This window comes from Nelumbo lutea, chromosome 2, assembly GCF_056320005.1.
Source record: "Nelumbo lutea isolate HS-2025 chromosome 2, American lotus-T2T, whole genome shotgun sequence".
NCBI classification, from domain to species: domain Eukaryota; kingdom Viridiplantae; phylum Streptophyta; class Magnoliopsida; order Proteales; family Nelumbonaceae; genus Nelumbo; species Nelumbo lutea.
This window is the reverse complement of record NC_142685.1, coordinates 80,293,529-80,437,707: the sequence shown is the minus strand read 5'-3', so window position 1 is coordinate 80,437,707 and position 144,179 is coordinate 80,293,529. Positions and strand designations below refer to the sequence as shown.

General features: G+C 41.5%; 1 protein-coding gene and 1 non-coding gene across 5 annotated transcripts; one reads left to right on the top strand and one right to left on the bottom strand.

The window, feature by feature from the left end:
- Positions 1–29,039: 29,039 nt before the first annotated feature.
- LOC148871636 (EAP30/Vps36 family protein) lies at positions 29,040–93,066 on the top strand. 4 transcript variants are annotated; one of them, XM_088970388.1, is made up of 9 exons: positions 29,040–29,776; positions 44,193–44,396; positions 74,543–74,636; positions 74,710–74,767; positions 74,973–75,042; positions 84,215–84,350; positions 84,432–84,516; positions 92,584–92,637; positions 92,740–93,066. In XM_088970388.1, exons 1-9 carry the CDS (start codon positions 29,168–29,170, stop codon positions 92,741–92,743), a joined length of 1,314 nt encoding a protein of 437 aa, XP_088826514.1. In that variant the 5' UTR covers positions 29,040–29,167; the 3' UTR covers positions 92,744–93,066. The 4 variants fall into 4 exon arrangements, with proteins under 4 accessions (XP_088826514.1, XP_088826513.1, XP_088826512.1 ...); XM_088970387.1 differs by having other exon boundaries at positions 74,970–75,042; XM_088970386.1 differs by having other exon boundaries at positions 92,584–93,066.
- A 28,756-nt stretch (positions 93,067–121,822) lies between these two features.
- LOC148871635 (small nucleolar RNA R71) lies at positions 121,823–121,929 on the bottom strand. Its single transcript, XR_016108591.1, has one exon. It is a non-coding gene; the product is annotated as a small nucleolar RNA R71 (small nucleolar RNA).
- Between the last annotated feature and the right edge of the window lie 22,250 nt (positions 121,930–144,179).

Here is a 144,179-nt window from a genome sequence, read left to right as displayed (position 1 = left end):
AAATTTGCCCTCCATTCCACACCCTTCTTGGCATCCATTAGATGGATCCTACCATTCTTTCACAAGCCATCTTATAAAAACCCTGGGACTGTGGGCAGGTGCAAGATTAGCCCATCAGGTACTATCCTAAATGGTCTTACACTTAACCTCTCAGCCCTTAATGATCAAGCACTGCCCCACAAGAGAGGACCTCTCCCTCGAATACAAGGAACAGTGTCGCACTCTCTACTCACATGGATCTCGGGAATTAAAACCATTTGCAAACACTTTGAAACCGTACATATATATATATATATATATATATATATCATAAATAAATTTTGCAAAACAAAATTCCAACGATTGAAATCAACTGCCGGCAGTTTGGTTTCCATCAGAGAGAGTGCATTCCCGACCATTACCTTTATCCGACAAAGGGGCTGATCTTGTCACTATGATTACCCACTCAGATAAATTCTCAGACTGCCCCAACATGCCCAGGTTTTGACCCCCGCTAAGAATCTCACTGATTGACATATCAAAGACAGCCTGATCCGACACTTAGTAAAGTGTCATAATCGAGTCCAGGGGTCAAGTGTAACTTTTCAGTTTTGCCCATCTGTCTCCAAGGTCCAGGGCAATACTGGAAATCTGGTCCGGTTCAAGGATTTAAGTAATCCCATACTGCATGTGCCTTGGGTCTTACCCTAGTGGCCGAGACAAGCCATCCCAACACTTGGCGGCACACCAGTATTAGCCTTGGCAGGATAAATCTCCCCAGACTTATCAAATGGCTGAGAACATTTAAAACCAACACGAGTCTCTATAAGTGTCCAGTTTTAGGGTCATACACAGAATTATACCAAACAAAATGAATCAAACATGCACTTTATTTATTTACACTAAATGTCAAAAGTACATCAAACCAGATTGAAGCTAAGGGCATACAAAACTGTCTAACAATAGGGGCATCAAGCCAATATCAGTTTGACACACTAATAGAGAGACTTGAACAAAGCCAGGAGCTCCAAGAATTCTTCAGTAAGGAGGGGCAAGCACATCGATGAGGAAGATGGCTATCACAGCACTTGCAGAAGCCTTAAGGAGGCCATTAGAACCTTATTGGCCTGATCGCACTAGTGTGGAGTTTAAACCGGAAGACATGTTGGTTGTTGACCCCCACCACAATTGGCCCTTGTATGTTTCAGTAAGAGTGGGGGGCTTTGAAATGAAAAGGTTAATGATCAATCTTGGGAGTTCCATTAATTAGATCTCTATCCACATGTTGAAGCTGATGAGCATACAGAGAAAAAACATTAGAGGCTTGCTGATGGAGGTAACGGATTTCAATGGAAACATGTCTATCACGGAAGGATCCATTGAATTGCGGGTAGTGATTGGGCCATTATCCATCACATATGAGTTCCAGGTTATCTCGGGAAGGACTAGCTACCATGTCCTCTTGGGTTGACCTCTAATACACGGCATAACCCTGGTCTTGTCAACGTATCACCAGTGTATAAAAGACAAGCACAAGGGGCGTATGATCAGAATTCCGACTACCAAAGTCCCTTTCGATATGTCTGAGACTCACCTATAAGATGTGATTTATTATACAGAACTGGCAAACGAAGGGGGAATGCAGATAGCCAAGGTATAGGGGTTGTAGCAAACCAGACCTCACAGAGAGTAAACCTCTAGCAATAGTAGAAAAGAAAAAGAGAACTAGATGTGTGTGGGTAACCGGCGATGACGGAAAAAGCTATTACACCATTGTCACAGACTATGAAGGTGAGGAGCCACTGGTAACTAAGAAGGCCATTCCCGAGGTATGAATGTGTGTGGTTCTTCGTGTTTAAGTTATCATTTACTTTGCAGCATTCCAAAGTATGTTTAGTTAGTTGCAAAATGTCATTATGAAATTGTTTCCAATGTCGTTATGAAATTATCATTTACTTTGCAGCATCACAATTCTCCCTCTAACAAGACTCTAAGTAATGATTCAACCAAAACTATTTCATTGGACAATTTTTGCAAAATGGTATGTTGTAATTTCATCATTGAATTATAGACTGCAACCCGAACATGAATTGCAAGCATCAGAGGTACGCCAATAAAATGTATAGGCATCATGATTAATAACACACAAAAAGACTTTGAGTGATGCTTACAATGACAGGAGTTGAAAAGGGAAACCTTAGAATATTGTGATGAAGTTCAAGCACCTCCTGAGTGCATGATGGATTCCATCGACACAATGGAAGAACCCTTACAGGAGATAAACCTAGAAGTGGAAGGAATAGAGAAGAAACCGCTATACATACGGCCAGGTTAGGACTGGAAGATAGGGAAAAGCTTATCGCACTGTTGAAGGGAAAGGACCTTTCTTTATCGCAAAACACTAAAACTTGTTAAAAGAGTCCAAATCCATAGATGCCAGGCCTTGAATATTAAAGAGGATCTTTAAACCAAAAATAGCCATGAAGATTAAAGAGGAAGTTGAGCGACTATTGAAAGTGGGATTCATCAAACCCATAGCACACTCTCAGCAACTAGCCAATATAGTGCTAGTAAAGAAGAAGAACGGGCAGCTCAGGTTAGTACTTCTATCTTAGTTACCTAATCCTAGTGCCTCATTGGAAACTAACACATCCCAACCTTATTACAAGTGTTGTGTCAATTTTAGGGGCCAAAACAAAGCCTGCCCTAAGGATGAATTTCCCTTGACGAACATGGAGGTTTTGATAGACTCAATGACAGGGAACCAACTCTTCTCCTTCTTAGATGCTACAGATGCACCTCACACAGCCTTTAGGACACCAATAGAGAACTTCCACTACAAGATGATGCCCTTTGGTTTAAAGAACACCGGGGCCACGTATCAAAGGGCCATGACAAGTGTCTTCCATAACATGTTACATAAGGAAATTGAGTTCTATGTGGATGATATAGTGGTCAAAGTAAAGAGGCAGGAAGTGAAGGAATAGGAGATCCATCATATTGATGGTTGAACCCTATAGGAAGGTTGGGCGAAATTTCAAATATTTCTTTACTCCCATCCAGGAATCCTATTCCCAATTTAAAAAACTGCATTTTCAAGTTTCGTTCTTGTAACCAAACTGGACCAAATCTAAAACCAAGATTAGGGAGGGATATACCTGATACAGAATCCACGTAGAAAACTCCTCCCAACGTAAGTGTTCACACCCAAAGAGTATGCCAAATCCTTTCTCCACTGAAGATAACACAACTTAGGATGAGTTAGGATCAGTAGGTAGTTCTTCACCAAGAACTTGTGATTCTTCAGCAAGAATCGAATGGAGTAGTGAGCACAGCTTCAAAATTGATTCTTCTAATAAGAAACAATATCAAGATCAAATCTTGATCAGATCCAAGAATTGGAAATCGAATAGGGTAGGATGGCAAGAGCAGGAAGAAAAGGATTGAAGGCAACATCAATCTAACTGAGTTGTCTTCTCTCTGTGTTGTGTTTGGTGTCTTTTCCATGTTCGCCCTGCTCCCTATTTATAACCTTAAAGAGACAACCTCCTAATCTAATTAGGAGTCTTTTGATCAAAATCTTTATTTGGATCTAAAGTCTATAAGTAATAAGGATAATCCCTTATCTTATCAGTAATTAAATATTAGTTTATTCCTAATCAAATTAGGAGTTTCCTGATCCAAATCTTTATTTAGACCTAGACTCTTTAAGTGGATAAAACTTATCCTCTTATCCTTATCTGCTGATTCAAACCCAAATCCGCCCCTACTTAATTAATCCAATTAACCCAGTTTGAAATGGGCTTTTAGGCCCATTAAGCTTTTAGGCTCACTTCATTTTAATGCTGGCTAGCTTAGTTCTCTTTGTATGGCCTAGGACCCTAACATTGATCTACACATCAGCCACATGGGTTCAGCCTAGCCTCTGTTCCAAGGCCTAGCCGAATTCACTGCTGAACACAGTGAACCCTTGAGTCCATCACCATTTGGCAAACATTTTGAAACCATAATATATATATATATATATATATATATATATATATATATATATAAATATTTTGCAAAAATAGATTTCAAATACATTTGAAATCCACTACCGACAATTTAGGTTTCCATCAGAGAGAGTGCATTTTCCTGATCATTCACTTTGTCCAATAAAGGGGCTAATCCTGTCACTATGATCACCCACTCAGATGAATTCTCAGACTGTCCCAACATACCCAGGTTTTGACCCCCTCAAAGGATCTCACTGATTGGCATATCAAAGACAGCCCAATCTGACTCCTAGAGCAGTATCATAATCGAGTCTAGGGGTCGGGTGTGACATTCCAGTTTTGCTCACCTATCTCCAATGTCCAGGGCAATACTGGAATTTTGGTCCAGTTCAGGGTTTCAAGAAAACCCACACTACATGTACCTCAGGTCTCACCCTGGCAACTGAGACAAGCCACCCCATCCAACTTGGTAGTACACCAATGTCAGCCTTGTTGGGATAAATCTCCCCAGATCTATCCAACGGCTGTGAATATTCTAAACTAACACGAGTCTCATATGTGTCCAGTTTAAGGGTATTACACAGAAACACGCCACAATAACATGAATCAAATATGTACTTTATTCATTTACAATAAATGTCATAATGTACATCATGCTGATTGGAGCTAAGGGCATACACTGTCTAGCAGGAAGACCATCCCGATGTGTTGAGCAAAGTGTCCAGTCAGTGCAGAGCTTTCAATTTGAGGCTCAATCCATTGAAGTGTGCATTTGGAGTGCAATCATGAAATTTTGTGGGAACAGAGTGGACCATACAGGGATACACCAAGACAAGAACAAGTCTAACTTAGGACTTGTTTCAGTTTATTTTAGGTCCTCTTAATATATTTTTCAGATCAGATCTGATATTAGCCCTAATTCAAATCAGATCTGATCCCAGACCTAATTGATGTATCCTTGAGTGCAGCATTTTTTTTTCATATCCACTGTCCTAGCATCAAGTAGTTGCTATATATGATTGAATAAATAGTTGTGTATTTGATTTTAGCTGCTATAAAAATTCACAATGACCATTGATTTTAGTATCAGTGGCTACTGTAATTTCAAATCTGAACTCAGATCCAAAAGTGGTTGTTCTCAATAGGTAAGTTTGCAGATCTGATTTTAGCATCCTTGGATATTACATTCGAAATTCGGACTCTTAACTCTTGAATTCGATTTGGGCTGCTTCAAGGTACTTCTACGAGTTGGGCTTAAGTTGTGAAATGGGCCTGGCTACGAACTTGCTCCGACTTTGGGCTCGTTTTCGTACTCGATGCGTGCCGAATCTATCAAAATCCAAAACATAAAAGTTGTGGGCCTTCCTTTCATATTTCTAATGCTTCTTGAATTGTCTAATTCGGTGTCCGGAATTGAGAGTTAGGCCCAAATTACTGACTATCGCCGAAACTGTGCAAAATCATCCGATTTACCCTGTTTTCTTCCAATTGCCTTCTTTATTGCCCTGAATCGAAATACAAGAGTAATGAGTCCATTTAAGTGATAAATAAATGTAAAAGAGTGAATATTAGGGGATAAAATTAAGGTTCGTTTTGGTCTCATCACTATGCTCTCTCTGATGGAAACCAAAACTGCTAGCAATCGATTTCAACCATGTTTAAGATTTGTTTTGCAAAAAAAAAAAACATATATATATATATATATATATATATATATATATATATATTATGTTTTATGGAAATGGTTTGTAAAAGGTTTTAATTCTCGGGATCCATCCGAGCAAAGAATTTAACATTGTACCTTTCGGGTAGTGTTTGATCATTATGGGCTGAGAGGTTAAGTGTAAGACCATTTAGGGATTTTACTCAATGACCATTTAATGTAAATGTTTGACCCATTAAGAGCCCATACTGATGGACTCAGTGGTTCACTATGTTCAATAGTAAATTCGGTAAGGCCTTGTAACAAAGGCTAGGCTGAATCATATGGCTTTTGTGAAGATCAATGTTTGGGTCCCACGCCATACAAAGAGAGCCAAGTTAGCCAGCAAGTAAAAGGGGAGGTGAGCCCAATTACTTAATGGGCCAAGGGCACAAGATTAATTAGATTAATCAGGGTGTCACATGACATGTTAAGCAATCTTATGACATGGGGCGAATATGGGTATGGATCTGGGTTTGGATCAACAAATAAGATAAGGGGATAAGCCTTATCACTTAAGGAGTCCAGATCCAAATAAAGATTTGGATTAGGAAATTACTAATTGGATTAGGAGAAACTGATACTTAAGGCTTATAAATAGAGGGGACGAATTGCTTCAGTTTCACCCTTTTTCTGCTCCTAGTTCTCTCCCTCTGTTTTTGCCGCCCTACCCTATTCGATCTCCAGTTTCTTGGACTGATCAACATTGGATATTGATTCTAATTTTTACAAGAAAAATTAGATTTACTTCGGGCTCACCATCGCTTGCTTGATCCTTGCTGAAGGATTATAGTTCATGCTAAAAGACTACATTGCTAAACAAGCTTCATCTCAAGCTGCACCATCTTCAGTAGAAGTGGGTTTTGGTAACCTCTTTGGGTGTGAACACCTACGTTGGGAGCTACACGTGTGGATTCCATATCAGGTATTGCTCTCCCATTCTTTTGGTTTTAGATCTGGTCAGGTTTGTTTCAAGAATGATCCTTGAAAAATGTAGTATTTTCTAAAACTAGGAATACAATTCCTCGAAGGGAGAAAAGAAATTTTTGAAATTTCGCCCAACCACCCTGCATGGTTCGGCTATCCATATGATGGATCTCCCTTCTCTTGAGTAGTATCAGAGTCAGGTTCAAGACTTGAACCAAATTTAGATCAGATCCAAAGCAACACAAATCGGCAGAAACTGTTCTACCTAATTTGCGCAAATTAGCATTTTTTTTTGAGAATTTGGTTCTCAGATTTGGGCATTTGATCTGAAAATAGTTCTTTATTATTCTGCAATAGATTTAGAAGGGTTCTATGATTATTTCTTGAATTTTTGGGTTGTTTGTGTGATGGAGATCGAATTCTTTTATGGCGCTAAGATTTGCGCACCCTGCATTTTATTCTATTCAATTTTGATCTGTAAATATTTTTTTATCTTTAGACAAAATGTATAGGATTTGATCTGATCTAATTAATAGAAAATTAGGTTTTTCTATTTTTTTACAATGGCAGATTTTTTGGAATGCACGAAGGAGAAGAATATTCTACAGAAAAGAAATCTGCAATCTACGATTAACCCTTTTCTTGTAGGTTTGCAGTTTGCCTGGATCAGATTCAGACCATCACACTTGCAGCCCTACTTGTGTTTTTTTGCTGTTCTTGAATGTCAATTTTGGTTGTAATTAATTTCATATCATAACCTTGAAAATTGCAACATGTTTTGGACTCCAAACCCTAGGCCGAGTTGACCTATTTTGGTCCAAACCCATTGGTCACGTTTTAAGTGATCCAAATTCGGTTATGGGCCAAGAGTTTGATGGTCCATTACATAATGCAATTCGGCCCACAGCTATAAAACCCTGTTTTGCTAAGTTAAAGTAGCATCAACCCATTTTTAACATAACAACTCTATGGGTCGAACTGCTTTTTGCAATTTATCCCATATACCTAGATGATATTATATGATGATACATGGGCCTTAATGGGCTGGTAATGTGTTAACTTTAATTAATTAGGGTTTTATTGTTTATTTAATTGATTGGATAAATTTATGCCTATGAATGTATGTGATGTGTTGAATGTGATTCGTACATGGGCCATAAGTACTTGGCCCATGTTTAATCATTAGTGGCTCTCTGCGAACACCATGCCTGAATGCACGTCATTTCCATGGTGCCATCAAAATCATTGGAAGATCACCCATCTTAATGGGCCCCAGATCAGCTTCCTCCCCAAGAGGAACCGTGCAGAACCCTAGCCCGTTTTGGGCCCATTTGAATCTGACTTTATGAAAGTCAGTAGGAGCCACTTTGGGTTGACCTAAATCAGATCTAGGGACGTTTCAATTAGTTCCCTCCAGTTAATATAAGTGCAAGTGATAGGGAATTTCATATGATGAATTATCTAAAGGCCTTCCGTCATTAGCATGAACATGGGCTGAATTGGCAATGAGGAAATGCACCATAAAATTGGGCTATCCATTTACTGTTTGTTGGATTGCTTCATAAGATGATATGGGCGTCATAGACCGATGTGGGAGGGACCTATTCTAAAATGGAAAATTCTCTCATGGTACCTTGGGGTCCATGATATGATTGGTCAACACTTACTAGACATAAAGATTTAACCTAAAATGGCAATGAACATTGTCTAGTAAAGGCCAAAGGGAAAACTCATTTGATGAGTGGATAACATCATTTGCAAAAAGTAGAGAAGTTTTGCAAACTGAAACAGTTGGCTCCATGCACCTATGTAATTTCCCACATTTCCAAAGACATTATCGTGTCTCCATCTCTGAGAAAAGAGGGAAATCCCAGAGATAAAGAAATGCAAATGGAACATAGACAAAAGACCTTTCTATGTAATTAACATGAATCAATTTTGGTCGTGGACTCATTTATGTTGCCTTTTATCAGAAATGGAAAACGGGCAATTCGCCAAATTGTTGGATGAAAATAATCTTAAGGGACCTAATTATGCTAATTGGTTTCATAACCTTATACTGGTTTTGACATCTGAGAAATTGGACACAGTTGCCAAAAACTTTGCACTGGAACATCCGGGTGATAGGGCATCTAGGAAATCTAATACATCATAGCATCCTTAAACAATCTGATACAGAGACAATTCGATAAGATCGAAGTGTCCAAGGATATCAAGAATAGTCTGAGGACAATCTACGAGGAGCAGAATCGTTCTGTCCAATAGAAGGTCCTTAAATTGTTGACAATCATATAGATGACTAAGAACCAACAGTTCCATGACCATTGTTTAAAAATGATGGGTTACATTAACGAACTAAAAGCTCTTGGTTCTAGGCTAGATGATGACATTAAAATTGATGTGATCATAAACTCTCTACCTCCCTCCTTCAATCAGTTTATTATGAACTATAACATGAATAAGCTAAAAGTAAACCTTCAGGAAATCAACAATATGTGGTAGAGGGCCGAAGAATTGATAAAGAAGGATAAGCAGATAGTTATGCTTGTTGAAAGTGGCAAGTCAAGCAAATAAAAGAGGAAGGCTAAGAAGAAACCTTAGAAGAAAGCTAACAAGCCTAAAAAGCATAAGAAAGACAAAGCATCGAACGCATGTCACTTTTTCAAGCAGACCGGACATTAGAAGAGGAGCTGTCATCAATGAAGGGATGGGAGAGCCATCAAATGGATGGCCGAACCTTATAGGAGATTGGGTGAAATTTCAAAATTTTCTTTACCCCCATCCGAAATCCTATTCCTAATTTAGAAAACTGCATTTTCAATGTTCGTTCTTGTAACCAAATCGGACCAAATCTGAAACCAAGATTAGGGCAAGTATTCGCGCAAAAAGCTCCTCTCAACGTACGTATTCGCGCCCAAAGAGTGTACCAAATCCTACCTCTACTGAAGATGACACAGCTTAGGATGAGACAGGATCAACATGTAGTATTTCACCAAGAACTGGTGATTCTTCAGCAAAAATCAAATGGGGTAGTGAGCACAACTTCATAATTGTTTCTTCTAATAAGAAATAATATCAAGATCCAATCTTGATCAGTTCCAACAAATGGAGATTGAACAGGGTAGAGCGACAAGAGCAGGGAGTGTGTATTTTTCAAGTCCGCCCTGCTCTCTATTTATAGCCTTAAAGAGACAACCTTCTAATCTGATTATGAGTCTCTTGATCTAAATATTTATTTTGATCTGGACTCTTTAAGTGATAAGGATAATCCATTATCTTATCTACAGATCAAGATCAGCCATTCCTAATCAAATTAGGAGTTCCCTGATCCAAATCTTTATTTGGATCTGTACTCTTTAAGTTGATAGGAGTTATCCTCTTATCCACATTTGCTGATCCAATCATTTATCTACACATTAGCCACATGAGTTCAGCTTAGCCTCTGTTACAAGGCCTAACATAATTCACTACTGAACACGATAAATCCCTAAATCCATCACCATGGTCTCTTAATGCATCCAACATTTGCACTAAATGGTCATTGGGTCCAACCATCTTATCAACGCCCAAGGACTATGGGCAGATGCAAGATTAGCCCATCAGGTATAACCCTCAATGGTCTTATAATTAACCTTTCAACCCTTAATGATCAAACACTACCCAACATGAGAGGACCTCTCCCTCGGCAGCAAGGTACAGTGTTGTACTCTCTACTCACATGGATCCCGGAAATTAAAACCTTTTGCAAACAATTTGTGAAAGCATAATATATGAGTATATCTTTATATAAATATATTTTGCAAAACTAAATTTCAAACACATTTGAAATCCACTACAGGCAGTTTAGGTTACCATCAAAGATAGTGCATTTACCCGATCATTCACTTTGTCCGACAAAGGGCTGATCCTGTCACTATGATCACCCACTCAAATGAATTCTTGGACTGTCCTAACATACTCAAGTTTTGACCCCCTCTAAGGATCTCACTGATTGGCACATCAAAGACAGCCCAATTCGACACCTAATGCAGTATCATAATCGAGTATAAGGGTTTGGTGTAACATTTCAATTTTGCCCATCTGTCTCCAAGTTCTAAGGTAATACTGGAATTTGGTCTGATTCAGGGTTTCAGGAAAAGCCACACTACATGTGCCTCAGGTCTCACCCTGGCAGCTAAGACAAGCCACCCCAACAAGCTTGGCGGTACATCAGTGTCAACCTTAGCAGGATAAATCTCCCTAGATCTATCCAACGGATATGAAGATTCTAAACTAACATGAGTCTCATATGTGTCCAGTTTAAGGGTATTACACAAAAGCATACCACAATAACACGAATCAAATGTGTACTTTATTCATTTACAATAAATGTCATAATGTACATCATGATGATTGGAGCTAATGAAGGGATGAGAGATCCATCACATTGACTTCCAAAGGTGCAGAATAGGGTGGGTGAATTTCAAAAAATTTTTTCCCTTCAACTGGGAATCACATTCCCTATTTTTGAAAAATCATACTTTCAATGATCAATCTTGAACCATAAACCGAACAAGATTTGAAACAAAGCAGTAGGAGAGGGATATACTTGATACAGAGAAATAATATCTCTAAATGGAGGTGTTCACGCCCAAAGAAGATCATCAAAGACTGCTCCCGCTGAAGATGACACAGTGGATGGAGGAGTAGAATCTGCAGGGTCCGTCCCACGAACCGAATTCTTCAGCAAGAATCCAATGGAGGCGGTGAACACAACTTCCTATCAGCATTTCAGCAAAGAATGATGTCAAGATCCAATCTTGACCACTCCTACAAGGTTGGAGAAGGATCTGGCAGTATGGCAGCGACAGGTAGGGATTACAGGGAGAAGGCGCAGTCACACTATGTATTCTTCTCTCTGTAATTCGAGATCTAATATCTCTGAAATCTCTGGGATGCTTTGATGGTTCGCCCCCTCCTGCTTTTATAGGCTTAAAGAGATCAGCTCCTTATCCTATCAGGTGTTTCCTAATTCAGATCATTATCTGAATTTGGATTCTCTTTAAATGATAAGGATAAGAGTCTTATCTAATCTGCAGATTAGATTAGACTTCTCTTTAAATGATAAGGATAAGTCTATGTGCTCAAACTGCTTCCAAACTGCTACCTAGTTGGGATTCTTTGTATGGCGTGGGACCCAAGAATTGATCTACACATCAGCCACATGGGTTCAGCCCAGCCTTTGTTACAAGGCCTGGCCGAATACACTGTTGTGGACAATGCACCCCTTGAAACCCATCAAATGGGCTTCTATTGAGCCCAACACTTATATTAAGTGGTTCCTAGGCCAAGCCACCTTATAAAAACCCACGGACTGTGGGCAGATGCAAAATTAGCCAATCGGGCATTACCCTCAGTGGCCTTACACTTAACCTCTCAGCCCATAATGATCAAACATTGCCCGACAAGAGAGGACCTCTCCCTCGGCTGCAAGGAACAGTGTTGCACTCTTTACTTATATGGATCCTGGGAATTAAAACCTTTTGCAAACATTTTAGATACCATAATATATATACTTTTATATCTCATATAAAATATATTTTGCAAAATAAATCTCAACGATTGAAATCGGTTGCTGGTAGTCTTGGTTTCCATCAGTGAGAGTGCATCCCTGATCATTACCTTTGTCCGACAAAGGGGCTGATCCTGCCACTATGATCACCCACTCAGATGAATTCTCAGAATGTCCCAACATACCCAGGTTTTGACCCCCGCTAAGGATCTCACTGATTAATACATCAAAAACAGCCCAATCCAACACCTAGTGCAGTATCATAATCGAGTCTAGGGGTCGGGTGTAACTTTCTAGTTTTGCCCATTAATCTCCAAGGTCCTGGGCAATACTGGAAATCTGATCCGGTTCAAAGATTCAATTAATCCTACACTGCATGTGCCTTGAGTCTCACCTTGGCGGCTGAGACAGGCCACCCCAACCGACTTGGTGGCACATCAATGTTAGCCTTATCAGGATAGGTCTCCCCAAACCGACCCACTAACTGTGAACATTCTAAACTAACACGAGTCTCATTAAGTGTCCAGTTTAAGGGTATAACACAGAAACAAACCACAAAAACATGAATCAAACATGCACTTTATTCATTTACAATAAATGTCAAAAGTACATCATTTTGATTAGAGCTAAGGGCATACAATGATTGTCTAACAGTTCCCACTTGCACTTTGGTCCAATGTAGTACAAGTGGGAGTCTCATGCTTTCCATGTATTTCTCAAACACTTTCTGTGATAGTGGCTTCATCATTGGGTCTGCTACATTTTTCGCTGATGCTACCTTCTGAATCAGGATGTCTCCTCTACCAACAATCTCTCGTAATACGTAGTATTTCCTCTCGATGTGCTTTGACTTTGAGTGGGCTCGTGGCTCCTTTGCCTGAACAATTGCTCCAATGTTGTCACACAACAACGGGATGGGTGATGTGCTTAATGGAACTACTCCCAACTCGTGAACAAACTTCTTCATCCACACGGCTTCTTTGGCAGCCTCACTTGCGGCAATGTATTCAACTTTGGTCGTGGAGTCTGCAGTGGACCCCTGTTTACTGCTTTTGTAGCAAGCAGCACACGATCCTATCGTGAAAACATATCCAAATGTAGACTTTCTATCATCTGGATCCGACTAGAAATCGGCATCAGTATACTCTTGGATCTGTAGTGAGCTACCATCAAATACCAAACAAAACTCTTTTGTCCTTCGAAGGTACTTATGTATATTTTTCACAGCAGTCCAGTGCACCTGCCTTGGGTTGGCTTGAAATCTGCTTACCACACTCACTGCCTGAGCAATGTCAGGGCGAGTGCACATCATGGCATACATGATGCTTCCTACGGCAGAGGCATAGGGAACGTCCTTCATGCCCTCAATCTCCTTAAATGTCTTGGGAGACATCTTCTTGGAGAGAGTGACTCCGTGCCTGAAAGGAACATTTCCTTTCTTGGGGTTCTCCATGCTGTATCTTTTGACTATTTTGTCAATGTAAGTAGATTGGGATAATCCTATTATCTGCTTCGATCTATCTCTATAGAGTCGAAGACCTAGTATATAGAGTCTTCTCCAAGATCTTTCATGGAGAATTGTTGCGAAAACCATACTTTTACCGTTGTTAACATTCCTACATCATTCCCAATGAGTAGAATGTCATCTACATACAAAACCAAGAAAGTAACCTTATCCTCACTGGACTTCCTGTAAACATAGGGCTCATCCGAATTTTGCTTGAAGTCAAATGATTTGACAGCAGAGTCAAAACGGATATTCCAACTTCTGAAATTTGCTTATGTCCATAAATGGATCTGTTAAGTTCACATACCATGTGTTCCTGACCAGCAGCAATGAAGCCTTGCGGCTGCTACATATAGATATTTTCAATAAGATCTCCATTCAAGAATGCAATTTTGACATCCATTTGCTCCATTCAGGAATGCAGTTTTCACATACATTTGCCAAATCTCATAGTCAAGGTATGCTGCTACAACTAGCAGGATCCTAATGGATATAAGCATGGCCACAGGTGAAAAGGTTTCTTCATAATCGATGCCCTCTTTCTAAGTATACCCTTTCGCCACTAGATGAGCTTTGAAGGTCTCAACCCTACCATCGGGGCACTTCTTCCTCTTATAAATCCATTTGCAACTAATTGTTTTTATCCCGAAGGGCAGATCTACTAGAGTCCAGACTCCATTGGTCTCCATTGAGTCAATCTCTATTCTCATGGCCTCCACCCACTTCTGGGAATCTATGTCCAACATAGCTTCTGCATAATTCACAGGATCCTCCTCACTAGTCAAGGTTTCCACCAGGTAACTATCCTAACCATAACCATAACAGACTGGTGGCCTGGATACCCGAGTGGATCTTCTAGGTTGGTCACTACCTGAAACTTGTGGGACATCTCCCACTGCTCTTGAGCTCTCCTCATCAAGAATTACTTCCTGACGATGGGTGTCCAGGATATAATCGGTTTCCAAGAATTGTGCATTTCAATTGCAAAACACCTTCTACTCACTTGGGTCATAGAATAGGTAACTCATAGAGCCTTTCAGGTAGCCTATAAATAGGCAATGGCTTGTTTTGGATTCCAACTTGTCTGCACTCGTTCTTCTAACGTGTGCTAGACAACCCCAAATCTTCAAGTGTCTGACACTTGGTTTCTTTCCGGTCCAAAGTTCATATGGAGTGTTCGGAATTGATTTGGTTGGAACTCGATTCAGCACATAAAATGCAGTCTCTGATGCGTAACCCCAAAAGGATGTGGGCAACTCTGAGTGTATGAGAAGTGATCAGACCATATCCAATGAGGTCCTATTCTTCCTCTCTAAAACACCGTTAAGTTGTAGTGTAGTAGGAGGAGCCAATTGTGATACTATCCCATTGTCCTTTAAGTAGTCCCTAAATTCGTCAAAGTGATACTCACCACCTCGATCTGATTGAAGGGCTTTAATTTCTCTCCCTAACTGCTTCTCGACCTCTTGTTTGAACTCTTTGAACTTTTCAAATGATTCAAACTTATGTCTCATTAGGTACACGTAACCATATCGTAAAAAATCATCAATAAAGGTGATGAAATACACATGTTGATTGCGTGTCCTAACACTCAGAGAACCATATACATCATTATGTATAAGATCAAGTGTGCATGTACATCTTTCAGGCTTACCGTTAAAAGGTCGTTTCATCATCTTACCTTGTAGGCAAGGCTCACAAGTGGGAAGATCTTCTACAGTTAGAAAATCCAAAGGACCATCCTTTACCAACCTTGTGATTCGGTCAACATCGATATGGCCAAGTCGGTAATGCCACAGGCACATGGGATTAACTGTATCACAGACTCTTTTCTTGGGGATTTCAGTCGACGTAGTTTCGGTTATGTTAGTTTCTAGAGAATGATGTAGAATATAGATACCGTTCTCTAGTTCCCCGTATGCGATGAATCTGTTGTTTCTTTTAATAGTAATCACATTACTAAATAAGACAGAATAACCATCCGCACACAGTTTTGAGACAGAATAACCATCCATAATACATTCCCTCGTCCACTTCTATGCATTGCCTCGCCCCTCTCTTTCTCTCTAATCCCAGTTTTGTCCACCCTTCTCTATAAAAATGATCCCAAGGGCCCAGGAGAGGGGGTTAGTCAATTCACCCAATTCACAAGGCTAAGGTTTTTAACAAGGTCAAGGGCTATAGAAGGGAAGGATACCCAGATCTTGTCAGGAGGGGTTTTTGCAAACAATCCAGCCAATTTGCAACTACCACCACTAGATTTGATCAACCATCCCCTTTCATTTTCTTTATTTTCTTTTACATTGTATTCAGCCCCCAAGTAAGATAGAATGTTGTTCTTGAGAAGTTCAAAGGTAAAGGAAGAGGAGAACACCCAGGCAAGAGGAGGGGTTCCTTCTTGCATTTCGCCTAGACACTACAACCACCTCTGAGTTTGGACCCCAACCAATTTTCCATTATTTTCATATTTACTTTCCGTTCTTTAATTTCTAGTCCTTATTTTTATTTCTACAATTTACTTTTATCTAGTTTCAGATTTACTTTTCGTTCTTTAATTTCTAGTCCTTATTTTTATTTCTACAATTTACTTTTATCTAGTTTCAGATTTACTTTCCGTTCTTTAATTTCTAGTCCTTATTTTTATTTCTACAATTTACTTTTATCTAGTTTCAGATTTACTTTCCGTTCTTTAATTTCCATTGGTCTTTCTTTCTGCAAATCTGAAATTCGGCCAGGTAAGATGGAAGGCCTAGCTTGAGGAGTTTGATGGTCAAAGGATAGATCTGGAGATTGCTACCTCTGACCGAGTTGCAGCCTTTCTATTTAGTTTATTTATTTATTTATTTTTGTCATTTATTTATCTTTTTGCTAGTTTCACTTTTAGCATTGTTAGAATTCTATTTTAATGGATTCCAATTTAATTAATTAAATTTTGTGTTCCTGCAATCTCTGATTGTGTTATTTTGCCTGGATTGATGGACGTAACAATTTTTCCCTCGCTTCCCCGTGGATACGACCACTTTCTCACAACTAACTACACTTTGTAGTTATTTTGAGAATCAAAAAATTTATAAATATTGAAACTGGTGTTCCAAAGTGGTTAACGACACGCTTCCGGTAACACCAGCTAGCCACCGCCGAGGTGGGGCGTTGAGGCGCGTAAGGCCTTGGCTATCTTGGTATATTCTGACCCGTTGTTTGGCTAGGGTGTTCACTACTTAGTCGTTTAAGTCTTAGCATCAGTCCAGCGAGAGGGCTTGGCCCTCTGAGGAGGCCATGTGCTTTTGCTAGTCACGAAGCTGAAGAGTTGTAAGGACTTAGTAGTTACACACATTAAGCATTGAGCCGAAGAGGAACTTTGCTTCATTCACTTAATCATTCCAAAAAGACATTACAATCACTTGTAGTACATCCAGAGATTCTCAGAGTTCTATGTCCGAGGGATAGGTCTTCTATCTAGATATTCTAAGTGAAAGGTGTCGGGGCCGATGACTTGTCTGATCTTGTAGGGGCCTTCCTAGTTGGGACCCAGCTTTCCCACCCCAGGTTCGGGGATCATGACCTTCCTGAGGATGAGGTCTCCTTCTTGATAGTTCCTTTCTTTTACCCTGGATTTGTAGTAGCGAGCCACTCGTTGCTAATAAGCGGCTACTCTCATTTGTGCTTGCTCTCAGGCTTCTTCCAATAGATTCGTGTTTGCTCTGAGGGCTTGATGATCCTACAATTTATCTATATTTTATGAGGTTTTTGCATGAAATTTTATGCTGGTTTAATTAGATTTTGCCCTATCTTAGTTTGATTGCAAGAATGATTTCAGGGGGAGCCAAATCAACAAAAAGAAGGCAAAAGCAAGAAAAGAAAGCCCAAAAATTTATCAAGTTCAGCCCGGCCCAGCCATGAGAGCAAGGGAGTTTCATTCGGCCCAAGTAGTGCAAGCTAACTCTTTGGAAAACCCAAGGGAAGAAGCCTAGCAAGAAGGAAATTTCGGCCCAGCCCATTTTTAGCCCAAATAACAGCCTAGAGTGTAGCCCACATGAGCTCAAAAGCAAGCTAAGTTGTAGCCCAAATAGCAGCCCAAAGGGAGCTAGGGGCGGCAACTCCTAGATGTTTCTTGAATAGAAGGAGGGAGCACTCTAGAAGGTTCATGAGGGGTGTAATACACCCAATTCTAAAGACTTCAAGAAGGGGCAAGAGCCCCCTTGAAAAACTATATAAGGAGGCCTCTAGGAGGGGGGAGAGGTGTTCAATTGCTTGAGAGGAAGGCTCTCCCACTCTTAGAGGTTCGGCCACCTTGAGAGAAGAGAAGAGAAGAAGGCTAGGCGCAAGGAAGAAGAAGAAGAAGGGCTGAAGGAAGTTCAAGACAAGCAAGCTAGAAGAAGAAGGTGAGTTCGAATTGAGGGTTTGTGATTCAAAGATCTTTTGTAATAAATCATTTGTAGTTTCATTCTCTTTTGATTTGAATTCAGTTTCTTTGTTATATTTTCTTTCTTCTTTCTCCTTGTTTCCATTCTTCCTTGATGTATTTCAGCTTGTAAAATTTCAGTTCAGCAATCTAATTCTTTTTTATTCATTCAAATGTTCATGAATTGTTCTTGAAGTTTCGTGAATAAGGGTGTTATTGTAGATTAATTCGGCCAACTAACCTTCAAAACTCAGATCTGAATTCTCATATCTGAGATTGCAAGTTCTGAATTGGTTGAAAGAGAATTCAGATCTGCAATTTTCAGATTGGCTGAATGGATCTAAAGCTTGGAATTCCTAGAGTGCTTGAGAGAGACTCTAGGAATTCAGATCTACTATTCAAGAACTGAATTGAGTGCAAGGTTAGAGATAACTTGCACAATTCAGTTGGTGATCAATTCAGATTTGAATTGATGCCTTAGAAGTGTTTGAAGAAATGCATGCATGGGGATTAGATTCTTGCTAGAGATAGAAGAACCGTCACTCATGCATAGGATGAACATGCGCTTGAGAGAGGCTGTTCATGACCTTGGGGTTTCACCAAACCAAGGCTCAATCATGATTTATTCGAATGATCCAAATTGATAGATTGCTGAATTCTGAGATTGACATTTACTGCTTACTCTTCTAACCTGATTTGAAGGCAATTGGGCCAATGATTTAGATAGATTTTAATTTAGGATTTTTTAGCTTTCATTAAAGTTTTGATTTATTTGTTGATCAGATAAGAAGTGCTCAATTTAGTATTGGTAATTGTTTCCTAAATCCTCATGGGAACGATACTTCACTCACTACTTTATTACTTGAACGGCTAGTGCACTTGCTAGTGTCACAATGAGCCACACATCAGGGCTTCACTGTTTTCGGCTTCATTGTATGCCTTAACTCGGAGTGTCGACTGGCCGATCTCTGCTAGGATCACTCCGTGCCATAGGTTAAGCCGAAAAGGATTTCCCCATAGTTTTCCAAGGTGTGGTTTGCTAAGCATAGAGTACACTATTTAGTTCATCAGCCCATAGGCCTTTTGCCCGGTCTAACCTGGTCTTCGGCCCATCTAGGATCATCCTATTGGTGACATCAGCTAGGCCATTGGTTTGAAGGTAGTCTATCGAGGTGTATTGTTGCCTTATGCCAAGGGAGGCGCACCACTCCTAGAACTTAGCGTCCTCAAATTATTTCCCGTTGTCAGTGACCAGCATGCAGGGTAGGCCAAAGCGACAAATAATGTTTTTCCAAAAAAAGTTTTGGATTTCTCGGGCCATGATGGTGGCCAAGGGATCGACTTCTACCCACTTAATGAAGTAGTCTACGTCAACAATGAGGTACTTCCAACCCCCCATGGCTTGAGGAAAAGGGCCGAGGAGGTCCATGCCCCACTTGGCGAATGGCCAAGGGCTGCCGAAGGCCAAAAGAGGGTGGCCGGTTAGTGGCCTAAGTTAGAATGCCTCTGGCATGGATCACATTTTTGCACCAGTTTGGTTGCGTCCTTGTGGAGGGTCAGCCAGAAGTACCCCTTTCTTAGAGTTTTTTTTTTGTCAGGGCCCTCCCACTGAGGTGATTGCCGCAGATGCCTTCGTGAATCTCCCGTAGCATGTACTCGCCCTCCTCTGGACAGAGGCATCAAAGGTAAGGCAAGGTGAAGGATCTTCAATATAGTTTTCCCTCCAATAAGGCGTAGTGGGTTGCCTGACATCTGAGTCATTTTGCCTCATTCATGTCTTCGAGCAGCTGTCGTGTTGATAGGAAGTTGATGATGGGATACATCCATGACGACTCGACCTCTAATGGGAGTACTTGGACTTCTTCAATGGAGGGACAAAGTACTTCTCGATATGCACGGTCCGACCGAGGACTCCGCTCGAGGTGCTTTCCAACTTAGAGGGGGCATCGGCTCGTGTTATCGGCTCACGAAACCTATTGCAAGGAGAAGCGCTGGAAGTGGCAGGCTAAATCTTGGACTTTGGCAAGGTATTTGGACATGCTTTTTTCTCTATCCTCGTACTCCCCGTTTACTTGATTCACCACCAATTGAGGAGCCGTCAACAAAAAGCTTCCATCAGGGTGAGCCTTGTCATCCATGTGATCCCTTTCAACGTTCTCCGGGGCTTGGCGAAGGACTTGGCAGAAGGTGCATTCCACTATGAAGTCTACTAAGGCTTGTGCCTTGATTGTGGACCTCGGCTAGTACTGGATGTCAAATTCGGAGAGCTCGATGGCCAACTTCATCAAGCATCCCAAGGTCTCGGGTTTGGCAAGGACAACCTTGAGGTGATGGTTCGCCAGGATCACAGTTGAGTGTGCTTGGAAGTATGGTCTCCGCAACCACATGGGCGAAAGCCAACTTCTCTATATTGGGATACTTGGTTTCAGCATCGCAGAGAACCTTGTTGGCATAATAAACCGGTTTTTGCCCGCCATCTTCCTTGATCAGAACTGAACTAACTGCTTCATCCCCGACTGAGAGGTACAGGTACAGGGTCTCCCCCTCGGTCGGTCGGGCGAGAAGGGGAGGCAAGGTAAGATACGCCTTGAGATCATCGAAGGCATGCTAGCATTCTTCCATCCATTGGAAATTTTTTAGCTTCTTTATGGCACGAAAGAAGGGTAGGCATTGATCGGCTGACTTTGACATGAAGTAATTGAGGGCTGCTATCCGACCGACGCGTCTCTGGGTTTCCTTCACCATCCGAAGAGGCACCATATTCAGTATGGCTTGTATCTTCTCAAGGTTAGCTTCAATGCCTCTCTGAGTGACGATGAAGCCTAAAAATTTGCCTGATGTGACGCCGAAGGCACACTTGCTGGGGTTGAACTACATGTTGTACCTCTACAAAGTGTCAAAGGTCTTGGCTAGTTCTGAGATATGGGTCTCGGCCTTCAAGCTTTTTACTACCATGTCATCCACATAGGCTTTGACGTTCCTCCCCATCTGATCTTTGAACACCTTGTAAACAAGGTATTGGTAGGTTGCCCCCGGCATTTTTGAGGCCAAAAGGCATCACTCGGTAGCAATATGTGCCATGCTCAGTGATGAACAAGGTCTTCTCTTCATCATCCAAGTCCATCTTTATCTGGTTGTATCCAGAGAAGGCATCCATGAAGCTGAGTAGTTCATACCCTATAGTGGCATCAACGAGGTGGTCTATCCACAACAAAGGAAAACTATCCTTAGGACAGACTCAGTTAAGGTCTATGAAATCAATACAAACCCACCACTTCCCATAAGTTTTCTTTACCATAACCACATTTGACAGCCAGTTAGGGTAGTGTACCTCTCGGATGAAGCTGATGTCGAGTAGCTTCCCAACTTCCTCTTCTATGGCCTTTCAACGTTCTGATGCAAAGTTCCTCTTTTTCTGCCGGTCTGGCCTAGAGCTTAGGTCCATGCTCAGCCTGTGAGTGATGACCAAAGGGTCAATTCTAGGCATGTCAGCGGCAGACCAAGCAAAGATGTCGGCATTGAGTCTAAGGAAACTTACCAGTTCAGGTAGGCCCTTTGGGGGAAGGGTGGACCCGACATGGACAGTTTTTTCAGGCTCGTCCTCATCTAGGGGTACTGAGACGAGGTCCTCGGCCGACAGGCCTCGACTCGTTGGCTCCTCCTGAGGTTGAGGCCTTCTAGTGGCAGAGTTTCTTTGTTGTTGCCCTTTAGTGCTACCACATAGCACTAGCGGGCAGCATGCTGGTCCCCACGAACAACACCGACGTTGTGCTCGGTGGGGAATTTGAGGGCAAGGTGGTAGGAGGAGATGGCTGCCCGGAGTGCGTGAAGGGTTGGTCTCCCCATGATTGCGTTGTAGGGTGAGTCGATCCTCATGACCAGGAACTCAGCCATCCTCGCCACCTACTGGGGCTCCGTTCCTACTGTGACTGGTAGGGCGCTCTAGCACTATCTACTGGCTGAAGAAGCCAACTAGTTTTGACAACACTGCTGAAGAAGCCAACTAGTGGGATATCTGCTGGCTGAAGGTGCTCTGGCACTATCTCCATCTTCTCGAATGCTTCATAAAAGAGGATGTCGATCGAGGAGCCGCTATTAACGAGAATCCTCTTGACTATGAAGTTTGCTATGATGGCCGAAACCACCAAAACATCATCGTGGGGGACTACTACCCCCTTCAAATCCTCGTCCGTGTAGGAGAGGGATTCTTCCTACTTTTGCTTCTTGGGGGATGGCCCCTGGACATTTAACTGCCTGGCGTAGGCTTTGCAAGTCGAGGTCGAGGCTCCACCCGAGGCCGTGACTCCAACTATAACATCGATGACGCCAACTATTTGCTGATGCTACTGAGAGGACAAGGCACCAACCTCACCCCTGACATACTCCTTGAGGTAGCCACAGTGGATGAAGGACTCTATCTCATTCTTGAAATCATAGCAGTCCTCGGTGTAATGTCCAATGCCTCTATGAAATTTGCAATACTTCTTTTGGTTCTCCCTTCGGGGATTCTTCTTCAACTTCTTAGGCCACTTCATGAAGTTCTCCTCCCTAATCTGTATCAGAATTTGCATGTAGGAGGAGTTGAGTGGCGTGTACTGATTATAAGCCAGGGCCGAGCCCGGTGGCTTCCTGTTGTTGTTGTTGCTGCCGTTGTTGCGGCTGTGATCTCCATTCTTTCTCCTCTTTTCTAGGGCTCCATCCCACTGCTCAGTGCCCCCTTCTTGAACATCCCTAGCCGAAGCCTATTCGATTACAATGTACCTCTAGGCCCTCTCAAGGAACTCTAATTTCGTCTTCGACTGGCTTTTGGCGATTGAGCACTTGAGGGCCAAGCCAGGGAGGAGTCCGCTGATGGCAGCATGCATGGAAACCATGGGGTCGAGGTTGTGAACCTCGAGTTCTTCCTTCTTGAAGCGGTCTATGTATGACCGTAAACTCTCTCTTCTCTTATGCTTGACTGTCACTAGCGAGACAACACTCTTTTGGGGGCATCGGCTGCTGATGAAGCGGGTGAGGAACAGGCTAGAGAACTGCTCCCACGAGTTAATGGACCAAGGTGGGAGGCTTGAGAGCCACCGTCGAGCAGCTCCCTTGAAGGTTTCTTGGAAAGTTTGGCATGTCAAGGCGTCGAAGTATCCACATAGGATCATGAGTGCCCTGAAGCTCTCTAGGTGATCGTTCAGGTTTGTGTTCCCATCGTACATCTCCAAGGTGGGATCTTTGAAGTTTGGGGGAAATGGCTCGATGATGATGTTGTGGGAGACGACATCCATTCTCCCTATAGAGTTACTTTGTCCGGTTGAGGTGTCAGTTTGACCTTCCTTGACTTGTCAAAGTTCGGCCTTAACAGCATCGAGCTCTGCTTGCAATTCGACGAACTGAGGGCTGGTCATGGCCTGCGCTTCATCCAAGTCTTCGTGGACGCGGTGAGGGTCGGTGCAGACTCTCAATATTCTAAGGCAAGACCGTGCGCTCCACACTTGCCAAGGTGGTTGTTCAGAATGTCCCGAAGATCCAAGATGTGAGGGGAAGAGTTTCAGCGTCGGCCCTCGGCTGAGAGCCGTCTATGACAAGGCGTTGTACCACTTGGTCAAGGTAACTTTTGTTATCATGCTTTGTCTCACAGTTATTTCTTTATTGTAGTCTTTACTAATAGTTTTTGTTGCAAGCCTCTCTTCACTTCGTTGGTCTAGAAGACCAAATGAGTCTGACCCTGTCATGCTTGGAGAAGCTCGAGAAGGAGACGGAAAGGCTCCAAGCCACTATCGCCATTGTCGAGGACAAGTGGGAAACCTTTAGGAAGGCTCACAAGGATGAATAGATGCTCCAAATGAAGATGGAGGCTGACCTGAAGGAAACGTGGGTGCCCCTCATCAAAGAGCAAGAGGAGAGGGTTTGCTTCAAGGGCATCATCACGGAGGTAGAGCGGTGGGTGACCCAGGCTGAGGGGTGGGCTACCGAGGCTGAGAAGAAGGCAGCCGAGGTGGAGAAGAGGGGTGCAGAGGTGGAGAAGTAGGTGGCTAAGGCAGCAACTGAGGCAGTAGAGGCTTTCAAGAAGTCCATCGAGTACTAGCGAGCCATTGCAGAGTATGCGTCCACATCCTACTTGGATGGAATTGAGGACACCAAGAATGCCCTCCTACAAGTGATGCCTGACTTCGTCGTTGAGGGGCTGTAGGTGATTCCCAAATCCCCTTATGAAACTTAGGTTGCTGACGGTTTTGCCCTTCCTCCAGCTGGCAGTGAGGCTTGACATGGTTCCTCCAGTCTTTTGTTTTTTCTCTTCTTCTTTTTTTGATGTAAATGTGCTCGGCATCCGAGGCCGTAGAATTTTTTTTTTTGTAAACGCTTATACTGAAATGAAATGAATTACACAAGCATTTTTTTTACGATGTGTTATCTCCTTTTGTATATGATCACGCTAAGTGTATATGATCAAGAGGCCATCCATTGCTGAGGCAGGTGGCGAGGTGTGTGATGCCTCGACTATCCTAATGTGTTTTAGTTTGGTGTGGCGTTAAGTTAGGGTGTTCGTCGCTAGTCATGTGCTCTTGTGCCAATTAAAGAATTCGATCTCCACCATACGAACAACCCAGATTTCAAGAAGTATAAATAGAATAGTTCTAAATATATTACAAAAAAATAATTTAATTTCAGATTAATTGCCCATGTCTGAGAATCAAATTCTCAGAAAAAACTTAATCTGCGCAAATCGGGTACAACCGATTCTGCCTATTTGCGCAGGCTCAGATTGGGTTTGATTTTGGTTCAAGAATGTGAACCTGGCTCTAATACCACTGAATGGATGAGAGATCCATCATATGGATGGCTGAACACTGTAGGAAGGTTGGGCGAAATTTCAAAAATTTCTCTCTCTCCCGTTTGGATTCCCTATTTTAGAAAACTACATTTTCAATGATCATTCTCGAAACAAAAACGGACCAGATCTGAAACCAAAGGGAGGAAAGGGATATACTTGATATGAAGTAGTAGTAACTCCCAATGAAGGTGTTCACACCCAAGGAAAAAACCAAAACCCGCTTCCATTGAAGATGACACAATGCATAGTGAAACAGGACCAGCAGGACGACTCTTCAGCAAGAACCGAATTCTTCAGTAATAATGGATTAAAGGGCCAATGAGCACGACTTCAGATTGTTTCTTTATCTAAGAAACAATATAAAGAACTCTTTTGATTAGTTCCACAGGTGGAGATCGAACTGGGTAGGTATAGCAAGAATAAGGAGAGATTTCTACAGATTGTTGTGTGTAAAACTGAGGAATTTGCCCCCTATTTATAGTCTTCTTTGGATCAGCCTCCTAATCTAATTAGGAGAGACTTTCTAGATCCAAATCTGATATTTGGATCTAGATTCTTAAATGGATAAGACTTATCTTATCCTTTCAGCTAATCCTAATCAGATTATAAATCATATCTTGCCCCTTTTAATTAACTAATTTAAGCCAAATTCGAATTGGGCTTTTGGCCGATTAAACCTATGTGCTCACTTACCCCTTAACCTGTTGCCTAGTTGGCTCTTTTTGTATGGCGTGAGACCCAAACATTGATCTACACATCAGCTACATGGGTTCAACTAGCCTTTGTTACAAGGTCTAGCCAAATTCACTATAGGAGATAGTGAACCCCTGAGTCCATCACCATGGGCTCTTAATGGGCCCAACATTTACACTAAATGGTCATTGGGTCCAGCCACCTTATGAAAGCCCAAGGACTGTGGGCAGATGCAAGATTAGCCCATCAAGTACCCTCAATGGTCTTACACTTAACCTCTCATCCCATAATGATCAAACACTACCCAATAAGAGAGGACCTCTCCCTCGGCTACAAGGAACAGTACTACACTCTCTACTCACATGGATCTCGGGAAATTAAACATTTTGCAAACATTTTGAAACCATAATATATATATATATATATATATATATATATATATATATATATATATATAAATAAATATTTTGCAAAAATAAATTTCAACATTTGAAATCAACTGTCAGTAGTATATATATATATATATATATATATATAAATATTTTGCAAAAATAAATTTCAACATTTGAAATCAACTGTCGGTAGTTTAGGTTTCCATCAAAGAGAGTGCATCCCTTATCATTCACTTTGTCCGACAAAGGGGCTGATCATGTTACTATGATCACCCACTCAGATGAATTCTCAAACTGTCCCAACATACCCAGGTTTTGACCCCCTCTAATGATCTCACTAACTGGCATATCAAAGATAGCCCAATCTGACACCTAGTGCAGTACCATAATCGAGTCTAGGGGTCAGGTGTAGCATTCCAGTTTTGTCCATCTATCTCCAAGGTCTAGGGCAATACTGGAATTTTAGTCTGATTTAGGGTTTCAAGAAAACCCACACTACTTGTACCTCAGGTCTCACCCTGGCAGCTGAGACAAGCCACCCAACCAACTTGGTGGCACATCAGTGTCAAAACTAACACGAGTCTCATAAGTGTTCAGTTTAAGAGTATTACACAGAAACATACCAAAACACATGAATCAATTATGTACTTTTATTCATTTACAATAAATGTCATCAAGTACATCAATTTGAAGCTAAGGGCATGCACTGCCAAATCTGATTAAAGGGCTGGTGAGCCAGGTCCGCTACCCACGAACTGTTTAAGGTGCCATCGTTGGATGAGGGACTCAATCTTGTTTTTCAGGTCGTAGCAATCTTTAGTGTCATGGCCACTACGACATTGGTACTTGCAATATTTTTTGGGATTTCCCCTCTTGGGGTTCCTCTTCATCTTTTCGGGCTACTTCATGAACTTCTCTTCCCAATCTGCATCAGTATCTGCATCCGGGTGGAATTGAGTGGTGTGTATTGGTTGTAAGCCAGGGCCGAGGCTGGTGGCTTCTTGTGGTCCTTGTTGCTATTGTTGTTGTGGTGGTGGTTGTCTTCGCCCTTCCTCTTCTTCTCAGGGGGCCCATTAATGGATGCATGCATAGAGACCATGGGTCCGAGGTAACGGACCTCGAGCTCTTCCTTTTTGAAGCCGTCGATGTAGGACTACAGACTCTTTCCCTACTTTTGCTTGATAGACATCAACGTGACGGCTCTCTTCTAGCATCGCTTGCTGCTGATGAAGCGAGCGAGGAATAAATTGGCAAATTGTTCCCGCGAACTAATTGACCGAGGTGGGAGGCCGGAGAACCAACGACGGTCGGCTCCTTTGAAGGTGGCCTAGAAAGTCTGGCACATCAAGGCGTCGAAATGCCCGTAAAGTATCCTGAGCGCTCTGAAACTTTCTAGGTGGTCGTCAAGGTCTGAAGTCCCATCGTACAGTCCAGTGTAGAGGCCTTAAAGTGCTAGGGGAGAGGCTTGAGATGATATCCGGGGTGAAGGCATCCATTCTCCCCGTCAGATTGCATTGGTCGGCCGAGGCGTCAACTCAGCTTTCTCAGACTTGGCGGAGCTCGTCCTTGACGGCCCTGAGCTTGGCTCACAACTTAGCAATCCGAGGGTTAGCTAGGGCTTGCCACCCGTCTTTGTCTTCGCGAGCATGGTGGGGATATGCACAAACTCAAGAATGCTCTGAGATAGGACCGCACGCCTCCTATCTGGCACAATGATCGTTTAGGATGTTGCAGTGGTCTGAGACTGGTGCGGCGGAGGCGCGACGTCGGCCCTCAGCCCTTGAGTGGGCACTACAATGGATGAGATGTCTGCCCTCGTCCTGGGGGTTCTCCCTCCGACAGCGTTGATGTTGCTCAGAAGGTTGGCGGTTGTCTTCGGACTACGCCGGCTTTTCCTCCCTTCAGCTGGGAGGTCCTTCGTTCCTTCGTGGTGGGCTGGCGGGTCGGCTGCTACTAGACTCGGTGGGCTCGGCCTACTGGGGGTCAGCTAGGCCAAGTGCTGGGGGCTCAACATTCTCACGTTGACCCTGGTGATTTGACACCCTGGTGGGGTAGTCGCCTCGGGAGGGACCTCCTACTTGGGAATTGGCTTGTTTCATGTGTTGCGTGAGGTATTCCAGGTAGTTGAGGACAGAGGATAGCTTGGAACTATTCACTCGTGACTAGGTTTTGGGGGTTCCTAGCTCTTCGTACCATGGTGTTTAAAGCTTTAGGAGATCTCGAGCTTGTAGTGTTTTGAGGGATTGTCTTAGCAACGTTTCCCACAAACGATGCCAATTGTTGATGCTCAACTTGGCTGAGGGAAACAAAGTAATTTCACTCCCAGGCTTCAAGGGAAGGCCGAAGGCTTTGAGGGCCCCAAGGAGTTAAGCTGAGGCCGAGGCGTATCGCTCCTTGGGATGATATTGTAGAAACTGAGGGCTTGTACCAAGAAGGGTGTCCGAGGGAGGATGAGGCGTGATTCCCATAGTTATGAACCTATAAGGGAGAATGTGTCAGAGGCCTCGGGTGGTTACCGGAGGCGAGGACTTCGATGATCAAGTTAGTATGTGCATGAGGTAAGTGATGAGTCTGGAGCCAAGGGGTCCAGACGAGGCCTCAGATAGCGCTAAGTCCTTAGTGGAGAGAGCATTAGAGATCACAAAGATTTTGAGTCAAATCCCTTACTTTTGTGGGGTGCCTTGCATTTATTGCTAGAATTGCCAAGGGGTAGTTGGGCTCGGATGGTCCAGATGCAAGCTGTATGAGGGCCTAGCAAGATGTTCTGCCAGTGCCATGCGGTGCCCTATGATTGGGTCCGCATCAGGTAACCCTGAGCATCTTCATGGTAAGCCTATATGGGCATCCTCCATTCGACACGCGTCAGCCTTGTACAAACCAACTGAATGCGCCTACATCAGCCATAATCATGGTATGTGAAGTGAAACTCAAAAAGAAGAAAAACAATAGGTTAAATAGGTTTTAAGAGAAAAAGGGCAAGAAAAAGAAAATAGAAAAAGATTAGTTAGGTATTTTGGTAATTTAACGTTTTTCATCATCCAACTTAACAATCAAGGGGGTCTTTATCTAACGGCTAAAGTTCTGGGGGTATTTGTCCAAAAACCAAGTACAGGGGACTTTGTCACTGAGTTACTGACCCCTTAATTAAGATCTTTCCTCGGTTCCCGGCGAACGGAAACACAAGCTTTCTGTCGATCCAATGGCCGGAAGATGGCTTCTGGAGGCTCAGCTCACCGGCAGCGGCAGGCCGGTCCTTCATCCTGGCGAAGTCGAATGTTATACACTTTCCTCTGTCGATATAATATGTGAAGAAAAACCTAATTTTCCTCCTTTCAGATCCGGAGTTTTGATTCTTACAACCCACCGAATTCTATGGATTGACGGAACTAATAAATCAGGTGCAGCGGCCATCCCTCTCGGTTCTGTAAATCACATATATTCGCCAAGTAAATCGATCAAAACCATGTTTGGTAAAAGCAAAGTTAGACTTCAGGTTTCTGCTACGGCCGATGGGAGGATTGATGAGAGAGGATCAACGGCGATTGTAATCGCACTTGTTTTGAGAGGGAAATCGGATCTCGATTCATTTTATAGTCGACTTCGGGATGCCTGGAGTTCTAGGTCGTGGGAAGCTTCGAGTTCAAATCCAGGACGCTCTGATTCAAGGGAGAATAGCAGTGGGTTTTTCGAGGGGTCGAGCGGAATGAGAATGGCTGGAGTTTCAGGGATTCTCAGGAAGGAGCAGGAGATGTGGGAGAGTACAGATAAGAGCTTGCAGGAAGCTTTTCAGGATTTGAATGCTCTTATGGTATGCAAAATTCTTTTTTCCCTTTCATTTCTTCCATTGGTTTTGTGTTACATCAATAAGATCTTAATATGCATAATTGGCTTTAGGTAAAATCCAGGATTTCTCTTAGCTTGTTTATTAACGAACGTGAACGATGAGAGTTATATTTCTTTTATCCATGTATTTTCAGTCGTTCTATCTGTATGTGAATGTACTGTCATTATTTTCATCATTAACTAGTAACGATTTTTGTTTTTTGACCAATATTAGGTAGAGGTGATATTGTTTACTTCATGTGGGTCTTTTATTTAGTTTGATCTTTAAATACTTTCTGATCGGTAGTTCATTGATCAATAACCCTCAGTTGAGTTCCATAAGAAAAACTGACAAAAAAAGTTGCATGAGAAAAGCAACTAAAGTGCATATTCCAAGGTGAAGTTGTGCAACTTCCAAATTACACCATTCACTTTTGTTTGTTGGCTGTCAGAAGGGTGGACCTCCCGAGCTTGAGTGTGAATGTTGCTGGTACAATAGCGTCTTCACTTTTTTCCATTTTCTTGTCTCTAACTTCTGACTAAATGCATGTTAAGTTTAGGTCATGCAAATATATATTATATATGTAATGAATCTTCAAGTTTAGATTATGCGAATATATAATATATAAGTTAATTCATTACTTGTCAAAAAAAAAAACTTCAAGTTAGCAAACTATTTCCACTTGATCTAATTAAGGATTTACTCAGAAGAGAAAGACCTGATATTGTGATGTTACAGGAATCCAAGTTAGTAGAACTGGATGGAAGATGGGCCAAAAGTGTGTGGAAATCAAGAGGTGTGAGTTCGATTTCAACTCCTTCTTGGGGAGCCTCTGGGGGTATATAGTTACTCTTTGGAGAGAGGATGTTGTAGAGGCAGTGGAGGAATTGATAGGTAGCTTTTCTATATCCCTAAAGTTTAGGATGGTGGAGGGTGGATTTACATGGTTGTTAACCAATGTGTATTGGTCAAATAATTATAGAGAGGAATGAGATGTGAGAAGAGTTATATGGAATTCGAGGGTTATGGTAGGGTCCTTGGTGTTTGGGTGGAGATTTTAATGTAATCAGGTTCACCAGTGAATCTAGTAATAATCCCTTACTATCTATTACAGCTAGTATGGGGAAATTCAGTGAGTTCATTAATAGTTGTGAGTTAAAGGAATTCTCGTTGCTACGACCTATGAACTATTTCACTTGCTCTAACTTCTAAGAAAACCCATTTGTTGAAGTTAGATAGATTCCTCTTCATTTTTTTTTTGATAAATGAAGAATTTATTAGAGAAAGAAAATAGAAGCAACTTTTACAGGCGACACTTGGAGAGGTACGAGCTGCGACCTCTCCAACCCTACAAAAACTTAAAAAAGATTACAACTGAGCCCAATACAAATGTTCCCTCGTTGCCCCTTGCTTGGCTAAACAGTTAGCCTTAGCATTAGCAGATCTCCCTACCCATTGTATTCTAAAATACAAGTTAGAATCACCTTCTGAAGCACCACACTACAGTCTCTGGATTCTGTAACCACCCCATGACCACCTTAGAATCACCTTCTATTAGTAGCTGCTCCACTCCTATCTATACAACAAACTGTACCCCTTATAGTGCATCTAAAAGTTCTGCCCTCATGGTGTCCCCCTCACCTAAAGGACCTGAAAAAAGAAGAGCAACAGAACCACTACCATTCCTTATAATCCCTCCAATCCCAGAAGGGCCTGGGTTGCCCAAGCTACTCCCATCAAAATTTAATTTCAGGAAGCCTTTAGGTGGAGGTACCTAGTTCATGTGCAACTTTGTCTTCAATGAAGAACTGCTTGACACTTCTGCCCAATGCCTCCACCGCAGGCCATTAAAAGAAAATTGTTAAACTCTGAAGATTTTAGCCACACTATAGCCCTATACAAGATACAGTCCTTCAAATCTTGTTGGCTTCACACTTTCTTTTGGAATATTCGGGCATTCCTTTCTTCCCACACTGTCCAAAGCAGTGCTACTCTTGGAACCCTCCACATTATTCTTCCTCTTCGATGGTGCAAAGCAAAGGTAGAAGGGTCAAAAAGTAAGCTTACATCTGTTGGCCTATTCCACCAGCATCCAAAAATCAAGAAGAGCCAATCCCACAAATCTGCTGTAACAGTAGGAAATTAGCAAATGGTTGCAGTCCTCACCATGGGATCTGCAAAGGGTACACCAATTGGGTGAAATGCAGAGATAGGGTCTTCTCCTTTGTAGATTATCCAAGGTGTTTACTTTCCCGTAAACCACTTCCCAACAGAAAGCCAAGACCTTAGGAGGAACAGGTTTGCACCAAACCTCCTTAAAAGGGAAAGGAGGAGCAGAAAATGAATAATAAAGGGCTTTCGAGAAGGAGGCACAAGAAAAGTTACCCAAGGGTACAAGAGTCCAAAGCCTTTTATTTGATTCCATGGGGTCCAAACAAACCTTTTCAAGGGTAGTCAATAGGCAAGTAAGACTCACAATCTCCTTATCCCTTAGACATCGTCGGAACTCAAAGTCCCAAACTGGAGTCAACAGAGAATCCAAAGGGGAGAAAAAAGAAGAAATAGGCTATTTCTTGTACCGGGAGGTAGTGTATAAAGACAGAAAGAGGTCCTTCAAAGGAGCCTCTTCAACCCAGATATCTTCCCAAAAGAGAACTGAATTTTCAATACACACATCATACTTGAGAAAATTGTTGAGTTGAGGGAGAACGCTGTGAATTGCCTTCCAAGGTGTTGCCAAGTTGCCCTCCGAGAGACCCCAACATCTCATCTGCTCTTCGAGTGGTCATGAATACTTCCTATCACTTCAACCCACAATCTTTCTTTCTCTAATGGCCATCTCCATAGCCATTTTCCCAACAAAGCCGTATTTTTTTGCATCAGATTCCCTATTCCTAGACCTCCCTCTTCTTTACTCCTGCATTACCACCTTCCACTTCACCAGATGATCCTTCTTACTTCCCCCGGTTCCCAAAGGAAGTCCCTCATCAACTTTTCTATGTTCTTAGCTTCTCTAGAAGGAATCCTAAAGGCTGACAAGAAATAAGTTGGTAGGTTAGATTGGGTGGCTCTAATTAGGATAATCCTACCCCCCAAAGAAATCTAATTCTTTTTCCAAGAAACCAATCTCTTCTTGAACTTCTCCAAATTTGGGCACCAAAAGCTGCTCTCCCTAGGGTTTGCCCCTAAAGGAAGTACTAGGTTGGTAGGTCATGGGCCAAGAAGTGGCTTCAGAACAATCTAAGCACCCTACAATTGCCTCCACTTCTCTATTATCCAAATTTATCCCTTTTAAGGGCTGTCCACTGGCTAAAATCTTTGGAGTTGTTTTCAGATTTTCCTGTGGATGACTTGCTAAGAAATCGGAAAGAGATTGCTTCCATTGCTAGATGCAAGAGGACTCTCTATCTGTCTTGGTCCCCTCCCCCTTTGGGCTTTATAAAGCTGAATTTTGATGGCAGCAGTGTGAGGAACCCAGGGCCCTCTGGGATTGGAGGAGTTTTCAGGAATGAGTAAGGGGTTGTTATTGCTCTATTCTCTGGCCCTATCGGAGAAGGTGACTCTCTTAGGGCTGAGATCCTTGCAGCGCTTGAAGGAATTTGAAGAGCAAAGGAATTAAATATCAGCCGTTTGATCCTGGAAGTTGATTCAAAGGTGGTTGTTAGTTGGTTGAAGAAAGAGGACAGTGGTTTGTGGAACTTTAACAATGAAGAAAAACAATTCTTATGGCTGGGTAGGGACATTGAGATTCAGTACAGCTGGGTGAAGAGGGGTGCCAACTCATTTGCGGATGGGTTGGCCAAGCAAGGAGTGAATAGGGAGTCTATATTTTGGGGTAGTTTTTAATTTTTTCTCTTTGTACTCCCTTTCTATTATGTTTTTGGGGAGCTAAGATATTTTATCTCCCCTCTTGTATCCATATTCCCTCTTTTCTTTTATTTTAATGAATCTGGTGTTATTGATCAAGAAAAAAAAATTCCAACTAGCAAGCTTTTTTATTGCCTAGTCTTGGCCAATCCAATCCTTCCAAGGGTAGCTTCTCAGCCAAAGGTCTTCCATACAGATTTTTGAAGTGATTGACAAAGGTTCTAGCAATTTCCTCTTGATTTGCAATTACCTCCCCTTCCACTTCTAGTTTGGGTATAAAATTTCTCCTTCGATGTCCACTTGCCAAATCATGAAAAAATCTGGTGTTTCCATCTCCTTCCTTAATCCATTGATGCCTTGATTTCTATCGCCAACAAATCTCTTCTCTAAGTAGCACATCTTCTAAGTCCTTCTTCAACTGTCTTCTCTCTATCCAATTCAAAGTCCCATGAGACTCCTTTTCATCTAAGGCCTCAACTTGAGTGATAATATTCAACTTTTGTTCCTCTGCTCTACCAAAGTGATCCCTATTCCCCTCTTTCAGTTTGAATCTTAATCTCCGCAACTTCTTGTGAAATCTCACTCCCTTCCACCTTACCCCACTTAGCTCTTCATCCCGCCATTCCTTCACTTTAGCCTTAAACTCTAGATGCGTTAACCACATGTTTTCAAATCTGAAGGGTCTAGGGCCATTGCTAAAGGATTCAACACCTACCTTAATTGGCCAATGGTCAGAAGTGACTCTAGGCAGAGCTCCAAAGACTAAATTACCACAATAGTTTTCCCAATCGAGGTTGAAGAGGAACCTATCCAATTTTGAACTCAAAGGATTTTCCTCTTCACTGGAGGGGTTTGGTGGCTAAAGCTTTGCCTAGAGCAAGGTTCAAAGTATCGATACGATACGCCCGATGTGGGGCATATCATATCGTATCTTTTGGAAAGGATACGGTCTGAAACGCCTGTTTCCAGGTGTTTTGGACCCCCAATTTTTTTTAACAATAAAAAGCATGCTAAAAGCTTCCCAAAAAACCAAAATGTGAAAAAAGAACTAAAAAAAAAAGTTTCGGCCGTTTCTAAGTACCGATACGATACGACCGAAACTCGTATCGTATCGATACTTTGAACCTTGGCCTAGAGTTACCTCTGACTACTACCTGATAGAGTTAGTCCAAGAACCTCTAGGAAATGGACCTAGACCTTTCAGATTCGAGAATACATGGTTGACTTACCTTGATTTTTTCTATAAAGTTGAGGAATGGTGGAGAGAGGAACTAGGGGGAGGGGTGAGGAAGGGGATTATGTTCCATAAAAAGTTAAAAAATTGAGGTCTAAGTTGAAAGAGTGGAATAGGGACCAGCTTGGGAGAATGGAGGAATTGAAAGGTAAAGGATGTGACTCCAAATTTGTGATTGCGTGTCTAAAGAAAATCCTAAACCCTCCCTGGATGATGAGAGGCATTATTTCGAATTGTACTCAAATGAAGGATGTGTTCGTTGGAGGCCTAAAATACAAGCATGCTTTTTGTGAGGCAAACATGGCAGTGGATTGGTTGGCTTGTGAGGCTCTGGTGTTGACTACGAACTCCTTATCTTTGTCCCCCAACTCTTGAATTTTCATCTGCTTTGCTGACTCTTGGGGACGTGCTATCCCCCGCATTGTGTAGCCCCTTTTGGTTTTTATAGAAAAAACGTCCTTGAAGTCCCAGATTGGGGATGTAAACATTAAGGAATCCCAAATAATATTCAATGAGCAAGAAAGAGAATTGGGATGGAAATTGAAGGAGTTACAAGATGTTCTATTGAGAGAGGAAATTTTGTGGAGGCAAAAATGGATTAAGGAAGGTGATGGGAACACTAAATTTTTTCACGTTGTGGCTAATGTGAGGAGGAAAAATTTTGTGGTTAAATTTGAGATTGATGGAGAAGAATTTCTTCTCAGGAAGAGATAGTTAGGTGTTTTGTGACCCATTTTAAGTTGATTCTAGGAAGACCTGTAGGTTATAGAATAAGAGTGGATGGGTTGGATTGGCCAAGACTAATTGAGACAAATATGGGATGGTTGGAAAGAAAATTTGAGGGGGAAATCAGAAAAGCAATATTCTGAATGGATAGATCCAAGGCTCCTAGTTTGGATGTTTTTACCATGGCTTTTTGCCAAAATTGTTCAGATGTAGGCATAATTGTCAAGGCGTCGTGTAGGCGCCCTTGGCTGGGTGCCTTCTCCAAATGCCTTGACTTTTAGCAACTAGGTGCCCACCTAGGTGACAAAAATGACAATGGCGGGTGTCTTTTATAATATCATTATTGTTATATCTTCTTAATGCATATGTTTATACATTTTATTATATGCTATATATATCAATTGTACTTTGTTTTAATGTTTTACTATTGAAATTTAAAAGATCAAAGGGTTTTGAGGAGAGAAAAAGAAAGAAAAAAAAGAAAGAGGAAAGAAAGAATTGAATTATAAAGAGGTTCTTTTTTTTTCTATTCTCTCTCTCTAATTAAATAAAACAGAAACTCCATCCTTGTTTTTTCTATTTTACTTTCCTTATTGAATATTTATTGTATAAAGTTAATAACCTTCTTTAGCTGCTAATTGGCATGAAATTGCTCTATTAAATACTTATTATAGTAGTGTTACTTTTGAAAATAATGAAATTAATATATTAAAAGATTTTTTATCTTTTAGTGATGATTTGCGACATTTTTAGAGCAAATTTAATGTTCTTTTTTTTTTTGATCAGCAACACAAAAATTGATTCAATAGATTAAAAGAGCATATACATCAAGAAGTTGTGGGCGGAAAACAAAGAGCCCAAAAGAGACTATCCCACTAATTACAAAACAGCCCAGAACATGAGTTGTCTTTGAATCCCTTGTTTAGCTAGACCATCAGCCATGCTGTTAGCTGACCTCCTAATCCACCTTATTTGGATCAACTTGTCTTTAGATATCTGCTTGAAGCGCTTGAGTTCATTCCTTAGCTTCCATGTTAATCCTTCCCCCTTCTTCAGCCAATTCACAAAAATTTTTGAATCCCCTTCAATAATCAGCTTGTGAATCCCCATTTCTTTAGCTTTTTTTACTCCACACACTGCTGCCGTTAGTTCTGATTTCACCACATCACTTGCTGAACAGGACCTGAGTACATGGCTAAAATATTTCTGTCCTCTTCCCTTGTTACCCCACCAATATTTGGATCAACATGTCTTTAGATATCTGCTTGAAGCGCCTGAGCTCATTCCTTAGCTTCCATGTTAATCCTTCCCCCTTCTTCAGCCAATTCACAAAAATTTTTGAATCCCCTTCAAGAATCAGCTTGTGAATCCCCATTTCTTTAGCTTTTTTTACTCCACACACTGCTGCCATTAGTTCTGATTTTACCACATCACTTGCTGAACAGGACCTGAGCACATGGCTAAAATATTTCTGTCCTCTTTCCTTATTACTCCACCAATACTTGATGGGCCAGGGTTTCCCAAACAGCTGCCATCAAAATTTAATTTCTTCCATCCTGCATCTAGAGGAGACCAGACCTCATGTACTAAAGGTCTTCTAGATGAAGTGTCAGCAATTGTTCCCCATGATTTGAAGAAATCTTCTACCTTAAAGTCAACAAACAACTTTAAGGTTTTCAGCCGATGTGCCACCCTTAAAGTTATCACTTCGATCATGGCTTCTTTTCTTCTTTCCTTGTCATAAAAAATCCTTAGGTTTCTTTCTTCCCAAATTGTCCAAGCCACTGCTGCTCTATTGCATCTCCCCATAATCCTACCTCGTCTTTTAGAGCACCTGATAATGTGTGAACTAAAGAAGCCTTCTAGATTATCATGGGGAGTCCACCTGCAACCAAACAAAGAGGAAAACCACTCCCAAATATAGTTAGCAAAAGGACAGGAGATTAAAAGATGCAATGCAATCTCATCATACAACTTACATAAGGAGCACCAGTTTGGGGACGAGCACCAATTTGGTCTTTTACTCTGAAGCAAATCACAGGTATTAATGGAGCCATGGAACACTTCCCAACAGAAAACACCAACTTTAGGAGGGATGGCTGAAACCAAATCTCCTTGACAAGGAAAGGAGAGGGGAAGATAGCAACAAGAAAATTCAAAAAGGACTTTCAAGAGAAGGACCCTGATTGATTGAGTGCCCACCCCTTGAGAACACCTATGATTTGGTTGACTAGAATTTCTTAATAGAGGTGCTAAGGAGTAGTGGGTTTGGGGATAGGTGGTGCAATTGGGTAAGTGGTTATTTCTCTTCTTGTTATCACTCAATCTTAGTCAATGGAGTGGTGAAGGACTTTTCCAAGCTTATAGGGGCTTAAGACAAGGTGACCCACTTTCCCTTTTCCTCTTTATACTCATCATTGATGTGTTTAGTATATTGACGTCAAAAGTAGATAGGGAGGAGTCAACAAGTGGTTGGAGGATAGGCAAAAATAATATTTTGGTAACCCACCTTCAGTTTGCAGATGATAATATAATATTTTGTGAAGGGAGTGATTTGAGGAAGGTGAGAAATTTGAAGAATTTAATTAATTGTTTTGAAAGTGGCTCTAATTTGAAAATCAATTTCGAAAAGAGCTGTGTGGTTGGTATTAACTTGGATGATCAAGAGATTGAGTTCATTGCAGATTGTTCCATTTCGTGATGGCTCTTGACCTATTTGGGTCTCCCTCTAGGTGCTAACCCTAAGAAGAGTCATTTTTGGAACCCTATTGTGGAAAAATTTGAAAAAAGGTTGGTGGCTTGGAAAAAAACGATTCTTTAGGTGTAGTGTGACTTTGATTAGGGCTACTCTTGCCAATTTGCTGGTCTATTTTTTGTTTGTATTTACCTCCAGGGGGGTTAACGAGGGACTTCTTGTGGGAGTTAGGGGAAGCAAAAAAGTATCATTTGATTAGGTGGGAGTTAGTCAACCAAAGCAAGGAAGAAGGGGGCTTGGGATTAGGAAACTTTGTTCACAAGAACAAAGCTTTGTTAGTGAAATGGTTGTAGAGATGGCCTTTGGAGAGTGAGAGATTATGGCATGAGGTAGTGGCTTGTGGGTTACTTTTACTTAGAAAGCAATACATGGTATACTCCCTAAATTCCTCAAGTTTGTAAGGTATGGTGTTTTCTCTAGGAATTCTATTCTTTTTTGGGAAGACATTTGGGTGGATAATCTACCTCTTAAAGTCCTCTTTCTCTCTCTTTATTCTATTTCTCTTTATAAAAAGGAATTTGTTTCTAAATTTCTCTCTTCTATGGTTCTTCCCTTGTTCCTGAGACTTTGGCATTCGTAGAGGGCTGAGGGATGATGAATCTGCTTGTGTTTTTGAACTTTTACTTGAGCTTGTTTGCTTTGATCTACTTAAACCTGGCAAATGGATTTGGGCCCCTGCCCTATCCCAAACGGTTACTTGTTTTTTTTTTTAATTTTTTATTTTTTTATAAATCCCACTTTTCTAATTCCGACCCTTGGGTGTTCCCAATCAAAGAATTTTGGACTAGGTCTATTCCCCCTAAAATTGCTGTTTTTTGTTGGGAAAGTTTACTATGGTAAGATTAATACGTTGGACAACTTGCAAAAGAAGAGACTTTTCATGTGCTTATTCCAAATTGGTGTACTCCTTGCAAAGCTTAGAATGAGGTCTGTTACCACTTATTGATCATAAGGGGATGGACATATATTATCAAAATCATATTACCGCAAAAGAACCTCGGTCATGCTATTGCAACTGTGATAACATAGGATAATTGTTGACATGCTACCACGACTATACTACCATGGGATGACCACAATTATGCACCATGGCTAACCATGGTCATCCTCCTTGTATATAATAAGCTGCGGTCCTCGACCATAGGTAAGCACTGAGCCGCGATATAGAAGTAAAGTTTACAAAAGATAAAAACACACACAGGCATGTGAGATCTGCAAGAACGTTTTGCGTGCGACACATGGTAGAATCGTAGAGGAGGTAATAATTGTGGCTTGCACAGGCTGACAATTGGTCCCCACCATAGGATTCGGCTCATGTCCCCATCGAATCAACCTGGGCATGCGAGCAAATTACTGCCTTAAGAATATTCTGGAATTCTTCATTCCATGCACCTATGAGCCCTCATCTCCTATAAATAATGGTCCTGATAGAGAAGAAGAGGTCATTTGATCATCCGTTCTTCCTTCCCAAAATTTTCCTTGACCGAACCCTAATTCCTCTCCTTACTTTCTTCTCTTTCTCAACTTTAGAGCTAAGATCACCTCCACCACCATTATCTTACATTAAGAATCTCTGGTTTTAGCTTTGTCTTGGGAAGAAGATGCTGTCAAGGAAAGCCACGGTTAGGGAAGAACCTTAATAGCTTCCTTCGTTGGAAGAAATGCTGCTGGAGTCACCCATCCAATCACCATTTGAGCAACCGGAAGATGAGACATTCAACGACCATTTGGCTAGTTTTGCCAGAAAGGTCTATGGCATGGAGGGGCGTTTAGATGAGTTGCAACAACAAATATTTGCCTAATTATAAAAAAAAACAACAAATATTTGCCTAATTTGAAGAGAAGCAGGACCTGCTCTTCAGCTGGTTGAAAGAGAAGTTTTCATCACCATCAGCCAAGGCAGCAACACTAAGAGAATCCTGTTCTTTATCAAAGGCATCCATTCACCAGCAATTAGATCCAGAGATCAACTTAGTGCTGCTTCATCCCAAAGTCTTTCACCACTTTATTAAATCTACAAAAACCAAACATGTGGAGATTGTTTCAGCCCACAAATTGCTTTTTTTTTTTTTTTTTTAAACCTGTATGCTTTACTATCCTCCCCTTTGAGCAATAAACTTTAGTGGTTGCTCCGTATAGATTTCTTCAAGCAAATCACCATATAAGAAGGCATTTTTGATATTGATCTGAAATAGGGGCTACTCACACATAGTTGCTAGAGAGATCACAAATTGAACCAATTTTGGTAAAGGGAGAGGTCTCCATATAGTCTGCACCATACAACTTTGAATAACATTTATCTACCAACCTGGCTTTAAGATACTCCACACGACCATTTGGTAAGTATTTAACAATGTATACCCGTCAGCATCTTACAACAAGTGTTGGATCTCCCGACAGAGCTAAGGCTAGAGGAGGAGCCGGTGCTATTGATGAGTATAAGCTTGCTTGATTGGTGGTCATCCAATATGTGTCTGCACTTGCAGAGGCTTATGCTTGGAAACACTAGGAATAGGATCATCAATAGGAACCAGAAGTGGGAATACTAGAGGTGAAGAGGTAATATCAAACTAGTGAAGAAGGGAACTGATTCAAATAAGGTAACATTAGGACAAACAAATGACTGCTAGGAAGTAGGATTATAGCACTTATGCCCCTTCTCAGTCCTAGAGTAGTCAAGAAAGATACATTTCATAGAGCATGCATCTAACTTGTCCACACTTGGGCCCAAATTATGAACAAAACACAACAAAAAATTCTAGGGTGAGAGGAAAATGTGACAAGGTAGGGAATAGGATGGAAAAGGGAGAACGACCACCAAGAATGGACATGGGCATCCGGTTATTGAGGAAACAAATTGTAAGGAAAGCATCACTCCTAAACCTTTTTGGAACATTCATATGATGAAGAAGAGACCAAGCTATCTCATGTATATGGCGGTTCTTCTATTCAGCCACCCCATTTTGTTGTAAGGTGTATGAAGAAGTTTGATGAATGATGCTGTGCTGTTTTAAATATTGTTGAAACAAAGTGAGAGTATTCTGTCCCATTACTAGAGCAAAGAGCTTTTATTGGAACATTAAGTGCAAATTTTAGTATGGAATTTTTGAAAAATGGAAAATAATTCACTTCTTTCTTTCATAAGATAAAGCCTTTTCATCCTTGAATAATCATCCGTTGTATCTGTTGTATGACACAATTTATTTTGGCTCCAAATATTAATGACAGAAATAGGAGTTGTCATGTGGTTACGAGGTCTTGAATGGTGGAGTCCATGGGCTCCAAGGGCAAAACATTGAAAACAAGTTCAAGAGTTTTAGGGAGGGTCATTATGATACAATTATCAATAGACTATTTACACAGAGTGCACCAATTTGGTGAAATACACACAAAAGGCCTCTTCTTTTGCAAGGAATCCAAAGTATTAATTTTCCCATATACCACTTCCCAATAGAAAGCCTTAATTTTAGGGGAATTGGCTGAAACCAAACTTCTTTCCAAGGAAAAAACAAAGAGGAAGAGGATTGACAAAGAACTTTAAAGAAAGAGGCACAAGAGAAGAAGCCTTTAGGATTTGGACACCAAACTCTCCTGTCTGGTTTAGAAGGTTCTAGGCAGACTTTATCTAGAAGTAAGAGAAGCTTTGACAAACAGGTGCCTTCTTCATCCCTCAACCCCCTTTGGAACCCAAAATCGCAATTGTGATTCAAAGGTGAAGTAGAATGGACTAGAAAACTCGTAATCACCTTATTTTTGTACAAGGAAGGAAACAAGTCCTTTAAGGGTTGGTCACCAAACCAAATGTCTTCCCAAAAGCGAACTAGGATCCTTGAACAAACATCATACTTTAATAAACTAAGGAACTGAGGAAGCAAGTTGTAGATTGCTTTCCAAGGTGCTGCCAAAGTAGCCCAACATGATACACCAACATCCCAGCCACTCTCCAATCTCCCATGAATACTATCCACTATTTCAGCCCACAAATTTTCCCTCTCTAGAGTCTAGAGGCCATCTCCATAACCATTTTCCTAAGAGAGCTGTTTTCTTCTTTCTCACATTCCCAAGACCTAATCCACCATCTTCCTTACTTTTACGCAATCTCCCAGTTGATTAAATGGTCTTTTCTTGTTTCTCCTAGCTCCTAAAGGAAATCCCTCATAATTTTTCTAACTATTTTTCTTCCCTTGGTGGGGTCCTAAAAATAGAGAGGAAATAGATAGGTAAGTTAGCCAAAGTAGATCTTATCAAGATAATCCTCCCTCCCAAAGAGATGTAATTCCCCTTCCAAGTGCCCAATCACTTTTCAAATCTTTCTCCAACTGGGTTCCAAAATCTGCTTTCCTTAGGGTTGGGGGAAGTCCCAAATAGGTCAAAGGCCAATGGGTAATTTGACACTCTAAGCACTTGCTACCAAATTCAGGACACTCTCCTCCATATTAATCCCTGCTACACAACTTTTGTCCAAATTGATTTTCAGATTGGACACCTTTTCAAACTTCCGAATTAGTTCTTTTAATTTCTCCACTCTCCTAAGATCTCCCCCCTTACAAAATATTATGATATTGTCTGCAAGTTGGAGGTGAGTAACTGGAACCCTGTTTCTACTCACTCTCCAGCCCTTAACTTCATCTTCCCTATCTGCCTTAGAGAGGAATCTACTACAAAAGTGACAAGACCGAACACATCCAAAGACCCATTTGCACCATCTCTCCCCAAACCCCCATTGTTGCATTACTTCTAGTAAGAATTTCCAGTCCACCAAATCATAAGCTTTTTGCAACTTGCATGTGATTAATAATCAGATTGGATTCACATTTGACTCCATCCATCCGATTATACTATAATATTTATTGATTTTAATATATAAATTTTACGTAATTACATTTAAAATTATAAAAAATGTATATTTTATATATTATATTGTATATGAATTTGTATATAATAAATTTAGTGTGTTATATTTACATTAATTTATTTTATATAAATGTTGAAAAGTAATCAATTTTTTTTTTGTATTTTAAAAAATAAAAGCTGAGTTGGATTAAATCCAAATCCAATTCGAGTCTGTTAGGATTTGGATTTGACTCCAAGGTCTTCAAATCTGATTGGATTTGGATGCAGATTTTAAATAATCGGACCAGATTTGGACTGAATCCGATCTGATTACAGCCCTTGTTGCAATCTTCTAATGAATAGGACCATAGATTTCTATCCTCCTTTCAGAACTCTAATACCATGTTATAATGGTTTAATTCTCTTGTAGTTACATGCTAGGACATGAAAGAAGAGAAGGAAGAAGAAAAGAAAGAAGAGAAGGAAAGGAGAAGAGAGGAGAAAAAGAATTATTGAATTGGAGAGAATAATCTCTGAGCCCAGTTGACCTGTTTATTAAATAGGTTTGCAAACAATGTACAAAGACTATCATGCCCTTAAGTAAGGGACATATAAACTTAAGGCACAGCTAAAATGTCTAACTAGAACTTAATAAATAAGGAGTTAATGGCCAAAAGAATTCTGACTAGCTGACTCTAACAAATATAACTTTTCTTTTTTTTTTCTTTTTTCTTTTTTCTTGAAGTTGCAATAGAATTAGGGAAATTGGGGTTGGCTGGTTTTCTCTCTTTTGTTTATAGAATGATATTGCCAAAAGAAGTATTTAGTCTGTGATTAGTTCGGACTTGTAAGCATTTTTTTGATTTGTAATTCAGATTTGTGAACTTTTATTGCTTTTGTATTTTTACTATACTGAATCTTCTTCACTAAGTTCGGTTTATTATATAATAATTAAATGTCTGATAATATGCCTATCCTTTTTGTAGAGTAAGGCTAAAGAGATGGTGATGCTAGCAGAGAAGATGAGGCTAAAGCTTTTATCTGGCTCAACTTCTTTTGGCAATGCAACAAATGATGAGGAGGCAGGTTCGAAGCAAGAGATGCAAGATTGGTTGTTGAGTGTTGGTATAGTCTCACCAGTTACCAAAGAGTCTGCTGGTGCTCTATATCACCAACAATTGTCTCGCCAGGTTTCATGTCTACTATTGTTTTTGCATTGATTCCTTTATTTAACTGTTCTTTCCTATTACCAAGAAAAAAAATAATAAAAGAAAGCTGGACTTTGGGGCAAATCAAGTGACAAATTAAGATTAAAAATTTGATATTTGATGGTTATATAAACCTGGGGAAAGGGGATTTTTGTCAGACATTTTAAAACAGTAACAAAATTTTCCACTCAGATGAATGAATGCTTGAGAGAAACATGCCAAATTTAATGAAATATCAGAGAGCAGATGCTGTCTTGCCAGTCCCTTAAGTTGTCTCAACTTCGTTTGGCCTCACAAATCTTTTAGTAATATACTCTCATGCTTTAAGTAGTTTATTAGATGCCATTGGTTTTTGGAATGGGTTTAGGTTTTAAGAAAAATTTGTTGGATTGAGGAGAGGATTTGTCCTCATAATGGAGATATTTCAGACTTCTTTTCTTATATTAAAGATCTTTCTATTGTTTTGATGGAGATTACATTGAGACTGATGCACCACACATGTTTCACATACATTAGGTGCAGACGATTAATTTAGCACTTCTTTTTCCTTAATGTAGAATTTGGGTTCATTTGTAGAGTTTCTTTTTTTTTTTTTTACTTTCCTTTGCTGACCAAGGATAACAAAGGTGGCGACCTAACAGAATACCATATGGGACCCTTGCTTTGTTCTCTTCCTACTTCTGTCTCTTTTTTCTTCCTCTTTTCTTTATCCCATTGTTTCCCATGCCACCGCAGCACAGCTTTGCCATCACAGTCAGCCATCTGCTTCTTTCTCTCCCCTGCTGTGGTGACTAAGCCAACAATCTTTGTTTGTTTCTGACTGAGGTAGCACCATAACAACAGCCTCCTCATTAGGTAACTTCATCATCTATGCCAACAGCACGTGTTCCTACATGAGACTTTGGTACGATTTGCTGTTGCTTAATCAAGAGTTGTTGGAGTTCGCCAGCCTAAAGGTTCAAGCATCTAGTTCTGGCTTGTGTTCCATAAACACACCTCAGTTAAATAGGAAGGGATTTCTGGGAATTTCAAAAGGTACACCTTTTCAATTTGGGATTTGGATTAGTTCTTTACCTGTTTAGTAAGCTGGTTATAACTATCAGTTCCTTAGAAATTTTGTGAAAGCCGAAAATATATATTAACACCATCTTATCATTGGTAACCTGCTTATTATTGTGTGGCATCATCTTTCATTCAACAAAGATCCCAAAAAAAAATTGACCTTTTATTTCTATAGTTTAATTCTATATACAACTTGCACCCATATTCCTGCATGAGCATAGCATAGTTTCTCTTTTAAATTTTAGATTTGCTGAGAGTGCCTTGCATTAGTTTAGAGTTTTAATTACTTGTGATTTCTTTTGTCTATATTGGCATTGCATCCTATTTACTTTCACCCTATTATCCTTAATACTCTGTCGTCATGGTTACCAATGCTGAACTCTCTACTACAGTAGAAGCCTTAACCATGTGAACCTGGTTTGTCTTAGAGGAATTTTTCTCAACTCAATGGCATCAATAAAATCATTAAATCTCTTTATGCCAGTAGTTACCCTTTACCTTGCACTATTTGACTCGTTAACAAATCCAATCACATTAACGTCCCCTGGCCCCTTATATCTGCAAGTTCTTCCCACAAAAATTTCCTTTCCCTACAAAGGTTTGGCCTTGTGATAACCCATTCAAACCCATCCTGAACACTCTTCTACTACACAAATATTGTAAAATTCCCTATCAACTTTTCACTGTAATGTACTGTTTCCTCCAAAGCTCCAATTAATGATTCTATCTCCCTAGAAATTTCTAACTCATCTCCTATCAATCTCTTGAATTTTGAGTCCTGAATAAACAAAATATCATGCATTTTCTTTTTGAGAATTTCCTTAATTACTCTTCTTCTTGTATCACTTCCTAAGCCCCTAACATTCCAACTAATAATCTTCATGGCAACCACTAGAGTTTAACCCAGTCCTCTACCATTTTACAATCACCCTCCCTTTCTTCTCCCTCCCTTGGCACTGAGCTCTTTGTCTCCTTCAACATCATTAAAGAGCCTTTCAACTCCATTCCTTTTTCTCCTTTTCCCTCCCATCTTTACCTTTTCTAGCATAGGACTTCAATTCTTGGGCGTATCCACCTCAAGGCCCATTCCCTCAATCCCTCTTCTTCCATACTTATTTCCATTCTATCTTCTCTATTCCTTTTTTCACTTGCTCTCGCCTTCCTCTATTAAATTATTCCCTATAATTGTTCTTTCAATAACTCCACTCCTCCCCCACTCTTTTTCAATTCTCCTTCTACCTCTACATCCTTTACCTCCCTCAATCTCCCCAAATTTCTCCTCACTATGGTCCTCCTCTACCTTCTCATCTCCTTCATACCTTCCTCTACAATTTACTTACCACCTTCTAGCATTATAATGGGAAAATCAGAGCCACAGGTGGGAATTAGTGCATCTGCAAAGGCATTCATGGGATGTTGAACAATGGTTGGGATGCAAAGATAACCCCTTCTTCAACTTCACTTTCTCGGAAATCAATACAAGAGGAATACCCAACTTTTATTAATTTCACCAGGTTCGGTGTGGGATGTGGGACTAGAGTCTTGTTTTGGGAAGACCTTTGGTTGGATGAAACTCCCATCAACTATGCTTTCCTTGGCCTATAGTTTTTGTCAAATTATAAACTACAACCTATCTCGATATTTGTCACTTTCTCTCCTTCTAGGTTAAACTCGGATTTTGGTTTTAGAAGGGATTGAAGGATAATGAGTGTAAGGCCTTTATTCAATTATTCTATAAACTTAATTAAGCCTTTTTTCTCCAGTCAATGGAAGACAGTAGAGTTTGGTCTTTTGCTCGTAATGGTGTTTTCACCTGTGTTTCCTTTTTCAATGCCCTTGTGCAGTCCAAGACATTGGGGGAGCATTTCCCTATGAAAGAGAGTTGGAGTAAGCCTATTCACCCAATGTTAAAGCATTGTGTTGGGAAGTTTTTCTTGGAAAGGTAAACACTTGTGATATGCTTCAAAAGAGGAGGCCAAACAAATGCCTCTCCCCTCATATGTGCTTCCTTTGTGTTGCAAGTGGTGAATCCTTATCCCACTTATTATTATCTTGCTTATTTGTGTATTGTGTTTGGGAGTTTTTTTTTTTTCTCTTTTTGCTTGGAGGTGGAATCCCCCTTATGATGTAGAGTCTTTTTAGTTCAAGCTTCCTAAGGCACCCAAAAAAAGAGATGGAGAATTATGTGGAAAGCAGTCAGGGCAGCAAAGGTGTGAACCATTTGGGAGGAAAGGAATGAGAGGATATTCAATGAGAAAAGCAGATTGAAGGAGGAAATTTTTGAGGTCATAAAAATCAAAGTTGCACACTAGATAAAGACACTTGAACTTTTTTTTGGTGACTGATATAGTAAGGGCATTGCAAATTCAGCCTTAGTCAGTAAGGTCTCAAGCTCCTACTAGAACCTCTCACCTCTTGGCTTTACTAAACTGAGTTTTGATGGCAGCAACATGGGTAATCCAGGGCCTTCTGGAATATGGGGAGTCATGAGGGATGGGAAAGGGAACATAATAGCCATGTTTTTTGGCCCAATTGGAGTGGGAGACTCATTGAGGGCTGAGATTTTAGCAGCTCTGGAAGGGGTTCAAAGGGCTAATGATCTTGCATTCAAACAAGCTGATCATAGAAGGAGACTTGAGACTGTAGTGAGCTGGTTAAAAGAAGACAATTCAAGACTTTGAAGCTACAACAATTGAAAGAGGAAATTTAACTGGCTGACTAAGGATATTGGAAGATCGACGGAGTAAAGAGTGTTAGATAGAGTATGCCCTTAGCTCCAATCAAATTGATGTACAAATACATTTATTTTAAATGAATAAAAGTACATTATTGTTTCATGTTGATATTGGTATATTTCTGTGAAATTACCCCTTAAACTGGGCACTTATGAGACTTGTGTTAGTTTAAAATGTTCTCATCCGTTGGATAGACTTGGGGAGTTTATCCTGCCAAGGCGGACACTGATGTGCTGCCAAAGAAGTTGGGGCAGCTTATCTCGGCTACTAGGGTTAGACCCAAAGCACATGTAGTGTTGTTTGGTTGAAACACTGAATCCAGACCATATTCCAATAAAGTAAATAGGATGCCCAGACCATTTGGTTATGGAACAGTATGAAACCCAAGATAAGTGCAAACTTTATGTTCTTAGAAACAACCAAGGAAATATGGGAACATGTAAAGAAACTTTATTTTGGACAGGACAATACTACAAGAGTATATCAACTCTATCAGGAGTACTTTAATTTACAACAAGGAAATCAAACCCTTGAAGAGTATTATGCCAGTATGAAGAACCTCAGGAATGAACTTAATGTTTATCACCCCCTCACTTTGGATGTCAAAATTCAGCAACAACAATGAGAACAACTTGATGTATCTAGGTTTTGAGTAGGGCTGAAATTAGAATATGAACCAGTTAGAGCACAAATATTGGGAGGTTTTGCTCTTCCTACACTTGAGAAGTATTTGCTCAGCTCCGTAGGATTTCTCGGGAACCTACATAGAGTACAACTTCTGACAAATTAGTGTTTGTTGTAGCGAGAGGAGTTGGACGTGGAAATAGAGGGGGAGGACATGCATTTCGAGGATGCTGTGGTAGTCCCATGTTTGGTCGTGGTAGTGGAAGTGGTGGAGGTCATGACTCAGGGGGAGGCCGTGGTTGAGGAAGAGGGCACACCACTAGGAAGTGTACACATTGTGGTAGGGAATGACATTCAATTAATTTCTATTATGATCTACATGGCCCACCTTTCACATGGGCTAACCATGTAGTTGCTGGTAGTGGTGATGTGAGTGATAATCAACAGACAGATCAAACACATTCTACATCTAAATCTTCTTCTGGGGAGGAGATGATGAGTGTACCACGAGATGAGCATGAGAGGTTCCTTCACACCACTTCACAACATAACACTACTACCCTTGCTCATTCAGGTATGGCTTGTTTGACATCCAAACCTTCTCATTGGATCATTGATTTTGGAGCCTTTGATCACATGATTGGGACTCTAGGTGTGTTCTCTTCCCTCTCTGAAACTTCTACATCCCAAACTGTTACCTTAGCCTATGGTTCTTGTTCTCCCATTTGTGGTGTTGGTAATGTTGATATTGCATTACCTTTCGTTATCCTCTGTTTTATATGTGGCCATGTTTCCATTTAACTTTATGCTTGCTAGTAAATTAAAAAGGCCCTTCATTGTTCTATCACTTTTTACCCTTTATCTTGTGTTTTTTAGGATCTCAAAACGGGGAAGAAGATTGGTGCAGAGCATGAAGCCAGTGGATTGTATTATCTTAATGGTGATGGATCTTCAGTTGCACTTTAAACTTCCATGACTCCTCTCTAATGGCACTATTGGTTGGGACATCCATCTCTCAAAGTTCTCAAGCTACTAGTTCCTTCTTTGAGTCATTTGTCTTCTTTGTAGTGTGAGTTATGCTAGAATGGGAAACACGATGGTGTTTCCTTTAGTCCTAGGGTCGATAATCGTATGTTGTGTCCTTTGCTTTAGTCCATTCAGATGTTTGGGTTCCAAATCAGAATTGAGTCTTATAATGGTTATAAATATTTTGTCATTTTCATTGATGATTGTTCAATGATGACATGGATTTATTTAATGAAAGAAAAAGTGATTTTTTACTATTTTTCAAAAATTCCATGCTGAAATACGTACGCAATTTGGTGTTCCAATAAAAATTATTCGTTCAAATAACAACAGAGAATACTTTCTTACTTCCTTTCAACAATATTTGGAACAACATGGCATCATTCATCAGACTTCGTGTGCATCCACCCCTCAACAAAATGGGGTGGTTGAACGAAAGAATTGTCATCTCCTTAAGACTGCTTGGTCTATCCTTCATCATATGAATGTTCTTAATTGGAGTGATGCAATGCTCACAAATTGTTTCCTCATTAATCAGATGCCCTCATCTATCATTCATGGTTAGTCTCCCTTTTCTATTTTGTTCCCCACTTTATCTCCATTTCCATTACCTCCCTGGGTCTTTAGACAAGTTGGATGCACATTCTATTAAGTGTATCTTTCTTGGCTATTCTCGGACCCAAAAAGGGTACAAGTTATTATAAAGCTGATCTGCATTAGAATTCTGTTAGAATTAGAGTTGAAGAAATATTAGAGAGACTAGAGAACTCAGTTCTCTCTGGTCGGCCAGATTGTATTTATATGTTTCTATCCATAATAACAAAAGACTACTATGTCCCTACTTAAGATGGGACACATCACCTAACATAAGCATTACACATCAGCTTTAATCATAAATATAAAGACTAAAATACCCCTATACAGTCGACACTAACACTCCCCCTCAAGCTGGTGAGTATATATCATATAGTCCCAGCTTGTTACATATGTAGTTCACTCTCCCCCGACTCAACCCTTTGGTGAACAGGTTTGCCCATTGATTTCCTGTGTTAACATATTCAGTATCTATCACTCCACTCAACACCTTCTCTCTCACAAAGTGACAATCAACTTCTATATGCTTTGTTCTTTCATGAAACACCGGATTAGAAGAGATGTGGATTGTATCGTGGTTGTCACAATAAAGCTTCATTGGAGTGTTAATCGAATATCCCATCCCCTGGAGAAGATTTCTTAGCCATGCTAATTCACAAGTGGTATGTGCCATGGCTCTAAATTCGGCTTTTACACTACTTGCCGCAACTGTTTGTTTCTTACTTTTCCATGTCACCAGATTACCCCCAAGGGAAGTATAATAACTTGTAGTGAATCTTCTTTTAGATATAGAGCCAGCCCAATCAACATCAGTATATCCCTTTATTTTGAGATTTCCTTCACTCTTATATATCAAGCCACGACCAGGAGCTCCCTTCAAATACCTTATAATTCGTAGAAATGCATCCCAATGTGGAACCCGAGGTTTTGCATGAATCGACTCACCACATTAAATGCAAATGAACTATCTAGCTAGGTAATGGTTAGGTAGTTTAGTTTACCCACCAACTGCCTGTACCTTCCAAGATCTTCAAACTCTTCACTCATATCACTTCTTAGCTTGGTATTTGATTCCATAGGTGTTTCTGCTAGTTTGACACCTAATAATCCCGTTTCTTCCAACAGATCAAGAACATATTTCCTCTAACACAAATTAATGCCATGCTTAGACTTTGCTACTTTTATCCCCAAGAAGTATTTTAATTTACTGAGGTCTTTGTTTGAAAGTGTTCCTACAGAAAGGTCTTCAACCTATTAATTCCCAATCTATCACTCCCGGTAATGACAATATCGTCTACATATATTGATAGACAGTGTATGCCCTTAGCTCCAATGAGATTGATGTATAAATACATTTATTGTAAATGAATAAAAGTACATAATTATTTAATGTTATACTTGGTGTGTTTCTGTGTAATTATCCCTTAAACTGGACAGTTATGAGACTCGTGTTAGTTTAGAATGTTTTCAGCCATTGGATAGATTTGGGGAATTTATCCTGCCAAGGCTGACACTAATGTGCTGTTAAAGAAGTTGGGGCAGTTTGTCTTAATTGCTAGGGTTGGACCCGAAGCACATGTAGTGTGTGTTTGTTTGAAGCATTAAACCCAAACTATTTTCTAGTTATGCCCTGGACCTTAGAGAGTGGTGGATAAAACTGGAAATTACACATAACCCTAAACTTGATTATGGTACTGCACTGGGTGTCGGATTGAGTTGTCTTTGATATGTCAATCAGTAAGATCTTTTGGGGGTCAAAACCTACGTATGTTGGGGCAGTCTAAGAATTCACTCGAGTGGTTGATCATAGTGATAGGATCAACCCCTTTGTCGGACAAAATGAATGATCGGGATTGCACCCTCTGATGGAAACCAAAACTGCAGACAATCGATTTGAACCGTGTTTGAAATTTGTTTTGCAAAATATATTTATATGATAATATATGTATATTATGTTTTAAGAAAAAGTGTTTGCAAAAGGTTTTAATTCCCGGGACCCATCTGAGCAGAGAGTGCAACACTGCACCTTGCTGCCAGGGGAGAGGTCCTTCCCTGTTGGGCAGTGTTTGATCATCATGGGCTAAGAGGTTAAGTGTAAGAGATTATTAAGGGCTATTTACCTGATGGGCTATATCATACTTAAAAGTCTATTGACCTTGGGCCTTCATAAGATGGCTGGACTCAAAGATCAATTAACTGTAAATGTTGGGCTCATTAAGAGCCCATGCTAATGGACTCAGGGGTTAACTGTACTTGACAATGAATTCGGCCAGGCTTTTTCTCAGAGGCTAGGCTGAACCAATGTGTGCTTATGTAAGGCCATTGTTGGGGTCCCATGCCATACAAATTGAACCTATATGGGATAGCAACTACTTAGGGACGTGAGCCACTTGCTAAATGGGACTAAAGCCCATGATTAATTGGATTAATCAAGTGGTCACATGACTGCTTAAAGCTGTCATGTGACTTGGGCGAATATGGGTCTAGAGCACCCATTCTCATAAGAGGATAAGACCTATCCTTGGATAGAGTCTAGATCCAAATAAAGATTTGGATTACAAACCTCCTAATTTGATTAGGAGAGGTTTGTTTTTAGTTCTCTCTCTCTCTACTCTTGCCGCCCTAGAAACCCTAATTTGTTCTCCTGTTTTGTGACTGGTCTTGATTAGTTTAATCTCTGATTTTTGCAAGTAAATATCAAAAATAATTCGTGCTCACCTCCATTGTACGATCCAAAGAGTTGGATTGTAGTCTTGTGGAAAACTGCGTTGTTGAACTGGCTTCATTCCAAGCTGTGCCATCTTCAGTGGAGGCTGGTTCTGGGATTTGGTTTGGGCGTGAACTACCACTTTGGGAGCTACACTTGTGGAATGTGTATCAGGTATACTTCTCCCTCTAGTTTGGTTTCAGATCCAACCCATTTTCGGTGCAAGAATGATCCTTGAAAAATGCAGTTTTTCTAAATCAGGGAATATGGTTCTCGGAAGGCTGAAAGAAAATTTTTGAAATTTCGCTCAAACAAGTAGCATGGTTCGGCCATCCATGTGATGGATCTCACCTTCCTTCATATACCACCAATAAGATCTTTCCAGCCTGCGAATCATGACTGAAGATTGATTGGTCAACCTGACACTGTTTCATACCTAACTTTTTTACCACTTCACTGAACCTACCAAATCACGCAAGAGGAGATTGTTTAAGTCCATAAATGGCATTCTTTAGTCTGCACACCTTTCCATCCTCCCCCTGAGCAACAAACCCTGTGGTTGCTCCATATAGACTTCCTCAAGTAGATCACTCTGTAATAAAGCATTCTTGATGTCAAGCTGAAAGAGAGGCCAAACATACGTAGCAGCTAGAGATATCACAACACGGACTAAACCAATTTTAGCAACAGGAGAGGTCTCTATGTAGTCAATACCATATGTTTGGGAATACCCTTTGGTGACTAGTCTAGCTTTTAACTGCTCTACACTACCATCAAGTAAATACTTAACGGTGTATACCCACTTACAACCGATGGCTTGCTTACCAGGAGGAAGTGTGGTAAGATCCCACGTATGATTATGAGTTAAGGCAGAGAGTTCTTCCATTGCATGGTGCCACCCTGGAGAGGCAAGGGCTTCCTGGATATCCATAGGAACAGTAATAGAAGACAACAAGGAAATAAACTGGCGATGGGAAACAAAGAGATGAGTGACAGAAACATAATTAGAAATAGGATGAAGTGTGCAACTGCGTTTACCTTTCCCCAAGGCAATCAAAAGATCAAGGTCAGACACTGGGGTTGTAACTGGTGTGGGAACAACTGTCGGATCTGTCGACGGTGATGCAGTTGGAGGAGGAGCCGGTACATGTTGTCGATGCGTTTACACTTGACGAATAGGTGGCCGTTCAATTTTATGGGCAACATCCTGCTCTAATTTTATGGGCAACATCCTGCTCTAATTTTATGGGCAACATCCTCCCCAATCTCTACCTTGTTATGAACTATCGAACCAAGGTACTAGAAAAGGTCACATTGTGTTTCAGAATGAGGACAGTGGAGGAGATTAGAGAAATGGGGTTCGTGCAGGCAGGTTAGTGGAGGAGATCCTTGAAGATAGAAGCAAAAAATTTCTTGTTTGAAGAGATGAGAATCAAGGGGAAGGTAAGCCTGAAGGTAAGGGAAGCGAAAAAGGGTACAATATTGCTGGAAGGATTAGAAGCGATTGAATGGGTAAGAGAGTTCATAGCTGGAGCCTGTTCAAAAGCTAAGTAGATAAACTGGCAGGATTTTAGTACATTAGAAGGGAGAAGATATGCTGTTGAATATAAGAGGAATAGAAAAGGCTTCTTCATAGCTTTGGCTGAATTTTTTGGTAAGGGACGAAGGCAATTGGTGTGTCTACTAGCAGGAAAACAGAACCAAGGATGGGGGGAAGTTGACTAGTTGCTCAAAGAGTAGCAAATGATAAAAAAGCCTCCATAAGGGAGAAGGCATATCTCAACAACAACAAGGTAGAACAAGGGCCAGTGTGTTAGACAGTTTTGTATGCCCTTAGCTCCAATCAGTTTGATGTACTTATGACATTTATTGTAAATGAATAAAGTGCATATTTGATTCGTGTCATGTGGTGTGTTTCTCTGTAATACCCTTAAAACCGGACACTTATGAGACTTGTGTTGGTTTAGAACGTTCACAGCCAGTGGGTCGGTCTGGGGAGACCTATCTTGTTAAGGCTTACACTGATGTGCCACCAAGTCGGTTGGGGTGGCCTGTCTCTGCCATCAGGGTGAGACCCGAGGTGCATGCAGTGTGGGATCAGCTTGAGACCTTGAATCGGACCAAAATTCCAGTATTGCCCTAGACCTTGGCGATTAGTGGGCAAAACTGGAATGTTACACCTGACCCCTAGACTCGATTATGGTACCGCACTAGATGGCGGATTGGGCCATCTTTGATATGCCAATCAGTGAGACCCTTAGAGGGGGTTAAAACCTGGGTATGTTGAGACGGTTCATAAACCCATATGAGTGGGTAATCATAGTGACAGAATTAGCGCCTTTGTCGGACAAAGGTAATGATCGGGGAAATGCACTCTCTCGGATTGAAACCAAAACTGCTGGCAGTTGATTTCAATCGTTGAAATTTTGTTTTGCAAAATATATTTATACAATATATATTTTAATCCCCGGGGTCCATGTAAGAGGAGAGAGTGCAGCACTGTACCTTGCAGTCGGGGGAGAGGTCCTCCCTTGTCGGGCAGTGTTTGATCATTATGGGCTGAGAGGTTAAGTGTAAGGCTTTTGAGGGTTAAACCTGATGGGCTAATCTTGCATCTGCCCACAGTCCTTGGGTGTTACAAGGTGGCTTGGCCCAATGACCACTTAGTGTAAGTATTGGGCCCATAGAGTCCATATGATGGGCTCAAGGGGTTCATTGGGCTTTCCAGTGAATTTGGCCAGGCCTTGTGACAGAGGTTGGGCCGAACCCTTGTGGCTGATGTGTAGATCAACGTTTGGGTTCCACGCCATACAGAGAAAGCCCAACTAGGCAGCAATTTGGAAGGCTTAAGTGAGCACATACATTTAATGGGCCAAAAGCCCAATATGAGCTGGGTTAATTGGATTAGCTTGAATGGGGTGGATTTGAGATGTGGACCAGCCTTAAAGGATAAGGTAAAGTCCCTATCCACTCAGTAAGAGTCCAGATTTGAATATGATTCAAAACTGGAAACTCCTAATCAGATTAGGAGGGCTGATCATGATCTGTAGATTAGATAAGGACTCTGCCTTATCACTTAAGGGGATCAACATCTCCTAATAGGATTAGGAGTTGATTCCTTTAGGATTATAAAAGGAGGAGGGGGCGGCAGCCTCAAAACACACTCATCTGAGATACAGATACAACAGAGAAGAGAGAAATCAGTATACAGTGAGCTGCGCCAATTTCTCTCTATCTCCTCCTTCCTGCCGCCGCCGCCATTAGCAGTTCATCTCCACTCACGTGGGAGTCATCAAGAAGCGTTCTTGATTTCAGTTCTTTGTGAAAGAATTGAAAAGAAGTTGTGCTCGCCTGCCATCCAGTGGGTTCTTACGAAGGATCCAATTCTTGTGAAGAACGTTGCTGATTCTGCTCCATCCTACATTGTGCCATCTTCATTGGGAGCAGTCTTTGGTGACTTTTCTGGGCGTGAACACCTTCGTTGGGGGATACTAATTCTCCGTATCAGGTATTTCCCTCTCCTATTGTTTTGTTTCAGATCTGGTTCGGTTCTTGATTCAAGATTGATCCTTGAAAATCAGTTTTCTAAAATAGGGAATGCGATTCCCGGTTGTAGGAAGGAAAGAAATTTTTTGAAATTCGCCCATTCTATTCCGCATTATCTGGGCGTCCATACGATGGATCTTTCCATTCCTTCACAGTGGTCATGGCAAAAACAAAAGGCCAATGCAGAATGGTGGGAGGTCTAGAGAGAGAAGAGTGGGATAGTAAGTTTGTGATACAAGCCAAGGAAAAGGTTAATGATTGGAGGAGGGTAGCTGACTTACTGGCAACCAGGTTGAAGCTGAAGAGTGTCTTCATAGTAACCCCCTTCGATAATTGTAAAGTCCCCTAGATCCCGTAGAGAATGAATTGGAAATATCAGCTATCAATGTTCATGCTGATTTCGGATCATTCACAATCTTTAAATGGAATCCAACATCCAACTCCAAGGATTTATTTGTCGAAGATGGTGTGGTGGTGCGTGTAATAGGCTTGCCATTTCATCTGTGGAAACAAGAAGTAGCAGAGGCTATAGCAATATTGTTTGGAGGAATCTTGAAAGGAGCTTTTTGGGGTGATCTTTATTCATTAGCAATCCTGCTAAGTGGTGTGAAGCCAGAAGACATTCCACGAAAGGTAGAGGTATGAACAGAGGGGAGTTTTGTCTCTGTGTGGCTAGCATCCTCCATTGAAGCATGGCTGTGGAAGGAGGCTCGTATGGTAGGAGGGGAGGAGGAGGAAGAAGAAGCATTACGTGAACTTGTGAGATTGGTTAATTCAAATGGGAAGGAATGTTTCACTAAAAAGGGTCAACAAATTCTGGGAAGCCAAAAAGCTTTGGGGCAGATGGAAGGTCAAACCTGTAGAAAGCAAGAAAAGGCTATGGCAAATGGCAGATCTTTTGCGCAGGTGGTGTTAGGGGAAATAGACAAAGATATACCAGTGTCTAAAGGGAGAGGGCTAAACTAGCAACCTCAGACAGGGAGGGTTGCTTGTTCGACCATTAAAACAGGGGGGCGTGATTTGTTAAGAGCTCACGTGGGAGGAAAAGACTTAGAAAATGGGCCCACTCAAGTGGATCCCTTTTCTGGTGGGCCGGAGAAGGCAACTCAAGTAAAGTCTTTAAAGCTGGGTTCTTATATTACATGTTTTGAGCCCAAGGCCCATTACAAGACAGATGAGCCAAGGGACCCTTTAAGTCAGCATGTGACTGGGAGGAGGGATGAGCTGATAGACGAGATTAAGCGTCTATCTTCTTCTACCCTGAATTCCTCCTTTCGGTCGAACAATTCAGGTCCAAAATCTCAAGACTCTTAGTATCGAGGCTCTCTACAGTGGGTCCCACCCAACCTGGCGATCCATCTCTCACCAGATAGGCACAACCCGAGATACCTGAAGCCTAGTGATTTGAACATAACAGGGTTTGAAGATTGGTTGAGTGAACAAAACAGCAGTGACGATTCTGATAGAAACGAAACTTTAAGTTTGGGAAGTCTGTCTTCGAAAAGCAACAATGATTTACTTGAAATAGAAAGTTTGCATACAGAGCTGTTGTTTTTAAAGGAAGAGATTAAAGAGGCAGGTGGTGTGAAGACTAGAAATGGCGAAGAAAATGGTCCTAAAGCTGTGAAAACTCCTCTTCCCTTCGTCGAGGGAGCTGACCCTGAGTCTAATGAACTACAGGATGTTGGTGGAGAGGGACAAGAATCGATCGTGAGGATGGATGTGGGTATTCCAGTGTCGGAAACACAGAGTGGGTAGGTTGTCAGGAAGTGATTCGTTCACACTGTCTATTTCACAACTTTGTCCAAAAAGGGGAAAGGCCTTAAAACCATTTGTCGCCTGTTAGCAAGTCAATTCTAGTGATTCTAGTCCTACCCTTGTCCTACCAGGTATGGGTGTCAATTCCTTTTTAGGTACTGACTTGTCTGCTATGCTTATAACAGATATTCCAGCTTCCCATCCAGGAGGTTCTGATGCAAGAGAGAGGGTGATAGTGGAAGTAGCAAGGGGGACGCGAACAGAATTTGGGAGTCGATCTGTACAATGATGGAGGAACTAAAAAGAAAGGAAGGATTCTTAGAGAGATGATGTAGCCAAAATAAGTGTGAGTAGGGTAAAATTCTTCCTTAGACATTGGCTGGAAAGGATGGAGAAAAGAAAGAGGATGATTGTTGTATTAGGAAGGGGGGGGGGGGAAAGGAACAAAGAAGAAAAAAAGATCTGAAGTGGAAAGGCTAATCTCAGACATTGAGGGAGATTTAGAATTCAGTGGTAGAGGGGATAGGAGGAAGGGCTTAAAATGAAGAGATAATGGCCTTTTCATGGGTTTTTTGCTAATTTGTCTTGATGAAAATTATTAGCTGGAGTGTAAGAGGGTTAGGGAGTGCAAGAAAGTGAAGGGTGATCAAAGACCTACTCCGAAGGGAATTAGATGGGAGATGGGTGAGGAGTTTTTGGAGGTCTAGAGGTTTAGGTTGGAGCTCGTCTCCTGCTTGGGGAGCCTCAGGGGGGATCGTAACACTGTGGAGGGAGGATGTGGTGGAAGTAGTGGAAGAATTGATAGGCAGATTCTCAGTTTCCATTGAGTGTAAGAATGTAGAGGATGGGTGTGTATGGGTCATAACCAATGTTTATGGCCCTAATTCCTATAGATAGAGGAATGAGATGTGGGAGGAACTATATGCAATCAAGGGGCTATGGGATGGCCCTTGGTGTTTGGGTGGGGATTTTAATGTCATTAGATTCTCTGATGAAACCAGTATCCCCAACAGGTAATTACAACAAGCATGAGGAAATTTAATGGTTTTATTGATGAATGTGAATTGAAGGAAATACCTTTGCTGCAAGCCAGTTACCCTTGGTCCAACCTTCAGGAAACCCCTTTGTGTTCGAAGTTGGACAGGTTCTTATTTAACCTTGCCTAGGAGAATAGTTTGGAAAACTTGGTTGCTAGAGCGTTACCCAGGGTCACCTCCGATCACTGTCCTATCCAAATAGGTACCGAGTTTTTTCCTACAGGACCCAAACCTTTTAGATTCGAAAATACGTGGCTTACCCATCCAGATTTTGTGAAAAAAGTGAAGGAGTGGTGGGGTGAGGAGGAGAGGGGGGTAAGATGGAAGGGGACCACGTTTCATAAGAAATTAAAAAGGTTGAGAGCCAAAATAAAAGAGTGGAATAGGGATCATTTTGGTAGAATTGAGGAGCAAAAGTCGTGCCTAATCTCTCGAATAAAAAACTTGGATGTAAAGGAATCTCAAAATGGGTTGACCGAGGAGGACAGAGTGTTAAGGAGACAATTGAAAAAGGATTTGGAAGAGGTGTTACTGAGGGAAGAAATCAGTTGGAGACAAAAATCTAGACACAAGTGGATTAAGGAAGGCGATGGGAACACTAGATTTTTCCATGATTTGGCAAATGGGAGACGAAGAAAGAATCTTGTGACCAAGCTAGAGATAGGAGATGAGGTGATTACCAACCAGGATGACATAGCCAGAAAATTTGTGGACCACTTCAAATCGATTTATAGAAGACCTTTGAGTGAGAGAGCAGTTGTGGAAGGGGTGGAATGGCCAAGAATTGATGACGGTGTGGCAAGGTGGTTGGAAAGGGATTTCGAGGAAGAAGAAATTAAGAAGGCTGTCTTTCCAATGGATAGATCCAAGGCTCTAGGTCTAGATGGCTTTACAATGAATTTTTATCAAGATTGTTGGGAGGTGTTGAAAGAGGATTTAGTTGAAGTCTTTAACGAATTTGCAGACAATCACATTATAAGCCCTAGAATTAATGCCACCTTTTTGGCCTTGATACCTAAGAAGAATGATGCCAACCACCCAAAAGACTAGTGAAACCCAGGGGGCTTTCATTCAAGGGCGACAAATAACGGATCAGATATTAATTGCGAATGAGGGTGTGGAGGAAATGAAAAGGTCTAGGAAGAGATGTTTCATTTGTAAATTGGATCTTGAAAAGGCCTATGATTTGGTGGACTGGGAGTTTCTATTAGAGGTTATGCGAAACTGTGGATTTGGGGACAAGTGTAGTTGGATTTTTGGGTGTATCAGTACTTGTCACTACTCTATTCTGGTAAATGGTATGGCGAGGGACTTTTTTTCCAGCTTGTAGGGGTGTCAGGCAAGGGGATCCACTCTCAGCCTTCCTTTTTACCTTAGTAGCTGATGTGATTAGTAGGGTCGTTACTAAGGCTGGCAGTGAAGATGCCATTAGGGGTTGGAGAATAGGGAGACACCAAGTCCCCGTCACCCACCTTCAGTTTGCAGATGACCTAATGATCTTTTGTGAATGAGGTTTTAGCGAAAATGTAGCAAACCTAAAGGAGCTAATCAAAGGATTTGAAAGTATTTCTAATTTGAGAATAAATTTGGAAAAGAGCTGCATAGCAGGTATAAATTTGGAGGTAGGGGAGGTCGAGGCTATTGCAGAGTGCCTTGAGTGTTCCACCTCTGCTTGGCCTATGTCATATTTAGGGCTTCCTTTAGGGGCAAATCCTAGGGAGAGTAGATTTTGGACCCTAGTGATAGAAAAGTTTGAGAAGAGATTAGCCTCATGGAAGAGGAATTATGTCTCTTTAGGAGGGAGAATTACCCTAATAAGAGCTACCTCGGCTAACTTACCTACCTATTTTTTGTCTGTATTTAGGATACCAGTTAGGGAAGCTAGGAAACTGGAGAGATTTCTTATGGGAGCTGGGACAAGAAAAAAAGGATCACTTGGTTAATTGGGAAATTGTGTGCAGAAGTAAAGAAGAGGGGGGTTTGGGACTTGGGAGGGTAACTAGAAAAAATCAAGCTCTGTTAGGGAAATGGTGGTGGCGATGGCCATTGGAAAGAGAGAGATTGTGGCATGAGGTGATGGGAAGCATTCATCTGAGGTCAGAGAATGGATGGGATGCTGGTGTATCAAGGCAAGCTAACCTAGCAGCACCTTGGAAGGCCATTCACAACACCCTTTCTCAACTCCTCAATTTTATTAGGTATGAAGTTTGTTTTGGCAACACTGTTCATTTTTGGGAGGATATTTGGGTAGGAGACACACCTTTAAAGGATATGTTCCCTTTGCTATTTTTTGTTTCTTTGTACAAAAAAGAGGTGGTCTCAAAATTTGTCTCACCTTTGGGAACACCCTTAGATCCTACTTGGGATTTTGGGTTTCGTAGAGGACTTAGGGATGATGAAATTGAATCTCTTTCTGTCTTGCTTGGTTGTCTTAATCAGGTTTGTTTGGATCCCTCCAAGCTAGATAAGAGGGAATGGACTCCTAGACCCAATGGAAGCTTCACTTGTGCTTCTTTCTTCATGTCCATCTCTCAACTTTCTACTCACTAACCCTTTCCGTCAAAAGAAATTTGGTGCAGGCCAGTTCTCCAAAAAATTATGGGGTTTTTTTGGAAAGTATTCCATGAGAAAGTAAACACTCTAGATAACCTACAAAAGAGAAGACCTTTCCTCTGTATTTCTCCTAATTGATGTATCCTCTATAGAGCTCACGGTGAGGATTGTTATCACCTATTAATATCTTGTCCCTTTTCTGCAGACCTTTGGGCTTGACTACTTTCGTTGTTTGGGAGTAGTTGGAGTCTACCAGCAGAAGTTCACATGCTCTTCAACCATTCTACTTTTTATTGGCCTACAAAAATAGGGAGAATTGTGTGGAGATGTGCTCATGCTGCCTTGATTTGGACCCTTTGGGAAGAAAGGAATATTAGAATTTTTCAAGAAACGGAAAGGAGCAGTTAGGAATTGAAAGATTGTGTGTTAAATAGGGCAATACCTTGGCTGAAGACCTTGGAAATCTTTCATCAATTCTCCTTTAATGACCTTTGGAGAAATTGGTCAGTAGTAGCGAGGTGTTCATCCCTAAAGGACAAATCAATTACAAGCTAGACTCCTCCATCCGAAGGCTCACTGAAGTTGAACTTTGATGGAAGTAGCATGGGTAATCCAGGATTATCCGGAATGGGGGGTGCTTTGAGAAATGAGAAGGGAGAGATTTTGTTGCTCTACTCAGGTCCCTTGGGAATTGGGGACTCCTTCAGGGCAGAACTTTTAACTGCTGTACAAGGGGTGCAATTTGCAAACCAGCTGGGGGTACAACACCTAACAATTGAGGGGGATTTCAAAGTGGTGGTGGGTTGGTTGAAAAATCCTAAAGAGGCTATGTGGTGTTATAAAAATGAAACGAAGAAATTTAGTTGGTTGACAAGGAATATGTTGGTCACTGTACAGTGGGTGGGGAGTGTTAGACAGTTTTGTATGCCCTTAGCTTCAATCAAAATTGATGTACTTTATGAGTTTATTGTAAATGAATAAAAGTACATATTTGATTCATGTTCCCTTGGTATGTTTCTGTGTATTACCCTTAAACTGGACATTTATTGAGACTCGTGTTAGTTTTGAATGTTCACAGCCAGTGGGTCGGTTTGGGGAGACCTATCCTGACAAGGCTGACACTGTGGTGCCACCAAGTCGGTTGGGGTGGCTTGTCTCAACTGCCGGGGTGAGACCCTAAGCACATAAAGTGTGGGATTAATTGAATCTTTGAACTGGACCAGATTTCCAGTATTGCACTGGACCTTGGAGATTGATGGGCAAAATTGGAAAGTTACACCCGACCCCTGGACTCGATTATGATACTGCACTAGGTGTCGGATCGGGCTGTCTTTGATGTACCAATCAATGAGATCCTTAGCGGGGGTCAAAACCTGGGTATGTTGGGACAATCCGAGAATTCATCTGAGTGGGTGATCATAGTGACAGGATCAGCCCCTTTGTCGGACAAAGGTAATGATCGGGGATGCACTCTCACTGTTGGAAACCAGGACTGCCGGCAGCCGATTTCAACCGTTGAAATTTATTTTTTGCGAAGTATATTTTATATGAGATATAAAAGTATATACATTATGGTTTCTAAAATGTTTGCAAAAGGTTTTAATTCCTGGGATCCATATAAGTGGAGAGTGCAACACTGTTCCTTGCAGCCAAGGGAGAGGTCCTCTCTTGTCGGGCAGTGTAAGATCATTATGAGCTGAGAGGTTAAGTGTAAGACCATTGAGGATAATACCTGATGGGCTAATCTTGCATCTACCCACAGTCCCTGGGTGTTACAAGGTGGCTTGGCCCAGGGACCACTTAGGGTAAGTGTTGGGCCCATAGAGCCCATTTGATGGGTTTCAGGGAGTGCACTGTCTTTAACAGTGTATTCGACCAGGCCTTGTAACAAAGGCTGGGCCGAACCCATGTGGCTGATGTGTAGATCAATGCTAGGGTCCCACGCCATACAAGGAAGCCCAACTGGGCAACAGTTAGGAAGGTTAAGTGAGCACATAAGCTTAATGGGCCTAAAGCCCATTTCGAACTGGGCTATTAATTTAGTTAATTAAAGGGGCGAATTCTGAGATGGATTAGCAGTTAGGATAGGGTTTTAATCCTATCCACTCAGAGAGTCCAGATCTGAATGTGATTCAGATCTAGAAACCTCCTAATAAGATTAGGATAAAGCTAATCTAATCTGCAGATAAGATAAGGGTTTATCCTTATCATTAGAAGAGAAGGCTGATCCAAATATGATTTGGATAAGCACCTCCTAATGGGATTAGGAACTGATCTTTTCAAGTTAACAAAAAGGAAGGAGGGGGCGGCAGCCTTGAAAGAGAGACCAAGAAACACATCAGATCCTCTTTTAGTGCTGAAATCAAGAAGAGAGAATTCTGCACCCTACGAATACTCTCTTGCCGCCTCCCTGCTCTTGCCGCCCTGTTTGCCAGTTCGATCTCCAGCTGTGGGAGAAGTCAAGATTGGATCTTGACATCAATTCTTTGAGAAAGGATTGAAAAGGAAGCTGTGCTCACGTTCCATCCTGCTGTTTCTTGCGAAGGACAGAGTTCTTGGGGAAGAACACTGCTGATTTTGCTCCATCCTGCACTGTGCCATCTTCAGTGGGAGCAGTCTTTGGATCCTTCCTTGGGCGTGAACACCTTCGTTGGGAGATATTGCTTCTCCGTATCAGGTATCATTCTGTTCCATTTCTTTTGGTTCAGATCTGGTTCAGTTTAAGGTTCAAGATTTATCCTTGAAAATATGATTTTCTAAATAGGGAATGTGATTCCCAGTTGAAGGGAGAGAATTTTTTTTTAAATTCGCCCCTTATTCCGCAATCTTTGGGCGTCCATGTGATGGATCTCTCGACCCTTCAGGGAGATCAGCAAATACTTTGTCAGATGTGTTTGCTAAGCAAGGGGTAAATAGGGAAGAATTGTTTTGGGCTCAGTTGTGATTCTTGCTTTTCTTTCCTAGTTTACTTGTAAGATTCAAGTAGGGGCTGCAGCTCGCGCCTCTCCCTGGGATGTTGTATGGACTCACTCTAAATCTGCTTTTGAATTAATAAATTTGTTATCATTCATCAAAAAAATAGGTGGCCGTTCAACAGGAAGTTGCACTAGAGGCAAAGTCTTGGTCACAACCAGAACAAGTGGAATGGGGTCCTCAATTGAGACTGGAAAAGGAGGAGGTGGTGAGGAAGAAGAAACATCACCTGACCCCGAGAAAAACAGAGTGGACTCAAAGAAAGTAACATCGGCACACACAAAGGAATGTGTTATGGACGCATTCGTGGGGAAGAAGTACCACCGCCGGCAGTAGCAGTAACGTGGGACTCTCATCAGATTATCTAGCTGGCCACAGTTCATCTTACCTTATCTTTATCTTATCTGCTTTCTTACTCTTATCTTATCTGGATTAGTATAGAGTCTGATTTATCTTAGGGAGTTTTTATCCTTCTTGAGTAGAGAGTCTTATCTAGGAGTCTTATCTATCTTATCTGTAAGCAGTTCAGTTATCAAGGAGTCTTCCTACAAGGAGGACTCTTACCTCTTGTAATCTCCTATTTAAGGAGCTGAAATTATTGAATAAAGATATCAAATTTCCAGTCAAGAAAGAGAGTAAAAGGAGAGTTTGGTGATCTCTTGGACAAATCACCCTCTGGGACACCAAGATAGGTTCGGTTAGGAAGGGGAGGAACAAGGGAAAACAAGAGCTTTTCCCCGTGGACCGACCCGTGACGCGATCCTACGCTCGGGCCCATAACATCTTGGTATCAGAGCCTACCGTCATGGGAGATTTGGAGCAGCTATCATCCAGGGTCCACGAACTAGAGCATAGGTTCGTGGAAACCAGCGTGGAGGTTCGTGAGGTCAAATACGATGTCCGGGAGCTGCGACGCTTGCTGGAATTGTATTTCTCTAACAAGGAGAGGAATCCAGAAGGGGCTGTAACCACAAACAGCTACTGACCAGACTTGACGGAGTTGTCCGACGAACAACAGGTCGTCCCCCCAGTAGCCGTAGTCGTTCCCAAGTACAGCAAGCTGGAGTTCCCTTCATATAGTGGCGCTGGAGATCCTTAGGGATGGCTGTACAGATGCGAGCAGTTCTTCCGCAACCAATGGACAGGGGACAACGACAAGGTAAGCTTGGCTGCATTCCACATGACGGAGGAGGTGCAACTCTGGTTTTATAAATTGGAGCAGGAGGAATCCGGGCTCAATTGGACCCAATTCAAATCCTACTGCCTCCTCAGGTTTGGGCCCCCATTGACGAGCAACCTGTTGGGTGAACTGATCAAACCTCAAACAGACGGGAACGATGGCTGAATACCAGTGCCAATTCTAGACCCTCCTTGCCAGAGCAGCTTCGGTACGACCGGACCAACAGGTAGACATGTTCACCGCAGGGTTAGCAGAACCCTTGAGGGTGGATGTGGAGATCTTTGGGCGTCCATGTGATGGATCTCTCGACCCTTCAGGGAGATCAGCAAATACTTTGTCAGATGTGTTTGCTAAGCAAGGGGTAAATAGGGAAGAATTGTTTTGGGCTCAGTTGTGATTCTTGCTTTTCTTTCCTAGTTTACTTGTAAGATTCAAGTAGGGGCTGCAGCTCGCGCCTCTCCCTGGGATGTTGTATGGACTCACTCTAAATCTGCTTTTGAATTAATAAATTTGTTATCATTCATCAAAAAAATAGGTGGCCGTTCAACAGGAAGTTGCACTAGAGGCAAAGTCTTGGTCACAACCAGAACAAGTGGAATGGGGTCCTCAATTGAGACTGGAAAAGGAGGAGGTGGTGAGGAAGAAGAAACATCACCTGACCCCGAGAAAAACAGAGTGGACTCAAAGAAAGTAACATCGGCACACACAAAGGAATGTGTTATGGACGCATTCGTGGGGAAGAAGTACCACCGCCGGCAGTAGCAGTAACGTGGGACTCTCATCAGATTATCTAGCTGGCCACAGTTCATCTTACCTTATCTTTATCTTATCTGCTTTCTTACTCTTATCTTATCTGGATTAGTATAGAGTCTGATTTATCTTAGGGAGTTTTTATCCTTCTTGAGTAGAGAGTCTTATCTAGGAGTCTTATCTATCTTATCTGTAAGCAGTTTAGTTAGTCTTATCTAGGAGTCTTATCTATCTTATCTGTAAGCAGTTCAGTTATCAAGGAGTCTTCCTACAAGGAGGACTCTTACCTCTTGTAATCTCCTATTTAAGGAGCTGAAATTATTGAATAAAGATATCAAATTTCCAGTCAAGAAAGAGAGTAAAAGGAGAGTTTGGTGATCTCTTGGACAAATCACCCTCTGGGACACCAAGATAGGTTCGGTTAGGAAGGGGAGGAACAAGGGAAAACAAGAGCTTTTCCCCGTGGACCGACCCGTGACGCGATCCTACGCTCGGGCCCATAACATCTTGGTATCAGAGCCTACCGTCATGGGAGATTTGGAGCAGCTATCATCCAGGGTCCACGAACTGGAGCATAGGTTCGTGGAAACCAGCGTGGAGGTTCGTGAGGTCAAATACGATGTCCGGGAGCTGCGACGCTTGCTGGAATTGTATTTCTCTAACAAGGAGAGGAATCCAGAAGGGGCTGTAACCACAAACAGCTACTGACCAGACTTGACGGAGTTGTCCGACGAACAACAGGTCGTCCCCCCAGTAGCCGTAGTCGTTCCCAAGTACAGCAAGCTGGAGTTCCCTTCATATAGTGGCGCTGGAGATCCTTAGGGATGGCTGTACAGATGCGAGCAGTTCTTCCGCAACCAATGGACAGGGGACAACGACAAGGTAAGCTTGGCTGCATTCCACATGACGGAGGAGGTGCAACTCTGGTTTTATAAATTGGAGCAGGAGGAATCCGGGCTCAATTGGACCCAATTCAAATCCTACTGCCTCCTCAGGTTTGGGCCCCCATTGACGAGCAACCTGTTGGGTGAACTGATCAAACCTCAAACAGACGGGAACGATGGCTGAATACCAGTGCCAATTCTAGACCCTCCTTGCCAGAGCAGCTTCGGTACGACCGGACCAACAGGTAGACATGTTCACCGCAGGGTTAGCAGAACCCTTGAGGGTGGATGTGGAGATGCAACACCCCCCCAACCTGGTTACAACCATGAATCTAGCTCGCGCCTTCGAACGGAAGATGCAGCTCAGCCGCAGAACCTTTAGTATGGAGCGGCCTCCAACCGCATGGGCATCCCTGGAACCACTCAGAATTTCTCCATCTTCAGCAGCCAGCCAAGAACGGAAACCACAGACGAGCCACAATTCCAGACCAGCATCTAGTGAGGGGAGCAGCGTTGTTGCACCCCCTATTAAGCACTTGTCCAGGCTGAGATGGCGGAACATAGGGCGAGGGCATAGTGTTTTAATTGTGATGAACTCTACTCAGCAAGGCACAAGTGCAAGAGGCTTTTTTGCCTCCTGGTGGAACAAGAGGACGATGAGGATGAACCCCCTTCATTGGAACCCAATCCAGGAGGGCTAAATCATTCCACCTATCCTGGATTCCCTTGACTGAACTCAAAGGCACATATCCAAATTTCGAGCTCGAGGACAAGCTCGTAGTCTAGGAGGGGAGTAATGTTATGGACGCATTCGTGGGGAAGAAGTACCACCGCCGGCAGCAGCAGTAACGTGGGACCCTCATCAGATTATCTAGCTAGCCACAGTTCATCTTACCTTATCTTTATCTTATCTGCTTTCTTACTCTTATCTTATCTGGCTTAGTATAGAGTCTGATTTATCTTAGGGAGTTTTTATCCTTCTTGAGTAGGGAGTCTTATCTAGGAGTTTTATCTATCTTATTTGTAAGCAGTTTAGTTAGTCTTATCTAGGAGTCTTATCTATCTTATCTGTAAGCAATTTAGTTATCAAGGAGTCTTCCTACAAGGGGGACTCTTACCTCTTGTAATCTCCTATTTAAGGAGCTGAAATTATTGAATGAAGATATCAAATTTCCAGTCAAGAAAGAGAGTAAAAGGAGAGTTCGGTGATCTCTTGGACAAATCACCCTCTGGGACGCCAAGATAGGTTCGGTTAGGAAGGGGAGGAACAAGGGAAAACATGAGCTTTTCTCCGTGGACCGACCTGTGACGTGATCCTACGCTCGGGCCCATAACAGAACGTCGGGAGCTAGGGTTATAACACTTATACCCTTTCTGGGTCCGGGAATAGTCAAGGAAAATACACTTAATGGATTGTGCATCTAACTTGTCCCTTCCTAGTTCTATGATTATGAACAAAACAAGCACACCCAAAAACCAGAGGGGTAAGGGGAAACAAAGACAAGGTAGGAAACAAAGTGGTAAAGGGAGAAGGACCTTCAAGGATGGGCATGGGCATTCGGTTAATCATAAAGCAAGATGTAAGGACATCACTCAAAAAATGTTTGGGTACATTCATAGGTGCATAAAGGATCGAGCAGTTTCCAAAAGGTGACGGTTCTTTCTCTCAACTACCCCATTTTGTTGTGGGGTGTAGGTACTTGAAGTCTAATGGATAATGCCATGTTCTAAATACTCCTGAAATGATGTATAAAAGTATTCATGACCATTATTAGAACGGAGAATCTTAATGTGTTGTACACCAAATTGGTTGCGAATTTCAGCGTAAAATTTTGGAAAATGAAAAACAATTCACTCATTTCTTTCATTAGGTAAAGCCACATCATCCTTGAATAATCATCAACAATAATAACAAAATATTTATAACCATTGTATAACATTATTTTATTTGGACCCCAAACATCTAAATGTACTAAAAAAAGGATTCGACATACGATTATCAACCCTAGGACTAAAGGGAACATGGTGATGTTTCCCTAACTGACATGACTCACAATCCAAAATAGAAGGATGACTCAAACGACGGAACAAGAGACTTCAAAACTTTTAAGTAATTGATGACAAAATCTACATTGCCACTGAAGAGGAGAAGATGTCTGAAGAGCTGTTGACGCATTGTTACTACCATCAAGATGATACAATCCACCAGCTTCATGCCCTCAACCAATCTTCATCCCCGTCTTGAGATCCTAAAAAACACAAGAAGAAGGGTAAAAAGTGATGGAGCAATTAAGGGACTTGGTCAACTTACTAATAGACATGAGATTAAAAAGAAACTTGGGAACATACAAAACTGAGGATATTAACATTACCAACACCACAAATGGAAGATGTCGAACCATTAGCAAGGGTAACAGAATGTGATGTCGGGCATTGAGAAAGGGAGGAAACACACTTGGAGTTCTAGTCATGTTATTGGATGCTTCAGAGTCAATAATCTAGGGGTTCGGTTTGGATGCTAGGCAAGCCATACCTAAGTTTGCAAGAGTGGCTATATTCTGTTGAACACTCATAGTCATCACGTGGAACACTCATCATCTCCTTCTGGGGAACATCTGTAGATATAGAGGGCATCTGATCAGCTTGATGTCCCTCCTGTCTGGAACTACTATTACCGGTCACCGCATGATTTTCCCAAGTTGAAGGTGGGCCATGCAAATCATAACAATAATTGATGGTATGTCCTTCTAAACCACATTGTGTACATCTTCTTGGACCAGAACTATGTCCTTTACCACGAATTCCCCTGAATCTCGACCTCCAATACGTCCACCACCACGACTATACATAGGTCCACCACCAACACTATGATCATACACCGGTCCACTACTACCACTACGGCTAGATTGAGCTCCCTGAGCTCCACATCTAACACCAAGACTTCCCCCTCTTGACACTGCAAAGGCCGACCTATCAGAGATATTATAATTCTCTGTAGGCCCAATAGAGATCCTGCGAAGACGAGCAAACACCTCTTCTAAAGACGAAAGAGCTGACCCTCCTAGTATTTGTGCCCTCACTGGTTCATATTCAGGTTTCAGTCCTACCAAAAATCTTTTCACATCTAGTTGTTCTCTCTGTTGTTGTTGAATTCTAACATCAGAGGTGAGGGGATGGCACACATTCAGTTCATTGTGAAGGTTTCTCATGCTAGCATAGTACTCCTCAAGATTCTGATTACCCTGTTGTGGGTTAAAGTATTCCTGATAATATTGATACACTCTATTTGTGTTGTCTTGTCCCAAATACAATTTCTTGGCATGGTCCCAAACCTCCTTGGCTGTATCAAGGAACATGAAATTCATACTGATCTTGGGTTCCATACTATTCCATAACCAGGTTAGAATCTGTGCATCCTCTTGTTCCCAATCACCATATTCATGAGACTCAGTAGAGGGTTTTCTTCCCTTATATGCTTCACTTTCTTCTTAGCTTTAAGAAAGACCTCTACAGATTTCACCCAAGGCACATAGTTTTCCCCATTCAATTTGATAGAAGTCATATGAATATTCAGGTAGTCGGTGGGAGCCTTCACACTAGTTTTGTTTTCACTGTTATCTCCCATATCTTAAAATTATTATTTTTTCTAATTCACTTCTCACCACACTGCACACAACACCACATTGCACTCAACACCACCCATCACTAAATTCTTCACTCTCCACACCACAACCCTACTACACGACAACCTGAATTCTCACGACACTACTTGGAACTCACTAACCATTTGATCCACATTGAAATCTGCACAAAACCCACCTCTCTAATCACCAAACAATCGACCTGCACTTAACACTCCACTGCCTCACCCGCACCAACTCTCTTCTCACCATCTATTAGGGGGGGCTTCTTACAAATCACTGCAAACACCCACAAACCTGCTGACCGGAGGCATAGAAACCTCCAAGGGGAAAGGGCGACCACTCCTTTTCAGCCCCTTTCCTATCTTCAACCGATGATGAAGAGAAAAATAAAAAACCCTAGGCTGAATGTGAGAAAACCAGAATTCTGGGCAGATTTGATTTTGTCACAATAGCTTTGATGCCATATTATAAACCTGATCTGCACTAGAATTCTGTTAGAATTAGAGTTGAAGAAATATTAGAGAGACTAGAAGTAGAAGAAGAAGATAGGAGAATAGAGAAGAGAAGAAGAAAATTCTGGTTCGAACTAGAGAACTTAGTTCTCTCTAGTCAGCCGGATTAAATTATATGTTTCTATCCTTAATAACAAAAGACTACTATGTCCTTACTTAAGTTTGGGACACATCACCTACCATAAACATTACACATCAGCTTTAAACATAAATATAAAGACTAAAATACCCCTATTCGACACTAACAAAGTGTTACAATCCTATTGCTCAGAAGTCATTTGTCAATCCTGATTTCACTTTTTTTGAGTCTGTGCCATTCTTCCTGGGTCCTGATGTCCCGACCTCTTCACAATTGATCCCTTTTCCTCTTCCCGTTGGTGATCCCATTCTAGTTGTTCCTATTATGCTCGAGCCTTCAGCTCCTTTAGTGCAAATTCCTACTGAACGACCGCCGATCCGACATGTGTATACTCATCGACAGACACTGGCACCTCCTCCAGCTTCTACTTCATCTGCGGATCCTATAGTTGCTCCTATCCAAGAGTTGCTTACCTCTTCTGACCTAGATCTTGCAATTGCATTGCAGAAAGGTAAACGTAGTTGTACCCTACATCCCATATTCAATTATGTTTTTGTTTCTCATCTTTCCACTTCACATTGCCAATTTGTTTTTTTGTTGTCCTCTATATCTATATCTAAGGATGTCCAGGGGTGTAAAGCAATGGAGTTCTCTAGGTAAGCATGTTGTAGGTCGTAAATGGGTGTCTACTGTTAAATTTTTACCAGATGGTAGTGTGGAATGGTTGAAAGCCTGATTGGTTGCTAACGGTTACTCTCAATTGTATGGGGTGGATTATATGGAGACTTTCTCTCCTGTTGCAAGATTGGTTCTGTTCGTGTATTGATTTCTTTGGCAGTATGATTGGCCTTTGTTTCAACTTGACATTAAAAATGCCTTCCTCCATGGTGATATTTTGGAGGAGGTCTACATGGAGCAACCACTAGGGTTTGTTGTTTAGGGGGAGGATGGTAAGTGTGTAGAGTCAAAAAGTTAGTTTATGGGCTGAACTTGTGCTTGGTTTGGGAAGTTTAGTGAAGTGGTGAAAGATTTTGGAATGAAACAATGCTAGGTTGATCACTTAGTGTTCAACTATGATTCTGAAGCCGAAAAGATTTTGTTAGTGGTTTATGTAGATGATATAGTCATAACTGGTAGTGATAGAGTAGGGATTGACAGGCTAAAGGCCTTCCTACAAGACCATTTCCAAACAAAAGATCTTGGGAAGTTGAAGTATTTCAAGGGTATAGAAGTTGCCAGGTCGAAACAAGGTATAAATTTGTGTCAAAGAAAATATGTTCTTGATCTGTTGGAAGAAACAGGGTTGCTAGGTGCTAAACCAGCTGAAACACCCACGGAACCAAATGTTAAGTTGATCAATGATGCAGGTAAAATGTTTGATGATCTTGGAAGATATAGGCGGTTAGTGGGGAAGCTGAACTACCTAACCATTACTAGACTAGACATCTCCTTTGCTGTCAGTGTGGTGATCCAATTTATGCAAGATCCTTGAATACCTCACTGGGATGCAGTTCTTAGAATTGTACGGTATTTGAAGGGAGCTCCAGGTCGTGGGTTGTTGTACAAGCTAGGAGGAAGTCTTGAGATAGTCGGTATTCAAATGCAGATTGGGCAGGCTCGGTGTTTGACAGGAGATCCACTACAGGGTATTGCACGTTTCTTGGAGGAAATCTGGTGACATGGAAAAGTATGAAGCAAACTGTTGTGGCGAGTAGTGCTGAAGCTGAATACAGGGCCATGGCACATATCACATGTGAACTAGTATGGTTGAAAAATCTTCTACAAGTTGGATTCTCAATGAGCAAACCTATGAAGATTGTACTATGATAATCAAGCTGCAATCTACATCTCATCTAATCCAATTTTTCATGAGAGGACGAAACATATAGAGGTTGATTGTTATTTTGTAAGGGAGAAAGTCCTTAGTGGAGAAATAAGCACAAAGCACGTTAGTTCGGGTGATCAATGGGCAGACTTGTTCACAAAAGGTTTGAGTTCAGGGAGAGTGAACTATGTAACAAGCTGGGATTACATGACATATATTCTCCAGCTTGAGGGGGAGTGTTAAGAGTTGGCTGAGTAGGGTAACTTAGTGTTTTTCATTTTACTTTAAGTGGTGACTTGGCAATACTATTTTATTTTAAATTTCTTGTCCCATACTTAAGTAGGGGCATATTTGACTTTGTACCCTTAATGAATACAATAAAAGGTTATGGTTGACTAGGAAGGTTTAGACTCTCTGGTTCGACATATTTCTCCTTTCTCCTCTTCTCTCCTCTCTCTCTCTCTCTATCTCTGAGCAGAACTTTTGTCTGAACCACCAAAGCAACTAAAATGCTTCCTAGGACAATTATTTGGGATCCTACTACAAAAGCAAACTCAAAACATATTTATATCATTTTCTTTTTTCTTTAATCTTTTTTTTTGGCTCATCACATTTTGACTAATTTTTCTTGTTTTCCAGTTGGCAGACTTTGTGAGAATACCTCTAGAAAGAGCTGGGGGTATGATTGCTCTAATTGATGTCTACTGTCTCTTCAATCGTGCTCGGGGAACAGGTATTTTTTTGTGGATCAGGTTTTTGTTCTATACTTCTCTTGATTAATTTGTGTTTTTTTCCCTTCAATACAGAACTTATTTCACCAGAAGACTTATTACAAGCCTGTGCTATTTGGGAGAAATTTGATGTGTATGTTCAACATAACACTAAAGCTCTTTGGTTTACAAATTGCCATTTAATAAACTTAAATGTAAAAACAGAAACTATTGACAAATCTAAGTCTATTTTAGACTGTCATTAGGTATGACATAAAGCTGTATGAAGTTCTTATTCACATACTCGTATTTGTTTACTTTGGGATAATTTTTGTATACATTTGTGTTCTGCCCAGCAGCCCAGTAATGCTTAGAAAGTTTGACAGTGGAGTCATGGTAATCCAGAATAAGTCTCACAGTGATGAGGAGGTATTTCTTATTGGCTTTCACTATTCTATCTCAACATGTTCATCTAGTTACGATTAAAATTACTTGAACACAAAATAGGAGCCACCTATTTTCTGAGGAACCAGTAGTCATTACTCTAGGCATATGCCTTTAGGTGAAAAGGGTGTCAAATCTGGTGCTTGAAGAGGTTTAATTGTCATGTAATGTAGTGTTAACCTCTGTTTTTATTTAATTACATTCCTAAGCACATGCTTTGTTTGAGAAAAGAGGGGTATAATACTTGGTGACCGTAAAGGTTTAATAGTCATATAGTCTTAGGTGGCATTTGATAAATCTGAAATCCGAAAAGTTAAAAAGATATTAAAAGTGTCTGAAATATGAAAAGAGCCATAGTTTCTTTTTGACTTTTTAGAGGCTCTGAATAAAGAAGGTTGTTTGTGTTGGATCAAACCTTCAGCATCTGAAATTCATTGATTTTACTATTTTACCCCTAAAATAGTAAATTTTGGTAATTTTGAGTTCAATTTGCATTATTTCATAAAAAATGATTTATTAAATTCAAAATTACTATTGAAAAATAGATTATAAAGAGTTAATATAATAATGAAAATAGTAATGAAGATGATGAAGCCATAAAAAAAATAATAATTATTAAATTAATATCTTAATGTTGAGATGGAGGATTGGTTCTATCAAAGTCTCTGATGGAGGTGAATCTGCCAAAGTCAGATTTTGTTTAATTTTAATCAGTGTTTTAATGAGATGAATTTTTAGTCTCTGATAACTCCTTCAATGGCTGCAAAATAATAAAGGGGAGTAGTATAGGGAAGGGGATGGTCCTGTGTTTTAATGAGTGGAATTTTTGGGCCTCCGAAGTACAAAAGTTTGGGGATTCCCTTTTCAATCTACCTATTCACCTGTCAGTCGATCCGCCTTCCTTTTCCCATCAGTTTGCAAAGCCAATCTTGCTGGAATTTGACTTCGCCAAACCAGAAAACTGTGAATACAAAACATTTATAGGAGGATCGGGTGAGGGGTGTCATAAGTGAACCTGCTTAAAGGATTATAAATCCTCGGCCTTCGACATAACCAAAAGTTGGCTTGCCCGTGGCTGGAATGCCACTCTTCTCCTCTGGTGGTGAGAAGGTCGGGTCAAAGCAGCCAAGGCATGTTTAACCCACTTGCCCTCAATAGTCCCGATCTGCCCTCAACAGATTCATCTCTCATTAAAACCTAGAGCCCCCCACTCTCAGAAGCGGTGGTGGCGGGAAAGAAGAAGAAGAAGAAGACGAAGGAGAAGAACTTCCCAGCGACGAATCTCCTTTCTTGAATGGGGGGAGTTGAATGACCTAATTTTGGCTTATATGAAGGGCATTACGGTCATTTTAAAATTTTTATGGGGGTCTTTCACCTATTTTAAAATTTTGGCTTATATAGTATAGGCTTTTTACATTAAGTTTTTTGTTAATTGTACTTACGAGTAGATCTTAATTTAGTTGATGTGGCTCTCACTTAAGTGAAGGTATAAGTGTAATTCTGGTTTGTTTAGAAAGGTATAAATAAAGTCTTTCACCTATTATTATTATTATTCTGAGATCGTACGGACACTACATCTGAATTTTTATGGTATTAGAACCATGATAACTAGTTCAGATCAATCTTCTTCTCTCTCTGTTCTGTGCATACTCTCCCAGGGTTTTGCAGAATTCTCATTAGCTAGGAGTTTCTCAAAAAGAAAAAAAATGGATTGATCATTTTCTCCTTCTGGGGGTTTTCATGCTGTTAATGTCGACTGCGTAGGGGTATTTTAGTCTTTACATTTATGTTTAAAGCTGCTGATGTGTAATGTTTCTGTTAGGTGATGCGTTCCATACTTAAGTGGGGACAAAGTAGTCTTTTGTTATTATGGATAGAAACATATAAGTTCAATCTGGCTGACTAGAGAGAAATCGGAGTTCTCTAGTTCGAACCAGAATTTTCTTCTCTATTCACGTTTCTTTTTTTTTTTGATAAATGAGTGAAATTTTTTTAAACCAGCAAATAAGAGTTACATGCATCCCGTGGAAAGGCACGAGATGTGACCTTTCCTTTAAAACTAATTACAGAATTATAAGTACAAAAGAAATTACATTGAAGCCCAAAATAAAGTATCTCGGGAAACCCCTTGTTTTGCAAGTGAATTCAGCCAATGAGTTTGCTGATCTGCCTAACCTTTTTGAGAAGATCTCTAAAACCCCAAATAAGAGTTTCTGGATCCTTCAACCAACCCACTATCACTTGGGAATCCCCTTCAATAATCAGATGCTCTATGCCTAGCTGATTTGCAAGCTGGATTCCTTGTACAGAAGCCCGTAATTTGGCCCTTAAAGAGTCTCCGACACCCACAGGACCTGAGTACAAAGATATCACGTTACTATCTTTGTTTCTCAGCACTCCTCCTATGCCTGAAGGTCCTGGATTTCTTTGGCTACTTCCATCAAAGTTCAGCTTGATAAACTCCTCCCCTGGTGGCAACCATTCAACCCCATGTCTGTCATTCCTGGTAGAAGTATTAGCCACTGCTAACCAACTTCTCCATAGGTCATGAAAAGGGTATGCATCAAAGATTTTTAGAGTTTTCAGCCACTGAATTGCCCTTGTCAAAATACATTCTTTTCCGAGAAGCTCCTTTCTTTTTCACAAAAGATTCTGGTGTTCCTTTCTTCCCAAATTGTCCACAACAAAGTTGCTCTTATGCACTTTCACATAATTCTCCCTCTCTTTGTGTGCCATTAAAAAATAGACGGACTAAACAACAAACTAGTATCAGATGGCAAGTTCCACCTACACTCAAACAACGTAAGAATCCAATTCTATAAAGCTATAGCAAAGGAGCAAGAGATCAGTAAGTGGTGACAGTCCTCATTCTGAGATTTACAAAGAACACACCAATTTAGTCTTCTCTTTTGAAGGTTTTCAAAGGTGTTAATCTTACCATAATAAACTTCCCAACAAAAAACAACAATCTTTGGGGGAATGGGTGTTAGGAACCTGCCTAACTCAGGGCTCTTCGAGGGAGCCAACCTCTTGAATTCGTTGGAAGGAGAGAGAGAGATTAATGCCGAAAGAGTTATTGTCTTATTTCTCTTTGTGCTTCACTAATTATACTGTTTACAATCTTTGATTTCTTTCTGTTACAGTTGTTGCAAGTGGACGATTAGTTGTGTTGACGTGGCCTAAAACTGATTAACTGCTTTCTGTTGGTTTGTTCCAGTAGTTTTTACAATCCCCCCTCCTTTAGAGCGACCTTGCCCTCAAGGTCTAATGTGGCTTGACTGAGTTCATCAAGCAGCTCATCAATGACCGGTATTGGAAATCGGTCTTTAATGGTGATATTGTTAAGGGCTCTGTAATCAATACAAAATCGCCACGTCCCATCCTTTTTTTTGACTAATAATATCGGTGAAGAGAATGGGTTGTGACTGGGCTGTAATATCGGTGAGGGGGATGCGGTGGTCATTCTCCCGACGTGGTGGAAGTTCTTGGGGTTCTTCGAACACGCTGCCATATTGCTGAAGGAGTTGTTGTGGGCGGCTTTGGAAGTCTCTAGGCCCATTTGGGCTGCTGTTAGCTAAAGATGGGCTGGTCCAATTTGAGTCCATGGGCATGAATATGGGCTGATTCGAATCTCCTATTTGCTTGGTTAATGTTGCAAGATTGATGGGCCATGGACCCTTGCATGTTTGCCCTTGTAGATGGACTGTAGAGTTCCCTAGTGTGAAGTCCATGGTGAGACAGGCCCAGTCATAGATCACGGGCCCTAGTTGTCTTAACCATTGAATGCCTAGCACCACGTCCGCTCCACTGAGATGAAGAGGATATAGGTCCACCGCAAACTGGTGACCCTGAACCTTTAGTGGTAAGCCCATGCAAATGCTATTGCAGGATAGGCTATTACCGTTGGCCACATGAACCGTAAAAAGCCGTTGTTGGTTGAACCGGGAGTCCCATTTTATCCACCAAGACTTGAGTTATGAAGTTAAGGGAACTATCACTATCTATGAGGATTGACACTTGGCATCCCTGGATTAGCCCTGCAACTCTCATTGTTTGAGGGGATGCAAGTCTCGTAAGGGCTTGTAGAGATATTTCAGGTGTGCCATTGGGTTGTATTTCCCACCCTGGGTTAGATTCCCCGCAACCGGTGAGGTCGTCTTCCTCTTCGGCATTTGTTTGGAGGAGAAATGCTTGTTGTTTCTTGCACCGATGGCCCGACCCGAATTTCTCTTCTCTTTTGTAACAGAGTCCTTTGTCTCTATCCAGGTCAGCCGTTTGAAAGGAACCAATGGGCATGGGAATAGTATTCCTTCCTCCTTGTCTGGTGCTGTCATCCTGGTTCCTGAACCCCATTAGAGAGAGTGCATCCCCGATCATTCACTTTGTCCGACAAAGGGGTTGATCCTGTCACTATGATCACCCACTCAGATGAATTCTCGGACTGTCTCAACATACCTAGGTTTTGACCCCCTCTAAGGATCTCACTGATTGGTATATCAAAGACAGCCCAATCCGACACCTAGTGCAGTATCATAATCGAGTATAGGGGTTAGGTGTAACATTCTAGTTTTGCCCATCTATCTCCAAGTTCCAAGGCAATACTGGAATTTTGGTCCGGTTCAGGGTTTCAAGAAAACCCACACTACATGTACCTTAGGTCTCACCCTGGCAGCTGAGACAAGCCTCCCCAACCAACTTGGCGGCACATCAGCGTCAGCCTTGGTAGGATAAATCGCCCCAGATCTATCCAACGACTGTGAAGATTCTAAACTGACACGAGTCTCATAAGTGTCCAATTTAAGGGTATTACATAGAAATACACCACAATGACATGAATCAATTATGTACTTTATTCATTTACAATAAATGTCAAAGGATACATAAATTTGATTGGAGCTAAGGGCATAACTGTCTAACACCATCGAGTGGGTGCGATTCTCATGCAAGAAGGAAGGCCACTAGCGTTTTTCAGCAAAGCATTGACAACACAAAAATGGGCCAAGTTAGTATACAAATGAGAACTGATAGCAATTGTTCTCGCAGTTCAGCGGTGGCGACCCTACCTTCTAGGGAGGAGGTTCATCATACGAACTGACCACCATAGCCTGAAATATTTGTTGGAGTAGTCAGTATCATCCCCGGAACAGCAACAATGGATAGCCAAATTACTCGGCTACGATTGTGTCATTGAATACATGTCAGGGCACACCTAACAAGGTGGCAGATGCACTGTCACGCCAACCACAACTAATTTCATTACTTCTCATGGGCCCAACGTGTTCCATCATGAGTCAGTTAAGGGAAGAAGCTGAAAGACACCCACAACCAAGCAAGCTGCGTTCACAGGTCCAAGAGGACCCTACTAGCCACCCAGGGTACATAGTGGAGAATAACTTGCTGTTGTATAAACGTCGAATGGTGATACCATAGGATTCAGCCCATATTCAGCAGCTTCTTGAAGTGTTCCACTCATCACCAGCAGGTGGACACTCGGGGATTTTGCGCACTTACAAGAAACTAGCCACTCAATTCCATTGGAAAGGCATGCGGAATTCGGTCCAACAATTCATAGCCGAATGCGTCATTTGCCAGAAAAATAAGGCTGATACCCAGTGTCTAGCAGGTTTGCTACAACCACTCCCAATTCCTACACAAGTGTGGGCAGATGTATCCATGGACCTCATAACGGGGCTTCGCCTTTCCTATGGCAAGTCCGTCATTCTCGTAGTTGTTGACAGACTCATCAAATACTGCCATTTTCTCCCTCTTTCCCACCCCTTTACAGCTTCAATGGTGGCTGAGATTTTTACTAAGGAGGTGGCATGACTGCATGGTACCTAACTCTATTGTCTCAGACTACGACCCAATTTTTATGAGTTGTTTTTGGGCAGAACTTTTTCGACTACAGGGAGTGAAACTCTTCAAATCTACCAGCTACCATCCTCAAACAGATGGGCAAACTGAGGTGGTCAACCGGAGTTTGGAAACCTATCTAAGGTGCTATGCAGGGGATAGGCCACGTCAGTGGCTCAAGTGGCTTCATTGGGCGGAATGGTGGTACAGTACCACGTATCACAATGTAGCAGGAATGACTCCCTTCCAGGCTCTATATGGACGGGACCCACCTCCCCTACTCCCATATGAGAAAGGGTCTACAACAGTAGTAGTAGTGGAAGACCAACTCCTCTAATGGGATACGATGTTACAAGATCTCAAATCCCACCTCTGTCGAGCCCAACAATGGATGGAAGATTCTTACAACAGAAAGCATAGGCCCGTCCAGCACCAGGTTGGGGAGCAAGTCTTCCTTAAACTACAACCATACAAGCAAGTTTCAGTAGTAGGCCATGGGTGGAACAAACAGAGCCCATGAGAAGACTATGAACAACCTATGAGATGTATTCGTATTTGAAGAAGGTTTATCATCAGCCCAACTTGTTAAAACAATATCAGATTGAGTCTGAGATCTTTGCTTATTGCTAAGGGGATAAAAAGATATGAGTACTATGTAAGCTTCATTGTTTTATGGGAAAAATATGAACTGGTTCACACTAATCCCTCTGATCTCCTAGTGTGTGTTAAGTATCTATAGAAGCATTTTGAGAATAGAAAGGTGAACTAGTTCATTATGAGACCGAGACCAAAATATGAAACAATCAGGTCTAATGTCTTGAGTAGAGAGGTACTCTTCCGGATTAGACTCTGTGATGGGAGAGTTGTTGAAGGAAGAAACTAGACTCATACTGCTTTCATTGCGCACGAGAGTAAGAAATCCGGTGGAAAGGATCTCTCTAAAACCCACTGTTATGAATGTAAGGGTTTTGGACATAGCTTCACATTGCAAGAAGAATGTATGCACTTATTGCAAACAACGTGGTCATATCATTCTAGACTGCTCAGTTCGTCCCTCTAATGGTTCTATGAAGAAGAATCATCCACGAGCTTATCAGGTGTATGAGTGATAGACGACTGATGCCTCTATTGCCAAAGGTGAATCTTCTGCTTCCATGAATAAGGAAGAAATTTGGCAACTGGTATTTGCTGCTATCTCATCTGCCCTTTTTGCTATTGGCCTATTTGATGAGTTCTTTGGTTACCACTCTTCTCCCTCTCATGTTTGGATAATCGACTCTGGTTCTACGAATCATATGACTAGAGCCTATCCTGAACCATTAAACGACTTTTCTGTGACTCACCATAAACATATTGTTACTACCAATGTTGATAAACCAAATATCATTGGGAGGGATGATTTGTGTTTCAAACTCCCACCTTCAAACTCATTTTCCCTTACCAAGACCTTCTTTGTTCCTAAACTTACCGCTAACCTTATTTCAAGTTGGTCAACTGGTTGATGAAGGTAGCATTCTAACTTTTTCCTCTGATGGTTGTTTGATTCAGGACCAATGCACTAGGAAGATGAAAGGGAAGGGGTGTAGGCCGGATTACTTGTTTGCATTGGAGTTTGAGAAATCTCAATCAACATTATCCTTTGCTTATTTGAACTCTTCTTCATTGAGTCTTGTTTTTAGGTTAAAGAAATAATGTTTGGGATTTATGGCATAAACGTTTGGGCTACCCAAACTTTGATAAACTTAAACTTTTGTTTGACTCTAGCATCATTAGAACTAAAATTCCTCTGTGAAAACTTTTGATACATCTTGTGTTTCTTGTTTTTTGAGTAAAAGTCATATTTTGCCATTTACTCACAAAGTTGAACATGTTACTTCACCTTTTGAAATTATATATAGTGATGTATGGACTTCATCTGTTGTTTCATGTTTGGGATACAAATATTTTGTATTGTTCATTGATGATTTTGTACTAAGCACACTTAGATCTACTTTATCAAATACAAGTCAAAAGTCTTTTGACTTTTGACTCAGAAGATGAGAAAAACCTTCACAGCAGTTGAAGACGAAGCATCCTGTGAGTCAAAGTCATACAGAACAGAAACAAAAGGTGCAAATTTGGCTACTCTTGAAAAGAAAGAGATATGTTGAAGAAAAACCACATTCCGGGAAATGTGAATACGATGTGGAAAGGGATCATAACAAAGAAATCCTTTATGGTTAAGACTGTGTCTCACAAGGGCACACATAACAGATTGAGTTGAAAGCTTAGAATGTTCATGAGAGGAAAGATGTACAAAACATATACATCCAAAAATATGAATGAAGATGAGAAAGATTTGGGGGGCAAGAAACATTTTCTGATGAGGTGAAATGTTAGCAAGAACAGATGAAGGAATACAATTAATTAGATGCACATCAATACAAGCAGCCTCCATCCAAAATTAGGGAGGCGCATGTGACTCTTGTAGAAGAGTCCTCACAACATTGAGAACGTGGCCATTCTTCCGTTCTGCTACACCATTTTGCTATGGACTATCAGGATAGCTCCGTTCAACTTGTATCCCATGATGTTTCAAGTAAACCAGAAATTTTCCATCAATGTATTCTCCCCCCAAGTTAGAACGTAAGATCTATATACTTGATTGAAACCGAACGTAAGGTCTCTTTGTGGACTATCTCTATCGATCTTGTTCTTTTCTATAACAAAACTGAGATAATAAAAAACGTGGTTAGCTTTCTATCCCTTTGGAATCTGTCTTAACTGTAGTATTATCTGTAATAATGTCTTTACTAAAGTTAGTTTTTGTGTTCTCTCATTCTTTGTAGTAATCTAACATGTTAATAAAAGATAAAACAAGAACTACTTTTAATTTGTAATTTGGAAGTAAATAGAAGAATGGAAAAAAATGAACAAAGCTTTCGAGGTTTTATATTTAATTGAATAAATAATTTTGAGAAAATTATGAAACACTATATGTTTTATATAAAAAGTGGTTTGATATTTTGTTTTTGCAGTAAACTGGAAAATTTTGTAAAAGAAATGAACAAGATTTTACATAAAATATGGATTGAACTCCACTTAAATATGGATTAATGGTTTTAAGGTTGTTGCTCTTTTGTTGGCTTTTAGCTCATGGCTTTAATGCATGCAGGATGAGTCCATTCTGTTTCTGCAATACTTAAAATGTGTAGATTTGTTCTGATGCTTTGGGCATCTCTAATTACAATATTTAAACATTCATTGCTTGTAGACCTTTTCAAGAACATGATTACAATAATCAAGATTTTATGTTTGACTGTAGGTTCTTGCAAAAATTAAGTCCATTGTACTAAAATCTGAAGCTCTGAAAAATGGCATAAGTCCAAGTGATGCTGCCATTGCACTTGGGATTGCTCCATTAATGGCCAAGGAACATCTTCTAACTGCCGAGAGCAAAGGTGTGCCTCTGCACGTGTTTATTCGATTAGATTGCATGTATATATCTTTGTTTAGTTAAATTTGTTTACACACCTCTGCAGGTCTACTGTGCAGAGATATCAGCCCTGAAGGTTTCCGCTTCTACATTAATCTGTTTAAAGATATTGATCCAAACAATATCTACTTGTGAGTAGAAAACCAGTTCACATCATTATTGTCCTGTGTTTTGTCATTTTTGCTTAATAACAGTATTTTTTTATAAAGAAGTGTGCCTACTAGATCAGTACATAAGCAATACAAGAATATAGATTATAAAGTTCAACTACCTGCACATCCCTTGGATAGGTGGATCCTGAGAACAAACCACTCCTTACTGCCTCTTGATGTAGGACATGTTGCTCTGGTACCGATTGCATTTTTGTTCCAAAATAGTGAAAATTATTGCCTTAAAGAAAATAGGTGTAGGATTAGAATTTTTCTATGAAATTCTGCTGGGAGGTTTTTGGGAAGGATAGTAATTTTAGAGGGCAATGTTGTCTAGTTGGATTTGGTGCAGTTCTTGTATAAAAGGACAAATATTGGCTTGGGTAAATCTATAAACTCTAGAATCTAGGGTTTGAGGTTGAGTTTTAGATGAAACTAAGGTAGAGTTTGGGTGTGCTTATTTGAAAAGTAAGTGCTTATTCTTGTAAGTGCTCATGAGCATTTGGTTAAAAAGCACTTATTTCAAACAGGGGTAGTATAGGCTTCCAGTACAATCTTGGTTGTCACAGTACAATCTCATAGGACTATTTACTAAGTACCCAATGTCTTATAGGAGGTTTTTCGATCACACTGGCTCATAGAGAGTGTGTTATGGCTCTATGTTCGGCTTCCAGCATAGCTTCTTTCTACATTTGTCTGTTTCTTACTTTTCAATGTCACTAAATTTCCTCTAAAAACGTACAATACGTTGTAGTGGATCGATCTTCTATTAGATATTAAGAAAGCCCAATCTGCATTTGTGTAACCTTCTACTTCAAGATAGTCTTGAACTGAGGAAGGTGGATCAAGAAATGCCTCTCGAACCGAGGAAAGTAGTTTGGTGGAAGTTTGAGGAAAATGTCTTAAATTTGATAGGGATTTGGAGTGTTAGGGAATTGCATGGAATTGGCTAAGGATCAATGTCCCCCAATGCTCTACTTTCTCACATATTTATAGAAGCGAGGAACCAAGCTATGTGCATGGAGGCATAAGGGCTGGGGTGTCTGTAGTTTCAACCAACACCTGGGGAACATATTCCGTCTTTCTCTCTCCAAGGACACATGCCCATTAGGGCCACAAGATTGTTAGGTCATGATCTTGTCAACACTTTTGGTTGAATAGAGAAAAGAACAAGAATAATCTTAGAGGTGTCTAGAATAATTGACCCCCACCTCAAAGAGTCTTATATAGGGATGAAAGAGAAAAGAAGAATAAGATGTATAAGTAATATACAACAAGGACTATACTAATAAGATACATCAAGTTACAGAGGTTCCAAACTCTCCCTCAAACTGATGCCTAGACATAAGTGTCAGTTTGTCTATAAGAAAGAGATGTCAAACTCTAGTCACAACTTTGGTGAAGATATAAGCAATCTGCATGTCTGAGGCTACATGAGGAAGTGAAATAGACCTAGTAGTGAAAAAATCTTAGATGCAACCTTGATAGCAATCTGCTTGGTCCTATCATAGAAGACAGGGTTAGATGCAACCTTGATAGCACTCGTATTGTCTGCATAGAGAGGAATATGAGTAGGAAGTTGAATGCCAAGATCCATAAAGAGATATCGTAACCAAACAATCTCACTGCAAACTGAAGACATGGCCCTATACTCTGCTTCAGTGTAAGACTTTGAGACTGTTTGTTGTTTCTTACACTTCCAAGAGATGAGTGAATCACCCATAAAAACACACCAACCAAAAGTGGACCTACAAGTGTCTGGACAACCAGCACAATCCCTGAGAAGTTGTGCTTCTAACATATCGAATAGTGCGATGAACAACAGTCGTATGAGGCTGATGAGGAGCAAAAAAAATTGACTAGCAACTTGAACAACATGAGAAATATCAGGTCGAGTCATATTGAGATAAATGAGGGACCCCACAAGCTAGCAAGAAGTGACAGATGCAGTCCAGACATCACTATGTATACACTTGAAGGAAGAGGTAGCATGCTCAGATATGTGAGGAAATGGTAAGGTACGACTCTTACTTAAGCAGTAAGAAACACAAGATGTATCAAAGGTGTGCAAGGAAGGAACTCTATCTTAATAAGGCCTGAATCAAACAAAAATTTTAATTTTTCAGCATGTATATGACCCAAATGTTTATGTCATATGTCCCAAACATTATTTCTATGACTTAAAAAGGAACTAGAAGTGGAGGATCTGAAACAAGCTGATGATGCTGCTGTTTGAGACTTCTCGAACTCCAATGCAAACAAACGGCCCAACCTGCTCCCCTTCCCTTTCACCTTCCCAGTGTTATGGTCCTGAACCAAACATCCATCCTGAGAAAAGATTAGACGTTACCTTCATCAACTAATTGGCCAATAAAAATCAAATTTGTAGTGAGATTAGGAACAAGAAGGGTCTTGGTAAGAGGGGAAGATGCAGTGGGTGAAAGCTTAAAAGGCATCTACTACTACCAATGATGTTTAACTTTTCACCATTGGCAGTAACGATGTTTGTGATAGGTTTCGGTAAGGTTACTTGGTTGGTTAGGGTAGGCTCCTATCATGTGGTTGGTAGTTCTAGAGTCAATGATCCAAATATGAGGAGCACAATAACCGAAAAACTTACTAGGTAAACCAATAGCAGAAAGAGGAGAAGAAATAGCAGTTGTTACTAGTTGTTGAATGTTTTCCTCAACCATAGATGCCAGAGAATCACCTTTAACAAAATAATCACCACCAGTAGTAGATTTCTTACTCCCATGTGCTACAACAGTAGGATGACACCATTTCTTACTCCCATTTCAGCAAGAAAACAGCAGTCCAAGAACAAGGATATCAGAGAAAACCAAATTCAGCAATCAAGAACTCAAGATGACAGTCCAAAAAAGGCAAGTTTTAAGACTGTCGAATCTAAAACCTTCAAATATGAATCCGAAGTCTGAATCAAACAAATGTGAAGCAAGAAAACCCTAGGATGACACCAGATCTAGGGTTATAGGTTGATTGAGTCAGTTGATTGAGAGAAAACCGTGATTTACCAACACATCAGGCGTCTTTTTCAAGAACAAGGAGGTATTTTGTGCTGATTGAAAGAGTCCTTAGAAATCTCCAAACCAGAAACTGAGTGTAGGGTTAAGAAGATCTTGAGATAACCCTTCAATTTGGAGAGAAAAACTCAAAACGTAGTCTGATGTAGAAGGCCTGAAGTCCAAAGATGTTGCAGTCCAAAAAAGGAAATTGTACAGTGCTGCCGCCCCAAGATCAGAACTCCTTTGAAAACTTCACCAAATCAGATGCTGTTTGTAGGTAGAATAGATCAGGTCTAGGTGACACTAGATCTGAAGTCCAAAGCTGTTGCAGTCCAAAAAAAGAAATTGTACAGTGCTGCCGCCCCAAGATCAGAACTCCTTTGAAAACTTCACCAAATCAGATGCTGTTTGTAGGTAGAATAGATCAGGTCTAGGTGACACTAGATCTGAAGTCCAAAGCTGTTGCAGTCCAAAAAAAGAAATTGTACAGTGTTGCCGCCCCAAGAAGAAGATCAGAACTCCTTCGAAAACTTCACCAAATCAGATGCTGTTTGTAGGGAGAATAGATCGGGTCTAGGCGACACCAGATCTGAAGTTTGGCCTCGAACCAATGTCTCCCAAGAGAGATCTAATGGAATCTCTCCTGCTGGTTGCGCGAAGAAGACTGAACAGAAAAGGGTTGATCAAAACATCCCTAATACGACAGGATTACTACTTGTAGAGAGGTTCAAGAGAGAGAAAATAGATCAGAGAGCAACCTGCTCCGATACCATGTCAACACTCTTGGCTGAATAGAGAAAAGAACAAGAATAATCTTAGAGGTGTCAAGAATAACTGACCCCCACCTCAAAGAGTCTTTTATATATTAAAGGATATGTACAATTACAAGAATGCCCATATAGGGCTGAAAGAGAAAAGAAGAATAAGATGTATAAGTAATATACAAGGACTATACTAATAAGATACATCAAATTACTGAGTCTCCACAGATCTCAAGGCTCTCTAAGAGAGTGACATGTGTCTATACAATACTAGGTACAACAAAATGTGGTTTCCCTGGGGTAACGGTCACCCATTGGCAATTTCAAAGCAACACCTGAGTACTAAGATTCTAATATGGCCATGCGAGGTTGGACGTACTCGCAAAGTCATGTTTTCGATCTCTTAGTGTCAAGATTCCGATTGAGACTCTGATTTGGCCTTGCAAGGTCGAATTGGATCACCAACCTTTGAGTGTTGAGGCTCTGATCCAAATAGCGAAGCTCTCTTGTTGGGTTTCACTTAGCCTTGCTAGGTCTTGTTTTGCCCTGATCTCTGAGGCAGTCTCACTTAATCGTTAGTGTTTTCTTGTGAGGTCGTTATCTCACTCTGCTAATTCATTGTGAGATCTTTGTTTTTCTGTTTGGGATCAGCCTTGCTAAGCATTTTAATTGTAATTTTACTTTTTAGTCCTCGAATATATGTCTATTGTCTCACAATCTCCATATGCAAAGAACGATTAGAAGCCCAAAAATCTAAGAATTGTTGCAAGCAGCTTTTGGATAATACTCACCTAATGATACATCCTACAAGTCAAACGGCATCTATGTACCACTTTGGAGGTGCAACATGTTTTAGAGCAAGGGGCAATCCCTCGACCATTCCTGTGAGAGGATCCAAAGGATATAGATGAGTGACGCTAGTAGCGTTTGCCAAAGTGAATGACCAAGAGTGATGATGAGGGATGTTCTTAGTGATCTATGGTGCTCTCCTTGGGATCAAAGCGTTAGTAAGCAGGGTTAATCTTTCTAGGACTCGTCACCTCCTCAACAAGGGGTGTGGGAAGGTCAAATCTAGACTGTGATCAGCAATGAGTCTTCACTGTAGAGGGATTGGCTTATTGACAAAGTAGAAATGTGTGACAACTAGCTTGTGGGCATGAGACCACAACGAAGGTTGGGTGTGTTTGGAGTTGCCACCTAATTCTTGCACAAAAATTATGGAAAAGAGATGGAAAGTAAGAACTGGGGGTATTTTGAAGGCATTTTAGTCTAAGAAAACATAGAAGTTTTATTCTCAAAGTTCCCTAAATGACTCCAAAGCAACCAAGTCTAATCAACCTAGGGATGATTAAGATATCAATGTGGAAGGGGTTAGGCATCATATACACTCTATTTCATTCTCTCATGTCTTAAAATAGTCTTAATCCAAATAAACTACAAACTTGTGAAAAAAATAGGGGGTACTTCAGTCATTGCTCAAAATCCACTAGAAATAGACTACAAATAAAGCATCACATTTCTTATTGGTGTCCAAAAAAAGATTAAGGGTCTGTTTGGTTTCTAGATAGGTGCCTGGAATCGGAATTGGAATAGCCCAGTGCTTTAAAAGCGCAAGGCACAAAAAAGGCTTAGGGGCCAATTTGTGCCCAAGGTGCAAGGTGCAAGGCAAGGCACGCACCTTTTTGAAGCAAGGCGCAAAAATACAAAAAAAAAGCTTAAAATAAAAAAAATGTCAGAAAATTCAAAAAATTGCAAAAGAAATGAAAAAAGTATTAAACATAATATTAATAAAAAATATAAACTTAATTTTGAAAATAAATGTTTTAAAAAACCTATTTTCTAAAAATAAATATTTAAGCATATATATTTAAATGAAAATTTAAAAATAAAATCAAACATATAAAACATTTTCAAGCATTTAAAACCCATAAAATCAAATTCATAATTGCTTTTTTAGAAGATATATTATTAGGATAAATGAATGGACATCATTAGCAAATAGGGGGTTCTCGAAGTTTTGGTGAGCGATGGAGGTGTGAAATTTTCAAAAGCCGCACACTTGGGCTGAGGTACATCAGTGCGTAGGTGTGCACCTTTTGAATATGTGCCTAGGGGCGTGCCTTCTAAATCACTGGAATGGCCCATTCCAGTTCCTACTGTTTGTTTGGTAGGAATAGGATTTTGATTCCCATTCTTGGGGGGAATGGGATTCCGCCATTGTTCCCACACAGTCCCCTAAGTCAAGGTGAGTTCTCCATATTCTTCTCTGTTTCCTTTCTTTTTGTATCTTTTCCCCAAGCTTTTTTAATCATTTTATTGGACTGAAATAGGGGATCCGCCCCCTACTTTTGTTTTTAAATTTTTTTGCACTTTCCAGCTTTTTTCTCATTATTGGTGTCTGAAACAGGGGCGGAACAGGAGCTTTGCCCCTTCTTTTCTTCTTCATATTCTTTTATTTTCATAATTTTTTCACCAGTTTTTATGGGTCTAGAACAGAGGCTTTGCCCCCTACTTTTCTTCTCTCTTTTTTAGTATTTGTTCCCTAGATTTTCTTGATCCAAAACAGGGGCTCTACCCCCACCCCCTTTTTTTTTTCTTTTTCATATTTATTTTCTTTTTTTATTTTAATATTTTTTCACTAGCTTTTTTGGATCTAGAATAGGGGCTCTGCCCCCTTCTTTTAAGTTCTAACTTGTAAGTTGTAACTCTAGTATTTTGTTTTGCCTACTTGAAGCAACTGTTAAACAGTGTATGCCCTTAGCTCCAACCAGCTTGATGTACATTATGACATTTATTGTAAATGAATAAAGTACCTTTGATTCATGTTATTGTAGTGTTTTTCTGTGTAATACACTTAAACTGGACACTAATGAGACTTGTGTTAGTTTAAAATCTTCACAGCCATTAGATAGATCTAGGGAGATTTATCCTACTAAGGTTGACACTGATGTGCCGCCAAGTTGGTTGGGGTGGCTTGTCTCAGTTGCCAGGGTGAGACCTGAGGTACATGTAGTGTGAGTTTTCTTGAAACCCTGAACCGAACCAAATTCCAGTGTTGCCCTGGACCGTGGAGACAGATGGACAAAACTGGAATGTTACACCAGACCCCTAGACTCAATTATGGTACTGCACTAGGTGTCGGATTGGGCTATCTTTGATATGCCAATCAGTGAGATCCTCAGAGGGGGTCAAAACCTGGGTATGTTGGGACAGTCCGAGAATTCACTTGAGTGGGTGATCATAGTGACCGGATTGACTCCTTTGTTGGACAAAGTGAATGATCGGGAAATACACTCTCTGATGGAAACCTAAACTGCCGGCAGTGGATTTCAAATGTGTTTGAAATTTTGTTTTGCAAAATATATTTATATAGAGATATACTTATATATTATGTTTTCACAAATTATTTGCAAAATGTTTTAATTCCCGGGGTCCATGTGAGTAGAGAGTGCAACACTATACCTTGTAGTCGAGGGAGAGGTCCTCCCTTGTCGGGTAGTGTCAGATCATTATGGGCTGAGAGATTAAGTGTAAGACCATTGAGGGTTATACCTGATGGGCTAATCTTATATCTGCCCACAGTCCTTGGGCCTTCATAAGATGGCTGGACCCAAGGACCATTTAGTGTAAATGTTGGGCCCATTAAGAGCCCATGGTGATGGACTCAGGGGTTCACAGTGTACAGAAGCCTAATACTAAAATTTGCAATGTAGAGATTTTATTGTCAATCCAATAGTTATATTGTCTCAATAAAATTTTGCCTTTAGTTGCTTCCTTTATGGGTTATTTTCATTTTGTTTCTATGTTGATTATCTTCACAAGTGCTGTTCCACTATCCAAACTTCCTAGTAGCATATGTTCTGTTAAAGCATAATAAGCTTTCCTAAAAGCCTATTATGTTTATGTTAAAAGTTACCACTCAAAAGAAAAAAAAAACAGATATTTTCTAATTTTGTCATGTCATGTGTCCTTTTAGACTTTCCATTATACACTCAATGATTACCTAGTCAATCTCAGTGGCACACTGCAATGTCTGTTGTAAATGGCCAATTCTTAGTGAATTCAGGCTATTGTAATTTTATCAGTTTCATTTGTATCTTTCCAAATCATATTACTTCTTTAGTTCTTCATTCAAGATCCTTGCTAGTTCTTCTTCGATGTAAAAATTTCATATTACTTCTTCAATATAATGTGATTTTCCAAATCATATTACTTCGATGTAAAAATTTCAGTTTGAATTTTTAATATCTGCCATGTATATGCAGGGTGAAAGATCATGGAAACTACCAAACTTGGGTGTCTACTGTAACTGTCTCTGGGTTAGATATAAATACTGATTTATTTCTTGTCGCCTTTTATTCAATGGAGATTCTAAATTTAACCCCTGGTAAGTTGGATTCTTTTCATTTGTCATGTATCAGGTAAACTGGGAAGGGTGTAACCCTGAGGTTACATGAGAACGCAGTTTCATGAAGCTGCCGGTTGTTTTCAAAACTAATTTATTTCTAAGTTGAAGTTGATAAAGTCCAATTGTTGTCACTATAGGGATGATTTGGTTGCTAATTGTTTACCTATCGTATAAAGAATATAGAGATCTACAGGTTTAGATCGAAGGGTGAATTTGAAAGTGTATTGCATACCACATAATTGGTTTGTGTTTGTTATTACCTTACAGGCCAATATTGAGAGTTATTGCAAAATGTAAAACCTGGAGGGTTTTGTGCAAAAATATGGGATTACGTGGGATTTGTCTTGGCGTGCTGTGTTTTACAGTCTCCTTGGCATAACTATGTTATCTCAGTGGTCCATTTGGTTCCTGAGTAAATTGGTCTTGGAAAGGTGGGATGATTAAAAAACTGAAGAATATTTATGTACTTATTTAGCCATCCTGTATTTTTCCAGTTGTTTTCTAATGCTGCATTTGGTATTCCTTATTTTAAGGACTTGTCCCCATTTTTGCTGTTAAATTGCCACAATGAACACTGAGTTTTTAACTGCAAAAAGGAGATAAGTCAGGAATGCCAAATGCAGTCTAAGAAAGTTTAGGCAAATGACGGTTAGCTTGCTTGTTATAATCTTACAAGGCAATTGCAACCTTTTAATAGACAGAGGTAGCATGTTTATGGAGTTCTATGGAAACTTAAATTTGTCACCTTTTTTTCCAAGGATCTGTCAAAATCTTTTTCATCAAATATATGAATTCTCTATTCAGTTTGTGCAGGATGTTTTCAGTGGTTTTCTCATTTATGGCTTGTAAACATTTTGGAACATTAGTTGCTTTTACTATTAGTTTATTATTCATTGGTTTTCTTTTACTCATCAACAAGAACTAGGCACATGGGAAACTCTGATCTATAGTAAAAAAAGTATTATATACCTAATTAAGAATAAACACAAGTAGATTTATTGTTGTCCCCAAAATGGTCTTAGGCTTATCATTTTAAATTCGTTTCAAATGTAAGAGAAACATGACTACCAAGCTAACCATAAGAATCATGATAAACATCCGTTGCGATTAGGGTGTTCCAGTTGACACATCTGCATTAATACTGATATGCTTTGTAGTTTGTACGATTTCCATCCTTAATTATAAGCTTTTCATCCATTAAACCCGTGACCTTTTTTTTTCTTTTATGGGTATATTAAACCAGTGAACTTGGGCATTGCAATGTATGCTGGTCAAAAAAATTCCGACACAACCCAGGGCAAGTATCCGTTTATGTTGAATAGGCGACATTTTACTCTCATGTCACGTGATCGTCGGACAAATATTACCCTTCCATTAACATGTGATATCATGTGCATTTGGTGGATGAGTTAAAATCCAGAATATGGATAGTCGAATCAGGTTTAGTCGTTGGTTGAAATTTAAAAGTTTTCTAACTTCCTAGGAGCTGGATTTTTGAAGATTTTGAAATTTGAAATTTCTATATCATTTTTAAACTGAATTGGACCAAATTTGAAAACAAAATTAAAACTAATTGTATTTGATATGGAGTCCATAAATCATAGCTCTCAAAGCAGTAGTTCATGCCCAAAATCTATCCCCAAAACAGACTCCAATTGAAAACAGCAACACTATTTTCTGCAAAATTGCCACCCAATTGTCTTGGATCGATTGAGATATGTTAGCCTGATTTTCCAAACATTTTTTTTGCAAAAACACAGTGAGAAAATTGATAAAAATCAATTATTTTTTAGGTCAAACTAGGGTTTCTATGAGGGAAGGGAGAAGAGGAAAGAGCAAGAAAGGAGGAGTACAAATTGCATTCGCCCTCTTCCTCTTAACCCCTTTATATGGAGCGCTCTCCAAATCTAATTTGGATCTATACTTGTTTAATATATAAGCATTATCCTCTTAAAAAGATAGATGCTCCATATCTAGAATTATGCCTAGTTTCAACCCAAATCACATGACAACTTAAGCCTAACTATCTCATTAGTAATGGGCCCATGTCCCTAAGTGTTGCATGACCAATTTGGGCCTAATATAGTATGGCGTGGAACCACTATGAGGGTTCGACCTCACATTTAAAAGAGGTTAGGCTGAATTCACTACTTAGGGCAGTGAATCTTGAGCTAATTAGCATGATTTCAGTGTAGGCCCAACATTTACACCTAAATGATCATTGCATTCAGCCACCCTATGAAAATCCAAGGATAATGGACTTATGTGAAATAAATTCAATCAAGTAATATGATCTCTTATACTTAACCTCTTTGCCCATAATCATCAGAATACTACCCACACGGGAGGACCTTTCCTCTCACTACAAGAAACAGTGTTACACTCTTTGTTTGGATGGATCCTGATGTGGGTTAGCTTACCCCAGCCCACCGTAGGCTGGGAGGCCCAGCCCACTGGCGCTTGGTAACATCAGCCACAATAGTGAAAGAATGGTAGGATCCATCTAATGGACGCCATAAAGGTTGCGGAATGGGTGGGCGAATTTCAAAAATTTTCCTATCTTCTCCCAACTAGGAATCATATTCCCTAAATTTAGAATACAATATTCAAGGATCCTACTTGAACCATAATCAAACCAAATCTGCACCAAAAGACAAATGGGAGGAATATACCTGATCCGAAGAAGCACTATCTCCCAAAGTTGGTGTTTACGCCCAAAGAATGCTCCAAAATCCGTTCCTGCTGAAGATGACACAACTGTGGATGGAACAGAACCAGCAAGGTGCGTCCTACACACTGGATCCTTCACAAGTATCCTCTGCAAGCACTAAACACTGAATCTATTTCAGTCTTTCTTGCAAGACTGATGTCAAGAACATATTTCTTGACTTTCATTTCTGCAAAAATCTAATCTTACAAAGGAGATGGCGGCGGCAGGAGGAGAACTCTAAAGGCGAAAAGGCTGAACTGCCTTTTTTTTCTTTTTCTGGAGTATGAGATCTTATCTCAATTCGCAGAAACCTTTCTTGCCATTTTTCTTGATTCGAAATCTGTTGTATTTCTCTCCTTCTTGGTTAGGGTTTCTCCTCCTTTCTTCTTGATTAAGAAAACTCCTAATTAGGAGTTATCCCAATCTAAATCAGTATTTGGATAGGGGATAATCTTAATCCTATCTGCAGATAAAGTTAGCTTACTCCTGATCTTATCAGGAGGTTACCAGATTCAAATATAATTTGAATTTGGTCTCCAAGAGTGGATAAGGCTAAATGCCCAATCATTTTACTAACATTAATCTCAGATTTGCCCCAAGGATGGGTGATCATATTAGCCCACCTCGAAATGGGCTTCTGGCCCATTAAGTGTTCAGTGTCTAATTACTTTCCAATCTGCTGCCCAGTTGGGCTTCTTTGTATGGCGTGGGACCCAAGCATTGATCTACACACCAGCCACATGGGTTTGGCCCAGCCTTTAATACAAGGCCCAGGCGAATTCACTGAAAAACTCAATGAACCCCTTGAGTCCATCATATGGACCCTATGAGCCCAACACTTACATTAAGTGGTCCCTGGGCCAAACCATCTTATAAAAACGCAGGGACTGTGGGCAGGTGCAAGATTAGCCCATCAGGTATTATCCTCAATGGTCTTACACTTAACCTCTCAGCCCTTAATGATCAAGCACTACCTGACAAGAGAGGACCTCTCCCTCGGCTGCAAGGAACAGTGCCGCACTCACCTCTCACATGGATCCCAGAAATTAAAACCATTTGCAAACAATTTGAAACCGTACATATATATATATATATATAAATATTAATTTTTGCAAAACAAAATTCCAACGATTGAAATCAACTGCCGGTAGTTTGGTTTCCATCAGAGAGAGTGCATTCCCGATCATTACCCTTTGTCCGACAAAGTGGCTGATTCTGTCACTATGATCACCCACTCAGATGAATTCTCAAACTGCCCCAACATACCCAGGTTTTGATCCCCGCTAAGGATCTCACTGATTGGCATATCAAAGGCAGCTTGATCCAACACCTAGTGAAGTGTCATAATCGAGTCTAGGGGTCAGGTGTAACTTTCCAGTTTTGCCCATCTATCTCCAAGGTCCAGGGCAAGACTGGAAATCTGGTCCGGTTCAAGGATTCAAGTAATCCCATACTGCATGTGCCTCGGGTCTTACCCTGGTGGCTGAGACAGGCCATCCCAACACTTGGTGGCACACCAGTATCAGCCTTGGCAGGATAAATCTCCCCAGACTTATCCAACGGCTGTGAACATTTAAAACTAACACGAGTCTCTATAAATGTCCAGTTTTAGGGTTTTACACAGAATTAAACCAAACAACATGAATCAAACATGCACTTTATTTATTTCCACTAAATAACAAAAGTACATCAAATCAGATTGAAGCTAAGGGCATACAAAAACTGTCTAACAAATAGGAGGGAGCCCTATTACTTCTATACGGAGCCAACCACATGACTATCAGACGTACCCACCAGGGCTTGCAGTCTGACCTCGTATGGCTCTCATTCGGGGCATTAATCTTCACCTACCCCAGCACTCTCAAGTATAAATAAGAGGTAATTGCCCCTTAAAGGAGGTCCAGAACAGAAAACTCCAACACCATTCACTCATTTACTCCCTGCACCTACTTTGTCTTCTTAGCATTAATTCAGGGAGATTTGGTGCATCTGAGGACTACCTCCAAGGCCTCTCCTACACCCTCTCCTACTTTACACCTCGTACTAATTTGAGTGTTGGAGCCTCTGACAGTCCCTGTCTTGTAGTAACTCTGGTCACCAAGGACCTCGCTCGACTTGCAGCCCTCAACTACCATAGCCCTTGGTAGGAATACCTCACCTCGGCTTGCGGTCCTCGGCTTCAGCCCACCTTTTCTGAGGACTCGGGGTCCTCGGCCAACACTCAGAACCTGAAGAGTGAATTTACCTTGTTGCCCTAGGACAATCCGTGCGGCAACAATTGGCGCCGTCTGTGGGAAACAGTTGCTAAGACGACCCCCACTTTAGGATAAAAAATAATAATACTCTAAATACAAACCCCCTTAAGCTCGAAAGCCATGGTGAGGAGAACCAGGAACAATCAGAACCTGGTCACCTATGAGCAATTTCAGGCCATCCTCGATTGTTTGCACTGCTTCACCCAATGAATGAAAGAAGTTTTCCCTTGAGTAGGAGGTCCCTCTCGAGGCGACTGCCCTGCTGGGGTGTTAGAGGATCAGGGCCAACACGAGAACGTCGAGCCACCGGCCCTTGGCCAGCGGATTTGGTAATCTGCTGGCTGAACCGTTGTCAGCAAATTCCTCAGTGGTGTTGAGACACGGTACCCCAAAGTGGAAAAACTAGCTTATGCCCTCGTCACCTCGGCCAGAAAGCTCAAGTCGTATTTCCAAGCCCACTCCATAGTGGTCCTAACAAATCAGCCCCTTAGGGCTGTCCTCGCCAAGCTAGAGACTTCGGGATGCCTGGTTAAGTAGGCAATAGAATTGTTGGAGTTTGACATATAGTACCAGCCGAGGTCCGCGATCAAAGTGCAAGCCTTGGCTGACTTTGTAGCAGAAAGCACTTTTAGCAGGACCCTCGGCCGGCCTCGCGAAGATGAGCCAATAGATGCACGAACGGCTGAGGGGGTCTTGCCCATGTGGAAACTTTTTGTTGATGGTCCATGCAACGCTAAAGGGAGTGGAGCGGGCCTCATTATCCTCACCCCTAACAATGCCGTCATAGAATATGTGCTGAGATTTGAATTCCCTGCATCCAACAACGAAGTCGAGTACGAACCCTCTTGGCGGGGTTGCAGCTCGCCCGAGACCTCGGTTCCAAGCACATCGAAGTCCTCAACGATTTGCAGCGGTGGTGAACCAAGTCAACGGTGAGTACGAGGCCAGAGAACAAAGCATGGCTAAGTAGCTCACCAAAGTTCAAGAGTTAGCCCGCCACTTCCAACGCTTCTCTTTGCAGCAAGTCCCGCGAGCCAAGAACTCCCGAGCCGATGCTCTCTCCAAATTGGCGAGCACCTCGGGTGTGGCCCTTGGCCGCATTGTGTGCATGGAAAAACTAGCCCGACCCTCCATAGAAGGGATCCAAATCCTACCCGTGGAAGCCAAACCATCTTGGATGGATCCTATCATCGACTTCCTACTGAAAGAAAGGCTACCCGATGACAGGAATGAAGCTCGGAAACTTCGACGATAGGCAGCGCACTACACTTTTCTAGAAGGAAAGTTGTATAGGAGGTCCTTCACCATGCCTTACCTCTGATGCCTCCATAGGGAGGAGGGCGAGAACCTGGTTCGGGAAATTTATGAAGGTATCTGCGGTAATCACCTCGACGGTTGGACCCTAGCCCATAAAACTTTAAGGCAAAGGTACTTCTGGCCAACACTTACAAGGATGCGGCCGAGCTAGTGTGGAAACGTGATTAGTGTTAGATTCATGCCAACCTTCGCCATCAACCAGCGACCACCCTCTCGGCCCTCAGCAACCCCTTGCCCTTTTCCAAGTGGGGGATGGAACTCTTCGGCCCCTTCCCTTAGGCTACGAAAGGCAGGAAGTAACTCATCGTTGTTGTGGATTACTTCACTAAATGGGTGGAAGCTGAACCACTTGCCACTATCACTGCGCGGGCAATTCAGAGCTTCTTTTGGAAGACCATCATTTACTGCTTCAGCCTCCCCCACATGCTGGTCACGGACAATGGAAGGCAGTCTGACAATGCTAAATTTGAAGGGATAAGAAATCCACCACATGGACGCCCAAGATTGCGGAATAAAGGGGGCGAATTTCAAAAATCTTTCTCTCGCTTCAACTGGGAATCGAATTCCCTATTTAGAAAATCTTATTTTCAAGGATCATTCTTGAACCGTAAATTGAACCAGATCTGAACCAAAAGGAGTAGGGAGAGATAATACCTGATACAGAGAAATAATATCTCTCAATGGAGGTGTTCGCGCCCAAGGTAGGATCCAAAATCTGCTCCCACTGAAGATGGCGCAGTGCAGGGTGGAGCAGAATCAGCAGTGTTCTTCAAAAAGAACTTGATCCTTCTTAAGAATCACCTGGATGGCTTGTGAATACAACTCCCACCAATCTTTTCTCCAAAAGATTGAAATCAAGATCCAATCTTGATTTCTCCCAAGGAATGGAGATCGAACTGCTGTAGGCGGCGGCTGCAGGAAGGAGGCGGCTAGAGAGTATTTGTAGGGTGCAGAATTCTCTTTTCTGTGATCTCAGCTCTGAAGACAAGACTGTTGGTTGTCTGTTGTGATCTGTCAAAAGGCTGCCGCCCCCTCTTCCTTTTATAGACTTAAAGGGATAAGCTCCTAATCCCATTAGGAGTTGCTAACACAAATCATATCTGGATTAGAAGTCCCTTTAAGTTAAGGGATAACCCTTATCTTATCTGCAGATTAGATCAGCCATCTCCTAATCTAATTAGGAAGTTTCCAGATCTAAATCTCATTTAAATCTTGGACTCTCTGAGTGGATAGGGTGTGGGCCCAATCCTATCAGCAGATCTTATATCAGAATTCGCCCCTTAATGACTAATCAAATTAGCCCAGTTCGAAATGGGCTTAAGGCCCATTTAGGGTTATGTATTCATTTAGCCTTCCAGACTGCTGCCCAGTTGGGCTTCCTTGTATGGCGTGGGACCCAAACATTGATCTACACATCAGCCACATGGGTTCAGCCCAGCCTTTGTTACAAGGCCTGACCGAATACACTGTTATGGACAATGCACCCCCTGAAACCCATCAGATGGGCTCTATGGGCCCAACACTTACCCTATGTGGTCCCTGGGCCAAGCCACCTTGTAACACCCAGGGACTGTGGGCAGATGCAAGATTAGCCCATCAGGTATTATCCTCAATGGTCTTACACTTAACCTCTCAGCCCATAATATTCATATATTGCCTGACAAGAGAGGACCTCTCCCTCGGCTGCAAGGAACAGTGTTGCACTCTCTCATATACGGATCCTGGGAATTAAAACCTATTTGCAAACATTTCGAAACCGTAATATACTTTTATATCTCATAAAAATATATTTTGCAAAACAAATCTCAACGATTGAAATCGGCTGCCGGCAGTCTTGGTTTCCATCAGTGAGAGTGCATCCCCGATCATTACCTTTGTCCGACAAAGGGGCTGATCCTGTCACTATGATCACCCACTCAGATGAATTCTTAGACTGTCCCAACATACCCAGGTTTTGACCCCCTTTAAGGATCTCACTGATTGGTACATCAAAAATAGCCCAATCCGACACCTAGTGCAGTATCATAATCGAGTCTAGGGGTCGGGTGCAACTTTCCAGTTTTGCCCATCAATCTCCAAGGTCCAGGGCAATACTGGAAATCTGGTCTAGTTCAAAGATTCAATAAATCCCATACTGTATGTGCCTAGGGTCTCACCCCGGTAGCTGAGACAAGCAACCCTAACCGACTTGGTGGTACCACAGTGTCAGCCTTGTCAGGATAGGTCTCCCACGACCGACCCACTGGCTGTGAACATTCTAAACTAACACGAGTCTCATTAAGTGTCCAGTTTAAGGGTATTACTGAAAGAATGGTAGGATCCATCTAATGGACGCCACAAAGGTTGCGGAATGGGTGGACGAATTTCAAAAAAATTTCCTACCTTCTCCCAACTGGGAATCATATTCCCTAAGTTTAGAATACAATATTCAAGGATCCCACTTGAACCATAATCAAACCAGATCTGTACCAAAAGATAAATGGGAGGAATATACCTGATCCGGAGAAGCAGTATCTCCCAAAGTTGGTGTTCACGCCCAAAGAATGCTCCAAGATCCGTTCCTGCTGAAGATGACACAGCTGTGGATGGAACAGAACCAGTAGGGTGCGTCCTACACACTGGATCCTTCACAAGAATCCTCTGGAAACTCTAAACACTGAATCCTTTTAGTCTTTGTTGCAAGACTAATGTCAAGAACAGATTTCTTGACTTTCTTTTTCTGCAAAGATCTAATCTTGCAAAACAAATGGCGGCGGGAGGAGAACTCTAAAGGCGAAATCTGATACTTGGTGTCAAATGCAGTTCGCAGGAGATATCCTATATCTCTTCAAGGTGGATCGAAATCTGATATTTCTCTCTCTTGGTTAGGGTTTCTTCTCCTTTCTTCTTGATTAAGAATCCTCCTAATTAGGAGTTATCCCAATCCAAATCAGTATTTGGATAGGGGATAATCTTAATCCTATCTGTAGATAAAGTTAGCTTACTCCTGATCTTATCAGGAGGTTACCAGATTCAAATCCAATTTGAATTTGGTCTCCAAGAGTGGATAAGGCAAAAGGCCCAATCCTTTTACTAACATTAATCTCAGATTCTCCCCAAGGATGGGTGATCATATCAGCCCACCTCGAGATGGGCTTCTGGTCCATTAAGTGTTCAATGTCTAATTACTTTCCAATCTGCTGCCCAGTTGGGCTTCTTTGTAAGGCGTGGGACCCAAGCATTGATCTACACACCAGCCACATGGGTTCGGCCCAGCCTCTAAAACAAGGCCCAGCCGAATTCACTGAAAAACTCAATGACCCCTTGAGTCCATCATATGGATCCTATGGGCCCAACACTTACATTAAGTGGTCCCTGGGCCAAGCCATCTTATAAAAACCCAGGGACTGTGGGCAGGTGCAAGATTAGCCCATCAGGTATTATCCTCAATGGTCTTACACTTAACCTCCCAGCCCTTAATGATCAAGCATTGCCCGACAAAAAGGACCTCTCCCTCGGCTGCAAGGAACAGTGCCGCACTCTTCTCTTTTCATGGATCCCGGGAATTAAAACCATTTGCAAACAATTCGAAATCATACATATATATATAAATATATTAATTTTGCAAAACAAAATTCCAACGATTGAAATCAACTGCCGGCAGTTTGGTTTCCATCAGAGAGAGTGCATTCCCGATCATTACCCTGTTAGACAGTTTTGTATGCCCTTACCTTCAATCTGATTTGATGTACTTTTGTTATTTTGTAGAAATAAATAAAGTGAATGTTTGATTCATGTTGTTTGGTTTAATTCTGTGTAAAACCCTAAAACTGGACATTTATAGAGACTCGTGTTAGTTATAAATGTTCATAGCCGTTGGATAAGTCTGGGGAGATTTATCCTGCCAAGGCTGATGCTGGTGTGCCACCAAGTGTTGGGATGGCCTGTCTCAGCCATCAGGGTAAGACCCGAGGCACATGCAGTATGGGATTACTTGAATCTTTGAACCGAACCAGATTTCCAGTATTGCCCTGGACCTTGGACATAGATGGGCAAAACTGGAAAGTTACACCTGACCCCTAGACTCGATTATGACACTTCACTAGGTGTTGGATCAGACTGCCTTTGATATGCCAATCAGTGAGATCCTTAGCGGGGATCAAAACCTGGGTATGTTGGGGTAGTTTGAGAATTCATCTGAGTGGATGATCATAGTGACAGAATCAGCCACTTTGTCGGACAAAGGGTAATGATCGGGAATGCACTCTCTCTGATGGAAACCAAACTGTCGGCAGTTGATTTCAATCGTTCGAATTTTGTTTTGCAAAATTAATATATTTATATATATATGTACGGTTTCGAATTGTTTGCAAATGGTTTTAATTCCCGGGATCCATATGAGAGGAGAGTGCGGCACTGTTCCTTGCAGCCGACGGAGAGGTCCTCTCTTGTCGGGCAGTGATTGGTCATTAAGGGCTGAGAGGTTGAGTGTAAGACCATTGAGGATTATACCTGATGGGCTAATCTTGCACCTGCCCACAGTCCCTGGGTTTTTATAAGATGGCTTGGCCCAAGGACCACTTAATGTAAGTGTTGGGCCCATAGGGTCAATATGATGGACTCAAGGGGTTCATTGAGTTTTTCAGTGAATTCGGCTGGGCCTTGTTTTAGAGGTTGGGCCGAACCCATGTGGCTGGTGTGTAGATCAATGCTTGGGTCCCACGCCATACAAAGAAGCCCAACTAGGCAGCAGATTGGAAAGTAATTAGACAATGAACACTTAATGGGCCAAAAGCCCATTTCGAGGTGGGCTGATATGATCACCCATCCATGGGGCGAATTTGAGATTAAAGTTAGTAAAAGGATTGGGCCTCTTAGCCTTATCCACTCTTAGAGACCAAATTCAAATTATATTTGAATCTGGTAACCTCCTGATAAGATCAGGAGTAAGCAAACTCTATCTGCAGAAAGGATTAAGATTATCCCCTTTCGAAATACTGATTTCGATTGGGATAACTCCTAAAAAGGAGGTTTCTTAATCAAGAAGAAAGGAGGAGATTTCGGACCACTTTGAAGAGGTATAGGATATCTCCTGCGAATTGAGATTAGATCTCATTCATACTGTCCAGAAAAACAGAAAAAGCAGTTCAGCCTTTTTCATTTTGGAAATCTCCTCCTGCCGCCGCCATCTGCCATTGCAAGATTAGATCTTTGCAGAAAAGAAAGTCAAGAAATCTGTTCTTGACATCAGTCTTGCAAGAAAGACTGAAAAGGATTCAGTGTTTAATACTTCCAAAGGATTCTTGTGAAGGATCCAGTGTGTAGGACGCACCCTGCTGGTTCTGTTCCATTCACAGCTGTGTCATCTTCAGCAGGAACGGATCTTGAAGCATTCTTTGGGCGTGAACACCAACTTTGGGAGATACTGCTTCTCCGGATCAGGTATATTCCTCCCATTTATCTTTTGGTACAGATCTGGTTTGATTATGGTTCAAGTAGGATCATTGAATATTGTATTCTAAATTTAGGGAATATGATTCCCAGTTGAGAGAAGGTAGGAAATTTTTGAAATTCGCCCACCCATTCCGCAACCTTTATGGCGACCATTAGATGGATCCTACCATTCTTTCAGTGGTATTAGAGCCACAGGTTCGAATCTTGAACCAAAAGAAAATCAGATCTGACCCTGCGTAGATGGATAGAAGGTGTTCTTTCAGGATTTGCACAGATTGTTTTTTTTTTTTATTTCAAGAAACTGTTTCTTGTTAAGGGCGATTGATCTGAAATTAATTTTATTAAATCCAAAATTTATTTAGAATTGTTCTTTATTTATTTTGATTTAATGGACTGTTCGAACCTGGGGATCACAGTGCAGATTTGGCGCAGATAGTCTGCGCACCCTTTTTCTTTCTCTTTATTTATATTCGGTTTGTAAATAATTTTTTTTTTTATTTTAGACTGAATGTATAGGATTTGATCAAGAATGTAATTAATAGAAATAGGATTTCTGTTATTTTTCTTGATTAAAGAAGAAGGAAGAAGAAGGCGACGCTGGAGATTTGCAGTTGGAGAAATCGCTTTCTACGATTTGCAGTTTGTGAAACTGCAACCCTTGTGATTAACCTCTGTTTTGCAGGTGGTGCGAACAATCCATAGTTTGATTTGTGTTTGTTTGAAATCAAGATTATTAATTTCAGATCTTTCATGAATTAATTCTTGAATTGAAAATCAGTTTTGGATCCTCTCGGACTAGATTGGACCAAAACTGTTTGGACCGAATCTGGGGTTCGATAGGGACTGTTTTTCAGTCTATATTTCTCACACTTGCTGTTCCAAATCTGATGTTCAATTACAAGGATTAATTCGGCCCACCTGTAAAGCCCATTTTTAAAGGCTTAAAACTGCAAAAGGCCCATTACTGTGAGATAAGCTGTATGGGCCGAACTGCTATCTGCGATTCAGCCCATACACCTAGTAGTCATTAATTTTTAATGACTTAGTTTTTAAATGAGCTATTCAATGGGCTTGACAGCAGTTAATTGATTGGATCAATTCCTCCTTTACATGTGATGTTTGGATATTTGATGTGCTGCGGCCATGGGCCATAAGTACTTGGCCCATGAAGACTCGTTAGTGGCTCTTGCGCACACCATGGCTGAATGCACATCATTGCCATGGTGTCCTTCAAGGTCATTGGATGACCCCTCTTTGCTTGGTGGGCCCCCACAACCCTAAAAAGGGATGCGTACGGAACCCCTAGCCGATTAAGGCCCACCAGAAATCAGACTTTATGAAAGTCAGTGAGAGCCACTCTGGTTTGACCTAAATTAAAACTAGGGCGTTTTCGTTCCCTCCAGCAAATATGAATGCTTGTGATAGGGAGACCCATGTGATGGACTCTCTAAAGGCCTTCCGTCATTAGCACAATGATGGGTCCTTCAGTAATGAGGAAACGCACCATAAAAGTGGGCTATCCATTTGCTGTTGGATCTATTAGAGTGTTTCATAAGATGATAGGGGCGTCATAGACCGATGTGGGAGGGGCTTCACCAGAAAATGGGAACTCTCTCACGGTACCTTGGCGTAACCTGAATATGATGGGTAAGCACTCACTGGACAGAAAGGTTTACCTGAAAACGGCTCTGAACCTTGTCTGACAGAGGCCAAAGGGAAACTCATTTGATGAGTGGATATGATCCGTCACAGAAAGGTGGTGAGGTTATGCAGCTGAAACAGTTGGCTTCACGCACCCCATGTGATTTCCCATATTTCCAGAGACATTTCGTCGTCTCCGTCACTGAGAAAGGAGGGAAATCTCAGAGATAAACAAATGGGAATGGAACATAGATTAAAAGCCATATCTATGTAGGTAACATGAATCAAACTAGGGTTGTGGACTAATGATTTTGCTATTTTATCAGAAAATGGCAAACGGTCAATTTGCAATGCTTCTAGACGATAACAAGCTAAAGGGCCCAAACTATGCCGACTGGTACAGAAATCTTATGCTGGTCCTAACTTCCGAAAAGTTAGACAAGGTGGTGAAAAATCCTGCACCGGAACGTCCGGGTGATAGGGCTTCTGAGGCCCGTAGGAGGGACTACCAAGAGTGGGAGGATAAGAACTCCCTAGCCCGCTACTTTGTCGTTGCCTCATTAGACAACTCAATACAGAGGCAGTTCGATCAGATCGAACTAGCCAAGGACATATTGGACAGTCTAAGAACAATGTATGAAGAGCAGAAACGTTCTACTCGATAGAAGGTCCTGAAATTGTTCATGACCGCGCAGATGACCAAAGGGCAGAAAGTTCATGACCATTGTCTTCGGATGATGGGTTACATTAACGAACTTGAAGCTCTTGGATCCGGGCTAGATCTTGGCACGCAAGTGGATGCCATCCTCAATTCTTTGCCCTCTTCCTTCAATGCGTTCACAATGAACTACAATATGAATAAGCTGAATGTCAGCGTCCAGGAACTCAGCAATATGTTGTAGAGAGCCGAGGATCTACTCAAGAAGGATGAGCCTGTAGTTATGCTTGCTGAAGCTAACAAATCGGGCAAGAAAAGGAGAAAGGCAAAGAAGCCTCAGAAGATGGCTACCAATCCTAAGAAGCAGAAGAAGAACAAGGCATCTGATGTCTGTCACTTCTGCAAGCAGACCGGCCACTGGAAGAGGAATTGTCCTGCCTACCTGGAATCTAAGAAAGGTAACATCGAAACTTGTGTCATAGAAACTAACTTGTTAGTTACTTCTGTGTCCTGGTGTGTTGACTCCGGGGCTTCAACTCATGCGTGTAACTCACTGCAGGTGTTCAAAGTTAGCAGAAGGTTGAGTGAAGGTGAAGTGACATTATTCTTGGGAACAACTGCAAGTGTTGCAGCAGCGGCAATAGGAACCGTAGAATTAGTTTTTAAAGAAGGAATGCTTGTACTTAAAGATTGTCTTTATGTACAGAACTTGAGAAGAAATTTAATTTCTGTTTCAAAACTGTGTGCTGATGGATATACTATTTATTTTAGTAATATGATTACTGTTAAACGGAATAATAAATTCATCGCATGCGGGGAACAAGAGAACGGTCTCTATGTTCTACATCCTTCTCTGGAAACTAACTTAACCGAAACTACGTCGGTCGAAAATCCCAAGAAAAGGAATCGTGATACAGTAAGTCCCACGTGCCTCTGGCTTTACCGACTTGGCCAAATCGGTCTTGACCGAATCACAAGGTTGGTAAAGGATGGTCCTTTGGATTTTCTAACTGTAGAAAATCTTCCCACTTGTGAACCTTGCCTTCAAGGTAAGATGTCTAAGCGGCCATTTGACGGTAAGCCTGAAAGATCTGAAGGCACACTTGACCTAATACATACTGATGTATGTGGTCCCCTGAGTGTTAGGACACGGAATCAACACGTGTACTTCATCACCTTTACAGATGATTTTTCACGATATGGTTACGTGTACGTAATGAGACATAAGTCTGAATCATTTGAAAAGTTCAAAGAGTTCAGACAGGAAGTCGAGAAACAATTAGGGAGAGAAATTAAGGCCCTTCGATCAGATCGAGGTGGCGAGTATCTCTCTGACGAATTCAGGGACTACTTAAAGGCCAATGGGATAGTGTCACACTTAGCTCCTCCTGCTACACCTCAACTCAACAGTGTCTCAGAGAGGAGGAATAGGACCTTGTTAGACATGGTCCGGTCACTTCTCGTACGCTCACAATTACCCACATCCTTTTGGGGATACGCATTAGAGACTGCTATCTACGTGCTGAATCGGGTTCCAACCAAATCAGTTCCGAAAACTCCATATGAACTTTGGATCGAAAGGAAGCCAAGTGTAAGACACTTGAAGATTTGGGGTTGTCCTGCACACGTTAAAAGAACAAGTGCGGACAAATTGGAATCTAAAACCAGTCGTTGCCTGTTTATAGGCTACCCAAAGGATTCGGTGGGTTATCTATTCTATGACCCGAGTGAGAAGAAAGTGTTCTGCAGTCGAAACGCCCAGTTCTTAGAATCCGATTACATCCTGGACACCCATCGTCAGGATATAGTTCTTGATGAGGAGAGCTCAGGAGCAGTGGGAGATGTCCCACAAATTCCAGGTAATTACCAACCTAGAAGAACCACCCGGGTATCCAGACCACCAGTCCGATATGGTTATGAACAGGATAGTTACCTGGTGGAAACCTTGACTAGTGAAGAGGATCCCGTGACTTACGCAGAAGCTATGTTAGACATAGACTCCCAGAAGTGGGTGGAGGCCATGAGAGCTGAAATCGACTCAATGGAGACCAATGGAGTCTGGACTCTAGTGGATCCCCCCCCCGGGGTAAAAGCAATTGGTTGCAAATGGATCTACAAGAGGAAGAAGGGCTCCGATGGCAGGATTGAGACCTTTAAAGCTCGCTTGGTGGCGAAAGGGTATACTCAGAAAGAAGGCATCGACTATGAGGAAACCTTTTTGCCCGTGGCCATGCTTAAATCCATTAGGATCCTGCTAGCTGTAGCAGCGTACCATGACTATGAGATTTGGCAAATGGATGTCAAAACCGCGTTCCTGAATGGAGATCTTAGTGAAGATATCTACATGCAGCAGCCGCAAGGCTTCATTGCTGCTGGTCAGGAACACATGGTATGTAAACTTAATAGATCCATATATGGACTTAAGCAGGCTTCTAGGAGTTGGAACATCCATTTTGATTCTGCATTCAAAACGTTTGACTTTGAGCAGAATCCGGTTGAGCCCTGTGTTTATAGGAAGTCCAGTGGGGATAAGATCACCTTTTTGATGTTGTACGTGGACGATATCCTACTCATTGGGAATGATGTAGGAATGTTGACTTCGGTCAAGGTATGGCTATCACAGCAGTTCTCCATGAAAGATATTGGAGAAGCTTCATACATACTGGGTCTTCGACTCTTTAGAGATAGGTCGAAGCGGATAATTGGATTATCCCAGGCTGCTTATATTGACAAAATTGTCAAGAGGTACAGCATGGAGAACTCCAAGAAAGGAAACGTTCCTTTCAGGCACGGAGTCACTCTCTCCAAGAAGATGTCTCCCAAGACTTCTGAGGAGATTGAGAGCATGAGAGACGTTCCCTATGCCTCAGCCGTAGGGAGCATCATGTATGCCATGCTGTGCACTCGCCTTGACATTGCTCAGGCGGTGAGTGTGGTAAGCAGATTCCAGGCAAACCCAGGGCAGGAGCATTGGGCTGCTGTGAAGAACATACTTAAATACCTTCGAAGGACAAAAGAGTTTTGTCTGGTATTCGATGGTAGTTCACTGCAAGTTCTAGGGTATACTGATGCCGATTTCCAGTCGAATCTAGATGATAGAAAGTCTACATCTGGGTATGTTTTCACGATAGGATCGTGTGCTGTTTGCTGGAAAAGCAGCAAACAGGGGTCCACTGCAGACTCCACAACCGAGGCCCAGTACATTGCCGCAAGTGAAGCTTCCAAGGAAGCCGTGTGGATGAAGAAGTTCATACACAAATTGGGAGCGATTCCATCCAGCACATCTCCTATCCCGTTGTTGTGTGACAACAATGGAGCGATCGCCCAGGCTAAAGAGCCTCGGGCTCACTCGAAGTCGAAGCACATCGAGAGAAAGTACCATGTACTGCGGGAGATCGTTGGTAGAAGGGACGTCCTGATTCAGAAGGTAGCATCAGCGGATAATGTGGCAGACCCATTGACTAAGCCACTTAGACAGAAGGTGTTTGAGAAACACGTGGAAAGTATGGAACTCCGGCTTGTACCAGATTGGACCTAAGTGCAAGTGGGAGCTGTTAGACAGTTTTGTATGCCCTTAGCTTCAATCTGATTTGATGTACTTTTGTTATTTAGTAGAAATAAATAAAGTGCATGTTTGATTCATGTTGTTTGGTTTAATTCTGTGTAAAACCCTAAAACTGGACATTTATAGAGACTCGTGTTAGTTTTAAATGTTCACAGCCGTTGGATAAGTCTGGGGAGATTTATCCTACCAAGGCTGATGCTGGTGTGCCACCAAGTGTTGGGATGGCCTGTCTCACCACCAGGGTAAGACCCGAGGCACATGCAGTATGGGATTACTTGAATCCTTGAACCGGATTTCCAGTATTGCCCTGGACCTTGGAGATAGATGGGCAAAACTGGAAAGTTACACCTGACCCCTAGACTCGATTATGACACTTCACTATGTGTTGGATCAGGCTGCCTTTGATATGCCAATCAGTGAGATCCTTAGCGGGGATCAAAACCTAGGTATGTTGGGGCAGTTTGAGAATTCATCTGAGTGGATGATCATAGTGACAAAATCAGCCACTTTGTCGGACAAAGGATAATGATCGGGAATGCACTCTCTCTGATGGAAACCAAACTGCCGGCAGTTGATTTCAATCGTTGGAGTTTTGTTTTGCAAAATTAATATATTTATATGTATATGTACGGTTTCGAATTGTTTGCAAATGGTTTTAATTCCCGGGATCCATATGAGAGGAGAGTGCGGCACTGTTCCTTGCAGCGGAGGGAGAGGTCCTCTCTTGTCGGGCAGTGCTTGATCATTAAGGGCTGAGAGGTTGAGTGTAAGACCATTGTGGATTATACCTGATGGGTAATCTTGCACCTGCCCACAGTCCCTGGGTTTTTATAAGATGGCTTGGCCCAGGGACCACTTAATGTATGTGTTGGGCCCATAGGGTCCATATGATGGACTCAAGGGGTTCATTGAGTTTTTCAGTGAATTCGGTTGGGCCTTGTTTTAGAGGTTGGGCCGAACCCATGTGGCTGGTGTGTAGATCAATGCTTGGGTCCCATGCCATACAAAGAAGCCCAACTGGGCAGCAGATTGGAAAGTAATTAGACACTGAACACTTAATGGTCCAAAAGCCCATTTCGAGGTGGGCTGATATGATCACCCATCCATGGGGCGAATTCGAGATTAAAGTTAGTAAAAGGATTGGGCCTTTTAGCCTTATCCACTCTTAGAGACCAAATTCAAATTATATTTGAATCTGGTAACCTCCTGATAAGATCAGGAGTAAGCTAACTCTATCTGCAGAAAGGATTAAGATTATCCCCTATCCAAATACTGATTTGGATTGGGATAAATCCTAAAAAGGAGGTTTCTTAATCAAGAAGAAAGGAGGAGATTTCGAACCACTTTGAAGAGGTATAGGATATCTCCTGTGAATTGAGATTAGATCTCATTCATACTGTCCAGAAAAACAGAAAAAGCAGTTCAGCCTTTTTCGTTTTTGAAATCTCCTCCTGCCGCCGCCATCTGCCATTGCAAGATTTGATCTTTGCAGAAAAGTAAGTCAAGAAATCTGTTCTTGACATCAGTCTTGCAAGAAAGACTGAAAAGGATTCAGTGTTTAATACTTCCAGAGGATTCTTGTGAAGGATCTAGTGTGTAGGACGCACCCTGCTGGTTCTGTTCCATTCACAGCTATGTCATCTTCAGCAGGAACGGATCTTGAAGCATTCTTTGGGCGTGAACACCAACTTTGGGAGATACTGCTTCTCCGGATCAGGTATATTCCTCCCATTTATCTTTTGGTACAGATCTGGTTTGATTATGGTTCAAGTAGGATCCTTGAATATTGTATTCTAAATTTAGGGAATATGATTCCCAGTTGAGAGAAGGTAGGAAATTTTTGAAATTCGCCCACCCATTCCGCAACCTTTATGGCGTCCATTAGATGGATCCTACCATTCTTTCATACCCTTTGTCCGACAAAGTGGCTGATTCTGTCACTATGATCACCCACTCAGATGAATTCTCAAACTGCCCCAACATACCCAGGTTTTGATCCCCGCTAAGGATCTCACTGATTGGCATATCAAAGGCAGCCTGATCCAACACCTAGTGAAATGTCATAATCGAGTGTAGGGGTCAGGTTTAACTTTCCTATTTTGCCCATCTATTTTCAAGGTCCAGGGCAATACTAGAAATCTGGTCCGGTTCAAGGATTCAGGTAATCCCATACTGCATGTGCCTCGGGTCTTACCCTGGTGGCTGAGACAGGCCATCCCAACACTTGGTGGCACACCAGTATCAGCCATGGCAGGATAAATCTCCCCAGACTTATCCAATGGCTGTGAACATTTAAAACTAACACGAGTCTCTATAAATGTCCAGTTTTAGGGTTTTACACAGAATTAAACCAAACAACATGAATCAAACATGCACTTTATTTATTTCCACTAAATAACAAAAGTACATCAAATCAGATTGAAGCTAAGGGCATACAAAACTGTCTAATAGCTCCCACTTGCACTTAGGTCCAATCTGGTACAAGCCTGAGTCCCATACTTTCCACGTGTTTCTCAAACACCTTTTGTGTCAGTGGCTTAGTCAATGGGTCTGCCACATTATCCGCTGATGCTACCTTCTGAATCAGGACGTCCCTTCTACCAACGATCTCCCGCAGTACATGGAACTTTCTCTCGATGTGCTTCAACTTCGAGTGAGCCCGAGGCTCTTTACCCTGGGCGATCGCTCCATTGTTGTCACACAACAACGGGATAGGAGATGTGCTGGATGGAATCGCTCCCAATTCGTGTATGAACTTCTTCATCCACACGGCTTCCTTGGCAGCTTCACTTGCGGCAATGTACTGGGCCTCGGTTGTGGAGTCTGCAGTGGACCCCTGTTTGCTGCTTTTCCAGCAAACAGCACACGATCCTATCGTGAAAACATACCCAGATGTAGACTTTCTATCATCTGGATCCGACTGGAAATCGGCATCGGTATACCCTAGAACTTGCAGTGAACTACCATCGAATACCAGACAAAACTCTTTTGTCCTTCGTAGGTATTTGAGTATGTTCTTTACAACAGTCCAATGCTCCTGCCCTGGGTTTGCTTGGAATCTGCTTACCACACTCACCGCCTGAGCAATGTCAGGGCGAGTGCACAGCATGGCATACATGATGCTCCCTACGGCTGAGGCATAGGGAACGTCTCTCATGCTCTCAATCTCCTCAGAAGTCTTGGGAGACATCTTCTTGGAGAGAGTGACTCCGTGCCTGAAAGGAACGTTTCCTTTCTTGGAGTTCTCCATGCTGTACCTCTTGACAATTTTGTCAATATAAGCAGCCTGGGATAATCCATTTATCCGCTTCGATCTATCTCTATAGAGTCGAAGACCCAGTATGTATGAAGCTTCTCCAAGATCTTTCATGGAGAACTGCTGTGATAGCCATACCTTGACCGAAGTCAACATTCCTACATCATTCCCAATGAGTAGGATATCGTCCACGTACAACACCAAAAAGGTGATCTTATCCCCACTGGACTTCCTGTAAACACAGGGCTCATCCGGATTCTGCTCAAAGTCAAACATTTTGACTGCAGAGTCATAACGGATGTTCCAACTCCTAGAAGCCTGCTTAAGTCCATATATGGATCTATTAAGTTTACATACCATGTGTTCCTGACCAGCAGCAATGAAGCCTTGCGGCTGCTGCATGTAGATATCTTCACTAAGATCTCCATTCAGGAACGCGGTTTTGACATCCATTTGCCAAATCTCATAGTCATGGTACGCTGCTACAGCTAGCAGGATCCTAATGGATTTAAGCATGGCCACGGGCGAAAAGGTTTCCTCATAGTCGATGCCTTCTTTCTGAGTATACCCTTTCGCCACCAAACGAGCTTTAAAGGTCTCAATCCTGTCATCGGGGCCCTTCTTCCTCTTGTAGATCCATTTTCAACCAATTGCTTTTACCCCGGGGGGCGGATCCACTAGAGTCCAGACTCCATTGGTCTCCATTGAGTCCATTTCAGCTCTCATGGGCTCCACCCACTTCTGGGAGTCTATATCTAACATAGCTTCTGCGTAAGTCACGGGATCCTCTTCACTAGTCAAGGTTTCCACCAGGTAACTATCCTGGTCATAACCATATCGGACTGGTGGTCTGGATACCCGGTTGGTTCTTCTAGGTTGGTAATTACCTAGAATTTGTGGGACATCTCCCACTGCTCCTGAGCTCTCCTCATCAAGAACTATTTCCTGACGATGGGTGTCCAGGATGTAATCGGATTCTAAGAACTGGGCGTTTCGACTGCATAACACTTTCTGCTCATTCGGGTCATAGAATAGATAACCCACCGAATCTTTTGGGTAGCCTATAAACAGGCAACGACTGGTTTTAGATTCCAACTTGTCCGCACTTGTGTTTTTAACGTGTGTAGGACAACCCCAAATCTTCAAGTGTATTACACTTGGATTCCTTCCGGTCCAAAGTTCATATGGAGTTTTCGGAACTGATTTGGTTGGAACCCGATTCAGCACGTAGATAGCAGTCTCTAATGTGTATTCCCAAAAGGATGTGGGTAATTGTGAGCGTACGAGAAGTGACCAGACCATGTCTAACAAGGTCCTATTCCTCCTCTCTGAAACACCGTTGAGTTGAGGTGTAGCAGGAGGAGCTAATTGTGACACTATCCCATTGGCCTTTAAGTAGTCCCTGAATTCGTCAGAGAGATACTCGCCACCTCGATCTGATCGAATGGCCTTAATTTCTCTCCCTAACTGTTTCTCGACTTCCTATCTGAACTCTTTGAACTTTTCAAATGATTCAGACTTATGTCTCATTAGGTACACGTAACCATATCGTGAAAAATCATCTGAAAAGGTGATGAAGTACACGTGTTGGTTCCGTGTCCTAACACTCAGGGGACCACATACATCAGTATGTATCAGGTCAAGTGTGCCTTCAGATCTTTCAGGCTTACCGTCAATTGGCCGCTTAGACATCTTACCTTGAAGGCAAGGTTCACAAGTGGGAAGATTTTCTACGGTTTGAAAATCCAAAGGACCATCCTTTACCAACCTTGTGATTCGGTCAATACCGATATGGCCAAGTCGGTAATGCCAGATGCACGTGGGACTTACTATATCACGATTGCTTTTCTTGGGATTTTTGATCGACGTAGTTTCGGTTAAGTTAGTTTCCAGAGAAGGATGTAGAACATAGAGACCATTCTCTTGTTCCCTGCATGCGATGAATTTATTATTCCGTTTAACAGTAGTCATATTACTAAAATAAACAGTATATCCATCAGCACACAGTTTTGAAACAGAAATTAAATTTCTTCTCAAGTTCTGTACATAAAGACAATCTTTAAGTACAAGTATTCCTTCTTTAAAAACTAATTCTACGGTTCCTATTGGCGCCGCTGCAACACTTGCAGTTGTTCCCAAGAATAGTGTCACTTCACCTTCACTCAACCTTCTGCTAATTTTGAACCCCTGCAGTGAGTTACACGCATGAGTTGAAGCCCCGGAGTCAACACACCAGGACACAGAAGTAACTAACATGTTAGTTTCTATGACACAAGTTTCGATGTTACCTTTCTTAGATTCCAGGTAGGCAGGACAATTCCTCTTCTAGTGGCCGGTCTGCTTGCAGAAGTGACAGACATCAGATGCCTTGTTCTTCTTCTGCTTCTTAGGATTGGCAGCCTTCTTCTGAGGCTTCTTTGCCTTTCTCTTTTTCTTGCCCGATTTGTTAGATTCAGCAAGAATAACTACAGGCTCATCCTTCTTGAGTAGATCCTCGGCTCTCTGCAACATATTGCTGAGTTCCTGGACGCTGACATTCAGCTTATTCATATTGTAGTTCATTGTGAACGCATTGAAGGAAGAGGGCAAAGAATTGAGGATGGCATCCACTTGCGTGCCAAGATCTAGCCCGGATCCAAGAGCTTCAAGTTCGTTAATGTAACCCATCATCCGAAGACAATGGTCATGAACTTTCTGCCCTTTGGTCATCTGCGCGGTCATGAACAATTTCAGGACTTTCTGTCGAGTAGAACGGTTCTGCTCTTCATACATTGTTCTTAGACTGTCCAATATGTCCTTGGCTAGTTCAATCTGATCGAACTGCCTCTGTATTGAGTTGTCTAATGAGGCAACGACAAAGCAGCGGGCTAGGGAGTTCTTATCCTCCCACTCTTGGTAGTCCCTTCTACGGGCCTCAGAAGCCCTATCACCCGGACGTTCCGGGGCAGGATTTTTCACTACCTTGTCTAACTTTTCGAAAGTTAGGACCAGCATAAGATTTCTGTACCAGTCGGCATAGTTTGGGCCCTTTAGCTTGTTATCGTCTATAAGCATTGCAAATTGACCGTTTGCCATTTTCTGATAAAATAGCAAAATCATTAGTCCACAACCTTAGTTTGATTCATGTTACCTACATAGATATGGCTTTTAATCTATGTTCCATTCCCATTTGTTCATCTCTGAGATTTCCCTCCTTTCTCAGTGACGGAGACGACGAAATGTCTCTGGAAATGTGGGAAATCACATGGGGTGCGTGAAGCCAACTGTTTCAGCTGCATAACCCCACCACCTTTCTGTGACGGATCATATCCACTCATCAAATGAGTTTCCCCTTGGCCTCTGTCAGACAAGGTTCAGAGCCGTTTTCAGGTAAACCTTTCTGTCCAGTGAGTGCTTACCCATCATATTCAGGTTACGCCAAGGTACCGTGAGAGAATTCCCATCGGTCTATGACGCCCCTATCATCTTATGAAACACTCTAATAGATCCAACAGCAAATGGATAGCCCAATTTTATGGTGCGTTTCCTCATTACTGAAGGACCCATCATTGTGCTAATGACGGAAGGCCTTTAGAGAGTCCATCATATGGGTCTCCCTATCACATGCATTCATATTTCTAGAGGGAACAAAAACGCCCTAGTTTTAATTTAGGTCAAACCAGAGTGGCTCTCACTGACTTTCATAATGTCTGATTTCTGGTGGGCCTTAATCGGCTAGGGGTTCCGTACGCATCCCTTTTCAGGGTTATGGGGCCCACCAAGGAAAGAGGGGTCATCCAATGACCTTGAAGGACACTATGGCAATGATGTGCATTTAGCCATGGTGTGCGCAAGAGCCACTAACGAGTCTTCATGGGCCAAGTACTTATGGCCCATGGTCGCAGCACATCAAACATCCAAACATCACATGTAAAGGAGGAATTGATGCAATCAATTAACTGCTGTAAAGCCCATTGAATAGCCCATTTAAAATCTAAGTCATTAACAATTAATGACTACCAGGTGTATGGGCTGAATCGCAGATAGCAGTTCGGCCCATACAGCTTATCTCACAGTAATGGCCCTTTTGCAATTTTAACCCTTTAAAACTGGGTTTTACAGGTAGGCTGAATTAATCCCTGTAATTGAACATCAGATTTGAAACAGCAAGTGTGAGAAAAACAAACTGAAAAATAGTCCCTATCGAACCCCCAATTCGGTCTAAACAGTTTTGGTCCAATCTAGTCCGAGAGGATCCAAAACTGATTTTCAATTCAAGAATTAATTCATGAAAGATCTGAAATTAATAATTTTGATTTCAAACAAACACAAATCAAACTATGGATTGTTCACACCACCTGCAAAACAGAGGTTAATCACAAGGGTTGCAGTTTCACAAATTGCAAATCGCAAAAAGCGATTTCTCCAACTGCAAATCTCCAGCGCCGCCTTCTTCTTCCTTCTTTAATCAAGAAAAATAACAGAAATCCTATTTCTATTAATTACAATCTTGATCAAATCCTATACATTCAGTCTAAAAAAAAGTTATTTACAAACCGAATATAAATAAATAGAAAGAAAAAGGGTGCGCAGACTATCTGCGCCAAATCTGCACTGTGTTCTCCAGGTTCGAATAGTCCATTAAATCAAAATAAATAAAGAACAATTCTAAATAATTTTTTGATTTAAAAAAAATTAATTTCAGATCAATCGCCCTTAACAAGAAACAGTTTCTTGAAAAAGAAAACAATCTGCGCAAATCTTGAAAGAACACCTTCTATCCATCTGTGCAGGGTCAGATCTGATTTTCTTTTGGTTCAAGATTAAAACCTGTGGCTCTGATACCACTGAAAGAATGGTAGGATCCATCTAATGGATGCCACAAAGGTTGCGGAATGGGTGGGCGAATTTCAAAAAAATTTCCTACCTTCTCCCAACTGGGAATCATATTCCCTAAGTTTAGAATACAATATTCAAGGATCCCACTTGAACCATAATCAAACCAGATCTATACCAAAAGATAAATGGGAGGAATATACCTGATCCGGAGAAGCAGTATCTCCGAAAGTTGGTGTTCACGCCCAAAGAATGCTCCAAGATCCGTTCCTGCTGAAGATGACACAGCTGTGGATGGAACAGAACCAGCAGGGTGCGTCCTACACACTGGATCCTTCACAAGAATCCTCTGGAAACACTAAACACTGAATCATTTTAGTCTTTGTTGCAAGACTAATGTTAAGAACAGATTTCTTGACTTTCTTTTTCTGCAAAGATCTAATCTTGCAAAACAGATGGCGGCGGCAGGAGAAGAACTCTAAAGGCGAAATCTAATACTTGGTGTCAAATGCAGTTCGCAGGAGATATCCTATATCTCTTCAAGGTGGTTCGAAATCTGATATTTCTCTCTCTTGGTTAGGGTTTCTTCTCCTTTCTTCTTGATTAAGAATCCTCCTAATTAGGAGTTATCCCAATCCAAATCAGTATTTGGATAGGGGATAATCTTAATCCTATCTGCAGATAAAGTTAGCTTACTCCTGATCTTATCAGGAGGTTACCAGATTCAAATCCAATTTGAATTTGGTCTCCAAGAGTGGATAAGGCAAAAGGCCCAATCCTTTTACTAACATTAATCTCAGATTCGCCCCAAGGATGGGTGATCATATCAGCCCACCTCGAGATGGGCTTCTGGCCCATTAAGTGTTCAGTGTCTAATTACTTTCCAATCTGCTGCCCAGTTGGGCTTCTTTGTATGGCGTGGGACCCAAGCATTGATCTACACACCAGCCACATGGGTTCGGCCCAGCCTCTAAAACAAGGCCCAGCCGAATTCACTGAAAAACTCAATGAACCCCTTGAGTCCATCATATGGACCCTATGGGGCCAACACTTACATTAAGTGGTCCCTGGGCCAAGCCATCTTATAAAAACCCAAGGACTGTGGGCAGGTGCAAGATTAGCCCATCAGGTATTATCCTCAATGGTCTTACACTTAACCTCTCAGTCCTTAATGATCAAGCACTGCCCGACAAGAGAGGACCTCTCCCTCGGCTGCAAGGAACAGTGCCGCATCTTCTCTTTTCATGGATCCCGGGAATTTAAACCATTTGCAAACAATTTGAAACAGTACATATATATATATATAAATATATTAATTTTGCAAAACAAAATTCCAACGATTGAAATCAACTGCCGGCAGTTTGCTTTCCATCAGAGAGAGTGCATTCCCGATCATTACCCTTTGTCCGACAAAGTGGTTGATTCTGTCACTATGATCACCCACTCAGATGAATTCTCAAACTGCCCCAACATACCCAGGTTTTGATCCCCGCTAAGGATCTCACTGATTGGCATATCAAAGGCAGCCTGATCCAACACCTAGTGAAATGTCATAATCGAGTCTAGGGGTCAGGTGTAACTTTCCAGTTTTGCCCATCTATCTCCAAGGTACAGGGCAATACTGGAAATCTGGTCCGGTTCAAGGATTCAAGTATACTGCATGTGCCTCGGGTCTTACCCTGGTGGCTGAGATAGGCCATCCCAACACTTGGTGGCACACCAGTATCAGCCTTGGCAGGATAAATCTCCCCTGACTTATCCAATGGCTGTGAACATTTAAAACTAACACGAGTCTCTATAAATGTCCAGTTTTAGGGTTTTACACAGAATTAAACCAAACAACATGAATCAAACATGCACTTTATTTATTTCCACTAAATAACAAAAGTACATCAAATCAGATTGAAGCTAAGTGCATACAAAACTGTCTAACAATTAGAAAGAAACATACCAAGGGAACATGAATCAAATATGCACTTTTATTCATTTACAATAAACTCATAAATTACATCATTTTGATTGAAGCTAAGGGCATACAAAACTGTCTAACAAAATTCTGAGAATGGTGCACCTCCCTCGGCATCAGGCAACAATACTCCTCAGTGGGGTACCCCTAGACGAACGACCTCGCCATGGTCACAACTAGAACCATCTTGGACGGGCTAAAGACCTGGCTAAATAGAGCTAAAGGCCTATGGGCCGATGAACTACACAACGTCCTATGGGCGTACTGAACCACACCTCAGACAACGATGGGAGAAACCTCATTCGGTCTGACCTACGACACAGAAGAAGTGATCCCAGTGGAAATTGGCCAACCAATGCTTTGGGTCCAAGGGTATACCAAGGACGAGAACTACGAGGTGCTTAGAGCAAACTTAGACCTGCTGGAAGAAGCCCGAGAGCAAGCACAGATTAGGATGACTGCCTATCAACAATGAGTGGCCTGCTACTACAAATGCAGAGTGAAAGAAAGACACTATAGAGAGGGAGACCTTGTCCTCAAGAAGGTCATTGTTCCCGAACCTGGATTAGGGAAGCTGGGCCCCTACCGGATCAAGCAAGCTCTCGGCCCTAACACATTTCAACTGGAAAACTTAGATGGAAGACCCGTCCCTCAGACACGAAACTCAGAGAACCTCAGAATGTGACAACACCTTCCCTGTGGGATCGACACTCTATTCACACACTATTACTTGCCCACGATCTGTATACTTGCAGAAATCGTACAAGTTTTTGGCGTCATTGCCAGGGAAGGCAATACTGTCAATATCAAAAAAATTTTGATATACTATTACTTTAGACCTCTTATTCTTTTTAAATAAAAAAAAAATCTGTCTTTTTGTTTTGCTCATTGCACAACCTTTTAAGTGTTTATGCAAAGCGATCCAAATGCCCGATTAGAAGATCTAGATCTTGAAATTGACCATAGGTGCAAAGCTTTAACTAAAGCCAAAAAGGAGAGGCTCAAAAAGGAGAAAGAAGACATGGCTAGGGAGCTGGAAAGTTAGGAAGGAGGAACACAAATTAATCAAGAAGCTTTTGAGGGAGTAAGAAATGAAGAAGAGATGGAAAATGATGCTAATAGATCCTTGTGCGAATTTGCCATACCAACTTCGACCATTCAGCCTAGCATTGAAAGGCCAACGGTTGCAGCTAATAATTTTCAGATAAAACCAACAATCATTCAGATGGTTCAGCTGTCTCAGTTCGGGGCAGGAGTTATGGAAGATGCCAATGCTCATTTGGCAAATTTCTTGGAGATCTGTGATACCTTCAAAATGAATGGCGTTTTTGGTGATAACATTAGACAGAGGATTTTCCCTTTTTCTCTTAGAGACAAAGCGGAAACATGGTTAATCTCTCAAGCTTTGGGATCAATTACTACATGGGATCAGCTCACAAAGGCAATTCTAGCAAAATACTTCCCACCAGGAAAAACTGCTAAATTGAGGCATGACATCACCAGTTTCACTCAGTTTGATGGAGAGACTCTCTATGAAGCATGGGAAAGGTTCAAAGACTTGCAAAGAAAGTGTCCTAATGGTGATCGAGGTGCTGGGCAAATGGCTCAAGCTAATATTCCCAAATATTCTCAAGATCCTTTGCAAGGAATCGGTGGTTCAATGACTAGGGCAAGGACAAAGAGGATGAAAGAGGCTTTACAAAGAGGCTTTATGTGAAAGATGATGTGCAAGGCTTGGATTTTGAAGAACAAAGCTTGGAATCCATGACATAAGATATATTGATGGGCTTGGTGCATGGACATGATAAGAAAATGCCCAATTCGCACGCTAAGATGTATTGATGGGCTTGTTTTGTCTTGTTTTGTTTTACTTTGACTTTTCTATGCTTAGTTGTCATTAGTTGTAGTCTTTTAGAAGGATTCCTATTTCAAAGCAGATATCTGCTGATCTAAATCGCATAACCGCCTCTTTTTAATTAATCTCATTAAGCTAATTCAAATTGTGCTTTAGGCCCATTAAGTCCATTTGCTCACTTACCCTCCAAACTGCTGCCCAGTTGGATATCCTTGTATGGCGTGGGACCCAAACATTGATCTACACATCAGCCACATGGGTTCAGCCCAGACTTTGTTACAAGGCTTGGCCGAATTCACTGTAAGAGATAGTGAACCCCTGAGTTCATCACCATGGGCTCTTAATGGGCCCAACATTTACACTAAATGGTCATTGGATCAAGCCACCATATAAAAATCCAAGGACTGTGGGCAGATGTAAGATTAGCCCATCAGGTACTACCCTCAATGGTCTTACACTTAACCTCTTAGCCCATAATGATCAAACACTGCCTGACAAGAGAGGACCTCTCCCTCGACTGCAAGGTATAGTGCTGCACTTTCTACTCACATGGATCCTAGGAATTAAAACCTTTTGCAAACATTTTGAAACCAAAATATATATATGTGTGTGTGTGTGTGTGTGTATCTCTATATAAATATATTTTGCAAAACAAATTTCAATGGTTGAAATTGACTGCCGGTAGTTTTGGTTTCCATTAGAGAGACTGCATCCCCGATCATTCACTTTGTCTGACAAAGGGGCTGATCCTGTCACTATGGTTACCCAATTAGATGAATTCTCAAACTGTCACAACATACCCAGGTTTTGACCCGCTCTAAGAATCTCACTTATTGGCATATCAAATATAGTCCAATCCAACACCAAGTGTAGTATCATAATCGAGTCTAGGGGTCAGGTGTAACATTTTAGTTTTTCCCATCTATCTCCAAGGTCCAAGGCAATACTGAAATTCTGGTCCAGTTTAGGGTTTTAAGAAAGCCCACACTGCATGTACCTCAGGTCTCACATTGGAAGCTGAGACAAGCCACCCCAACCAACTTGGCGGCTCATTAGTGTCATCCTTGGCAGGATAAATCTCCCCTGATCTATCCAATGGTTGTGAAGATTCTAAACTAACACAAGTCTTATATGTGTCCAGTTTAAGGGTATTACACAGAAACACACCATAATAACATGAATCAAATATGTAGTTTATTCATTTACATTATATGTCATAATGTACATCATTCTGATAGAAGCTAAGGGCATACACTGTCTAACAAAATATACGAATGCTACGTCTAAAACATATATGCCTTGTGTATCGTGGTTTCAACCTTTTGGAGGGGCAAGGACCTCTTATATAGAAAAGAAAAGAAAAAAGGATAGAAGGAGGAAAGAAACAACATACACAAAACACAGTGTACATAAAAAATGGTTTCATTCACTTCCTTCACTATTCAATTTTGATCTTGTACAGCCTTTACAAAATCTTTTATTGTGCTAAAAAAAAAAAAACAACAGAATTATTACAGCAATAGAACAAAATAAGAAGGGAGGAGCCCCGCTAGGGTACCAATGATCGTTTAGTGGTCCTAGTGCAAGGCCAGGTCCACGAGGACTTCCTAGTAAGTTTGGTGACAAGGGGGGAAGTCTACGCCTGCGCCTTGTCATGGGCTGGAGGGGACTGTCTTTGATATGCCACTCAGTGAGATCCTTAGAGGGTCAAAACCAGGGTATGTTGGGACAGTTTGAGAATTCATCTGAGTGGGTGATCATAGTGACATGATCAGCCCCTTGGTCGAACAAAGTGAATGATCGGGGATGCACTCTCTCTGATGGAAACCAAAGCTATCGGCAACCGATTTCACCATTGATATTTGTTTTGAAAAATATATTTATATAGAGATATACATATATATATATATATATATATATATATATATATATATATATATATATATATATATATATTTTTTTTTTTTATGGTTTCAAAATATTTGCAAACGGTTTTAATTCTCAGAATCCATGTGAGTAGAGATTGCAACATTGTTCCTTGTAGCCAAGGGAGAGGTTCTCTCTTGTCGGGCAATGTTTGATCATTATGGGCTGAGAGGTTAAGTGTAAGACCATTTAGGGTAATGCTTGATGGGATAATCTTGCATCTGCCCACAGTCCTTGGGTTTTTATAAGGTGACTTGACCCGGGGACCATTTAGTGTAAATGTTGGGTCCATTAAGAGCCCATGGTTATGGACTCAGGGGTTCACCCATGTGGTTGATGTGTAGATCAATGTTTGGGTCCCACGCCATACAAGGATACCCAACTGGGTAGCAGATTAGAGGCTGAATGAGCACATAGACTTAATGGGCCTAAAGCCCAATTCAAACTAGTATAATATGATTATTTAAAGGAGGGGCGATTCTGGGATTTAGATCAATAGATATGATAGAGAGTTATCCCTATCCACTCAGAGAGTCCAGATCCAAATAAAGATTTGGATTAGGAAACTCCTAATAAGATTAGGAGGGCTGATCTTTATCTACAGATAAGATAAGGGTTTATCCTTATCTCTTAAAGAGAGTCCAGATCCAAATAAGACTTGGATTGGGAAACTCCTAATGGTATTAGGAGAAATTCTTCTTAAGGCTATAAATAGAGGAGGAGGGCAAACCCTAGTTCACCCAACAAGATTACAGATTCAAGAGAGAAGACAGCTCCAGTTAGATTGACGCCATCTTCTGCTCTTGCCTCCCTCTATTGCTACCGCCATAGCCCGTTTGTTCTTCACCTATAGGAGCGATCAATAAGCATTATATCAGTTTTTCATGAAAAACTGATCTGAATTTGTGCTCACTCACCCTCCATCGAATTCTTGCTGTAGAGTTCGATTCTTTCTAAAGAACCACCTGTTGATTCTGCTCCGCCCTACGCTGTGTCACCTTCAGTGGGAGCAGTCTTTGACATTTTCCTTAGGCGTGAACACCTTCGTTGGGACTTACTGTTACTCTGTATCGGGTATATCCCTCTCCTACCTTCTGGTTTCAGATCTGGTCCGGTTTAGGTTCAATAATGATCCGTGAAAATGCAGCTTTCTAAAACAGGGAATGTGATTCTCATATGGGAGAGAGAAATTTTTGTAATTTCGCTCTACCTACCCATAGGGTTTGGCTATCCATATGATGGATCTCTCATCCCTTCAATGGTATCAGAGCCAGGTTCAAATCTTGAACCGAAATAGGTCATATCTGAAATTGCGCAAATGGGCAAAAGGCGTTCTACCCGATTTGCACAGATAATTGATTTTCTAGGAAATTGGTTCCCAAATTAAGGGCAATTGATATGAATTTAAATATTTTTATATCTGATTTATATTTAGAACTATTCTTTTTATTTATCTTGATTTATGGGTTGTTCGTATGGTGGAGATCGCAATCTTGATTGGCATAGGAAATTTGCGTTTTGCAGTTCTTTTACATTTGGTTTGTAATTAATTTTTTTTTTATTTTCTAGACTGAATGTATAGGAATTCGATCTGATGTAACATTAATATAAAATTAGGGTTTTCCTATTTTATTTTATTCTAGATCGAAGTTGATTGCGCAGAAGGAGGAGATTTCACAGATTAGAGTTTCGCTATCTGCGATTTGCAGTTTGTGTAACTGCAAACAGAAATCTAACATCTGTTTTGTAGGTAGCTGATCTGCGAAAAGCCCCAGTACTGATTCTTGATTGTCTTTAATCAGTATATTAATTTCAGATAAAATCATGAATTAATTCTTCAATTAAAAATGAAACCCTAGACCCATTCGAACCAGATTGGACCAAACTGGTTGGACCGAATCTATGGTTCAATGGGGGCTGTTCTCAGCCCTAATTTTTCACTCTTGGGTCAAGGGATTGATAGTTAATTCCAAGACCTAATTTGGCCCACACCTGTAAAACCCAGTTTTAAAGTGTTAAAACTACTTAAGCCCATTAACTACACAAAAGCTATATGGGCCGAACTGCTCTTTGCTATTCAGCCCATATACCGAGATAATATTAATCAGTAATATTATGGATAATAATTGGGCTTTAATAATGGGTTTTATAGATATTAATTGATTGGACCAATTTTATCCTTGCATGTGATGTATGGATGTGTGATGTGCAACGTTCATGGGCCATAAGTACTTGGCTCATGCTGATACGATAGTGGCTCTTGCGCACACCATGGCTGAAGGCACATCATTGCCATGGTGTCCTAAGGTCATTGGATGACCTCCCTTCATGGTGGGCCCCACACCTTCCCAAGAGGAACCGTGCGGAACCTTAGCCGTTTAGGGCCCACCAAAAACTGGGTTTATGAAAATCAGTGGGAGCCACTTTGGTTTGACCTAAATCAAACTAGGGCGTAACTTTTGTTCCCTCCTGAAATATGTGTGCATGTGATAGGGAGATACATATGATGAACTCTCTAAAGGCCTTCCATCATTAGCATGAAGATGGGTCCTTTAGTAATGGGAAAACACACCATAAAATTGGGCTATCCATTTGCTGTTGGATCTGTTGGAATGTTTCATAAGATGATAGGGGCGTCATAGACTGATGTGGGAGGGGCCTATCGTAAAATGGAAGACTCTCTCATGGTACCTTGGCGTTCACGAATATGATGGGTGAGTACTCACTGGACAGAAAGGTTTAACCTAAAATGACAATGAAACTTGTCTGACAGAGGCCAAAGGGAAAGCTCATACAATGAGTGGATATGATCCTTCACAGAAAGGTGGTGGGGTTATGCAGTTGAAACAGTTGGCTCCATGCCCTATATGATTTTCCACATTTCTAGAGACATAATTCGCATTCTTCGTCACTGAAATAGGAGGAAAATCTTGGAGATGAATAAATGGAAATGGAACATAGATTAAAAGCCATATCTATGTGCATAAATGAATCAAATTAGGTTGTGGACTAATGTTTACTTGTTATCAAAAATGGCAAACGGGCAATTCACTAAATTGTTGGACGACAACAAAATTAAGGGTCTAGACTATGCTGACTGGTACCATAACCTTATATTGGTCCTCACTTGAGAGAAGTTGGACAAAGTAGCTAAGAATACTGCCCTGGAACGTCCGGTTGATAGGGCTTTTGAGGCCCATAGGAGGGACTACCAGAAATGGGAAGAGAAAAATTCCGTAGCTCACTGCTACATCATTGCTTCCTTAGATAATCTAATACATCGACAGTTCGATCAGATCGAATTGTCCAAGGATATCTTGGATAGTCTGAGCATGATGTACGAAGAGCAGAATCGTTATACTTGGCAGAAGGTCTTGAAGCAGTTCTTGACCGCGCAGATGTCCAAGAACCAATAGGTTCATGACCATTGTCTTCGGATGATGGGTTATATTAATGAATTTGAGGCTCTTGGATCCGGGCTTGACCATTGTCTTCCTTCAATCAGTTCATCATGAATTATAACATGAACAAACTAAATGTTAGCATCTAGGAACTCAACAATATGTTGTAGAGGGCTAAGGAAATGATTAAGAAGGATGAGCCCATTGCCATGCTTGTTAAAGCCGACAAATCGGGCAAGAAGAAGAGGAAGGCAAAGAGAAAGGCAAAGAGAAAGCCTCAGAAGAAAGCTACTAAGTCTAAGAAGCAGAAGAAAGGCAGAGCATCAGATGCTTGTCACTTCTACAAGCAGGCCGAACACTGGAAGAGGAACTGTCCTTAGTACCTGGAATCCAAGAGACAAGGTAATTTCGAATCCTGTGTCATAGAAACCAATTTGTTGGTAACTTTTGCTTCCTAGTGTATTGACTCTGGGGCTTCGAATCATGCGTGTAACTCACTGCAGGGGTTCAAGATAAGCAGAAGACTGAGTGACAGAGAAGTGACTATTTACTTGGGGACTTTTGCAAGTGTTGCAGCTACAATTATACGAACTGTAGAGTTAATTTTCAGAGAAGGAACTATTGTACTAAAAGAATGTTTTTATGTACAGAATTTGAGAAGAAGTTTGATTTCCTTGCATATGGAGAACTTGAGAATGGTCTCTATGTTCTCCATCCTTTTCTGGAAAATAACATAGCCGAAACTACTTTGGGTGACATCCCCAAGAAAAGAACCCGTGATACAGTTAATCCCACGTGCCTGTGGCATTACCGTAGAAGATCTTCCAACATGTAGAAGATCTTCTAACTGCAGAAGATCATCCAACCTATGAACCTTGCCTTTAGGGTAAGATGACAAAATGACCATTTAATGGTAAGCCTAAAAGATGTACAGGTATGCTTGACCTTATACATACTGATGTATGTGGTCCCATGAGTGTTAGGACACGTAACCAACATGTCTATTTTATAACATTCACCGATGATTTCTCTCGGTGTGGTTACGTGTACCAAATGAGACACAAGTTTGAATTCTTTGAAAAGTTCAGAGAGTTCAGACAAAAGGTCAAGAAATAGTTATGTAGAGAAATTAAGACCCTTCGATCGGATCGAGGTGGCAAGTATCTCTCTGACGAATTCAGGGACTACTTGAAGGTCAATGGGATAGTATCACAGTTAGCTCCTCCTGCTGCACCATAGCTAAATGGTGTTTTAGAGAGGAGGAACCAGACTTTATTGGATATGGTCTGATCACTTCTCGTGAACTCAGAGTAACCCACATCCTTTTGGGGTTACGCATTGGAAACTGCGATATACATGCTGAACCGAGTTCCATCCAAATCAGTTTCGAATACTCCCTATGAGCTTTGGACTGGAAAGGAACCAAGTGTAAGACACTTGAAGATTTGGGGTTGTCTGTCACATGTTTAAAAGAATGAGTGTGAACAAATTATAATCCAAGACCAGTCATTGCCTATTCGTAAGCTTCCCCAAAGGCTCAGTGGGTTATCTATTCTAAGACCTAGGAGAATAGGTGTTCTGTAGTCAAAAAGCCCATTTTTTGGAAGAAGATTACATCCTGAACAATCATCATCAGGATGTTGTTCTTGATGAGGAGAGCTCAAGGATAGTGGGAGGTCTACCCGGGTTTCCAGGCCTCAACACTTCATTTCGGCTATGACCAGGATAATTACCAGGTAGAAGCTACGACCAGTGAGGAGGATCTTATGACTTATATGGAAGCTATGTTGGACAAAGATTCCTTGAAGTGGGTTGATGCCATGAGAGCTGAGATGGACTCAATGGAGACAATGGAGTCTGGACTCTAGTAGATCCATCCCCTGGGCTAAAAGCAATTGGTTGTGAATGGATCTATAAGAGGAAGAAGGGCCCCGATGGTAAGGTTGAGACCTGTAGGGCTCGTCTTATGGCGAAATGGTACATTCAAAAAGTGGGAATCGATTATGAGGAAGTCTTTTCGTTGGTGGCCATGCTTAAATCCATTAGGTGTTAGACAGTTGTATGCCCTTAGCTCTACTCAGACTGATGTACTTATGACATTTATTGTAAATGAATAAAGTACATATTTGATTCATGTTATAGTGGTGTGTTTCTGTGTAATACCCTTAAACTGGGCACTTAATTAGACTCGTGTTAGTTTAGAATGTTCACAGCTGTTGGATAAGTCTGGGGAGATTTATCCTGCTAAGGCTAACACTGGTGTGCCGCCAAGTGTTGGGGTGGCCTATCTCAGCTACCAGGGTGAGAACTGAGGTACATGAAGTGTAGGTTTACTTGAAACCCTGAACCGGACCAGATTTCTAGTATTGCCCTAGACCTTGATGATTAGTTGGCAAAACTGGAAAGTTACACCTGACCCCTAGACTCGATTATGATACTGCACTAGGTGTTGGATTAGACTGTCTTTGATATGCCAATCAGTTGAATTCATCTTCACATTGTTGGCAGTCGATTATGATAGTGACCCCTAGTCCCACTGCCCACATTGTTGAATTCATTTTCACATTCTATTTATATGAACATTGAGGACAATGTTCATGATAAGTGTGGGGGAGGCTATAGCTCTACACCTCAATCACCCCAATACATACATTACATTGATAGACCGCATAAACTGGAAATCTCCTCAAAATTATTGTTGTCTATAAGGTGAAATCCAAGAGGGAATATGATGAAGTTGATGTAAATCACTGTAAGTGCTTGAATTTGTTCTTGTGAAGTATCCAATTTTATCACAATACATGAGGATGAGGAAGTCGAATAGGACTTTCATCATGACCAGCAATAACTCTACTCATGTGTATAGTGCACTTGATTGAAATCTTAATGATCATTCGAGCTATTAGTGCATCATGGACTGTTAATGCATGAACTTCAACAATTGATTCAAAAAAAAAAAAAGAAGAGAAAAGAGAAGAAGAAATGACAAAGTCTGAATTACTCTGCTGTCATAAATTGAATAGTAAAACTAGCAGTTTATGATATGAGTTCAGTCCCAACTCCGCTATCTCAAGTTGAATAGTAAAACTAGCAACTTGGAATATGAGTATTGTTATCTACCTCTAGCCTGTGGCCCGTGAGAGATGCAGCATAAAATGCACTCACACACACAAAAAAAACATTTAAATATTTTGGTGACGGCTGAGGTTCAAGGGGACAAAAATATAATTGGAAATTCAATTTAGTGCATTGGCAGGATTTGAGACCAAGTTCGAGGGGATGGTTAATTATGGTGGTCAAGGAGTTGCTATACATATTGAACGGACTTGAGTGCTGGAGCATGAAGAATCTCATGTTCTCCCTTTCCTTTGTTCTTATGTACGTGGTAAGAGTGGCCAATCATGGGGTCGAACAGAATGTTTATGCAGGATTCCCGACCACTTAATGCATTCTCATCCAAAAATTCATTCGGTAGATGGTAATAATCTAGGGAATGATCATTTTATGCGTAATATCTTTGCTTGAGGATGAGCAAAAGCTTAAGTGTGGGGGTGTTTGATGTGTGCGCATGCTACACATTATTTTTATTGTTTTATACATGATTTTGATGATGAGTTTCAATGGTTTTTACCTTAATTGAGTAGAATTTTAGGAAACTAGGAGTTTGGGACAGTCTAGGGTGAAGAGAGTGTGAAGACATGTTGATATGGCGGAAAGGGAAGCACTTCATTCCAACAACAGTTCGGCCCACCAAGAACAGCAGCCCAACCGCAGCCCTAAGGGAGGCTCCAAAAGGTGAATGACTTTAGAGAATTGAAAGAGGTCGAAGGGAAGAGTATAAAAGAAAAGAAAAAAGGAAATTAGGGTTTGGATCCCTGAAGACAAAATCAAAGAGAGAAGTGTTGGAGAAGGAGAGAAGGCTGCTGAATGCAAATTGAAGAGAAGATCGAAGATTAATGCAAAAATCCTAGGTTGTCTTCTTCTTTGATTCTACGAATTCGGTAACCTAGATTCAATTAGGGTTTCATGGTTTTTCGTTGTTGAAACTTTCCTTCTTTCTATTCTTTGAACCAAGATGGATGTTAATTCAGATTTGTAATTAAAAATTTAAGCAGATCCGATTGATTGTGATTAATTCTTGGGATTTCTTGACTAGGGTTTTCGATTAATAGAGTAATCTTGGCCGAATTATTCTTGTTTCTTGGATTGCTTAAATTGCTTGAGAAAGGGTTTAGGTAATCAGATAAACTGATCAAGAAAATGGATTGAATGCATCTTAGAGATAATATGCATGATTCAATCGGCATTTGTTCAATTAGAATTAATTTTTGTCGAAATCCTTGTTCTTAATGCATCTATGGCGATTAAATTTTTGATAGAGATATAGGAATTGTTGCTTATAGATAGAGTGGGCTATGCTCGAGAGAGGCTTCTCATACAATTAGGGTTTAGCCAACCAATGACTGAATTCACTTCAGTTGGACAGCTTAATGATTTAATTGCTAAACCGATTCTGCTAGTATTTGCATGAGTAAATCTTCTCATCATTAAAGGCGGTCTGATCCGAGAATGCTTAGGGTAGTTTTCTAATTAGGAGTTAGGTTTTTCTTTGTTTAATCTTTTGGTTTGTCAGATAACAAAAGGCTGATTCGGTACTAGTAGTTGTTGGATTAATCCCTATGGAAACGATACTCTACTCATCATTATATTACTTGATTGGCTAGTGCACTTGCTAGTGTCTTCTAAACGCATCAATCTCCGTACGAACAGCCCAAAAATCAAGAAAAATATGCAGAACAATTCTAAATATAATTCAGATTTATAAATATTTAATTTCAGATCAATCGTCCAAAATCTGAGAACAAATTTCCCAGAAAAACGCTGATCTGTGCAAATCGGGTAGAACACCTTCTGCCCATTTGCGTAGACCCAGATCTGGTTAATGTTGGTTCAATATTTGAACTAGCTCTGATACCATTGAAGGGATGAGAGATCCATCATATGGATGGCCAAACCCTATAGGAAGGTTTGGTGAAATTTCAAAAAAATTCTCTCTCTCCCATGTGGGAATCATATTCCCTATTTTAGAAAACTGCATTTTCAAGGATCAATCTTGAACCCAAACCAAACCAGATCTAAAAAAAAAGGGAGTGGAGGGATATAGCTGATACGAAGTAGTAATAACCTCCAATGAAAGTGTTCACACCCAAGGAAAAATCCAAAGACTGCTTCCATCGAAAATGACATGGTGCAGGATGAAGCAGAATCAGTAGGATGGTTCTTCAGTAAGAACCAAATTCTTCAACAAGAATTTGATGGAGGGCCAGTAAGCATGACTTCAGCTTACCTTTTCAGCCAAAAGGTAATATCAAGAACCCTTCTTGATCGTTCACACAGGTGGAGATCGAATTGGTATGGTGGCAAGAGCAGGAGAGAAGGAGACAGTGTAGTCAAACTATGTTGTCTCCCTCAGGAAATCAGCAGTCACTCAGATGATTTCTGTTGTATATTGAGGGTTCGCCCTGCTCTCTTATTTATAACCTTAAAGAGAGGTTCTCCTAATCCCATTAGGAGTTTCCTAATCCAAATCTTGTATTTGAATCTGGACTCTCTTTAAGAGATAAGGATAATCCCTTATTTTATCGGCAGATAAAGATCAGCCCTCCTAATCTAATTAGGAGTTTGCTGATCTAAATTTTTATTTGGATCTAGACTCTCTGAGTGGATAGGGACAATCCCTTATCCTATCTGCTGAACTAAATCCCAGAATCACCCCCTTTTAATTAATCTCATTAAGCCAGTTCGAATTGGGCTTTCGGCCCATTAAGTCTATCTGCTCACTTACCCTCCAAACTGCTGCCCAGTTGGATATCCTTGTATGGCATAGGACCCAAACATTGATCTACACATCAACCACATGGGTTCAGCCCAGCCTCTGTTACAAGGCCTGGCCGAATTCACTGTAGGAGATAGTGAACCCCTGAGTCCATCACCATGGGCTCTTAATGGACCCAACATTAACACTAAATGGTCCCTGGGTCAAACTACTTTATACAAACCCAAGGACTGTGGGCAGATGCAAGATTATCCCATTAGGTATTACCCGCAATGGTCTTACACTTGACCTCTCAGCCTATAATGAGCAAACACTGCCCGACAAGAGAGGACCTCTCCCTCGGCTGCAAGGTACAGTGCTGCACTCTCTACTCACATGGATCCCGGGAATTAAAACCTTTTGCAAACATTTTGAAACCATTATATATATATATATATTTTGCAAAACAAATTTCGAGGGTTGAAATCGACTGCCGACAGTTTTGGTTTCCATCAGAGAGAGTGCATCCTTGATCATTCACTTTGTCTAACAAAGGGGCTGATCCTATCACTATGATCACCCACTCAGATGAATTCTCGGACAATCGCTACATACCCAGGTTTTGTATATATATATATATATATATATATATATATATATATATATATATATATATATATATATATATATGAATATCTCTATTTAAATATATTTTGCAAAACAAATTTCGAGGGTTGAAATCGACTGCCGGCAGTTTTGGTTTCCATCAGAGAGAGTGCATCATTGATTATTCACTTTGTCTAACAAAGGGGCTGATCCTATCACTATGATCACCCACTCAGATGAATTCTCGGACAATCGCTACATACCCAGGTTTTGACCCCTTTAAGGATCTCACTGATTGGCATATCAAAGATAGCCCAATCCGACACCCAATGCAGTATCATAATCGAGTCTAGGGGACAGGTGTAACATTCAAGTTTTGCCCATCTATCTGCAAGGTCCATGGCAATACTAGAATTCTGGTCCGGGTTTCAAGAAAACCCACACTGCATGTACCTCCGGTCTCACCCTGGTAGCTAAGACAAGCCGCCCCAACCAACTTGGCGGCACATCAATGTTAGCCTTGGCAAGATAAATCTCCCCAGATTTATCCAACGACTGTGAAGATTCTAAACTAACACGAGTCTCATATGTGTCCAATTTAAGGGTATTATACAGATATACACCATAATAACATGAATCAAATTTGTATTTATTCATTTACATTAAATGTCATAATGTACATAATTCTGATTGGAGCTAAGGGCATACACTGTCTAAGATATCTATTGCCTTTTATCAAAAATGGCATACGGACAATTCGCCAAATAGTTGGACGACTACAAACTTAAGGGACCTAACTATGCTGACTGGTATTGTAGCCTTAATCTGGTCTTTATGCCCAAAAAATTGGACAAGGCTGCCAAGAACCTAGCACCGGAACGTCTGGGTGATATGGCTTCTGAGGCACGTAGGAGGGAATATCAGGAATGAGAAGAGAAGAATTTTCTTGTCTGGTGTTATATTGTAGCATAGCATCTTTAGATAGTGCTATCTAGAGACAATTTGATAAGATTGAAGTCTATAAAGACATTCTGGATAGTCTAAAGACTATGTATGAGGAGTAGAATCGTTCTGCATGATAGAAGGTCCTCAAGCTGTTGATGACCATGAGGATGAATGAGAGCCAACTAGTTCATGACCACGTCATGCGGATGATGGGGTACATAAACAAACTAGCGGCACTTGAATCCCAGCTTGATGGTGACACAAAGACTGATGTCGTCCTAAACTATCTCCCTCCCTCCTTCAATCAATTTGTCATGAATTACAACATGAACAAGCTAAAAGTTAGCTTTTAGGAATTCAACAATATGTTGTAGAGGGCCAAAGAACTAATTAAGAAGGATAAGCTGGTAGCTATGCTTGTTGAAGGTGAAAAATCTGGCAAAAGAAAGATGAAGGTCAAGAAGAGGCCCTAGAAGAAAGCAGGCAAGCTGAAAAGGTAGATGAAATTACAATCATTTGATGAGTCTCACTTCTGCAAGCAGACCGAACAATAGAAGAGGAACTATCCTCAATATTTGGAACCCAAGAACAGAGAAGGTAATTCTGAATCTCTTGTCATAAAGGCCAATTTGTTGGTCACTTCTGCATCCTGGTGTATTAACTCTGGGGATTCTACTCATGGATGCAATACATTACAGGGGTTTAGAGAAAGCAGAAGGCTGAATGACAATGAGGTGGTTCTTTACTTGGTGACTTGTACAATAGTTGCAGCTACAACTATAGGTGATGAGGTGTAATTTGGCACGACCTAGTAAATAAAAGTCAAATGAACGCGATCTGCCTATAGGATGACAACTCAGCAATGGGAGCCTAGTCAGCAGTATGCGGAGTTCGGATGATCGGCCACCCTCGACATAAAGTCACCTCGGCGTAACACCACCTCGGAGCCTAATTGAGTTCAGGATCTGGGAACTGAAGTGACATGTACTCAATCCCAATAGCTTCCTAATAGACTTTGAATATTACGGGATCACACTGCATAATGACAAGACTTATCTTCTCCCTGTCTGGATCGGGCGGCGACAATAAGGTTCATTGACTGATATGTTACTCCTCGACTAAAGCGGAAATGAATATCATCCATTCAGGCTGCAGATCTCAGAACTGTTCCGGGAAACCCAGAATAACTCAGCTATATAAAGGCATCAATCCCTCCCTGGTCTACGTACACCCGATTACTTGCATCCAAGCTCTCTAGCACTTAAATTCTAGCTTACAATCACAACACAGTACTAACTTAAGCATTAGAGCGACCTTGTCGGGTTAGCCGCCCCAGGTGCTCTAATCCTCTATCTTGCAGCTTGGTCCAACTCACTACATGACTTAGGTCTAGGTCATCTTCCAACTAGGAGTTTCCAAATCGTGCACCATCAATTGGTGCCATCTGTGGGAATCGATCGAAAGTTCATCCCAATTTCTTTACAGTCTCAAACTCAGTCTCAACCACAATGGCATCTTCTAGCCATAATGGAAAGGGTAACATGAACATCACTAGGGGGCAAGAGCAGCAGATAGTCACTCTACAAGGACCCTTGGTCACAATCAGCCAGTTCACCATTCCTCTGACTGCATCTGGGGTCCCTGTTAGATAGTTTTGTATGCCCTTAGCTTCAATCAAAATGATGTACTTTATGAGTTTATTGTAAATGAATAAAAGTGCATATTTGATTCATGTTCACTTGGTATGTTTCTGTGTAATACCCTTAAACTAGACACTTAATGAGACTTGTGTTAGTTTAGAATGTTCACAGCCAGTGGGTCAGTCTGGGGAGACCTATCCTGACAAGGCTGACACTGTGGTGCCACCAAGTCGGTTGGGGTAGCTTGTCTCAGCTACCGGGGTGAGACTCTAGGCACATACAGTGTAGGATTAATTGAATCTTTGAACTGAACTGGATTTCTAGTATTGCCCTGGACCTTGGAGATTGATGGGCAAAACTGGGAAGTTACACCCAACACCTAGACTTGATTATGATACTGCACTAGGTGTCGGATTGGGCTGTCTTTGATGTACCAATCAGTGAGATCCTTAGCGGTGGTCAAAACCTAGGTGTGTTGGGGCAGTATGAGAATTCATCTGAGTGGGTGATCATAGTGACAGGATCAGCCCCTTTGTTGGACAAAGATAATGATCGGGGATACACTCTCACTGATGGAAACCAAGACTGCCGGCAGCCGATTTCAATCATTGAGATTTGTTTTGCAAAATATATTTTATATGAGATATAAAAGTATATAAATTATGGTTTCAAAATGATTTGCAAAAGGTTTTAATTCCCGGGATCCATAGAAGAGAGAGTTCAACACTGTTCCTTGCAGCCAAGGGAGAGGTCCTCTGTTGTCGTGCAGTGTATGATCATTATGGGCTGAGAGGTTAAGTATAAGACCATTGAGGATAATACCTGATGGGCTAATCTTGCATCTGCCCACAGTCCCTGGGTGTTACAAGGTGGCTTGGCCCAGGGACCACTTAGGGTAAGTGTTGGGCCCATAGAGCCCATCTGATGGGTTTCAGGGGGTGCATTGTTCATAACAGTGTATTCGGCCAGGCCTTGTAACATAGGCTGGGTTGAACCCATGTGGCTGATGTGTACATCAATGTTTGTGTCTCACGTCATACAAGGAAGCCCAATTGGGCAGCAGTTTGGAAGGCTAAATGAATACATAACCTTAAATGGGCCTTAAGCCCATTTCGAACTGGGCAAATTTGATTAGTCACTTAAGGGGCGAATTCTGAGATGGATCAGTTGATAGGATTGGGCCCACACCCTATCCACTTAGAGAGTCCAAGATCTAAATTAGATTTAGATCTGGAAACTTCCTAATTAGATTAGGAGATGGCTGATCTAATCTGCAGATAAGATAGGGGATCCCTTATCTTAAAGGGTCTTCTAATCCATATATGATTTGGGTTAGCAACTCCTAATGGGATTAGGAGCTGATCCCGTTAAGTCTATAAAAAGGAAGAGGGGGCGGCAGCCTTTAGACATCATCACAAGCAAGCAATGGATAGTCCTGTCTTTAGAGCTGAAATCACAGAAGAGAGAATTTTGCACCCTGCAAATACTCTCTTCCCACCTCCTTCCTACAGCCGCCGCCTCCAGCGGTTCGATCTCCAGTTCTTAGGAGAAATCAAGATTGGATCTTGATTCCAATCTTTTGGAGAAAATATTGGTGGGAGTTGTATTCACAAGCCGTCCAGGTGATTCTTGAGAAGGATCAAGTTCTTTTGGAAGAACACTGTTGATTCTGCTCCACCCTGCACTGCGCCATCTTCAGTGGGGGCAGATTTTGGATCCTTCCTCGGGCGTGAACACCTCCATTGGGAGATACTACTTCTCTATATCAGGTTTTATCTCCCCCTACTCCTTTTGGTTCAGATCTGGTACAATTTATGGTTTAAGAATAATCTTTGAATATATGATTAATAGAGAATTTGATTCTCAGTTGAAAGGAGAAATTTTTTTTTTGAAATTCGCCCCCTTATTCCGTCCCATCACTGTACGCGTCCATGTGATGGATTTTCTATCCCTTCAGTCCCATCACTGTACGCACCCCACACTGCCCAACAATTTGAGTGTCCCGCTCCCCTAGGTGAGCGCCACATTCTCGGAGCCTTTCTTGATTCCCCTTGGGATTGGACACTCCTAGTTCAGCGACCTCATGCAGAGCATCCAAACAATGCAGATTCAAATACAATAGATTCATTAGTTCCAACAATATTACTTTTATCAACAGTATCAACAGAAGTTCCTACCTGCAACCAAACCAGCCGGCGAATAACTAGCGCTAGTCCCCTCCCCGCAGGGAGAGAACTTCGCAGGTACTAGTCCCCCATTCAGGATGAACCCCGCCCCAGGGCATTGTAGGTGACCAACGTACTCTCCTTGCTTCTCAAAGAGAAAATATGAGGAAAAGGCCCAAACCCAGCTAGCCCAAGAGGCGTAGCCGACAGATTTCCCATGTGGAGCACTGATTTGATGTTCGAGGTGCGGGCTCCAAGAGAGACCCCTTGGTTCCTTGCAGCAGCCAGCATCAAACGCACGACGAAGAGGAAGCGGTGAGAAGTATCTCCGAACCAGCTTGCCATATTATTCGGAGTAAGTTTGAAGTGCCTAACAACACAGAGGCCGATAGTAAAAATGTCACTCCACCAAAAAAGTAGCAGTGGCGACATCGCAAGACTCGCCGTTCACCAGCATGAAATGATCCAACAGCAAAGCCCAGCCATCCAGCCAACCAAGGTCGGGAAAGAGAGGAGGTGAGCTTGGTGGCCACAGGAACAACACCTACTCTTTTGAATCGGCCTTCTCCCCTGACACCCGAGCCCCTGGCAGCCCTAATGCTGAAAGATTTCAAGGTCCCACCACTAGACAAGTACGATGGGTCCATTGATCCTAATGATCATGTGGGCACATTCTAGTCCTAGATGCACCTCGTCGGGGCCGATGAGGCTTGTATGTGCATGGATTTTTCCCCCACATTCAAAGGAGTAGCTCAGACCTAGTTCAAAAACCTAGTGTTGAGTTCCATCAGAAGTTGGGCGCAATTTGCAAATATGTTTATGGCCCACTTCATCACTAGTAAGAAGTGCCTGAAGCCACAGGAGAGCCTTCTAAACGTGGTGTAGAGGGAGGTAGAGTCAATCCACAGTTATATCAAATGCTTCATCAAGACATGCCTACAGATACCAGACCTTGACCCAGCAGTACATCTCACCACAGCGCGCAAAGGTATCACCCATAAAGAGTTCAAGTGGCACATTGTTGCCAACAAACCAAAAAACATCACCGAATTCCTACGGTTGGCAGATCAGTTTATCAGCACTGAAGAGGAAATAAATTAGAATACTGACAACCTGCTAGGAGAAAAAAAGGAAGAGGGGATGAACAACAAAGAAAGAAATAAAAGTAAGTCCCTCAAGCGAAGAAGGAAATCCCCCTCATGAAGTTACAGGTCGGGTCAGCATTCTAGGACCCCTCTAGTGGAGAGGATGAACTATACCCCCTCGAACGAAATGCGAGGAGAGATCTTAATGGCAATAAAGGATTCCCCTATCATCAGATGGCCACCCAGACTCCGCAGAGACCCAACGACTAGGAAACTGAATGTCTATTATCACTTTCATCGGGACCATGGTCACAACACAAAAAATTGTAAAAACCTCCGCGATGAAATTGAAGAGCTGATGCGTCATGGGTACTTGAAAAAGTACATTCTACACAAAGAAAAGAAACAAGGGAACTGATAGGGAGATCAGAAAAAAGATGCCCCAGAGAGTCGCAAATAGAACGAGCAGTCACCTCGCCCGCTACCAGAAGAGAGACCGATCCACGGAGTGATTAATATGATCACTGGGGGATCTATTGTAGCGGGGTGCACAGTAGCGGCTAGGAGAACATCATTTCGAGAACTAAATCATGAAGTAGAGAACACACCCAAACAACCTCGGATCAAAGAACCAATCTACTTTATCGAGGATGATGCCCGTGGGATCTAGTATCCTCATGACGATGCCCTGGTCATGAAGATGGTCATCAATGACTTTGAAGTAAGGTGGATCTTGGTGGACTCGGGTAGTTCGGCTGATATCCTCTTCAAGGAAACCTTTAGCAAGCTACAATTACAATAGAGTGACCTAATGCCAGCAGATGCCCTACTAGTAGAGTTCAGTTGGAGAGGAAGTTAGACCTATAGGTTATGTCACAGAACCAGTGGAGGCAGGCACGTGGCCAAATATTGTTCGGTTCGATCATACATTCCTGGTAGTCACTACCCCATCCCCATACAACACAATCATAGGTCGGCCTATTACGCATGTTTTACATGCAGTAGTGTCGACTTACTATCTCGTAATGAAGTTCCTAATGGATTGCGGAGTGGGAGTAGTATGAGGTGACAAACTTGAATCCCAGAGGTGTTATGTGGCTGCTCTCAAAGGAAAAGAAAAGTTAGTAGAGGACGTCGAACTGGAGTGACCGGCAAACTACAGTGAGGAGTGAGTTGCCCCAATGGAAGAGACAGTCCACAAACCAGTGTCCAAGACCGAACCGACTAAGACTCTCTACATCATAGCACTCGTAAGTGAACCACTTCGAAGTTAACTAGTAAGTTTTCTACATAACAATTTAGACGTTTTTGCCTGGTCCACAGTAGAAATGCCCGGAATTGACCCTTGTGTCATAACTCATAAACTAAATGTGGACCCTTTAGTTAGGCCAGTCTGACAAAGAAATCACAACCTTGCCTCAGAATGGTGGAGGGTAGTCAATGAGGAAGTCGGGAAGCTCCTCACTACAGAGTTCATCAGGGAGGTCCAGTACCTGAGCTGGATCGCAAACCCAGTGCTCATGAAGAAAGCCAATGGCAAGTGGTGGCTAATCTTGCATCTTCCCACAGTCCCTGGGTGTTACAAGGTGGCTTGACCCATGGACCACTTAGGGTAAGTGTTGGGCCCATAGAGATCATGAGATGGTTTTCACGGGGTACAATGTCCATAACAGTGTATTCGACCAGGCCTTGTAACAAAGGCTGGACCGAACTCACGTGGCTGATGTGTAGATCAATGTTTGGGTCCCACGCCATACAAGGAAGCCCAATTGGGCATTAGTTTAGAAGGATAAGTGAATACATAACCTTAAATGGGCCTTAAGCCCATTTCGAACTAGGCTAATTTGATTAGTCACTTAAAGGGGCAAATTTTGAGATGGATCAACTGATAGGATTGGGCCCAGACCCTATCGACTTAGAGAGTCCGATTTAGATCTGGAAGCCTCCTAATTTGATTAGGAGATGGCTGATCTAACCAGCAGATAAGATAAGGGTTATCCCTTATCACTTAAAGGGACTTCTAATCTAGATATGATTTGGGTAAGCAACTCCTAATGGGATTAGGAGCTGAAACCTTTGAGATTATAAAAGGACGAGGGGGCGGCAGCCTTTAGACATGCAATGGAATCCACATATCCTTGTCTTCAGAGCTGAGATTACTAGAAGAGAGAATTCGACACCCTGAAAATACTCTCTTGCCGCCTCCTTCCTGCAGCCGCCGCCTCCAGCAGTTCGATCTCCAGTTCTTGGGAGAAATCAAGATTTGATCTTAATACCAATCTTTTGAAGAAAAGATTGGTTGGAGTTGTATTCACAAGCCATCCAGTTAATTCTTGCGAAGGGTCAAGTTCTTTTGGAAGAATACTGTTGATTCTGCTCCACCTTGCACTGCGCCATATTCAGTGGGTGCAGATTTTGGATCCTTCCTTGGGCGTGAACACCTCCATTGGGAGATCCTACTTCTCCGTATCAGGTATTATCCCTCCCTACTCCTTTTGGTTCAGATTTGGTTTAGTTTGTGGTTCAAGAAAGATCATTGAAAATATGATTTTCTAAATAGGGAATTCGATTCCCAGTTGAAGGGAGAGAAAATTTTTTGAAATTCGCCACCTTATTCCGCAATCTTTGGGTGAACATGTGATGGATATCCTATCCCTTCAGTGGTATCAGAGCCATGGTTCAAATCTTGAACCATTTTATTTCAGATCAGAACCTGCGCAAATGGGCAGAAGGCATTCTACCCAATTTGCACAGATATGGGTTTTATGAAATTTGTTCCCAAAATTGATGGCAAATAATCTGAAATTAATTTTATATAAATTTGATTATTATTTAGAATAGTTCATTTTGATTTTCTTGATTTATGGGCTGTTCGTACAAGAGGAGATCGAATTCTTGATTTGCACAGGGAGAACTGCAAGATCAGCGTTTCTTAATTTATTTATTACATTTGGTCTGTAAGTAATTTTTTTTTTTTTAGACTCAATGTATAGGCATTCGATCTGATGTAATTATTAATAGAATTAGGATTTCTATTTATTTTTATTTTTGGATCGATAGCGGCACAAAAAGGGAGATTTTGCAGAGAAGGAGATTTCGCAGATGGAACATTCACTATTTGCGATTTGCAGTTTATGAAACTGCAAATCTGTGATCTAACCTCTATTTTGCAGGATGGATTGTGCGAACAGCCCTATTTAACTGATTCTTGATTTTCTTTTATCAGTTATTTAATTTCAGATTATTTTCTTGAAGTAAGGATTTAATTAAAGATCAAACCCTAGACCCATTTGAACCCAGATTGGTTCAAACTGTTTGGACCGAATCTAGGGTTTTATCAAGGCTGAAAGTCAGCCCTATTTTTCCCACTAATGGGCCTGAGGATTGACATTTAATGAAATGGTTAATTCGGCCCAACCTGTAAAGGCCCAGTTTTAAATAGTTAAAACTGCTAAAAGCCCACTTAAAAGGATAAAGCTATATGGGCCGAACTGGGTAACCCTAATTCAGCCCATATACCTAGATAATATTAATGGTTAATATTATGGATTTAAAATGGGCTTCCAATGGGCCTTACAGATAATTAATTGATTGGATCAATTTATCCCTATATGAGATGTATGGATGTGTGATGTGCTACGTACATGGGCCATAAGTGCTTGGCCCATGCTCATTCGACAGTGGCTCTTGCGCACACCATGGAGAAATGCACATCATTGCCATGGTGTCCCTTTTGGTCATTGGATGACCTCCCTCTATGGTGGGCCCCACACCTCATCAAGAGGTTACGTGCGGAACCCTAGCCGACTTAAGGCCCACCGAAATCTGACTTTATGAAAGTCAGTGGGAACCGCTTTGGTTTGACCTAAATCAAACTAGGGCATAATTAACTGTTCCCTCCAGCTAATATGAGTGCATGTGATAGGGAGATTCATATGATGAACTCTCTAAAGGCCTTCCAACATTAGCATGAGGATGGGTCCTTCGGTAATGTGGAAATGCACCAGAAAATGGGCTATCCATTTGCTATTGGGCTTGTCTTAGTGTTTCCTAAGATGATAGGGGCGTCATAGACCAATGTGGGAGGGGCTTCACCAGAAAATGGGAACTCTCTCACGGTACCTTGGCGTTCATGAATATGATGGGTATGCACTCACTAGATAGAAAGGTTTACCTGAAAGCAGCTCTGAACCTTGTCTAACAGAGGCCAAAGGGAAAAATCATATGATGAGTGGATATGATCCTTCACACAAAGGTGGTAGGGTTATGCAGCTGAAACAGTTGGCTCCATGCACCCTATGTGATTTCCCACATTTCCAGAGACAACCCATAGTCTCCGTCACTGAGAAAGGAGGGAAATCTCAGAGATGAATAAATTGAAATGGAACATAGATTAAAA

Coding starts and splice junctions, on each gene's coding strand:
- LOC148871636 (XM_088970384.1), top strand. CDS start 29,168: ATGGCCGGAAGATGGCTTCTGGAGGCTCAGCTCACCGGCAGCGGCAGG. Junction 44,397..74,542: donor ACCAACAATTGTCTCGCCAG/GTTTCATGTCTA, acceptor CTTGTTTTCCAG/TTGGCAGACTTTGTGAGAAT. Junction 75,043..84,214: donor AGTCTCACAGTGATGAGGAG/GTATTTCTTATT, acceptor GTTTGACTGTAG/GTTCTTGCAAAAATTAAGTC.